Below are 143,857 nucleotides of genomic sequence, written 5' to 3' on the forward strand. Positions count from 1 at the left end.
CAAAAAGGAACTATTATTATTTGCTCTGACATCCGTCCTCTTCATTGCTGGGAGGAGTTTCTGAGAAAACCAGATTTTCTTCACGTTCTCCAACTTTTTTTAAGTGTGTGCTGTATGACAGATGCTTTCAAATTCAGGATCACATGTAGTTTTCTAAGGATCCAGTATACCTCAGCCCCTGCATGTTCCAGGGCTACATCCAGCAGCTTCCCTACCCTGTGTGACATGAGGCCCATTCTTCACTCTTAAGAGAGCAGTCAGCGTTCTCACTAGTGAAAGGCACGATGGGTGGAAGGGAACTCAGTGTATAATGTCTTTGTGTTCTGTTGTATTTGAATGAGTTTGCTATTTTGTGAAACATGTTGGGAAGCCCTTCATCTTGTTTTGTGGTTTGGAACAAGATGTCATGGCATTGGAATAGGTGTTTCCTTGGAAAATGAAATACATTAGCAGAAACATTGATGGGGTCATGAAATAGAGAAATAAAAGGAAAAGATAGGCTGCTCTGCCCATAGAGTAGCTATTCTTTTATTTACTTTCTTAATAAACTTGCTCTCACTTTACTCTATGGATTCACCTCGAATTCTTTCTTGCACGAGCTCCAAGAACCGTCTCATGGAGTCTGGATTGGGACCACATTCCAGTAACATCTTTCTGGTGAACCCTGAAGGGACAACACTGAGGAAACTCCCTGACCCAAAGGAAATAGACGGCAGCACTGACTGGCAGACTTTGGAGTCAGGAAAACTTTTCTTTTGGGCTACTGACAGCATTTAACAATTCAGTAAAGTATACTTCTGTGAATAAAATTCGGAGCTTATTTGTTTCTCTCTATCTAATTTCTCTAGAATTTGGAAACTGCTTGTAAATATTCTTAACTTACGGCAATATAGTTATTTGCGTAAGTGCAATAAGAATCTGTTTTCTTTTGCAACAAGACACAATTGGAGAAACTGGTTATTTTACCAAGGCTTTGACTGGAATGGTGTTCTTTTCTTTAAGGGATCAAACTTGACTTATAGAGCCAATAAAAACCCCTTGGGAAAACTAGCCTCATAACTTGTCTACACAGTCCCTGTGAAGGGTTTCTGACCTGTGGTAAGTAAAGAATGTCATTATCTGACAGGCCCAGGAGCCCCAAGTTATCTTGGGACCTCAAGAGGAGAGGATTTTACCCAACTCATAGGTATTTGATGACACCCACCCCTGGCTGGACTCAGCTTTAAAAATGTCTTACCTGAGATTCCTTCTGTGGAACAGAGCTCCTTCAAAGCCATTTATTTTTATTTTTTATATTTATTTATTTATTTATTATTTATTTATTTTTGAGATGGAGTTTCGCTCTTGTTGCCCAGGCTGGAGTGCAGGGGGGTGATCTTGGCTCACTGCAACCTCCGCTTCCTGGGTTCAAGTGATTCTCTTGCCTCAGCCTCCCGAGTAGCTGGGATTACAGGCACCCACCACTACGCCCGGCTAATTTTTATATATATATATACACACATATATATATATATATATATACACACATATATATATATGTATATACACACACATATATATATACACACACATATATATACACACATATATATACACACACATATATATACATATATACATACACACATATATATATACATATATACATATATACATATATATACACATATACATATATATACATATATACACACATATATATACATATATATACATATATACATATATACATATATATACATATATATACATATATACATATATATATACACACACACACATATATATATACACATATATATATATTTTAGTAGAGATGGGGTTTCAACATGTTGGCCCGGCTGGTCTTGAACTCCTGACCTCAGGTGATCCGCCCACCTCAGCCTCCCAAAGTGCTGGGATTACAGGCGTGAGCCACCATGTCCGGCCCATCAAAGCCAATTTTAAAAGAGCTTATGTGAGGCTGGGCATGGTGGCTCATGCCTGCAGTCCCTGCACTTTGGGAGGCCGAGGCAGGAGGATTGCTTGAGCCCAGGAGTTCGAGACCAGCCTGGGCAACATTGGGAGACTGCCTCTATTAAAAAATAAAATAAAAATAAAAATATAAAGAGCGTATGTGCAAAATAATTATTCTTGCTGCACTTTATACAAATGATCAGGCCAAGTATAATCAAACAAACCAGTCTTACCATGATTTGTCTTTAGTAAAAATGGGAGACTGGAGAGAGAAAAAAATATGATGTTGCAAAAACTATGGTGCACCTGTTATTAGATTCTAGTTTCATTAGTTGTTTTTAAAGTTTTTTTCTGCAATTTAGACTCACTTTTCTTATTCCTTTGAACCAATCCGTGATCTCTGACTGCTATTTAGAAGAAACAAGAGGGATGGGTAATGTAAAAATCTGGATCAATATTCTAGTTCTGGGCACATATTGAAATCAGATAGTGACCCCATATCAGCCTGGTTCTAACAGTTGCCCAGTTCAAGGAAAGCCTTCTTATTTAGTTTACTTGGGATAATTTTACTTATTTTGCTTTACTGTTGTGGAATACACTGGTGTTGTACTCTTGGCGTAGGAGTGCAGGATAAGCTTACTCAATGTTTTCTTAAACTGAACACTTATTAATCTTCCAGATAACACGTTTTGTCAGAACTCAGAGTTGTGTATGACCCTCACCAAACTGACGCTTTCTGACTGAGCTCCTCTCTGCCCTGAATTCAAAAGACTCTCATAATTAGGCAGTAACATCATCACCCCTATTTAGCCTGAAGGAATTACAGAAGATGGATCTTCATCCCTCTACAACCCTTAGGAATAAAGGTTCTCAGATAAAAGGGAGGAGGGAAATGTCAGAGGTGTTTGGACCAGAGCAACTCCATCTTGAATAGGGTCTGGGTAAAATAGGGCTGAGACCTATTGGGCTGCATTCCCAGGAGGTAAGGCATTCTTAGTCACAGGATGACACAGTATGTCGGCAAAAGATACAGGACATAAAGACCTTGCTGATAAAACGGGTTGCAGTAAAGAAGCCAGCCAAAACCCACCAAAGCCAAGATGGCAATGAGAGTGACCTCTGGTCATCCTCACTGCTCATTATATGCATTAGCATGCTAAAAGACACTCCCACCGGCACCATGACAGTTTACAGATGCCATGACAACGTTTGGAAGTTACCCTATATGGCTGAAAAAGGGGAGGAGCCCTCAGTCCCAAGAATTCCCCACTTTTTTCCTGGAAAACTCATGAATAGTCCACCCCTTGTTTAGCATATAATCAAGAAATAACCATAAAAATCGGCAAACAGCCGGGTGCCATGGCTCACGCCTGTAATCCCAGCACTTTGGGAGGCCAAAGGGGGTGGATCACAAGGCCAGGAGATCGACAGCATCCTGGCTACAACAGTGAAACTCTGTCTCTACTAAAAATACAAAAAATTTGCCAGGCATGGTGGCAGGCACCTGTAGTCCAGCTACTTGGGAGAATGTGGCAGGAGAATGGCGTGAACCAGGGAGGCGGAGCTTGCAGTGAGCCGAGATCACGCCACTGCACTGCAGCCTGGGCGACAGAGTGAGACTCTCTCTCAAAAAAAAAAAAAAAAAAAAAAAAAAGGCAACCAGCAGCCCTCGGGGCTATGGAGTAGCCATTCTTTTATTTCTTTACTTTCTTAATAAACTTGCTCTCACTTTACTCTAAAAAATAGAAATAAAAGGAGAAAACAGTTAATTGTCGGCTTTTTATTCATGTGCTGTTCTATAAAATTAAACCATATATGTGTACCTGGATTTTCTTGGCTTATTCAACGATGTAGGAGAAATTATATCTTAAATGGAAGTCCCGGTCACTGGCTCATTCTTTCTCAAACACTCACTGAGCATCTGCTCTTTGGAAGGCCCTATGTTAGTGGAGATACTGGCATAAGTCAGACCCACCCCTACCCGAAGGGTGGTAGGGTCTAGGAGCTATAGTCATAAAATTAAGTTGGTGAGATTTCCTCTAAGACCTAAAGGAAAAGTAAGAGAGGGCAGAATGTGTGGTGCTCCCGGTGAGAGTGGTGGAGTGTAAATGCCCTGAACCAGGGCCTTTTGGGCGTTGGGAAACTGCAGTTCCTTCTGAGGAAGCTGATTCTAATGAAGCTGGTGGGTCCAGGGTCAGATTCTCAGTGAGAGAAAAGCCTGGAATGGAAAACTGCTCTGAGCAGTTCGTTATGGTTGGTGGATGAACATAGACGAGTTTCCACCAGGGGCAGGAATGGAAGGCATCCTGTGCTCTTATCCCAGTGCGGTTGAATACAGCCCAAGAGCTAGGTGATGGATACTCATCATCTACAAGGGTTTCCTGGGAGGTAAGGGTGAATCTCTCAGGAAGGGAGGCCCAGAAGCCACTGGCAAGTTACTCTTCTGCCTTAGAGGGAGAGCTAGAGCTGACTCTAGTCAAATGGCATTCTAATTAGGTTATCTCAAGTGTAATTTGGCTATTCCTAAGCATGGGCTAGATTTTGGATGGTGATTATATGAATGAAAATAGTGGTTGAGATGGAAAAGCAGCTGAGAGGGAGGAAAAGAGTTGGTCCTGGACTCAAATTCCAGGGACATTGAGCTGCATCCAGCTGAAGAAGACTCCTCCACACACAAATTAAACAATAGATCATCTAGGAGGGAAATTCTACTGTGTTTTGTCTATGAAGCAACACTTTGGGCTGAGTTGTTATTCTCTGTACTGTACTCTGAGGTTTCCTAGATAACAATAACAACAGCAACAACAAAATTCCCAGAGGAATCTATGGTAGGCTCTGAGTTCCAAATAGTAACACAAATAACTGCCAAACATTAACGATCTAATATATGCCAGGCCCTGAGCCAAGTGCTTTACTTACATTGCACACACTCCAAAAGTCCTACAAGACAGACTTTATCAAACCTGCTTCACTTCACAGATGAAGAACCTGATGCTCATGCGGCTTGATAATTTCCCCATAATTACACGGCTAATAAGCAACAGGGTTGGGATTGTATCCGTGCTAGATTAGGATGGGCCCCAATCCAATATGACTGGTGTCCTTATAAGAAGAGGACATTAGGACACAGACACACACAGAGGAAAGACCATGTGAAGACACAGGAAGAGAATGGCCATCTACAAGTCAAGGAGAGAGGCCTCAGGACAACTCAACCCTGCCCACACTTTGAGCTTGAACTTGTAGCCTCCGGGACTGGGAAAATACATTTCTGACGCTAAAGCTCCCCCAGTCTGTGGTACCTTGTTATGATAGCCAAAGCAAACTAATACACGTGGTCTGAATTCATCTGAGTGTATGTCATTCCTTCTCGTCCCAACCTGAAGCAGACCTTCGTCTTGCTATTTACTTCTCAGGAATCCATGTCTCTCAGGCAACCAAAAGAAGGACCCTGTGGTCAAGCTACAAAAAGTATGCCTAAAGAAGTGCTATGGACTGAAATGTGCTCCCCTCCAAAAAAAAATGTATATGTTGAAGCTCTAAGTCCCAATGTAGCGGTCTGGAGATGGGGCCTTTGGGAAGTAATTAGGGTTAGACGAGCTCCTGAGAGCGTAGGCCCTCACGATTGGATTAATGTCTGTATTAGTTCATTCTTGCATTGCTATAAAGAAATACCTGAGACTGGGTAATTTATTAAAAAATAGGTTTAATTGGCTTACGGTTTGCAGGATGTACAGGAAGCATGGCAGCATCTGCTTCTGGAGAGGCCTTAGGGAGCTTTTACTTATGGCAGTAGGCAAAGAAGGAGCAGGCTCTTCACTTGGTGAAAGCAGGAGCAAGAGAGACGGGGGGGCATTGCCACACACTGTTATATGACCATAAGTCATGAGAAATCACTCACTATCTTGAGCACAGTACCAAGGTGATGGTACTAAACTATTCATGAGAAATCTGCCCCCATGATCCAATCACCTCCCACCAGGCCCCACCTCCAACATTGCGGATTACAATTCAGCGTGAGTTTTGGTGCGGACACTGATCCAGACCATATCAGTGTCCTTATAGGAAGAAATGCGAGAGAGCTTGCACATTTTTCTTTTTCTCTCTCTGCCATGTGAGGACTCACAGAGAAGGTGGGCATCTATAAGCCAGAAAGAGGACCCTCATCAGACACCTACCATACTGGCATTCTGACTTTTGGCCTCCCAGCCTCCAGAACTGGGAGAAAGTAAGCATCTGTTGTGTAAGACCCCCAGTCTATAGCATTTTGTTACAGCAGCATGAAATAACTAAGACAAGAAGGAAGGCGACAATGAGAACCAACACAATTTAGGAATCGTCTGTGGTTCCTTGAGAGCCAACTCTGTCCAGGTGCCAGCATTTCTGTGCATTCCCAGCACTTTCCCGAATTATAGCACCCTTCCACAATGGTCTTGCCCCACGTGCCTGCCTGTCCAATTCTGGAATCTAGCTTGCTGCTAAGCTCTTCATGGTTGCATCCTTTAAAGGCTGTGCCCTACTTCCAGTGGGACAGCCAAGAGTCACCTGAGAACAGGGGAAGCTGGGCGGCTCTGCACGTTCCCTTCTTCTTTATGATGTGGAGGTAACTTCTTACCTTCAGTCCTTACCAAACTTCCTCCCCTTCACTCCTGGAAGACCCTGGACTCTATCCTGTGCTGACCAGGTGTGGCTACCTCTGCTGAGCGGAGGACGCCCCTCAGACCAAGGCCCCCACCTCACTGAGACCCGGGAGGTAGAGGTGAGGGGGCACCACATGGTCACCCCTGCGCGGGATTCCCAAAGCTGACAGATGGTGCAGGTTTCAGGGGAGGCCTCCTCTGTCTGGGTGTCGTCCAGGTGTTCAGATTGAGTCCCGACAGGGCCCGGCTCTTTCCCTCCTGCTGAACTGTATGCCAAGGCCACCATGTCCCTGAAACCCTCAGGGAGAAAGTGGTGGGACAGCATCCCTTCCCCACAGTCCTGCCCAGGCCTCCCAGGACTGACAGTAGGGGCAGGTTTCCTAAGTCTGGGAAGAATGGTCTTCTGAGTCATCCTTCAGAGCTCTGGGACTCCTCTCTCTGCTGACCTGAGGCCCCACTCCCCAGACCACAGTCCTCTCCTCCCTGACACCCCAAAGGCACAGCGAGTCCAGGCCACATGTGGCCACTGTGCCTGGCACCTCCCAGGGTCGAGGTCCCCACTGATCTGGACTCCAAGTTCCCGTCAGTCCTCCCTCTTCTTCCTGCCCTTGACTCCTGGCAGGCTTGGGCCCCACCCCAGCTTGCCTGGGGATTAAAATATGCAAGTCACTAAACTGTAAAATGAAATGGTCAGATAAATTCAAAATGCAGGACTCCTCAATTCTCTTGCTGCTGCTCAGCCTCTTCAGTGTAAAAATAAACGCTTTAGGACAAAAGGTTTGACAAGTTGACTTCTGGCTGGGGAGGAGCCCCCGTGGGAAGGTGTGTGTCCTCTCCCAGAGGCCACAATCACAGGCACTGCAGCTCCCCAGGGAGCACCTGGCCTGGGACCCGCAGCCATTCTCTGCAAGGGGTACAGCTGGGCGAATACTCAGAGGTGACAGAAACAGAACATACCCCATCCATCACTTCATCAAAGAGCCAGGAACCAGGAGGAGGGCCCTCCTGAGTAAGGATTGAGGGTCCACTCACCCAACGTAGAGGGACCACAGAATCCAGTTCAGCCCCTCCTGTCAGCCCTGGAAGACCCTGACAATGTTGTCGCCCCGACCATATCCCTCCCTCCACTGCTACCTCAGGGGACTTGGAGTCAGTGCTTTGGTCTGAGGGGAGCAGACACCATCCACACAGGATGGGATCCAGGCTCTGCCAGGCATCAAGGTCAGGACCCTGAGGATGACTGAGAGTCCCCACCCCCTCGACCTTGACCCCCACCCCCATCCCCATTTCCACCCCCACTCATAGCAGAATCCCGTACGACACCTGCAGTCAACCGAAGGAAGCCCCAGGCTTGGTGGCCGGATGTGACGCCTAGGGGGTCAGAGAAGCGAGGGTCTCGGTCTGAGGGGCGGCTTGAGATGGGCAGAGGGAAGTGGACCCAGGCTCTGTGAGGAGGCAAGGTGAGAGGCTGAGGGAGGACTGAGGACGCCTCCACTCCAGATAGAGGGCCCCAAATAATTCAGCGTCGCCCCTGCTGCCAGCCCTGGACCATCTAGGGGAGTACTTTTCAGTCTGGGCCACCCCCTAGCACCCTGCCAACCCCCGCCGCTTATGCCACAGGGGACTCTGGAGTCAGAGCTTGGTATGACCAAGGCAGGGGTGGTCAGGAGAGGGCAGGGCCCAGGTTCTGCCAGGCTTCAAGGTGAGGACCCTGAAGAACGACTGAGGGCCTCCCTCACCCCCAAGCCCACCATCACCGCCACGACCTACAGCCTCAGGATCCCCATCTTCATCCCCATCCTCGCCCCCACCCCTCCTGCATTCCCATTCCCATCCCCACCCCCACCCCGACAGAACCAGGTTTTGCCCCTGCTGTCAACCCAGGGAAGCCCCGGGTGCCCGGTTGTGACGCCACTGATTCGTGCCTCAGGGATCAGAAGGGAAGCGAGGGCCTGGTTTCGAGGGGCAGCTTAAGATCGGCGGAGGAAAGCGGGCCCAGGCTGTGTGTGAAGGAAAGGTGAGGCGTTGAGGGAGGACTAGGGACGCCCCGTTGCAACCCAAGATAGAGGACCCTAAATAATCCAGCACCACCCCTGCTGCCAACCCAGGACCACCCAGGGGCAGACTTCTCAGGCTGGGCCGCCCCCAACTCTCTGCCACTTAAGCCTCAGGGGACTCTGGAGTCAGAGGTTGGTGTGATCAGGGCAGGGCTGCCTAGGAGAGGACAGCAGCCAGGCTCTGCCAGCCATCACGTTCAGGACCGTCAGAGAGGGTTGAGGGCTCCACAGAGTGGGGCTCTGTCCTTGCTGTCAGCCCTGGGAATTTCCGGGCATAGTGGCCAGGCATGTGGATCCTGGCATCCGCATCCAGGGCTGACGGAGGGAAGGGGCTTCATATCATGAGCACTGCTCGCGGGGAGCAGAGGGAGGGCCCAGGCCCTGCTGGGAGACAAGGGAGGCCTGAGAGAGGCCTGAGGGCACCCAGGACCCCAAGACAGGGGGCCCACCCACCCCCTGTTTGAGACTGAGGTGCCTCCTCATTTGGCCTTGGGAATCTGAGGGATGAAGACTCAGGTCAGCAAGCTGGGGTGGGGCCCAAGCCTGCCAGGAGTCAAGGGCAGGAAGAAGAGGGACGACTGACGGGAACTTGGAGTCCAGATCAGTGGGGACCTCGACCCTGGGAGGTGCCAGGCACAGTGGCCACATGTGGCCTGGACTCGCTGTGCCTTTGGGGTGTCAGGGAGGAGAGGACTGTGGTCTGGGGAGTGGGGCCTCAGGTCAGCAGAGAGAGGAGTCCCAGAGCTCTGAAGGATGACTCAGAAGACCATTCTTCCCAGACTTAGGAAACCTGCCCCTACTGTCAGTCCTGGGAGGCCTGGGCAGGACTGTGGGGAAGGGATGCTGTCCCACCACTTTCTCCCTGAGGGTTTCAGGGACATGGTGGCCTTGGCATACAGTTCAGCAGATTACTTACTTCATACAGTAAGAAATAAATTTTACATTTCTGCTAATTGTATGTGTACATTATATGTCATATATGTAGACTATGCTTATGTTTAGACACATAAACATGCATGTATATATGTTCGTTATATATGAATAATTTTATTCACGTATATATCTTTACAGATATATATATGTACATATATTACATATACTTATTTCATTAAACAATATCTACTCATACTATGTATGATTCACTCATGCTATTCCATTTCTAGTTCATTCTTTATATTCTATTTAAATTATATTTTTGGAAGGCCAGGCCTCACCTACTAAGTTGGTCTCAAGTGGGTATTAACAGAACTCTGGAGCCATCGTGTCTCAATCACACCAAGATTCCTGGTGTCCTGATATTACCCCAGGGCTACTGGCATCACATTGTGAGATGCTGCCTCATATTAGGCAATAATATGCGGTGGGAGTTTAAAATTTTTCCTTCTACCTGTTCTGCAGTGTGCTGTCAGTGCAGGCTACAGACCTCCCCAACTTCTCTGCCACTACCCCATGCCCCAAACACAAGTACCAGTTCAACACAGTCTTAGTCTCCTCAGGGATTTCTCTCTTTTGTTGTTTAGATTTTATTGTTAATCCTTTTTTTACTTTTTCCATTCTATAGTTTTCCAGAATTGATTTTAGAAACAGAGCACAGCAGCCTGAACTTGATTGTTATTTTGGCAGCTGCAGGTAAGGCACTAGATCTGTATATAATTTAAGCAGAATTGACATCCTTGCAATATTCTGTTTTCCATCAATGAATATGTGACACTCCTCCATTTATTTGGAAAATTTTTTCCAGCATCTATCAGTAAACTTATACAGTTGCCTCCGTGAAGAGCTTATATATTTTTGTTAGGCTTCTGTTTAATTTTGGATTTTATTGCTTTTTTGAATGCTATATTTTCTGTTTTATATGTCCTAAGTTGCTTTTGTGTGGCAAGCCTCTTGATTTTGCTATAGTGATCTATTTGCTGGTTTCTGAAGCCTCTTATTTATTTGAATATTCCATGTGTCTTTTCCTTTGATTTTTCTTGATAGATAGTCATATTCTCAACAAATATTATCTGTTTCTTTTCAATCTTCATACCTCTTTTTCATTTTGATATCCATAGCTCTGACTCTTTTGCATTTTTGCTACCACTGCAGCTATGGACGGTAGCCATGACAGCATATGTCAATGACTTGTGCCTGACATGAATGTGAATGCTTCTTCTAACAGTTCATATTTGAAGTATGGTTGCCGCCAATTTTAGGAAAGGGAAGTTCCTTTTCATCTTAGTTTGCTAAAAGTTGTTAATTTGAAATCACATAGTATTTCTTTCAGAGGCTTTTTCTGTACTCATCAAAATGACCAAATGTTTTTTTCTACTCTATCTTCTACGTACAGAATTACAATTGAATTTTTTCTAATGTTAAATAATACTTTTGACTTGGAGGCAGAACAAGAAGGCCAAACAGAAGCCTCCACCAATTGTCCTCCCTGCAGGAAGATCAAATTGAACAACTATCCACACAAAGAAGCACTTTAATGAGAATGAAAAATCAGGTGAATGATCATAGTACCTGGTTCTAACTTCATACCACTGAAAGGGGCACTGAAGATGGTAGGAAAGAGTCTTGAATTGCTAACACCATCCCTGCCCTGTCTCCCAGTAGTTGCTGTGTGGCACGGAAAGAGAATCTGTGTGCTTAAGGGAGAAAGAGGGCAGTGATTGTGGGACTTTGCGTTGGAACTCACTACTGTCCTGTTACAGCAGAAAGCAACACCAGGCACAACTCAGCCGGTACCCACAGAGGGAGCATTTAGACCAGCCCTAACCATTGGTCAGAACCTGAGTTCCACAGGCCTCACCACTGTGGACTAAAGTGGTCCATGGTGCTAAATGAAAGGCAGTCTAGGCCACAAGGATTACAATTCTTGGGCAAGTCCTGGTGCTGGGCTAAGCTCACAGCCAGTGGACTTAGGGGGCTTGCAACCTAGTAAGACACCAACTGGGGTGACCAAGAAGGTGCTCCCACCATCCCTCCCCCAACCGCAGGTAGTGCAGCTTGCAGCTACAGGAAACTCAGGAGACGGAACAGTAAAGAGGACTTCGCCTTGCAACTTGGATACCAGTTCAGCCACAGCAGGATAGGGCACCAGGCAGAGACCTGAGGATCCCATTCCAGACCCTAGCTAACAGATGACATTTCTGGACACCTCTTGGGCTAGAAGGGAACCCACTGCCTTGAAAGGAAGGAACCAGTCCTGGCAGGATTCATCGCCCACTGACTAAAGATCCCTGGGGCCTTGAATAGTCAGCAGGGGTACCCAGACAGTACTTGCTGTGGACCTTGGGTGACACTCAGAGATGTGCTGGCTTCAGGTGTGACCCAGCAATTTCCCAGCTGTAGTGGCTACAGGGAGAGACTCTTTCTGCTTGAGAAAAGCAGAGAGAAGAGTAAAGGGGATTTTATATCACAGCTTAGGTACCATGACCAAGTGGGATTTATCCCAGGGATGCCAGTATGATTCAACATACACAAATCAATCAATGTGATACATCATATCAACAGAATGAAGGACAAAAACCATATGATCATTTTAATTAGTGCTGAAAAAGCATTCAATAAAATTCAACATCTTTCATGATAAAATCCCTAAAAAAACTAAGTATAGAAGGAACATACCTCAATACAATAAAAGCCATATATGACAGACGCACAGCCAGTATCAGACTGAATGGGGAAAAACCGAAAGCCTTTCCTCTAAGATCTGGAATATGACAAGGATGCCCACTTTCATCATTGTTATTTAACATAATACTGGAATTCTCAGCTAGTGCAATCAGACAAGAGAAAGAAATAAAGCGGAAGGAAGTCAAATTATCCTTGTTTGCAGACGATATGTTTTGTATTTGGAAAAACCTAAAGACTTCACCAAAAAAATTATTAGAACTGAAAAACATTCAGTTAAGTTGCGGGATGCAAAATCAGCATACAAAAATTAGCATTTCTATATGCCAATGGTGAACAATCTGTAAAACAAATGAAGAAAGTAATCCCATTTACCATCGCTACAAATAAAATTAAATACCTAGGAATTAGCTTACCTAAAGAAGTGAAAGATCTCTACAATGAAAACTATAAAACATTAATGAAAGAAATTGAAGAGGACACAAAAATATGGAAAGATATTCCATGTTCATGAATTGGAAGAATCAATATTGTCAAAATATACATACTACCTAAAGCAAGCTACAGATTCAACACAATCCCTATCAAAATACCCATGATATTCTTTTCCAGAATAGAAAAAAAATTCTAAAATTTACATGGCACCACAAAAGACCCAGAATAGGCAAAGCTATCCTGAGCAAAGACAACAAAACTGGAGGAATCACATTACCTGACTTCGAATTATACTACAAAGCAATAGTAACAAAAACAGCTTGGTACTGCCATAAAGACAGACACATAGACCAATGGAAGAGAATAGAGAATCCAGAAACAAATCCATACATCTACAGTGAACTCGTTTTTGGCAAAGGTGTCAAGAATATACACCGGGGAAAGGATAATCTCTTCTATAAATGCTGCTGGGAGAACTGGATATCCATATGCAGAAGAATGAAACTAGACCCTTATCTCTCACCGTATACAAAAATCAAATCTAAATGGATTAAAGACTTAAATCTAAGACCTCAAACTTTGAAACTACTAAAAGAAAACATTAGGACAACTCTCCAGGATATTGGAGTGGGCAATGATTTCTTGAGAAATACCCCACCAGCACAGGCAACCAAAGCAAAAATGGACAAATGGAATCACATCAAGTTAAAAAGCTTCTGCACAGCAAAGGAAACAATCACCAAAGTCAAGGGTCAACCCACAGAATGGGAGAAGCTATTTGCAAACTACTCATCTGAGAAGGGATTCATAACCAGAATATATAAGGAGCTCAAACAACTCTATAAGAAAAAAAGCTAATATTTCAATTTTAAAATGGGCAAAATATCTGAATAGACATTTCTCCAAAGAAGACATACAGATGTCAAACAGGTATATGAAAAAGTGGCCAACATTATTGATCATCGGAGAAATGCAAGTCAAAACTACAGTGACATATTCATCTCACCCCAGTTAAAATGGCTTTTATCCAAAAGACAAGCAGTAACAAATACTGGCAAGGATGTGGAGAAAATGGAGCACTTCCACACTTTTGGTGGTCCCACTTCTGGGTATATACTCAAAAGACAGGAAATCAGTATATCAAAGAGATATCTGCATTCCTATGTTTATTGCTGCACTATTCACAATAGCCAAGATTTGGAAGCAACCTAAATGTCTATGAACAAAAAAATGGATAAAGAAAATGTGGTACATATACACGGTGGAGTACTATTCAACTATAAAAAAGAATGAGATCCTGTCGTTTGCAACAATATGGATGGAATTGGAGGTGATTATGTTAAGTGAAATAAGCCAGGCACAGAAAGACAAACATTGCATGTTTCACTTATTTGTGGGAGCTAAAAATTAACAATTGAACTCATGGAGATAGAGAGTAGAACAATGGTTATCAGAACCTAGGAAGGGTAGTTGTGGGAGGAGAGGGGATGGTTAACAGGTACAGAAGTATAGTTAGATAGAATTAATAAGATCTAGTATTTGATAGCACGACAGTTTGACTACAGTCAACAATAATTTATTTACATTTTAAAATATCTAAGAGTATAATTGGATTGTTTGTAACACAAAGAAAAGATAAGTGCTTAAGGTGATGGATACCCTATTTATCCTGATGTGATTATTACACATTGTATGCCTGTAAAAATCTCATGTACCCCATAAATATATACACCTACTATGTATCCACAAACATTAAAAATTTGAAAATAATAACATTTGTATTCCTTGGATACGGCTTCTTGCTTATTTAATCCGCTGCAGTGTTGAATATGCAATTATCTATTTGGGGTATTTGCTGCAATATGAGTGAACTTGGCTCAAGTGTTGCATGGGGATTCAGGTGTCGTCATCTGGTTTTTTGAATCCAGAAGAGGGAGCCTGGGAGAATGTGTTGAAAAATTGCCTATCCTTTTGGATTCTTTGGAATAGTTGAGATGGTGATTTGTTTTCCCTATTTGGTAGACCTGGCCTCCAAAACGGCATGTCCTGGAACATTTGAGGGTGGCTTGAGCTTTGAATTGACTTTCAGTTTACGGATAAACCACCATTTATCCATTCACCTCTTGAAGGAAATCTTGGTTGGTGATTTATGTATAAGCTACTATATACATTTGTGTACGTGATTTTGCATATGTGAAGCTAAATTTTCAATTCACGTAGGTAAAAGCTGGGAGTATGATTGCAGGGTCTAATGGTAAGTCTATGTTTAACTATATAAGAACTGTCCCAATGGACTTGTAGAATGACTGTAACATTTTTCTTCCCTACCAGCCATGAATGAGAATTCCACATCCTCCTCCAGAATTTGGTATTTTCAGGTTTTTGGATTTTAGCAATTCTAATAGGTGTGTAGTGGAACCTTGCTGTTGTCTATATCTGCATTTTTATTGAATAATTATGGTAAGCATTTTTCTTATGCTCTTTTTGTGATCTGTGTATCTTCATTGGTGAAGTGTCTTCAAATCATTAACATATTTTTATTGGATTGCTTGTTTTCATGTTGTTGAGTGTTAAAACTTCTTTACTCAGGATATGAGTCCTTTATCAGACACAGGATTTACAAATATTTTCTCCCAATCTGTAGCTGTATTAGTTCGTTTTCACACTGCTATAAAGAACTACCTGAAACTGGGTAATTTATGAAGAAAGGAGGTTTAATTGACTCACAGTTCCACATGGCTGGGGAAGCCTCAGGAAACTTATAATCATGGTAGAAGGCAAAAGAGAAGTAAGCACCTTCTTAACAAGGCGGCAGGAGAGAGCAAGAGAGAGGGGAAATGTCACACTTTTAAACCATCAGATCTCATGAGAACTCACTCACTATCACAAGAACAGCATGTGGGAAACCGTCAGCAATTGCAAAGACGGTTCAGCGAGGATCCATATACGTCACACCCAGTTTCCTGTATTATTAACATCATACACGAATATGATGCATTTGTCACAACTTACAAGCCAATATTCATCCTCAGTGACTTTTTATTGTTCCAGGATCCCATATAGGATACCACATTATTTTAGTCATCATGTCTCCTTAGAATTCTCTTGGCTGTGATAGTTTCTCAGGCTTTCCTTATTTTTGATGACTTTAACAGTTTTGATGAGTACTGGTCAGGCAATTTGTGGAATGACCCTCAATTGGGATTTGTCTGAGTTTTTTCTCTTAATTAAACTGGGGTAAAGGTTTGGGGCAGGAAGAGCAGAAAGATGAATTGCTATTCTCATCACACAATATTCTACCACCATGATTTATCACTGTTGATGTTGACTTTGATCACCTGGCTAAGATAGTGTTTGTCAGGCTTTCCCTCTGTAAGGTTATTATTTCCCCCCTTTCCATATTACACTTTTAAAAAGGAAATCATTAGGAGCATGCCACATTTAAGGAGTAGGGAAAGAGTGGCACTGACATGAATGATTTGGAATTTTTTTCAGTGGGAGATTTGTCTATTCTCCCCTATTTATGTATTTATTCACCCATGGATTTACCTCGGATGAACTCATGGTTATTTATCATATGTTTTGGGTTATAATCCAATACCACTTTATTTTGTTGCTCAAATTGTTCCATCTTTGTCCATTGCAAGCTCTTTCAGTTGGCTCTGGTGTTCCTTTCACATACCTCCATCATTATACATGTTTTTTTGCTTTGCCTTACTTTCTGTCATGACAAAATGCTTCAGGCTCATTTGTATATTTCCTGTTCCAGTCATAGAAGAATTCATTTTCCCATGGATTTCTGCTTCCTTTCTATTGGAGAAGGGTATTAGAATCCTAGATGTGGGTGCTAGGTACGTTCATTGTTCCTGGGGAGTTGTTGCTCCTAGCTGTCTCATCTGACAGAGTAAGGAAATGTATGTGTGTTTATTAACCTGTGTATATACGCTATAAGTGTGTGTGTGTGTGTGTGTGCAACCCTCTGTATGTATATTAAGCTGAACAGGAGTTCTTACTGATGTCTCCAACACTACTCCTTTACCACAAGGAGCTTCTAGCCTACTTCCTTTGTTTTTCTGTAAGTATCCACTTCAACAGTGAGAGATCTGGCTTCTACCATTCTTCATCTATAAAAGTAGTTGGTCCAGTTGGGCGCAGTGGCTCACGCCTGTAATCCCAGCACTTTGGGAGGCCGAGGCGGGCGGATCGCGAGGTCAGGAGATCGAGACCATCCTAGCTAACACGGTGAAACCCCGTCTCTAATAAAAATACAAAAAATTAGCCAGGCATGGTGGCGGGTGCCTGTAGTCCCAGCTACTCGGGATGCTGAGGCAGGAGAATGGCGTGAACCTGGGAGGTGGAGCTTGCAGTGAGCCGAGATCGTACGACTGCACTCCAGCCTGAGCAACAGAGCGAGACTCCATCTCAAAAAAATGAAATAAAAAATAAAAATAAATAAATAAATAAATAGTTGATCCATGGGTAGATATATACATACATATAAATACGTATATGTATGTGTGTGTGTATATATATATATATATGTGCACAGTAGAACCACAATTGTTAACCCCCATCCTTGTGGGAAACAGACTTATCAACTAGACTGTAGTGCTTTTCACTATAATGCTTCTTTCACTTAACACTAAGCTCATGTTTTTCTGTTGCTTGAAAGCTCATTTCTTTTTTTCACGAATAATGTTCTATTATTGTTGAACCACAGTTTATCTGTTCACCTATTGAAGAACATCCTGGTTGTTTCCAGTTTTTAGTAATTATGAAATAAGTTGCCATACACACTTGTATGCAAGTTTTTTGTGTGGAAGCAAGTTTGCAAACTAGTTGGATACATATCTAGGAATAGCAAGACTGTGTTCAGCTTTGTTAAAAACAAACAAACAAACAAAAAACTGACAAACCATCTTTGAAAGTGGCTGTACCAGTTTGCATTCCCAGAAGCAATGAGTAAGAGTGTCTGTTGCTCCTTAGTGTTGCCAGCAAGTGGTATTGTTAGACATTCTAATAGCTGTGTATCTCATTGTTATTTAATTCACAATTCACTAATGAAGAATGATGTTGACGGTCTTGTCTTATGCTTATTTCCCATCTGTATATCTTCTTTGGCGATGTGTCTGTTCAGAGTTTCTGCCCATTGACTGAGTTTTTATAAATTTGTTTTCTTATTGTTCAGTTTTAAGCCTCCTTTGTAGATTTTGGGTACAGATCCTCTCTCTTTTCTTTTTCCTGACAATATCTTTCAAAGAGCATTCGAGGTTTCTTTTTTATTTTTAGAAAGTCTAACTTATTCATAGACCATCCTTTTGATGTTGTATCTAAAAACTTTATCACCAAAACCCAGGTCATGTAGATCTTCCCCTATTTTCTTCAAGAAGTTTTATAATATTGCATTTTAAATTTGAGTCTATAATATACTTTGAGTTTATTTTTTGTGAAAGATACAAAGTTTTATCTAGGTTCATTTCTTTGCATATTGAGATCCACTTGTTCAGGTGCCCTTTGTTGAAAAGACTATCATTTCTCTATACGATTATCTTTGCATCTTTGTCAAAAAATCAGTAAACTATATTTGTATGGATCTATTTCTATTTTGTTCCATTGATGTGTGTCCATTCTTTTGGCAATATCATACTTTGTAGATTGCTGTAACTTTACAGAACAAGTGGTGTACCAAAGCTCACATCAACCATGAGAAATCATATTTCTAGTAGGTTCCTTTTACATGACGTGAAGAGAATGGCATTTTACCTCTGAGATCTTCCCCCTGGAATTTCATACGCTCATTCTAATCATGACAGAAATATAAGACAAATCCCAGTAGAAGGGCTTTAAGCAAAATAGCTGACCAGTGCTCCTCAAAACTGTTAAGATCAAAGTCATCAAACATAGGGAAAGTCTAAGATCTGCCGCAGCTAAGAGGAGCCTATGGAGACATGATGAGTAAATGTGAAACGATGGTCCTAGATGAAACTCTGGAACAGAAAAAAAAATGCATTAGGTGAAAACAAAGGAAATCTGAATAAAGTATGTGCTTTGGTTAATAGCAATGTGTTAATATAGGTTCAATAGTTGTAACAAATGTACCATACTAATGGAAAATGTTAATAATAGAGGAAACTGGGTGTGGAGCATAGGGCACTCAATACTAGGTTTTCTATTTTTCTCTAAGTCTAAAGCTACAAGCTTATTAACAATGAAAAACTGTTAGCAAACTACTTAAAAGAGTATTTACAAAAAAAACTACAGCAAACATCAAAAAGTTGAAAGTTACTTTTACTTTGAAATTGTAAAAGACAATGATTCCTACTATCACCATTTCTATTCAATACTGTAATAGAGGTACTAGCCAGTGCAGTAACGCTAAGCAGATGAAATAAAAAGGCTAGAGATAAAAAATAAACAAAATTTGCCTAATTAACAGATGGTTTTAGACTGTGTATAAAGAAAATTCAAAATAAGAGTGAATTATTCATTTAATAAAATAGATATAAAAGTTGCAGGACAAATATGATCAATTTACAAAAAAATTAAGTTTCTGCAGTAACAGTATGAAAATGAGAATAAACAAAATATACCTTGTAAAATGAATCTAACCAAAGAAAGCTTAAGAACTTCATGGAAATTAAATTAATGAACTAATTAAGGCTTTAAATGTAAAATAAATGGATGTGAGTATTCAATATTGTAGACATGTTAATTATTTCCAGAAGTAATGTACAGATGATTGCAATCCCAATTTAAAAATTAAAGTCTTTATGTGTGAACGTGTGTGCTTACATACATGTGTGTGTAAAATATTGCAAGATGACTCTGAAATTTAAACTGACATGTGATATAGTTTCTATATGTGTCCCCGCCCAAATCGCATTTTGAATTGTAATCTCCATTGTTGGAGGTGGGGCCTGGTGGGAAGTGATTGGATTATGGGGCTGGATTTCTCATGAATGGTTTAGCACCATCCCCTTGGTGCTGTGATCGTGATAGTGAGTGAGTTCTTGTGAGATCTGGTTGTTTAAAAGTGTGTGGCATCTCCCCTGCCTCTCTCTTATTCCTGCTCTGGCCATGTGATGTACCTGCTTCCGCTTCACCTTCTGCTATGATTGTTTCCTGAGGCCTCCCCAGAAGCTGAGTAGATGCCAGCATCATGTTTCCTGTACAGCCTGCAGAACTGTGAGCCAATTAAGCTTCTTTATCAATTATCCAGTCTCAAATATTTCTTTATAGCAATGTGAGAACAGATTAACACAACATGCAATAGGCAAACATGGCCAAGACATTCTTGAGATAAAAGAAGATAAAAGGAGTTCCTCCACCAGATAGTAAGAATGACTAGAAAGCTCTAGTGATAAAGAATTTGTAGTATGGGTGCAAGGTGTAACAAATAGAACAACGGAGCTGAATAGAGATTCCTGAAACACACCCACTTAATACATGGACTTTTGATTTATATATTTAAAAAGAGCAGGAGAGACAGGGCAATAATAAAGCTATAACTTTTAATAAATGACAGTGAAACAACTAAATATCCATGTAGAAAACAAAATGTAACAGGAACCCTCCTTGGAATTACACACAAAAATTAATTCCAGGAGGATTAAAGAACTACTTTTTAAAGGTTTCCTGTAACTTTTTTCAAATATGCATAAAATACATGGAATGGTAAAAATGAGCCTTCATATGTTTCTGTCATCTAGAGAGCAAGCAGTATGGGTCAGGGAGGGCATCGATAACGCTGGAGGGGAAAGGACTGAAAGAGGCTGGGGACATTGGTCAGTACCAGAAGGGATGGAGATGATACAAGTCAAGGAGGAAGGGGGAAGTGGCAGCTCCTTCTGCCCCTTGTCTCCAACACAGATGACCTTCCTACCCTCAGGGGTCTTCGTTTTCAAAGAGCTAGACCTGGTGGCTAGACAGGAGGAGGCTTAGGAGAAGGCTGCCTGGACCAGTGATTTGTTCATTCCATCTCTCACCACAGCCCCTGCTGATCTCTAGAGTCCTGGAGCTCAGAGAAGTGTGACCTGACAGTATGATTCCTGAGACTCCTGACAAGGCTTGTGGGGCTAACACCCTGACCGGGCCCAGGAGGCCTCTGTCAACTTAGAGGCAGTGCCACGTTGTCCACACGTGATGGGAGTAAAGTGCTACCTCCTCCTTATCTGGGTGAGAGCCATTGGTGGGAAGAGGGATTGGGGGGCCTTGGCCTCTCTCCTTTTTTGCTCATTGCAAGGTGTCCCCCAGATCCTGTTCCTTGACAGAAAACCCTCGCTGTAGACCCCCTCTAGTGGGACTTGGAGTACTTAATGGAGCAAGGGAGGGGGTCTCTCTCCTTCCTGAGATCAGAGGTACTCTAAATGTGGAGAAGACAGGTATCATGGGATGAGCCTGAGCTAATTACACAGTGGCCAGAGGGCCTCCAGGAATGAAGGGCTTTCCCCATCAGCACATGAACTACCACCGGTATGGGCAGGATTTTCCTAACAGTGTTTTTTAGAGAGTAGCTATTAATTTCAATAATGTGTAAGTTATCCATTTTTTCTTTCATGAGTCATGCTTTTGCTGTTGTGTCTAAGAGGTCATAGCTAAACCGAAGTTCACCTCGATTTTCTTCCATGGATGGGGCGCCACCAGTGATGCTGGTTGGAGGGCCTTTCCTTCAGCATGTGAACTACCACTAGTCTGGGGAGTTGGGTCATGGAAGAGTCTTAATGAAGACTCTCCACCATCAAAATGGGATTTGGAGCTTCTGGTTGGAAATGCTTCAGGCTGCCAGACAGCCTCTGAATGAGAATAGGGTCACCCAAAATGAGCCCCAGGGTGATGGACTAAGAGGGCCTTATAGGAGGAAGGGCGCCGTCTTGATCATCTCATCTACCCATGATCAACACCCACCCAGATCAATGCCTGCCCCACCTCTGCTCCATATACTTTCTTTTAGCTGCCCTCACTCTTGACAGGGCCCTCAGCAGTATTCAGGAACCCTGAGGTTCTAAAAGAGGTTGATTTGTATTTTTGTGAACGAGTTCACTGAAGGTATGAGTCATCTCCAGATTTACTGTGCCCAGGCCCAACTCAAATGTTGCGGAGTTTGCTTTCTTCCTCAGCTTTGGCTTCAGTGTCTCAGGTGCAGTTAGCCTATCTTGTAGCCAGAATGGGGTATATAACCTCAGAGGTGAAGGTGGAAAATCTTGGGCATTTCTTTTACAATGATTTATCTTTACCTCCCAGTGTCAAATCCACAAGGCCAACTTTTCTCAGATCTTCACCGTGAGAATATGGTGGGGTTCCTGGAGATAAAGCCTATAATGTTTGCCCCTTAAGACTGCAGCCCCAGGTAGTTTATCACTTACATTGCCCCACACTCAGCTTTCAGAAAGTCATCAAAATCACCATTTAGATGTTCTTACCAGTTTATGGCTCCAGCAGCTTCTGCTACAGGTAAGCAGATCTTACCTGCTCCTCTTTGTGTGCACCAGTCGCTCCACATTTTCAGTCAGTGGTTTGCCTTGCAATCTCAGTTCTCTGATAGGCGTAAGAAAAAGTTTTCAGTTTGTCAAGCATTTTCTTGTAAGAATGGGAGTGCCAACTTACAACTGTATATCCTTTTTAGTGGTTGCTTTTGTTATTATATATACCTAGCTTATCTCACTCCACTGTTGTCAACATTTTACCAGTTCAAGTAAAGTGTAGAAACCTCACCTCCCTTCATATCCCTTTACCCTTCTCCATTTATGATGTGGTTGTCTTATGTATTTCCTATACATACATTTAAAGACATATTAGACCATTCTATAATTTTTGCTTCTACTGTCAAACATAACTTAGAAAACTCAAAGAAGAAAGAAAGTCTATTGTATTTATCCACATTTTGTTTACCATGTTCTTTCTTCCTTCCCGATGTTCCAATTCTCCATTACCCTTGTTATCATTTCCCTTCTGTTTAGGGAACTTCCTCTAGCCATTCTTTTAGGGTAGATCTCCTGGTGACAAAGTCTATTAGTTTTCCTTAATTTGGGAATATCTTGATTTTCCCTTCATTCCCGAAAGATATTTTTGCTATATGTAGGGTTGTGTTGACTGTTCTTTTCTTTCAGCTCTTGAGAGATGTTGTGCTTCTTTCTTCTGGGCTTCATGGTTTCTGTTGCAAACCTCACTGTCATTTGAATTATTTTCCCTCTAAACTGAGATGTCATTTCTCTCTCGCTGCTTTCAAGATTTTTTTTTTTTGTCTTTAACTTTCAGAAGTTTGACTATGACGTATCTTGACTTGGATTTATTCTCCTTGAATTCACTCAGCTTCTTGAATTTATAGGTTTATGAGTGTTGCTAAACTTGGACAGCATTAAGCCGTTATTTCTTTGAGTACCTCTTCAGCCCTATTCTCTTTCTCTTCTCTTTCTGGTATTCTAGTGACGTGAATGTTCAATCTTTCATTATGGTCCCTCAGGTCTCTGAGGCTCTGCTCATTTTTATATTGATGTATTTTTTCCCTGTTGTTCAGACTGAGAAATTTCTATTGTTCTTTCAGTTCACTGATTCTTTCCTCCGTCATCTCCATTCTGCTTTTTAGCCCATCCATTAAGTTTTTCATTTCAGTTATTGCTTTTTTCAGTTCTAAAAATGTCAATTGATTTTTCTTTATATATGCTACTTCTTTGCTGAGATATTCTATTTTTTCCAATTGTTTCAGGTGTGTTTATAATTGCATGTTGAAGCATTTTTATAATGGCTGATTTAAAATCTTTGTCAGATAGTTCTCAGTGTCCATCATCTTAGTGTTGACGTGTACTGACTGTGTGTTTTTATTCAGTTCAAGATCTTCCTGTTTCTGTTATGTGAATGGTTTTTGATTGAGCTATTGATATTTTGGTTGTTATGTCATATTGTTATGGATCTTATTTAAACCTTGTGTTTTAGCTGGTTTTCTCAGACATCACTCTAGCAAAAGAGATAGGGCACTACTTCATTACTGACATGTGGAAATGGAAGACCAAGTTCCTCACTTGGCCTCCATTGACACCCAAGTGGGAACCCACTCAATACTGCTGGGTTTAGGTGGGAGTTCTGGCCCCATGCTAGGGCTCTACTGATACCTCCTTGTTTGGGAGGGGTGGGTGTTTCTCGTTACTGTTCCCCATGTGGCCTCTGCTGACACCACAAGTTGTAGGGATGGTCTCATTGTTCCTGGACAGTGGTGAAAGTCCTCACTTTTTACGAGGCCTCCTCTGATGACACCCCAGTCAGAAGAGGAAAAGGCGACTTTTATCTTTGAGTGGAAGTGCAAGTTCCCCACATGAGCTATATAGACAACATGCTGTGGGGAGGGAAATGCTTCATTACTACCTGCTGGGAATAAAAGCCCAAGCTCTCTACTCAGTCACCTCTGACACCACTCTAGTGCTGGTGAGGGGGTACTTGGAGCCCTTGATATAGCCTAGTGAGGATGGCAATACAGGCTCCCCTCTTAGCCTTTGCTGGTGTGGATGTGAGTGGGGCCATAGATTTTTTGTATGTGTTGATATTTGGTGAGAGTAGAGCAGTTAGTGTCTAAAAGTTTTCTGTCTTGCTAGGTTACCCTTTTCCTGTTTTTATTTTTTGGTTAGAGAGAAAAGGCTTTTGTTGGGGCTTCTCCCCTCAACTCCCTGTGCCTGTTGGCTTATTTAGCTCCATTTCTGGGATATATAAGGCATAAAGAAAACACAGGGAATCCCAGCACTTTGGGAGGCCGAGGTGGGCGGATCACGAGGTCAGGTGTTTGAGACCAGCCTGGCCAACATGGTGAAACCCCGTCTCTACTAAAAATACAAAAATTAGCTGGGCTTGGTGGCGTGCGCCTGTAATCCCAGCTACTCGGGAGGCTGAGGCAGAAGAATTGCTTGAACCCTGGAGGGGGAGGTTGCAGTCAGCCAAGATCGTGCCACTGCACTCCAACCTGGGTGACAGAGCGAGACTCCGTCTCAAAAAAAAAGAAGAAAGAAAGAAAGAAAAGAAAGAAAAAAAGAAAGAAAGAAAGAAGAAAGAAAGAAAGAAAGAAAGAAAGAAAGAAAGAAAGAGAAAGAAAGAAAGAAAGAAAGAAAGAAAGAAAGAAAGAAAGAAAGAAAGAAAGAAAGAAAGAAAGAAAGAAAATAAAACACAGGGAACTCACCGCTATGTTGTTCCTTGGATTCCAAGGTCCCTAGCCAGTCTCCCTCTTTTCTCTACCATTCAGACACATCTTACTGCTTGTTTTGTGTATAACATTCTGGGCATTTAGTTGTGCTTAGCAGGTGAAATAGGAGACTACTCCATCTTCCCAGAAGTGGAAGTTGAATCCCTACAGATAATTTTAAAACAATAAAATTAATAAAAGCCAATCTTGATTTTTATCACCACCATACTCCAGTATGTCTATATAATTTCTGTGATAAAATGCTCTCCCCCCAATCTTTTATCCTTATTTTTTCAAAAGTTATTTTTCTCTTCAGGGAATTGTCAACCTAATTATATGGAGAGAGGCTCTCCAAAAGAAAATTTGGGAATAGAGCAATGCAGTGGGATTACACGTGCCATAGTAAATGATGTGTATTCAGAGAGGTAAAGGAAGACAAAGATTTTAAAAGGAAAAAATGAGGAGACTTACGTAATTCCTTTAAAATAATTATCCTTAGGCCAGTCGTGACAGTTCGCACCTGTAATCCTAGCACTTTGGGAGGCCGAGGAGGGCAGACGGCCTGAGCTCAGGAGTTCAAGAACAGCCTGGCCAACATGGCAAAATCCCATCTCTACAAAAAATACAAAATATTAGCCAGACATGGTGGCGCAGGCCTGTGGTCCCAGCTACTTGGAGGCTGAGGCGGGAGGATGGCTTGAGCCCAGGAGGCAGAGGTTGTAGTGAGCTGAGATCACACCACTGCACTTCAACCTGGGTGACAGAGTGAGAATCCGTCTCAAAAAAAAAAAAAAAAAAAGAAGGAAATAATTATCATTGACTACAAAGATCAACAACAAGGATGATGCCAGGCCGAGGTTGGACAAGCAGTTGCTAGGCGGATGCCCTCACAGAAGTATTTTTTGCACAAGGTTGTAATGGCCTTTGTACAAGGTTGTAGCTTTTGCAGACTCTTTTGTTATCAGGCATTCTTACATGATAACCCTTCCTTCATAACCTTTTGCAGCTATATTTGTCAGTGGTTTTTTAACATCAGTGACTCCATTTTGATTCTGACAACTTTCACAGAATATAATTTCTAAAAATAGTTTTATTGAGATATACTTGATATATATACTCTGGCCCCAAACCCGGAATATCCACCTCCCTCCCTTCCCACACCACTGCTTCTTCCTTCCTTCCTCCCTCCCCACTATCTGAGAATATGCAGACCCACACATCATTTTACAACAGGTTCATTTTATTTTCATCAACCTTTGGGGCGCAAAATGTACCCTAGACCTTGTTGGCTATTTCTTTGGCGGGGGTGTCGGGGGCAGATCAGACCTTCGGGGACTTCTCAGATAGATTTCAGGTCTCTGGCCTTGCCCTGAAATTACAGGCTGTGCAGAGAAATGCTGGAGATGGTGGAGGTCTTCTGGCGTACTTGGTCCCGCTGTGGCTATTTTTATTGAGTTCCTTACTCAGCTGGTCGCAGTGGCTAGATAGTGTTGGCCCACTCCCTTCCTCAGGTTTGCTTGAAGCGGTGGTCTTTTAGGGAAAAGCTTTTTTCCTGGAACTCCCTCAAAGGGTTCTTTTTCCCTTTCAGGTTGTCTTGGGAACCTGGAAGGACAGCAGGGAGATCACAGAAGGGAATTGGTTTTGAGGAAGAGGATGGAAGAGGGGTGGCAACAGAAGCTTCATGAGAATGGGTGCAGGCTGGGGTGGGGGTTATGGCTAGGACAGGACAGGGTAGGAGTCGGAGCTTGAGTGGGCCACTCACCTTGATAGGGCTTCTGGGCCTGGGTTGAGATGTTGGCAAGGATGTGAATGTAAAATGGTGCAGTCACTCTGAAAAGGAGTTTAACAGTTTCTGGTAAAACTAAATACGCAATTAGCATATGAACATAAAATTAGGCTATTGGCCATTAATTACAGATAAATAAAAACTCTCCACAATTAGCCAGACATGCAAGATAAGGGTTGCATCAAGGTTGAACACTGAAGACAAATCTCCTTCAGTTTTTATTTATCGTAATAAATGGCCAATAGCCTAATTTTATGTTCATATGCTAATTGCATATTTAGTTTTATTAGAAACTGTTAAACTCCTTTTCAGAGCGACTGTACCATTTTACATTCGCTATCAATATACGAGTGATGCAATTTCTCCACATCCTTGCCAATGTTTGGTATTGTGACTATTTTTTATTGTAGCTGTTATGAGAGATTATAGTGATATTTCATTAAGGTTTTGATTTGCATTTCCCAATGGGCAATGATGTTGAACATCTTTTCATGTGCTTTTCTGCCATCTGTGGATTCTCCGCCTTTTTACAGTGTCTAGAGCTTCTAGTACTATGTTGAATAAGAGTGAAAAGATCTGAGAGCAATCATCCTTGCCTAATTTTATAGGGAAAGCATTCAGCCTTTCATCTTTAAGTAATGATGTTATCTGTAGGGTTTTTTTTTTTGTACATGCTCCTTATCAACTTGCAGTAATTTCTGACTATTACTAATTTGCTGAGAGTTTTAAAATCATAAATGAATGTTGAATTCTGTCCAATTATTGTTTCTGTCTCAAATTTGCCTATTTGTGGTAAGTTGTTGAAATTTTTGGCGCAAGCTTGTTTGTAATATTCTCTCTCTCTCTCTTTTTTTTTTTTTTTTTTTTTTTGAGACAGTCTTGCTGCGTCGCCCAGGCTGAAGTGCAGGGGCGCGATCTCGGCTTACTGCAACCTCCACCTCCCTGGTTCAAGCAATTCCCCTGCCTCAGCCTCCCAAGTGGGATTATGGGCACACACCACCTTGCCTGGCTAATTTTTTGTTATTTTGAGTAGAGACAGGGTTTCACCAATTGGCCAGACTGGTCCCGAACTCCTGACCTCAGGCAATCCGCCAGCCTCGGCTTCCCAAGGTGTTGGGGTTACAGGAATGAGCTACCGTGCCGAGCCAATATTTTCATTATTTTTTAATGGCTCTAGGATCTGTGGTTATGTTACCTATCTCATTGCTGATATTGGTAATGTGTGTCTTCTCTCATTTTGTTCTGAGCTGTCTGTTTAGAAATTTACTGATTTTATTTATCTTTTCAAGGAACAAGTTTTTAGTATAATTGCTTTCTTCACGGTTTTTCTGTTTGTTTATTACCCTATATTGACTTTAATTTGCTCTTCTTTTTCTAGTTTCATAAGGTTTTCTAATATAAGCACTTAGGTATCCTTCTAAGTACTACTTTAATTGCATGCCACAATTTTTGAGGTGTTGCATTTTCTTTTTTTAACTTTTATTTTAAGTTTGAGGTACATGAGCAGGTTTGTTACATAGGTAAAGTTGCGTCATGGTGGTTTGTTGTACAGATTATTTCATCACCCAGGTATTAAGCCTAGTGCCCAATAGTTGTTTTTTCTGCTCCTCTCCCTCCTCCCACTCTCCAGCCTCCAACAGGCCCCAGGGTGTGTTGTTTCTCTCTAGTGTTCATGTGTTCTCATCATATAGCTCCCACTTATAAATGAGAACATGCAATATTTCGTTTTCTGTTCCTGTGTTAGTTTGCTAAGGATAATGGTCTTCAACTCCATACATGTCCCTGCAAAGGACATGATCTGCTTCCTTTTACGGCTGCATAATATTCCATGGGGTATATATACCACATTTTCTTTATCCAGTTTCATTTTAATTCAGTTCCAAAAGTTTTTAAAGTTCCCTTGAGACAAATTATCTTTGATATATGAATTATTTAGAAGTATAATTTTAAATTTCCAAATATTTTTTAATTTCCCAAATATAATTCTGTTGTTGACTTCTAACTTAATTCTGCTACTGAGCAAGAACATACCTTTATCACTTCAATCCTTTTTATTTACTTAGACTTATTTTATGGCCCAGGACATAGGCTATCTTGGTAAATGTTCTATGTGCACCTTTAAAAAATGTGACATGAGTGTGTATATTGATGTTGTTGGATGGAATGCTGTGTAGATGTCGATTATGTTATGAACACAGATAATACTGTTCAAGTCTTCCATATTTGTACTGATGTTTGTGCACTAGTTCTATCGATTATTGAAAGAAAGGTATTGACATTTCTAAATACAGTTGTGGATTTGTCTATTTCTCCTATACATTTTTTGCTTCATTTATTTTGAAGCTCTATTATTAGGTGCATACACATTTACAATTGGTGTGTCTTCTGGGTAGACTGGCTCTTTTGTCATTATGAAATATCTGTTTTTAATCGCTGATAATATTCCTTGCTCTGAAATCTATTTCATCTGATGTTAGTATAGTTAATTCATGTTCTATCATTTAGCATTCTTTTATTTCTGATTTATCTGTTTCTTCATATTTAAAGTAGGGTTTTATAGAAAAGTATAATTGAATCGTTCTTTTTATCAAATATGACAATCTTTTCTTTTTAATTGGAGGGTTTAACCTAACCAAAGATTATGTAATCTGCCTAGGAAAAATCTACATCCAATGACTTGTCAAGTGCAAGAGTATAAAGACTGGGCCCCTTTGACTCAATTTAAGACAACTCTGAAGGGACGTGTCAGCTACAAGGATCCCCATGGGATAGGATGAAGTCTCCATCATGACTGAGTTATAGCTGAATGCTTTCTCTGCCACTTCTTCCTCCCTACTTCCTTCACTTCCTCACAGATGTTGTTCCTGAAGGTACTTTCCAATAATAAGTTTCTTCATACAAACCTCTTGGGAATCTGACCAAACACAGGCAGTTTTAAAATGGTTAAGCACACACTAGCCCTTTCCCAGAAATTCTACTTCTAAGTATTTTTCTCAAAATAAATGAAACCATAGGTCTACAGAAATATTTGTATAAGATGCTCATAGGAGGGTAATAACAGCCAAACATGAAAACAACCCAAATGTCTGTTAACAGGTAAACGGTTTAAAAAATTGTGATATATCCATACAATGGAATCCAGCAATAAGAATGAATAAAATACTGATTCATGCAACACAATGAATGAATCTCAAAAACATTATGTTGAGGGAAAGAATCCTGACACAACGGAGTGCATACTATGATTCTAATTATATGCAAAATTAATTTATGATGATGGCAAACAGAATGGAGGGTGCCTTGGATGAGGAAAGATTGAATATAAAATGAAATGGAGAGCTTTCTGAGGTCATGGAAAAGTTCTACATCTTAATTTTGGTGATGGATACATAAGTATTCACATTTGTCAAAACATATAACCATGGGCTCAAAATCTATGTCAGTAACTATTGAAAATTAAACCTGAATAAAAAGTTTAAAACTCAAGTGACACTAAACAATATTGTTAATAAATGTATTGCAAAGTAGTACAACAAAAGGAAAAAATAAGATGATTACTACAAAACTCCCCCTTTACTGTGGAGAAAGTTGACCATAATTTACATAGGTGAGCTTCTGCATTGCTGATAATGTTCTATATCTAGACTTGTGTAGTGAATATATGAGTGTTGACTTCATAATCACTGCTAAACTGTATGTATTTGCAGGTTTTTTGTATATTTCACACTTAGAAAAATACTTAAACAAATATATTTAACTAAGGATTAGTACACAAAATATGTAAGAAACTCATATAACTAACAAGAAGATGACAAATAACCTGCTAGAAAAAAAATGGGCAAAATAAGTAAACAGGAGTTTAACAGAAAAAGAAGCACAAATGTATCATAGACATTTTTATTTTATTTATCTTTTGCATAGGGATGGAGTCTCGCTGTGTTGCTCAGGTGGGGCCTCAAATTCCTGGGCTCAAGCAGTCCTCCTGTCTCAGCCTCCCAAAGTTCTGGGATTACAGGCATAAACTACCACACCCAGCCAGTAAGTAATAGGCACTTTTAAACAGCTATATTGAGATATAATTTACATCTCATATAGGCCATCCATTTAAACTGTATGACTCAATGGTTTCAGTCATGCATTTAATTACCTTTTCCTATTAGTTGTCCATCACTGCTCATTCTTACTCTCTTCCTCTCTCTCTCTCTCTCTCACACACACACACACACACCCCAGAATGTAGAATCCTTCAGGGCAGGGACTTTATCTTCTTCACTTGCTGTGTCCTAATATCTAGAATGGTGCCTCAGAATTGTAGGTCCTTAATGAATGTTTGTTAGTTGACTGGAATGAAGGCAGTGGAGATGGAGAAAACTGAATCGACGTGAGGAATAGGTAGGACCTGGAAATGGATAGGATGTGGGGACTGATGGAGAGGGATGTGTCATGATGACTTCCAGATTTCCGGTTTGGGCCATTCAGCAGTTGTTGATGTCAATAACAGAGCCATAGAACGTTGGAGGCAGAACAGATTGGGAGATACAAATGACTGGAAGTAGAATGACTTCTTGTAGTGAAAAGAACACGTATATAGAAAGTAGAAAAACTGAGTCATAGTCCTGAATTTCCTGTGTAACTCTGATCAGGCTACTGCCCACTTCTGGACCTGGTTTTCTTTTGTGAGTTGATTGGTTTGGACTGAAAAAACATTCTGGGTTTTTGCATCCAGATCTTGGTAAATAATTTAGGACACGTAGAATCTGTCCACAGAGGTATGTTACACTGAGTCCATACCCCTCAATTGGCTTATAGCTATTATCACAAATCTGTCCGTGGCATCAAATCTTTGCCCAGAGGATCTCTGAAATTTCTAGAGAGTGATGCACCTGGGCTGACAAACAAGTCGCTCATCTACACTTAGCCTGAAACACAAAGTATCCTTTGTCGTTTCTGCTCCCACTGTTCATTTCTAGGTCCAGGGAAGTCAGGTGAGGGCAGTTCCTCACCACTGCCACTGCCAGCAGTTCCCTGCACAGCAATGATGATGAGTTCGCCAAAGACGTTTTACTGTGGAAGCTCCTAAAACTACTGGCCCAATCAGAAGCCAGACCTTAAGATGCCAAAGGATTGCTCGGGGGCCTTATGTTATAGCATGATGAGATAGCGACTATAAAATGAATGTGCTAATTTGAAGACTTAAAACACAGAATTTTTTTAAAACACAATAAAATAGCCCGCGCACGGTGGCTCATGCCTGTAATCCCAGCACTTTGGGAGGTCGAGGTGGGTGGATCACCTGAGGTCGGGAGTTTGAGACCAGCCTGACCAACATGGAGAAACCCCGTCTCTACTAAAAATACAGAAATTAGCTGGGCATCGTGGCACATGCCTGTAATCCCAGCTACTTGGGAGGCTGAGGCAGGAGAATAGCCTGAACCTGGGAGGCGGAGGTTGCGGTGAGCCGAGATCACGCTATTGCACTCCAGCCTGGGCAACAAGAGCAAAACTCCGTCTTAAAAAAAAACAACAATAAAATAAGAGAACCTTCTAGGGACTCCCCACTTTCCTTGGAATAAAGTCCAGACCCCTTTCCATGGTCCATGGGGTCCTGCGTGGTGGGGACATTGGCCTCCTGTCCAGCCTGGGCTTCTGCCACTCTCCCTGCTTAGCTAAAATCTGAAGCCCAAGGTTCCTTCGCCCCCTGAAGCAAAACTCCTTTTTGCTGTGCTGGGGTCCCTGTGGATACTGCCTCTCTGCCCTTGAGCTTCTGTGGCCTGTGAGGCTCACCCTGTCCAGAGGCTCACGCTTACCAAGATCCCATGCCCTATGATGATCCTTTTGTGAGATTGTGGGGCAATTCCCTATCTGGCTTTGCTTCCCCAGGTGGTTGGCTAAGAAGCCACTATGTCTGCATGGGTCTCAGGCCAGCCTGTAGGACATGAGGAGGTGTAAAGCAGAAGGCTGGCAGGGCTGAGAGCTGAGAGCTGTTGGCAGATCCCCTAGGGCCTGCAGTCCAGCGTCTTGTAGCAGGCATCTTTCTCCAACAGCCCAGAAGGCAGTGTGGGAGTAGGGGGTCATTTGTCCCAAATACTAGCTCATTCGTCCTCAGGTTGCAGAACCCAACAGGGAGGCTATTGGTTCCCTGCTAGGCCACTGCTAGGATTCATGGGCAGCTTCTTTCCTGACAAGGCATTTTCAAGGCTGCTGCTCCTTTCCTCACCTCTTTTTACTTTTAATTGTGGTAAAATACGCGTCATATAAAATGTACCATCTTAATGATCTTTAAGTGTACAGTTCAGTGGTACATTAAGCACACTCACAGTGTTGTGCAACCATCACTACCATCCATCCACAGACTTGTCAAACTAAAACTCTGTCCCCATTAAACACTAACTCCCCATTCTCCCTCCCCCTACCCCCTGGCACTGACCATTCTACTGTCTGTCACTATGGATTTGACCATTCTAGGGACCTCGTATCAGTGGAATCCTACACTAATTGTCCTTTTGTGGGTGGCTTACTTCACTGAGCGTAATGCTCTCTAGGGTCATCCACGCGTAGCATGTGTCAGAATGTCATTCCTTTTTAAGACTGAATAATAGTACATTGAATGGATGGACAACATTTGGCTTATCTATTCATCCATCGATGGACATTTGTCTTGATCCACCAGCTGGATATTATGAATAATGCTGCTGTGAACATGAGTACACAAATATCTCTTCAATCTGCTTTCAGTTCTTTTGGATATATACCCAGAAATGAGATTGCTAGATCATATGGTAATTCTGTGTTTAATATTTCAAGGAACATCAATTCTATCTTCCACCATTTTACATTCCCACATATGGTGTATAAGGGTGCACAAGGGTTCCAATTTCTCCACATCCTCACCAACATTTGTTTTCTGTTTTTGTGATACTAGCCATCCCACTGGGTGTGAGGTGGTATCTCACAATAGTTTTGATTTGCATTTCTCTAACTGGTGATGTTGAACATCTTTTCATATACTTATTGGTCATTTGTATATCTTCTTTGAAGTATCATCTATTCAAGTCTTTTGCCCATTTTTAAATCTCGCTTGTTTCTTGTTGTTGTTTGGTTGTAAATGTTCTTTATATATTCTTGATAGTAACCCCTTATCAGATGTGTGAATTGCAAATATTTTCTCCCATTCCATTGATTGCCTTTTAATATTGTTGATTGTTCCTTTGATGTGCAGAAGTTTTTAATTTTGATGTAGGCCAGCATGGTGGGTTAATGCCTGTAATCCCGGCACTTTGGGAGGCCATGGCAAGGGAATCACTTCAGCCCAGGAGTTCAAGACCAGCCTGGACAACATAAGGAGACCCTGTTTTTATTTTTAAAAGAATTTTTTTAAATTTTTAGCCAGGAGTGTTGGTGCTTGCCAGTAGTCCCAATTACCCAGGAGGCTGAGGCAGGAGTACCACTTGAGCCTAGGAGTTCGAGGCTGCAGTAAGCCATGATTGCACCAGTGCACTCCAGCCTATGCAACAGAGTGAGATCCCGTTTACAAAAAAAAAAAAAAAAAAAAAAAGAAAAAAAAAGAAAACATGTAGTTTCATTTGCCTATTTGTTCTTTTGCTGCCTGTATTTTTGTCATTGTATCCAAGAAAGCATTGCCACATCCAATGGCATGAAGCTTCTCCCCTCTTTTCTTCAGTTTACAGTTTTGGCACTTGTGTTTAGGTCTTTCATCCATTTGAGTTAATTTTAGTATATGATGTAAAGTGAGGGTCCAATTTCATTAGTTTGCATGTGGATAACAAGTTGTCCCAACATCATTGGTTGAGATTCTCCTCAGCTCTTAAAGGAAGAGAGGACAAGGAGCATGGTGACTGAGGGTGACAAGACCTCCCTTTCTCTTGCTGAGTCACTCACTTGATTGAGGACCCTGGGCATGAATTTATTTATTCATTCACGCATTGGGCAATATCCAAACCCAGAGTTCACAGCCTCCATAAAATTTAGGGAGTCGATGCAATTAGATCGTGGAAGAATACTTTTTTTTTTTTATTTTTACTAACCTCTAGTTGAAATTACCATCATGGATAATGAATGCAGGCAATCAACCACAGGAAGATTAGCAGTGCTTATAACAGTCACCAAGTGAAATCCCTGATATTTTCATATTACATTAACTGTGGCAGCAGCTCTTCAAATATGCTTTATACTTGTCACTACTTCCAAATTACAGCAGTTATTAGACCTTTCCTCAATTTTATTATTTAACACATTAATAAAGATGCACATATATTTTATGGTATCACAATTGTGGCTTAAAAAATATTTTGATAACTGTCTCACAATAAAATTGCTTTCTTTGTATTCCATCAATTTTATTTCATGCATTCAAAAACATTATTCTGAGAAGGAACACACAGATTTCCCCAGACAACCAAGGAGAAGGTTCCCTGTGCTGAGCACTGAGGACACAGCAGCCCATGATACAGACTTTGGTCATTGGCTTTGGAAAGATCCCAGCCACTGAGAGTGGGAGGGCACACAGATATATAAATACAACACAGTCTGGGGATTTCTGTCCCACAGGGCAGCAGGTACTGTGGGACCCCAGCGGACTACGCAGTTCCAAATTGACTAGCCATTTCTTGGAGGTTTTTGTGTGAGGAAGGACTGTCCACTCATCAGCCTGGAGGAGTGGTCCTGTCCCTGGTGACCTGTTTACCCCTCTTTGTGCAGGTAATGAGATTCAGAGAAACCAGCTCTGCCCTCCTGGCAGCAGCAGATCACCTCCCTTCCCCTGTCTTCTGCTGGCACCAGATATATTCAGCTGTGGGAGCAGAGATGCTTGGTGTGCTCTCGGTAGCTATGGAAATCCCAGGGTTTCCCTAGCAACAGCTCCAGATGGGTCTTGTTGCTAGGGAACGCTGGGATTTCCCAGGCTGCCAGATGAGCAAGACAGCTCTAGCCCCAGGGCAGAGGTGCTGGCAGAGATGTGGGTCTGACCCCTAGGGGATGGATGGTCCCCTTTGACTCTGATCCTTTGGGGCACCCAGCCCCATAGCCAAGTGAAAGGATACTGCACACTGAATGAGGAGATCTTGAGAGGGGGATGAAGGGGGAGTGCTCTGGGTGAGCAAACTGATTAGAAAAGTCCAAATGAGCTCAACGGATGCCAGGAAGAGGAAGACAGTAGACTTTGGGAAGCTTGCAACCTTCAAGTCCAGCACTTGGCTGTTTCTAAAGCACTTTTCCCAAGATTATCACACAGTATACACCTGCTCAGTTTCAAGAGAAGGTCCAAAATTAGAACCAAGGCCAGTCTCAGGAGTGTGCAGCCTAAGCAGTCACACAGGGTCCCACACTTAGAAGGGCTCTGCATGCTTGAATTAATGCTCTACTGCCACTGACTTGAAATGCTTAATAATTTTTCAACAAGGGGCCCTGAATTTTTATTTTGCACTAGGCCGCACAAATTATATAGCCAGTCCTAGCTAAAACCTTTATTTTATAAGACAGAAAGCTGACCCTTAAGGAGAAGATGTGCTTAGTCTAAGTTCACGTGACTGAAAGTGCACCTCAGGGGCTAATGCATTTGCGCTTAGCTGCTTTCAGGCACCAGCAACTAGGCTGAAACAGGCCTTCAGTGTGGGAAGGCATTCCTGGGGTTCCCGTGGCAGAAAGGTAGGGGTAGCCGGAATCACAGCTCCCTCACTCGTTCCAAGGATCCAACTCAGAACTGGAGAAATCAAGGCTTTAGGGGGCTCTCAGGCTCATAGGGAAGCAGAAAGCATTAAGAAAATACAATTGGAATAGGAGCTGAGGAGGTGACAGCAGGACAACACCTGTTAGGGGCTATCTGGTGTCCCCCCAAATTCGTATGTTGAAATCCTAACCCCTAGTACCTCAGAATGTGACTGTTTAGACATGGGGCCTTTAAATAGGTAACTAAGATAGGATGAGGCCGTTAGGATGGTCCCTGATCCAATATGACCGGTGCCCATAAAAGAAAAGGAGATTCAGGCACAGACTTGTGCAGAGGGAGAACTACGTGAGGACATAGGGAGAAGCGGGCCATCTACAAGCCAAGGACAGAGGCCTCAGAATGAACCAACCCTGCCCACACCTTGGTCTCCAACTTCCAGCCTCCAGATCTGGGAGACGATGCATTTGTATGGTTTAAGCCTCCCAGTCTGTGCTGCTTTGTCATGGCAGCTGGAGCAGACTAGTATAATATCCTTCATTCCTCCCACTCCTGTGAAATAAAGCCTATGACTATTTCACAGAGTAGGGGCCCAAGACTTTAAGGGGTTAACTATCTTGCTCAGGGTCAAACTAGTAGGCAGCCATGCCAGGACTTGAACGCAGCTTGATCTGTCCCCTAGCCTGTGTTTTCCACTCTGCCAGCCTAGGGAGAATTGCACCCCAATTCGCCCAATTCGGAACATCTGAATCCCTTTCCTAGGCATGCCCATCCCTCTGCTGCCCTGTGGGCTCAGGGACTTCCTGGCACAGGTCTCCCAACCCCAGACTCAAAGCTTCCCTGTGGTTTGCATTCCTGCCCTAGACTAAGGGGACTGCCGTGGCTGGATCCTTTTGACAGAAGGACTCTGGAGCCATATCACCATTTACCCTAACACTAAGGACCAAACAAAAGAGTGAATATGACAAGCCTTTAAAAGTGTCACACACCAGAGTTCCAGGTGCATGGGGTTCATGAACACTTCAGCACTAAGGGAACATTCTTCCTTTACTATTAAAGTGGCTACATCAGGAAATCACAGATTCTGTTGCCTTTATGTGGAGGAGCAATTCAGCTCTCTCTGGGACGCTCTCATTTCAACCCAGAGGCAGCCAGGTATCTTCCTAAACAAAGAGCTGTCTACCCAGGGACAACCATGTTACTCACCTGGAAAGCAAAAGCAACTGCAGATAGTTAAGGAGATTTTTCTTCTTTCTTCTTTTGTTGAAACAATTTTAGGTTAATGGTGCTTTATTGGGGTATAACATACATACAATAAATTACCCAGATATTAAGTGTCCAACTTAATGAAAAATTTAACAAATGTACACTCCCATGGAACCATCATTCTTGTTGATAAGGCAGTTGTATTTTTAAATAGAAATCCCACCTTCTTTAGCCAGGCGTGGTGACATGTGACTGTAGTTTGAGCTACTCAGGAGGCTGAGGTGGGAGGATTGCTTGAGCCCAGGAGTTTGAGGCTGCAGTGAGCTAAGGTCACGCCACTGCACTCCAGGCTGGGTGACAGAGCAAGACTCCCACCTTTATTTACAAAAAGAAAAAGAAAATCCCATCTCTCTGCTGCGAGGCTTCCGTGCCATGATGAAGAGAACAAGGGCTGGGAAAGCACAGAGAAGAGTACAAATCCAGCACAGAGGAATCCTGAAAGCATCCCCTCGAGCGTGTGATAGACAGGTAAGCTAGATCTTGTAAAGAGTCTGCTAAGAGGAGACAGGGAATAAAGGGACATTGTAGACATAAGGATAAGCAAAGGCTTAGGGGTTTCCAACAGCTTAGGAGAAAGAGTTCAGAGTAAATACAGCAGAAGATGGCTCATGGGGTGCCATCTGGGGTCAGGAACAGATATGATTATATAAAAATGAAACCAAGCTTGCTGTTTGATTTAGAAGCTATTTCTGCTACCAGAACAGTCAGTGCCTGTCTAACGTTCATGTCAGGTTTTATTGCTTGTGGTCAAAGGCTGTCGCACAGTACACGGAGCAAAGAGCAGAAACTGCATGATTTTTCAGAACGACGTCCAGAATAAATATGAATCTCTGCCTTAAATGGGACATTGCAGAGCAAGTGACATAAGGAATTATCTATCTAATAGATCACAGCACTAATTGATCAAAATACTTAACATCAGCTTAGCACCAACGTTTCAAGCAGTCAGCATCAAAGAGATACTTAAAGTTGTAAAATCTAAATGCATGTTTCCCCTCATTGTCCCTACATGTCATTTTCTCCCTCTTTAAACGCTTGTCTTACTCTATTGCATAGAATTCATCTTTTTAAGCTGTTTTAAATCCTTTCTGGAGAAAGGAAAGTATACAATATACACAGATTACCACATACATAGGTGCATGCCTATCTGTCTCAGAAATGGTCTATCATTTCACGTCAATTTTTAATACCACCCCTACCATAAACCAGATTGCCATATGCACTTGAGCCTGTTTCAAGACTATTTCTTCTGTTCCAATAGTCCATTTATTCGTTCCTGGTAGTATACCACACTCTCTACTTACTGTATTTTCTCTCATTTAAACAATCAAACATTCTCAAGTCCTTCCCCTTAAAAAAAGAAAATTCTCCCACTGCCACCCCCACATGGCCACTAGCTACCATGCTCACTCCCTTTCCACCCTTTTACAGTCGCATTTTTCAAAAAGTCTTTGCATGTGGCCCTCTGTTTCCTCAGCCACTTTTCAATCCTAAGCCACTGCAATCTTACTTCTACTCCCACCACACCACACAAACTGCTCTTGCTAAGGTCAATGAGCTTATGTTGCTAAATCCAGAGGGCAAACTCCAGCCTTCACTAGCTTGACCCAGGTGACCACTTCCTCTCCCTTTGCTTCTGTGCCCTTCCATCCTCTTGGGTTTCCTGCAGTCGCTTTCCTTATTTTCCATCACCCTTCTTTGCCTCTCCTCCTCTTCCCACTTCTTAAACACGGAAGCTCCTAGGATTTCGGGGCTGGGTTACATTCTCTTAACAGGCTCATCACAGTTTACCTAGGAGCGGTCCCCCTCATCTATGGCTTCCAACATTACCTGCAACATGGACCACGCTGCATGTTCACCAAACACCGTTTCCTTTTCCTGCTTTACATGCAGCTAGACCACATTTCCTGGAATCCCTTTTGATTATGTGCCACTAGCTTCTGACCAATGGGATGTGGGAAGAAGAGATGTTTAACACTTGCAGGTCTGGCCACTCAAACCTCACACGTGATCTTCCATGTTCTCTCTTTTCATTCATCTGCCAGCCCGGTGCCAAAAAAAAAAATGCCGGTAGAGATCTCTGAGTGCCTAGGGGCCCCTGGAACTACTGGACAAGAGGAAGCTGGATGTCTAATACCCTGAATAAAACAGAGCCCAGCCTCCACCCCAGCCCACCCCCAATGACTTTGAACATGAGTGAAAAATAATCCTTTATTGAGTCAGCTCACTGAAATACAGAAATTGTTTGATGAAGCAATTAACCTGGCCCAACTAATACACTATCTCTATGCTAATGACAACCAAATATTTGCATTCTGGGCTTGTTCTTCTAATTATGCATCAAATGATTGACAATGCAGCCCAAACTGATGGGACAGGTAGTTTTTTTTAATAGATTACTAGGAAGTCACAGAGATTCATGCACGCATTCATTCATTCAACAAATGTTTATCGAGTGCCTACAGGCACCAGACACCGTGCTAGAAACTAAGGTTGCAATGATGAGCAAAGATAAAACCAGTCCATTCACTCACAAAGTTTACTGTGAGCCTGATGACAGCTGATCCTCATGTCTCATTATATTCCAGCTGCGAGAAACTTCTGTAGCATTTGCTGCTTCATGCAAGCCCGCTACCCATAAAACTGAGGCTTCCCCTCTCTAGATCCTGGAATCTACTGTTCTCTCCTCTATGAAAGGGTGCAACTGGATATAATAGTATAACACCCCTTTCTCTTAAGTATTTTGTCATTTTTTATTGTAGTAAAATATATATAACACAATCTTTTTCAATGTAACAATTTGTTGCTAATTCAGTGGCATTAAATATATTTACAATGTTGTGTAACTTTTACTACTATCTATACCCCAGAATTTTCACTATCAACAAAAACTCTACGCCCATTCAACAGTAACTCCTCTTTCCCCTTCACCCCAGCCTCCAGTGACCTCTGTTCTACTTTCTGTCTCTAGAATTTGCCTATTCTAGGCACCTCATATAAGTGGAATCATATAATATTTGTCCTCTGTGTCTGGTTTTTATCAGGAAGCATAGTTTTTAATAGTACATCCATGTTATAGCATGTATGAGAGTTTCATCCCTTTTCATGGCTCAATAATATTCCATTGTATGGCTAGACCATATCTTGTTTATCCACTCATCTGTTGGGATGCACTTGGTTTTCTACTTTTGGCTATAATGAATAATGTTGCTATGAACATCGGTGTACAAATATCTTTTCAAGTCCCTGTTTTCAATTCTTTTGCATCTATATCTTGAAGTGTGATTGCTAGATCATATCATCATAATTCTATGCTTAACCTTCTGAGGAACTGCCACACTGTTTCCCAAGGTGGCTGCACCATTTTACATTCCCATCAGCAATAAATCCGGGTTCCAATTATTCCACATACTTGCCAACACTTGTTATTTTCCTTATTTTTTTATTATAGCCGTCCTAGCGTGTCCTAGCATGTGTGAAACTGTATCTAAGAACATTTTTAAGTGTAACTGTTATATATGAATACAATTTTGTTCTGACAAATTCAAACCCAGAATAGAATTTAAAAATCCACTTCACTGTAGCCACGTCCAACCTCCTTCCCCTCTCCAGAGAAAATCACTGTTAAAAGTTTGGTGTGCATCCTTCCTGACCTTGTTCTCTGCGTTTGTGTTCTTTTTTTTGTTTTGCATATATGGATTTTTGTATGGCAGAATTTTTATATATTTATAAATCAGTTGGGAAAAGGTAAACTATTCAATAAGTGATGCTGGAACAAGTGAGTCTCCATATGGGTTAAGAAGGAAAATTTTGCCACCCACCAAAAAATTAAGATGAAATACACACTAAACATGGACAACAAAACTATAAAACACAGAAGAAAACACAGGAAAATATCTTCATTATACGTGAGCAAACACAGATTTCTTTTTTTTAATTTTATTTTTCCGTAAGTTATTGGGGTGCAGGTGGTATTTGGTTACATGAGTAAGTTCTTTAGTGGAGATTTGTGAGAACCTGGTGCACCCATCACCCAAGCAGTATACGCTGCACCATATTTGTTGTCTTTTATCCCTTGACCCCCTCCCACTCATCCCCCCAAGTCCCCAAAGTCCATTGTATCATTCTGGTTTTTTTTGTTTTGTTTTGCATTTGTATTCTTATGTGTGCGTGAATGCAAGATTATGCATAATGGAAACATAGCCATTCTGTCATTGTCAGTTTTCCTACTTCTTTCCAACTGTTCCACTGTTGTTGTTTTTTTCTGTTAGAGAAGTTCCACTTCTAAAATTTTGCTCTTTAGCTTGTACTGCTGGTTATAACGTGGCCTTTGATTTCCAGGAAGAGTATGCTGTGTTGGGTGAAGTCACTAGCAGAAGAACTTTGGTGTTTGCCTCACGTAGAATACATTGCCTAGGTCGTCTCCGGCCTGATCTGAGCTGAACTTCTCCTATCACATATGCCAACAACTCTTTACGCTTCTCTCTTTCTCCGAAATTACCTTCTTTTGTCTGGAAAAAAAAAAGGACTGAGGAAGATTTTTCACCCCTTCGGAGAAAACAACTATCCAACAGGACGAACGTGGGAAACAGCCAGTGTTTGGTGAGAGATCGCCCTCTGCTGCCTGTGTGAGTCAGGGTTCTCCAGAGCAGCAGCCAATAGGAAAGATAGGTACATTTGTAAGGAGTAACAGAATACATATAAATGTACATATTTAAACATATATATTTAGATTATAAATATCAATCTATGTCTATATTATATATAAATATATACAGGTTGGTTATAAGGAACTAACGCTGTTCTGGAGGCTGGCAAGTTTCAAGATCTGCAGGGTGAGCTGGCAAGCTGGAGATCCAGGAGAGCTGATAATGTAGTTCCAGTCAGAGTTCGAAGGCCTGAGACCCAGGAGAGCTGATGACGTAGTTCCAGTCCAAATCCCAGCAGGCTCGAGACTCAAGAAAAGCCGATGCTTCAGTTTGAGTCCAAAGGCAGGAAAAAGCCAATGTCCCAGTTTGAAGGCCTTCAGGCAGGAGGGATTCTCTCTTACTTGGGGGAGAGTTGGCCGTTTTTTTCTATTCAGGCCTGTAACTACCTGGATGAGGCCCACCCACATAATGGGGGGCAATCTTTACCCAGTCTCCTAACTCAAATGCTAATCTCATCCAGAAACACCCTCACAGACACACTGGGAATGATGCCTGACCAAATGTGTGGGCACTCTGTGGCCCAGTCCAGTTGACACATAAAATTAACCATCACACTAGCCATATGGGCCTTTTAGGGAGCCTGAACCCGTAGCAGGAAGCTCTGGTGCCTTGAGCAATTGTCCTGATGGGCATTATAGGCAGTTGAAATTCTAAGCAAGAACGATTAAGAAAAAAACCAAAAGCGTGTAGGCCAAACTAGAGAGAAAGAGAATGCAGTGGCAATGCTATTCTGGTTTCTTTCCTGCTCAGAACCCCGTGATGACTCCTCATCCCCCATAGAACATACCCTTACCTTATGGGGTTTGTGAGGCCTGACTTACCGCCTGCCTCCTGCTGCCACCACACATGCTTCTTCACTGTTCCTCACTTGTGCCAAGCCTGTTGCTGTTTCAGGGCCTTTGCACTTGCTGTTCCATCTGCCTGGGCACTCTTTCCCACATCCTTATAGGGCTTCATGGCAAGGCCTTCCCTGACCACCCTCCCCAAAATAGCACCCCCTCCATCCCTTTCCGCCTCCTTACCTCCCTTTATTTGTTTGAGCTTGTTTCCTGTCTTCTTCACTAAAATGTAAATTCCACGAGGCCAGGGACTTTATTTTTTTCTCTCTGGAAGGCCTGGATCGGAATAGGTGCTAAGTATTTGCTGAGTGAGTGGATAAATGAAGAAATGCAAAAGATAGAAGGAGGGGACAGATCTAGTGATGGATAAAAAGCACATACGAAATGGTGTGGATCCTAACGAATAATTAATTTAGGGAAAGCTAAAGCTGAAAATGAATTGAGGCTTTAAGAAAATGCTGAAGACAGATAAGTAAAATGCCTTTTAGTCAGTGTAAGGAAGTGTGAGAGCAATTTCTTGGAAGAAAATAAATCCTCTTTTGTTGGCATTTTTCCTCCCAGAAGATTGATCTTCAAGCTAAAGAAAAGTTGGAGGAGAGAGAGGAGAGAGAGCAGGAAATCCAGACGGCTGGTGAAGTTGCTAGATCCCAGAGGCTCCAAGGAGCGATTGATTGCAGGGGATGTCCAGATAGTGACAGAGAAAGCGTCATAGAGCTCCCCAGGCCCCAGTGCAGCAAGGAAGCAGCAGCCTCATGCCCTCAGGCATGGCATAAAAATAATGCTACAGCTGCCTCACTGAAAAAAATCCCGAAGGGCCAGGAAGCAGGCTGATCTCAGGCAATGTCTGTATGGACAGAGGATCTCGAAACCAGCCTCCACCCCCAAACACACACACACACACACACACACACACACACACACACACACACACACACACACAGCTATGGCACAATGCTATGGGTTTGCATGTTTTTCTCCAAATCTAGAGCAGTGGGTCTGAATCTTTTTTGGCTCGTGCACTCTTTGAACAAATCTGATGAAAATTGCCACATGTGCATTATTTCAGGGAATTTAAGGAAATTTCAGGAATTCTCCTCCAGGCGATTCATGGACACCTGAAATCCAAGTGCCCCAGGTTAGAAACCCCTGTTCTAAGGGTATACCCCTCAATTGCAGCACTTGGATTAATGATGTAACTCCTTAACCCTAGAGTTGAAGATTGCAGCGAAATTCTTAGTGCATTCATTCAACAAATGTGTATCGAATGACCGTCATGTAGCTTACTTAATCCTCACAACTGCCCTTGAAGTAGATTATATTAATACCACCCTCACTCTTGACAGATGAAACAAACGAGATACTAGGGCTTTGGGTAACTTGCTAGAGGTCACTCATTTCGCACTAGTCACTAGTAGGGGCGGAGCCAGTGATGGAACCCCAGAAATTCAGCTTTAGAGACATTTTACTGCTACCCCACGATGCCTCTTACGAGGTTGGCGTCTGTCTTTCAGATAGCCCCGTTCACCCTGAAAACACGTCTCTTAGACTACATATAGTAGGTTAGAAATGAAAATCCCACCAGCAATGACATCCGGAGGCTCTGTCACCCTGCCTCTGCTTATTCATCGCTCCCATGGTTTGCTGACTCCGTTTTAATCATTGGTTTACCTTCTGGATCTATTTATATGAGGGATTGCACAAATATTTCCCCACATCCAACATCTCACAAGGAGATGGCCTCACGTGCATGTTCAAGTTCAGTCTCCAAGTTGAGAAGAAAGCTTTCTGGTAGCAATGCTGCACACACCCAGGGGCTCATGGATCTCTCAGGAGAGGCCACATCCGGTGTCCATGAAGTTATGAGTTCTGCAGCATAGATTCCAAGTTCAGGTTTTGTTTCATCAGCACTACTGTGTGCACTTCTGGTTGAGACACTTAGGGGAACAGAGAAAGTTCTTCAGTAAAAGAGAGGATGTATGAGCTTCCTGTGGCTTCTGTAACAAAGTACCACAGACTGAGGAGTTGAACAACACAACTGCATGGTCTTGCAGTTCTGGAGGCTGGAAGTCAAAGATCAAGATGTCAGCAGGGTGAGTTCCTTCTGAGGGCTGTGAAGAAAGGATGTGTTCCAGGCCTGTCTCCTTGGCATGAAGATGACTGTCTTTGCCCCGTGTCCCTTCACATCACCTTCCCTTTACACGTGTCTGTGTCTGTGTCCAAATTTCTCCTTTTATAAGGAAATAAATACTGTAAATATTTATATATTTTGCACTATAATACTGGAAATATTTATATATTCCTAGTGTTTATTTATATATGTATATTCCCAGTATTTATTCACATATGTATATATTTCCAGTATTTATTTATTTATTCAATATAAGGAAATACTGGTTGTATTGGATTAAGGCCTACTGTTGTAAACTCACTCTAACTTGATTACCTCCACAAAGACCCTACCACCAAATAAGTTCACCTTCTGACGTCCTAGCAGTTGAGACACCAACATATGAATTTTAGGGGTCACCATTCAACCCATAACAAGGGATAATGGTCAGGAAGAAAAAGAGCCTGAGAATGCTAGACATTTTTAATGAGTTAATAAATCCTTGCTATAGGATCAACAAACTTAGTAAATGAATAAACCTGATGATGGATGGATGGAGCATTGTACCAGGCACAAAGCCCGGCTATGATGACATCAAAGGCACCCTGCGCTCTTCTGTCGAGAAGTGTTCAATGTAGTTAGGGAGTCTCAATGAGCCCATGCAGCAGGTAAGCAATCTTGATCGCTCACACTCAAAAATGCAAATGTATCATTTTGTTCACTTATAACTAGACTTAATAGGGTATCCATTCAAATGACCTGTCATTCCATCAGTGCCCACACCTGGTAGCTTTTTTCAAGGGGTCCACAGCCCCACCAGGATTCTCCCCACTGTGGCATTATCTCCATCACACTCCAAGGCTAGATGAGACCGCAGCCCTCTTGGGGCACTAGGAAGATCCAGCTTAAACCACTGCTGAATTCAAGGTGATTTAGTGGCACTGCCTCAGAACCTCTCTGTCCTGGCACCCCACCGAGTGGCAAGGGACATATCTGCAAGACTGCTGTCTTCCAGAATTCCAGCTGGGAAGCAGTCCTCTATTCGAAAACAAGTTTTCTGGAAGGAGGGAGCTCTGAGGAGGAGTTTCACAAGGAGAAGAACACAGATTTGGGATAAGATATATAGCAACTAACTTTATATGAAGGGAAACACACATAGACATGTATTAAGGACACGGTGTCCAAGTCAGGGGGAAAAAGAAAAACAGGCTAATTAATGAACAGCCATCATCTGTGGCAAAGAGGCATCAGGCTCTACGCTAGCCTTTGTTCGCTGTCTTTGACCTCACTGCACCCTTGTTTTCTAGATGAGCAAACTGAGGCTCAAGCGGGTTGAATCCTTTCCCCCAAAACCACAGCTGCTGGGTTGAAGAGTTGGGATTTGAACCAGGGGTGGCTGAATCGAAAGGCTAGGTCTCTTCCCTGAGCAAAATAACGGCATGACAAAGACAGTACTGCAGATTGTCTTGGGAAAAGACAGGACAGGGAAATCAGCTAGGAGGACATTTCAGCAATCTGAATTTGAGTTGAGGTGGTGGCTTCAGAAATGAAAAAGGAAGGGGTGGATGAGTGTGAATACTGTAGGGAAAGTCTGGGTGACATATGAGGCAAAGACAAAAAAGAAAATGAAAATCACATCAATCCTCTAAACTGCTGCAATCAGAAAGATAAAGGCAAAAGGTGGTGGTTAAGGAGACGCTTGGAGAACCGGATGACTGGGAGGCTGCAGGGAAAAGCTAGAAATGAGGGTAACTTTAGTTCCAGATACAGCAAGTGCTGATGGCGATGTTCTTCGAAATGGGTCCACAAACCCACATAAGAATTTGGGGGGCTACTGACAGAGATTTGGGTCAGCAAATGGGTCCGATATGTCCCAGCATGGCACACAAGGATGATGTCTCAGCTTCACAGCTGCAGTTGATGCAGATGCACTGTTTTTGCTACAACTGAAGATGTGGCCATTCCAGCAGCTTCCAGCATGTAGGACGATGAACTAAGCAGGTCATGAGACATGGAGTGGAGAAAGGAGCAACCTGCTGTAAGATACTTCTCACTAATGGTGATGGAGGAGCTCAAAAAGGGGTAGCTCCTGCACTGTGCAGGAACTTGACACCATCTGGACAGCAAGCCGTTCCAGTCCAACTGAAGGGTGACTAAGTGTATAGTGGCTGCCTACTGGCATAGAGTAGTGACTAAGTTGCAATTCTCGTTAAACTGCTGTTTTGAGTGTATTACTTCCTTCTAGCGTAGTCAAAATTCTAGTATTCAAAGGTGTGACAAAAACATAAAATAAAGTTGAGCAGCCCTGGAATACAGTTATCCTTGACAGCAGGAGTCCCTCGAGGGAAGAACTGCTCTAAGATCAAGTTTTGAGGTTGGCCCAATGACAGTCAGACATCCTGGCGCTTGAGGTTGCATTTGAAAGGTCAGCATTCTCAACAGCCAGACTGAACTTTAAGGAAATTTCCCCCAGTGGATGGTAGGGAGCCATGTGGTCCCTGAGACACCTGGGTCTAACCTCACAGTCTAACTCCTAGGCTTCCTAAAGAGGTGGTTAAACAAGAAAAATGGTAATGCATGTGTTCTTTCTTCTCTTCCCGGTCATCACAGAACTTAAAAAAAATCTCAGTCCCAGCAGCTGTTCCATGTCTTACAGAGACAGAAACTGAACCACCTCCTTTCTTAAATCATTTCATTATATCAAGCTTGAGCATGTCTACCAACAAATTCTGCTGTTCACAGTAGTTCTAACGCTTGGGAGCAAAGAAAAGACGAATCTGCCGGACAGGTTTTTCAAGGAAATTTAGCACAACCCTAAGTTATTAAGGAGGCCCACAAGACCAAACACAAACTGAGTATTCTCCCTCTCCATCCCCTACCCTTCCTCCCCTCCAGCTCTCTGGTCCATCCTCAGGGAACTGGCCGGCATTCCCTAGCCCTCTCCACCATCCCACCAGATGTCTCTAGTCCAACCCCATATCAACTGACCTCTGCTCTCTCTCCATCCCCATCCCCATCCCCTTATCCCCCCCATCCCCCTCTACCTCTCTGCTCCAGCCCCACATGAACTAACTCTGGGCTCAATCTCCTTCCCAGTACCCAGTCCATTGTGAGATGACCTCTCTTGCTCCCTGTGTCTCTAAGCCTTTGCACCTCTCTGCTCCATCTTCGCATTAACTAATCTCTGCTCCCTCTACTTTTCCATTCCCCTCAACTCCTCTGACATCCCTCTGGTCCAGCCCCACATGAAGGAACCCCTGCTCCCTCTTCCTCCCCTTTTTCTCCAACTCTGATTGAACTTTTTAGTTCAACCTCACGTGAAGCAATCTCTGACCTCTCTAGTTCAAAATTCCACCCCTACCCTCCTGCAGCTCTCCAGTCCAACCCCGCATGAACTGCTCTCTGCTCTCTCCTGTGCCCTGTCTCCCCCACATTGCACTACTGCTCTCTGCTGCAGCTGCACATGAATGAACCTTTGCCCTCTCTCCAGCCCAATCCCCACATGCAACCGACATTTCTCTGGTCCAGCCCCACATGAACTGCCCTCTGCTTTCTCTCCTGCCCCTTCCCCACCACCTCCCTACATTGCTCCGTCCCACGCTGCATGAACTGACCTCAGCCCCTTTACTTCTGATATTCTCCCACTCCCACTCCCCAGTGTCCTTCTGGTCCAGTCCCACATGAACTGACCTCTGTTACCTCTCTATTCCAAACCCACCCCACTCCTCCTACATCTCTCTGGTCCACCCACAAGGGCTGACCCCTGCTACCTCTGTCTCCCTGCCTGTCTCCTGCAGCTCTGTACATGACCGGTATTTGAACCCACTTACCCTGCCTCTCCCTCCCTAACAACAAAATGGGAGGCAGGGCCCAGTCTTTTCACTCCTCTCCGATAGTACATGTCTTTATCCAATCATACGCCACCTTCACACCCCTTAGAACTTACCCAGTCCCTCTCCCTACATCTCTCTGGTCCAGCCCTCCATGACATGAACTCAGCTCCATCTCCTTTCCTTCCCCTTCCCCACCATACATCTCTGGTCCAGCCACACATGAACTAAGCTCCATTCCCTCTCCTTTCCCTTGCCCCACACTCCGGCTACCTCTGCAGATACAGCCACACATAAGCTGTCCTCAGTGGCTTTTCCTTTTCCCCCTCTGACCCTCTGCATCTCTCCAGTGCAGCTGCACAGGAGCTGGCCTCGAATGCCTCTCCCATGCCATCCCATTCAGCCTTCTGCATCTCTTGGTACACCCTACACGAACTGACATCTGCTCCCTCTAAGTGCACACCGCCACTTCATCCCCCTCCAGCTCCCTGGGCCAGCCCCACATGAACTGTCATTTCCCTTCACTCCCCAACTCTGTTGTCCACGTGAATAAGCCACTAACTCTACAAACCCACCCATTGACACTCCCTTGAAAACTCAGCTGCATCCTCACATGAACTGATCTCTGCTCCCTCTCACCCCCTTCCCCCTACCCCTGCTCCCCTGCACCTCTCCGGGACAACCCATGCACAGATCTCTTCTACTTCCCTGTCCCTATCCTCTGCAATTTCCCTTCATCTCTTGGTCCAGCCCCACGTGAACTGACCTCAGTTACTTCTCCATCCACATCCTCCCCCGCCTTCAGGACTCTTTTCTGCCTCCACATGAACTGAGCCCAGCTCCCTCTCCTTCCCCATCTTCCTGATCCCTTTACAGCTGTCTGGTCCATCCCCACTGACTCATGCTCCCTCTCTGTCCCCATCCCTTCCACTGAACAACTGCACACCTATGTTAGAATGGCTGCCAGGCAAAGACCTTACGTGTGCTTTTATCCTCAGGGATAACCTATTACTTGCCACTCTCCGTCCTGTCTCAAGAGATTCCTGAGAGATTTCATTTATGGGACTATTAACCAGGAGGAGATAAGAATGTCTCCAGGATAGTCCATTAGCTTAATTTAGCCATTCAACAATGTATGCATATTTCAAAACATCATATTGTACACCATAAATATATACAATGTTGTCAATTTCAAAACTTTTTAATTAACTTTTTTTTTCCTTATCCCTGAAACTGTTTTCTTTTTTAAATTTAATTTCCAGGATACATGTGCGGGACGTGCTGGTTGCGTAGGTAAACGTGTGCCATGGTGGTTTGCTGCACCTATCAACCCATCACCTAGGTGTTAAGCCCCACATGCATTAGCTATTTATCCTGATGCTCTCCCTGCCCCCACACCCCCACCCCTGCTGCCACTGACAGGCCCCTGTGTGTATTGTTCCCTGCCCTGTATCTACGTGTTCTCTTTGTTCTGCTCCCGCTCACGAGTGAGAACATGTGGTGTTTGGTTTTCTGTTCCTGGGTTAGTTTGCTGAGGATAATGGCTTCCAGCTCCATCCATGTCCCTGCAAAGGACATGATCTCGCTTAATTAACTTTTTTTCAAAAGAGTCTTTCCAGGGTTACAGTTAACAGTAAAATTGGAGACAGGGCCCAGTCTTTTCACTCCTTTCCAATATTATGTCTTTTATCCAATCATATGCCTCTTATTAGAAAATCACAATACAACAAAGGTCAAATCCTCCTAGGAAATGCTATCAACAGACTTTGGGGACAGTAATGATAAAAGCTTCATGGACCCACATTTAACAACAAAGCTTATGTGATAACTATAGCAAAAGAATGGGAATAAGACTGAACACTTCTGAATCCTCTTGTTCTCGAATACCTTCAAGCCAGGTCCTCTCTGTAAGTTTGTATTTCACCTCCAGTGATTCTGAGTAGGCACAACTCTTCTCCCCATCACACAGACATGAAACTCCAGGCACCTAGAGAAGTGGCTTGCCCCAAATTGCCCGACGAGGAAGTGGGTATGTGTATGAGAATCCAAGGTTTGGGCTAGTCTGGGCTCTTCCCCCAAGTTTTTCTTAAGGAGCAGTCCCTCAGCATGAGACTCATCTGGGGGATATGGTAAAGTTCATATTCCTGGGCCCCCAAGTCCTACAGGATGTCAGGGTCCAGGCATGAGACCGAGTGCCAGGCTTCCGGCCTCTGTAGCGTGCTCCCCAGGTAGGGTGACCAGGGGCAATACAGGATGCTTAGGTAAATTTGCATTTAAGTTCAACAATGAATAAACAAAAAAGCCAAATGGGATACAGTCATACTAAAAAAAAATGCATTGTTGATCCGAAATGCGAATTTACCTAGACTTTCTTCTTATTAGCTAAATCAGGCAACCCTATCCCCAGAGGACTAGCCTACCCCCAGAGGTCTGAAAATCTATTTTCTCCCTCTCCATGTGAACAAATGAGCATTCCATCATTGTTCATTTTCTATTCTCCCTCACCCCTTCTGTCTCCCCACTGTCATCCTGGAGCAGAGACTTTAATGTCATCTACCAGGATTTCTCTCACAGGTAATCCCTTGCAAGGCCAGGAAGATGGTTGGCTAGGGTCACTCAGCCCAAGCCACCTCCAAGCGTCGATGAGACACCATAAGCAAATAAATTCATGAGAGGTTGGCTGAATCCATCCTAGTGTTGGATTAGCCTGGCTCTCCCCATTTTATTCAAGCACAAATTACTAACAAGACTCTTTTCCAGTCTTACACTTTGCCAAAACTATTTTTAGAGCATCATTTAGGCTTAGGTGATATAAAAATTCTGCTAGTTTTACAAACCAGCAGATTCCCAAGGCAAAATGCAATTCACACCAGGAAAGTAGCAAAGGATTATTCGTTCTCTGTCCATAGGGTGGTAAGGAGTTTTGTATCTAATAGGCTGCCTTCAACACAATAATTGAGAAGAGGAACTCATAAGCAAAGCTAAAGAACCCATCCTTAGAGAACACAAGTTCAAACTGAGAAAGGTTTTATTTTTAAGACAAAACAAGTAGCATTAACACACATCCAAATGCCAGTGCAAGAGTTCGCTGGGTTTTATAAAAGAGAAAACTAAACTCAAGCGTCAAATAAAAACTGGAGCCATCAAGAATGACTGCTTGTGGCAACACAGGTGTAACATGTGCTTGTCTAAAGTCGTTCTGTGTTTGTGGATATGTGGAAATGCATGACAAGAGGGAAACAATGCAAGGCAAAATGGCAGGTGCTTTAAGATCCTTTTCTTCATGCTAGTGTGCTCTTGTTTTGCTTTTGAGAATTAGGGTAATTCGCAGGTCATTTTACAAAGAACTGTAATATCAAAGAACACTTCCAAACGGCTAAAATAGGCTCAAGGTCACTATTAAAGTGATAAAGGGAGGTCCGTGGGGGAAAAGTTTGTGTTCTCAAAAGCCAGATTTCACACCATGGCAGGCACTAAATCTAGTTACATGTGCTTGCAGTAGAAAAAGAAGACACTCATCTTAATAGAGGCTGGTCTTTTTCATGATGCGCAGGAACTCTTGCTCACTGACCTCTCCATCTCCATCTCGATCAGCTTCATCAATCATTTCCTATATGACAGTAAAGATTCAGGTTAATTTATAAACTAATGCCAAAAGGTGACTAAGTAATAGACGTTTTTTTTTTTAGAGACGGGGTCTCTATGCTGCCCACACTGGTCTCAAATTCCTGGCCACAAGCGATCCCCCTGCCTCAGCCTCCCGAAGTACTGGGATTATATGCATGAGCCACTGTGCCTGGCAAGCAATAGACTTTTAATCTATGTGAATAGATAATTTTTATCTATGTGAATAGATAATTGTAGTCCACCCAATGCCAGTATGCCACTCCTGATAATAGCTTGGTTTCTGAAAAGTTATTTGAAAACCAACTCATACTTTGTCAAACATATCACCTGGGAGGGACCTTGAAGATTACCTTGACTAGAGGGATTCCTGGAATCTAAAATAGTAAGCAAAGTTGTGCATATGTGTATTTTTCTGGAAGCAGGGTTCATAGGTTTGTCTGACTATTAAAGGAGAATTAAGTTGTCTGCAGAGGGACAAAGTACACTGGCTTTCCTTCAAAGAGGTGCTCATGCTAGGGAAAATGTAACGGAAAAGTCACAGAGGGCTCAAAGGTGGGAATTTAAGTTCCAGTATGATGCATTACAAACCTGCAGCTCTTCATCAGTCAGGTTCTCACCCAACTCCTTGGCCACGCGTTTCAGATTTTTGAACGAAATCTTCCCAGTTTCATCATCATCAAAGAGCTTGAAAGCTTTCAGGATTTCTTCTTTGGTATCTTTCTCAGACTTAACAAGTAGAACATAAAACACATGAGTAGGGGGACACCATGGTTACTCGTGTCCTGTAGCCCTGCCACTGCCTGGTCAGGTCACCCTTTCCTTTTTAACAATGTAACTCGAGTCTAGACTTGCAACAAGTGTCAGGAAGCCCATTTTGGCCTCAAAGAAACACCAGGCAAGCCAGGCACTCCATCCAAGGTGACGTTTGCTACCTATCCCTATATCTCTCCCTATCCCATATCTATTTCCTAACTGATTTGGAATTCTGTGGGAAGAGGTATCTGCTTGGAAGTCTTGAGAAAGAAGCACAAGGGCTTGTTTTGGGAGCCCAAAGTAACATGATGGGAGGGCAGGCCTCCTGATGCAGCTGCTACCTGGACTGCTCTGTGGTCACATGACTGTTTTAACAGGAAGACGCCATGGGCCTCTGCAGATGACCGGGGCTCCATACCATGCTAATTGTCTTAGCTACTTACCATTTTCTGGGTCATCACAGTTAAAAAGTCACCAAAGTTCATTTTTCCTGTCCCTTCCTTATCAATTTCACTTATCATTTTCTTAATTTCTTCTTTCTTGGGTTCAAAGCCCAGGGCCCTCATTGCCACCTATAATGAAAACAGGATCGTCTCAATAAGCACATCTAAACTGGCAGGAGCAAAAATAACAGTGTTGAGAGCATTAAGCCAGCATCTGATGTGGTCATGTTAATATGATTGGGGAACACTATGACATTGATCTAATTGATATTTGCAATCAATTTTATTTAATAATACTCAAGGTAAGTAAAGACAGGAAAACAGCACAGTACAATCTCCCGTTACTTACTGCAGGGAGAAGAGGGCAAAAGGGGTAGAGAGGTGATACGGAGATGACAAGGAAGAGGCAGAGGAAAGGAAGGGCAGTACGGCAGGAATGCGCAGAGCTTGCCTTAAGTTCTTTAACATCTATGGTGCCAGTTCCATCCGCATCGAAAAGATCAAAAGCTTCCCGGATCTCCTGCTTTTGCTCTTCAGTAAGCTCAGGCTTAGGGCTCATTCTTTTTCGCTGAGAACTTGATGCCATGTTTGCTTTCTTAAAGTTGGAGGCCTTTATATGTTATGCAATACACAAGCACAATAATGTATCATACAGTCCATATTTACACAACATAGTTACAGACACCCATATGTATTTCTAAAGTCATTTATAGTAACCAATTCCAAAGCTTTGCTTAGCAAGAAAGATAACAGGGTTTACTGGCAAGAACAATGAATCTTTCCATGAACTTCTACCCCTCCCTTTTCTTTACTGTTGTTTCTAGAAGCAGGGAGATCACTTGTTCAGTAAGGATACCTCTTACTGAAAATCATCCCAAAAGAGAGCTAGTCAAGAAGATGACTGTGAATAACTAGAGACAATCAGCTCTTCCCGAATGTGGGGATCCTGGTTCTGAAAACAGTCTTACGATGCCCACTCCCAGTACTCCGACTTCCCAGTAAGTACTCCGACTTCCCAGTAAGTACTCCGACTTCCCAGTTACTTCTAGATTTGGCCAAATATTAGTAAGTTGTTAAGATGTATATTGTGTCAGTATCGAGTAATAAAACTCAATCCATCTGGCACCTTCGTGCCTTCTCCAAGAAGCTAAAGCATCCCCTGAATGCCCCTATATTTAAATTGTAAAAAACATTTTAATAGAACACAATACACCTTTTCCCAGCTCTGTGTGGAAATTTTGGCAGAATGAGGCGGCCAGGGGGCCAAGGTCTGAGAGAGTCAGGGGCCTGTGAGGGATTCGAGTCTTTTTTGCCCAGGAAGATTCACCGAGGGGATCAGGGAAGGCCAGGGGAGCCCGAGGGGCGGGTGTGGGCCTGTTGTGGGTGAAGGGGAGGCAGCAGCGAAGCGCAGGCCCAATAGGTTGGTTAGCGTCTGTACCCTACTCTTCCGGGAAAGAGCTCCAAGGAAGGACTGCTGCGCTAAAGCCGAGAAAGGCGCAGGAGAGGCGGCGTGGCCGAGCTGGGGCCTGGGAAGGGCTCAGCCGCTGGGCGTGGGGCGCGACAGAGCGGCAGCACTCACCATAGCCAAAGGAGTCCGCTGCCGGTTGTCAGGCAACCGACGTGTACACTGACTCGGCGGCGTTCCCACCGCGCCGCGCGCGCAGCCCCGCTCCCCATTGGCCGTCCGCTCGTCGCCGCCTCTCCCTATTGGTGCAGTGCCGAAGAGGGTGGGACTAACCTGGCAAAGCCCAGGCCAAGCGCGGGGAGGGGCATGCTGGCGACAGAGACCTGTCTTTATTGGGCAAGATCACGCCGTGAGCGCCAATTGGCTGAGCCGTCGCCGAGCTGGGCCAATCCTCTTGGTGGAGGAAGCTCGGCTGATTCTCGGCTCACGCGGGAGGGGAGTAAAGGGTGGCGGTCCCGGGCTGGAGTTCAGTGGGTGCATCCTGCTTGCGAGCTGAGGCCAGCCAGGGGGGCGCCTACGGACGGGTAAGAGTCGTGGCCTTGCCCTTGCAGGCCACCCTGTGTCAGCGACTGGGCAGTGCGGGAGGGAGAGGAGCTGCGGGGCCGCCCGGGTCGGGTGCTTTCTGGGCTGACCTAAGGCTGAGTTAGGGACCGAGTGCATCAGAGCAGCCAGAGAGGATTACCTTGCGTGTTGGAGCAGGGACTGTACTCACGGGGCAACTGAGACCCGGAGAGGGGAAGGGGTGTGCTGAGCGTTGTCGCAGAGGTCGGACGGCTGGGACCTAGGAACTGAATCCAGCCGAGGCTCGCTCTTTGAGGGTGGTCCTTCGAGAGCACCCCTAGACTGACCCAGATGTATAGGCCGCAGACCAGGTTCCAAGAGAAGATCACTTTAGATCTTACCTGGCCAAAAGCAGCCCAGGACGGTGAACTGGGGCATTTGGGAACGGACTTTGAAAGGAGTGAGGGGGATGTGAGCGAGCATGAGGGGCGGGGAGAGGTCATCAAAATATACTCTTTTTGACACCCACACAATGCAGATAAGGAGGAGCTTTCCAGGCCGAGATGCCCTCATCAGCAGTGTCACAGGAGTTTTGGAAGTGAGAGGTATGCTTGGAGAATTAAAAGGGAGCGTGTGCAAGGGCTGTGGACTGAGATAGACCTGCAGAAGTGGAGCTGGAGGTCCAGTTTGCCCTCTTTAGCTATCCCCGTGGCTTTTAGCCTTCACCTGTTTTTCCTCCAGGCATTGGAGCAGTAATCTAGGGAGGCAGAGGGCAGAGAGTAAGTTTCTCAGCCAGAGAAAGGCCCGAGGCTTATTAGAACCTTTTAAATGGAGCTGCTGCCCTTTGCCCTCTTCTCTCTTCAGCAGTGAACAGATTCCTAACTTTTGGGTCATCATCATCCCCCCAAGTAGTACGAGCCAGAGTTCTCACCATGGTCTCCAAAGCTTGGCATGACGTGTCCCCTCCCATCGCTCCACAACTCTTCTCTCGTCTGGCTCACTCCAGCCCCAGAACACTGGCTTTGTGGTTGAACCTCATGTGCTAGCCACACTCCTGCCTCTCATCTTTGTCCCAGTTGTCCTCTCCGCCTGCCTCCTCTTAAGCACCCTATTTAAGTATTGCAGCCCCCAGTACAAACAAGCCACTCACCTTGCTCTACTTTTTTTTCCAATAGTTCTTATCACTTTCTGACCTACTGTATATTTTGCTTGTTGATTTTGCTCTTTGTAGTCCCTCCACTAGAAGCCAGGCTGTCTGAGGGCGGGCATGTTTGTTGTATTCACTACTGGTACTCCAGGACCTAGAACAGAAGGGGCACATATCAGACAACTGATGAGTAGCTCCCCTGTTTTCCCACCTCTCACCTAGCTAGTCCTCCCTGCTCTACGAGGTTAATCTTCTTAGTGAACGGCCGTGGTCAGGGCATCTCCCTGCTCTTAAACCTTCAGAGCCTGGACTGTAAAGGGCTCCTTAGCCTGGCCTGTGAGCCCTCTGCCCAGTTTTGCCCCTGCTAACCCTTCTAGCTTAATGTCCCTCCACACCTTGCTTCCCACTCCGTCAGCCTGCAGATCGGAAGCCTGACAGAGTACAAGGGACAAACACAAGTTCTGCGCAGGCTGTGTGACCTTGGGCAAGTGGCTTAACCTCTCTAAGCCTGTTTCTCATTTGTTGAGTGAGACCAGTGCTGTCTACCTGATGGGATACTTTTGCATGTCAATGGGATGAGTTACTTATATGTAAAGTGGCCTGATGTTGAGCAGGTCTTCAGGCAATATTACAGTTGACCCCTGAACAACATGGGTTTGAACCCTGTGAGTCCACTTACAGGCAGATTTTTTCTCATCTCTCCCACCTCTGAGCAGCAAGATCAACTCCTCCTCATCTTCCTTCTCAGCCTACTCATCAGGAAGACCATGAGGATGGAGACCATGATGATCCACTTTCACTCAGTGAATAGTAAATATATTTTCTCTTCCTTATGATTTCATAGTAACATTTTCTTTTCTCTAGCTTAATTTATTGCTGGGACACAGTATGTAATGCATGTAATGTACAAAATATTTGTTCATCAACTGTTTACATTATTGGTAAGGCTTCCAGCCAACAGTAAGCTATATTAGTGAAGTTTTAGGTGAGTCAAAAGTTATATGTGGATTTTTGACTTTGGGGCTCCATGCCCCTAACCCCCACATTGTTCAGGAGTCAAATGTAGTTCTTGTCTCTGACTTGCTCTTGTCATTCCTCCTACCCACCATGCCTGGAGCCTTAAACTTGTCCAAAATCTCTTCCCCACACTGCAGCCAAGGTGATCTTTCCAATCTCAACACTCACTCCTGCTTCCAACTTCTAGGGGCTCCACCATCTTTCCCCCCTTGTAACTCCCTAGCTTGGCACACAGCCCCCACATGTTCTCAACTTTGCTCCCGATCTTGCTTCACACTTGCTGTGACACAACTTGTCACAGTTATAAGAACGTGCTGGCTCTGTGCCATCACTTTGTCCTTCCCACCCCTGGCCATGAAATGTCTTTCAGGACACCATGCCCTCTGTTTTACTCACTCTTCTGGGGCCTTTTGAAGTCAGCTTAGGGATCTCCTAGTTGGGGCAGGCTTCACTGAGCCAGCAGGCTGCATTGGTGCTCTGGGCTTGCCCTCATCAGAGTGGAAACGCACTTCTGTGACTCTTTGCTTGCTCCTATCTCCCACCCTAGATGGCAGGCTCCTTGAAGGTTGGCAGTGTGTCTTTGTCAGATTCTGCCTGGTAGTGGCTGGCATTTGATAACTTGTGAATGAGGAAATCAATGAATGAGGTGACACCTGGGGGTTCTTTTACAAGTTACAGCTCCCACTTTAACCCTGGGGGTTTGTTTGAGCCTCACAGTAGCTCTGAGGTAGGCAAGAAGGATGCTGTTTTACAGATAAGGCCTCATGGCCAGCAGCAGCACGATAATTCACTCAAACCCATCTTCCATTCCAGGCTGTCTGCTGGGCCTCCAGGGGCTCATGGTGTCCTACAGGGTGCTGAGTGTGAGGATGAGAGCAGAAACAGGTGCTGTGGAAGCGACTCACCTTCCCTGGGGAGGGGGAGGAAGTTTCACAGAGGGGGCAGTTCAGCTAGGCCTTGAAGGAAGAGGAGGCACTCACCGTGGAGAGGACAGAGAAGGTATTCCATGCAGAGGAACAGCGTAAGCTAAGCTCACAGGCATGCTGATGGGTTTCTGAGAGATCTACCACAAAATAAAAGCTGGCAACTTTTTTTTGTCCTAAAAGTAAATAGAGAAACAAACAACTGGTGGAAACATGGACACCGCAGGTCCATGGAAGGACAAGGTCAAGCTTGGTTGCCCCAGCATAATCAAGGCTAAAGTGACACCTCTAAAGAGAAATGACCTCCAAGCTATTGGCCTCACTAATCCTAATCTGGGATTTTTCTTTCCCATATCACATCTTTGAATTCTGAAAGGGAGGCTTTATTGTTGTTCCTACAGGACTCCTGCTTTGCTGTATTTTCTCTAAGAAATATATCCATAATGAAGGTGTGTGCCGCCTCAGGTGAATCCTTCTCTCTGCATCTGATCATCTGGCCCAGTCCTGCAGAGGAAGCCAAGCATGAGGCATGAGGTGATGGGAAATAGGGGAATCCTCTTTTATAACCCAAGGCTTAGGCCCCCATTTCAGGATGCCAAAGAAAGTTCTAAGAAACATTACTTGGCATTCCTTGGATAGCCAAACTCTACTGAGGTGTTTGGGGAAGGGCACTTTGCCTGGCATTGTCTGCCCATGGACTGAAGCAATGAGCTCTCAGTGGCCACATTCTAGCTTCCTGCACTGGACCTTGTGCAAGGGTGGGGCTCCGACAACCTTTCCCCTTTACAAAGACGTCACACTTCTTTTTAGAAGGAGGGGACGCTCTCATCTCTCTCTCTAGTTTGAAACAGAATGTTCTCTCCTTTTCCCTCCAGGAGTCAGTGGTTGGAATGTTCCCCAGCAGGAAGGAGGAGGTTGGCCTAACTCACTTCTCTCTTCTCGCTTCACCTGAGGCAGCACACACCTTCATTGTGGATGTGTTTCTTAGAGAAGATACAGCAAAGCAGGAGTCCTGTAGGAGCAAACATAAGGCCTCCCTTTCAAGATGTGATATGGGGAAGAAAATACCCAGATTAGGATTAGTGAGGCCAGCGGCTACAAGATCACATCTCTTTTTTTTTTTTTTAAATTATTATTATACTTTAAGTTCTAGGGTATATGTGCACAACCTGCAGGTTTGTTACATAGGTATACATGTGCCATCTTGGTTTGCTGCACCCATCAACTCATCATTTACATTAGGTATTTCTCCTAATGCTATCCCTCCCCTGGGCTCCCACCCGCCAGGCCTCAGTGTGTGATGTTCCCTGCCCTGTGTCCAAGTGTTCTTATTGTTCAGTTCCTACCTATGAGTGAGAACATGTGGTGTTTGGTTTTCTGTCCTTGTGATAGTTTGCTGAGAATGATGGTTTCCAGCTTCATCCATATCCCAGCAAAGGACATGAACTCATCCTTTTTTTATGGCTGCATAGTATTCCATGGTGTATATGTGCTACATTTTCTTAATCTAGTCTATCATTGATGGACATTTGGGTTGGTTCCAAGTCTTTGCTATTGTGAATAGTGCCGCAATAAACATATGTGTGCATGAGTCTTTATAGTAGCATGATTTATAATCCTTTGGGTATATATACCCAGTAATGGGATGGCTGGGTCAAATGGTATTTCTAGTTCTAGATCCTTGAGGAATGGCTACACTGTCTTCCACAATGGTTGAACTAATTTACACTCCCACCAACAGTGTAAAAGTGTTCCTATTTCTCCACATCCTCTCCAGTATCTGTTGTTTCCTGACTTTTTAAAGATCGCCATTCTAACTGGTGTGAGATGGTATCTCATTGTGGTTTTGATTTGCGTTTCTCTGATGACCAGTGATGATCAGCATTTTTTCATGTGTCTGTTGGCTGCATAAATGTCTTCTTATGAGAAATGTCTGTTCATATCCTTCGCCCACTTTTGATGGGGTTGTTTGTGTTTTTCTTGTAAATTTGCTTCAGTTCTTTGTAGATTCTGGATATTAGCCCTTTGTCAGATGGGTAGATTGCAAAAATTTTCTCCCATCCTGTAGGTTGCCTGTTCACTCTGATGGTAGTTTCTTTTGATGTGCAGAAGCTCATTAGTTTAATTACATCCCATTTGTTTATTTTGGCTTTTGTTGCCATTGCTTCTGGTGTTTTAGTCATGAAGTCCTTGCCCATGCCTGTGTCCTCAATGGTATTGCCTAGGTTTTCTTGTAGGGTTTTTATGGTTTTAGGTCTAACATGTAAGTCTTTAATCCATCTTGAATTAATTTTTGTATAAGGTGTAAGGAAGGGATCCAGTTTCAGCTTTCTACATATGGCTAGCTAGTTTTCCCAGTACCATTTGTTAAATATGGAATCCTTTCCCCATTTCTTGTTTTTGTCAGGTTTGTCAAAGATCAGATGGTTGTAGATATGTGGCATTGTTTCTGAGGGCTCTGTTCTGTTCCATTGGTCTATATCTTTGTTTTGGTACCAGTACCGTGCTGTTTTGGTTACTGTAGCCTTGTAGTATAGTTTGAAGTCAGGTAGTATGATGCCTCCAGCTTTGTTCTTTTGGCTGAGGATTGACTTGGCAATGCAGGCTCTTTTTTGGTTCCATATGAACTTTAAAGTAGTTTTTTCCAATTCTGTGAAGAAAGTCATTGGTAGCTTGATGGCGATGGCATTGAATCTGTAAATTACCTTGGACAGTATGGCCATTTTCACGATATTGATTCTTCCTATCCATGAGCATGGAATGTTCTTCCATTTGTTTGTGTCCTCTTTTATTTCGTTGAGCAGTGGTTTGTAGTTCTCCTTGAAGAGGTCCTTCACATCCCTTGTAAGTTGGATTCTTAGGTATTTTATTCTCTTTGAAGCAATTGTGAATGGGAGTTCACTCATGATTTGGCTATCTCTGTCTGTTACTGGTATTTAGGAATGCTTGTGATTTTTGCACATCAATTTTGTATCCTGAGACTTTGCTGAAGTTGCTTAAGGAGATTTGGGGCTGAAATGATACGGTTTTCTAAATATACAATCATGTCATCTGCAAACAGGGACAATTTGACTTCCTCTTTTCCTAATTGAATACCCTTTATTTCTTTCTCTTGCCTGATTGCCCTGGCCAGAACTTCCAACACTATGTTTGAATAGGAGTGGTGAGAGAGGGCATCCTTGTCTTGTGCCAGTTTTCAAAGGGAATGCTTCTAGCTTTTGCCCATTCAGTATGATATTGGCTGTGGGTTTGTCATAAATAGCTCTTATTATTTTGAGATACGTCCCATCAGTACCTAGTCTATTGAGAGTTTTTAGCATGAAGGGCTGTTGAATTTTGTTGAAGACCTTTTCTGCATCTATTGAGATGATCATATGGTTTTTGTCGTTGGTTCTGTTTATGTGATGGATTACATTTATTGATTTGCATATGTTGAACCAGCCTTGCATCCTAGGGATGAAGCCGACTTGATCGTGGTGGATAAGCTTTTTGGCATGCTGCTGGATTTGGTTTGCCAGTATTTTATTGAGGATTTTTGCATCGATGTTCATCAGGGATATTGGTCTAAAATTCTCTTTTTTTGTTGTGTCTCTGCCAGGCTTTGGTATCAGGATGATGCTGGCCTCATAAAATGAGTTAGGGAGGATTCCCTCTTTTTCTATTCATTGGAATAGTTTCAGAAGGAATGGTACCAGCTCCTCCTTGTACCTCTGGCAGAATTCGGCTGTGAATCCGTCTGGTCCTGGACTTTTTTTGGTTGGTAGGGTATTAATTATTCCCTCAATTTCAGAGCCTGTTACTGGTCTGTTCAGGGATTCAACCTCTTCGTGGTTTAGTCTTGGGAGGATGTATGTGTCCAGGAATTTATCCATTTCTTCTAGATTTTCTAGTTTATTTGCACAGAGGTGTTTATAGTATTCTCTGATGGTAGTTTGTATTTCTGTGGGATCGGTGGTATTATCTCCTTTATCATTTTTTATTGCGTCTATTTGATTCTTCTCTCTTTTCTTCTTTATTAGTTTTGCTGGCGGTCTATCAGTTTTGTTGATCTTTTCAAAAAACCAGCTCCTGGATTCATTGATTTTTTTGAAGGTTTTTTTGTGTGTCTACCTCCTTCAGTTCTGCTCTGATCTTAGTTATTTCTTACCTTCCGCTAGCTTTTGAATTTGGTTGCTCTTGCATCTCTAGTTCTTTTAATTGTGATGTTAGGGTGTCAATTTTAGATCTTTCCTGCTTTCTCTTGTAGGCATTTAATGCTATAAATTTCCCTCTACACACTGCTTTAAATGTGTTCCAGAGATTCTGGTATGTTGTGTGTTTGTTCTCATTGGTTTCAAAGAACATCTTTATTTCTGCCTTCATTTTGATATTTACCCAGTAGTCATTCAGGAGCAGGTTTTTCAGTTTTCATGTAGTTGTGTGGTTTTGAGTGAGTTTCTTAATCCTGAGTTCTAATTTGATTGCCCTGTGTCTGAGAGACAGTTTGTTTTGCTTTCTGTTCTTTTACATTTACTGAGGAGTGCTTTACTTCCAACTATGTGGTCAATTTTGGAATAAGTGCAACGTGGTGCTGAGAAGAGTGTATATTCTGTTCATTTGGGGTGGAGAGTTCTGTAGTTGTCTATTAAGTCCTCTTGGTGCAGAGCTGAGTTCAAGTCCTGGATATCCTTGTTAACCTTCTGTCTTGTTGATCTGTCTAATGTTGACAGTGGGGTGTTAAAGTCTCCCATTATTATTGAGTGGGAGCGTAAGTCTCTTTGTAGGTCTCTAAGGACTTGCTTTATGAATCTGGTGCTCCTGTATTGGGTGCATATATATTTAGGATAGTTAGCTCTTCTTGTTGAATTGATCCCTTTACCATTATGTAATGGCCTTCTTTGTCTCTTTTGATCTTTGTTGGTTTAAAGTCTGTTTTATCAAAGACTAGGATTGCAACTTCTGCTTTTTTTTTTGCTTTCCATTTGCTTGGTAGATCTTCCTTCATCCCTTTATTTTGAGCCTATGTGTGTCACTGCATGTGAGATGGGTCTCCTGAATACAGCACACTGATGGGTCTTGACTCTTTATTCAATTTGTCAGTCTGTGTCTTTTAATTGGGGCATTTAGCCCATTTACATTTAAGGTTAATATTGTTATGTGTGAATTTGATCCTGTCATTATGATGTTAGCTGGTTATTTTGCCCATTAATTGATGCAGTTTCTTCCTAGCATTGACGGTCTTTACAATTTGGCAGGGTTTTGCAGTGGCTGGTACCAGTTGTTCCTTTCCATGTTTAGTGCTTCCTTCAGGAGCTCTTATAAGGCAGGCCTAGTGGTGACAAAATCTCTCAGCATTTGTTTGTCTGTAAAGGATTTTATTTCTCCTTCACTTATGAAGCTTAGTTTGGCTGGATATGAAATTCTGGGTTGAAAATTCTTTTCTTTAACAGTGTTGAATATTGGCCCCCACTCTCTTCTGGCTTGTAGGGTTTCTGCCGAGGGATCTGCTGTTAGCCTGATGGGCTTCTCTTTGTGGGTAACCTGACCTTTCTCTCTGGCTGCCCTTTACATTTTTTCCTTCATTTCAACTTTGGTGAATCTGACAATTATGTGTCTTGGAGTTGCTCTTCTCAAGGAGTATGTTTGTGGCATTCTCTGTATTTCCTAAATTTGAATGTTGGCCTGCCTTGCTATATTGGGGAAGTTCTCCTGGATAATATCCTGCAGAGTGTGTTCCAACTTGGTTCCATTCTCCCTGTCACTTTCAGGTACTCCAATCAAATGTAGATGTGGTCTTTTCACATAGTCCCATGTTATTTGGAGGTTTTGTTCGTTTCTTTTTACTCTTTTTTCTCTAACCTTGTCTTCTCACTTTATTTCATTAATTTGATCTTCAATCACTGATATCCTTTCTTCCAATTGATTGAATTAGCTATTGAAGCTTGTGCATATGTCACGAAGTTCTCGTGCCATGGTTTTTCAGCTCCATCAGGTCATTTAAGGTCTTCTCTACACTGTTTATTCTAGTTAGTCATTCATCTAACCTTTTTTCAAGGTTTTTAGCTTCCTTGCGATGGGTTAGAACATGTTCCTTTAGCTCAGAGAAGTTTTTTATTACCGACCTTCTGAAGCCTACTTCTGTCAACTTGTCAAAGTCATTCTCCATCCAGCTTTGTTCCATTGCTGGCGAGGAACTGTGATCCTTTGGAGGAGAAGAGGCACTCGGTTTTTAGAATTTTCAGCTTTTCTGCTCTGGTTTCTCCCCATCTTTGTGTTTTTAGGCACTCGGTTTTTAGAATTTTCAGCTTTTCTGCTCTGGTTTCTCCCCATCTTTGTGTTTTTATCTACCTTTGGTCTTTGATGTTGGTAACCTACAGATGGGGTTTTGGTGTGGATGTCCTTTTTGTTGATGTTGATACTATTCCTTTCTGTTTGTTAGTTTTCCTTCTAACAGTCACGTCCCTCAGCTGCAGGTCTTTTGGAGTTTGCTGGAGGTCCACTCCAGACCCTGTTTGCCTGGGTATCACCAGTGGAGGCTGCAGAACAACAAATATTGCTGCCTGATCCTTCCTCTGGGAGCTTCGTGCCAGAGGGGCACCCGCCTGTATAAGGTGTCTGTCGGCCCCTACTGGGAGGTGTCTCCAATTAGGCTACACGAGGGTCAGGGACCCACTTGAGGAGCAGTCTGTCCTTTCTCAGAGCTCAAACGCCATGCTGGGAGAACTACTGCTCTCTTAAGAGCTATGAGACAAGGACGTTTAAGTCTGCCGAAGTTTCTGCTGCCTTTTGTTCAGCTATGCCCTGCCCACAGAGGTGGAGTCTGTAGAGGCAGTAGGCCTTGCTGAGCTGTGGTGGGCTCTGCCCAGTTCTAGCTTCTCAGCTGCTTTGTTGACGCCTCTCCCCCTGCCAGGCTGCAGCCTCACAGGTGGATCTCAGACTGCTGCACTAGCAGTGAGCAAGGCTCCGTGGCCATGGGACCCACCGAGCCAGGCACAGGAGAGAATCTCCTGGTCTGCCGGTTGCTAAGACCGTGAGAAAAGTGCAGTATTTGAGCGAGAGTGTCCTGTTTTTCCAGGTACAGTCTGTCACAGCTTCCCTTGGCTAGGAAAGGGAAATCCCCCGACCCCTTGTGCTTCCTGGGTAAGGCAACGCCGTACCCTGCTTTGGCTCACCCTCCATGGGCTGCACCCACTGTCCAACCAGTCCCAATGAGATGAACCAGGTACCTCCGTTGGAAATGCAGAAATCACCTATCTTCTGTGTCGATCACGCTGGGAGCTGCAGACCGGAGCTGTTCCTATTCGGCCCTCTTGAAATGAACTGAGGTCACATCTCTTTAGAGGTTTCAGTTTAGCCTTTATTTTGCTGGGGCAACTCAGCTCAACTTTGTCCTTCCATGGGCCTGTGGTGTGGGGCAAGGTGGTTGGATTTCACCAGTACAACATATCTCTGTTTTCCTAGATTATTTTTAGCTTAAGATTTTGTCCCAGTGTACATCGTGGGTGCACATATGGGTTTTTAATGGATTCAAATAACTAACGTTTTAAAGGAAAAGACTTGAGGCTTCTGATGTGTGAACCGTAACAATCCACCAGCCCCTAAAACATTGCTCTTTGGAGTCTTGTTTTCAGTAGTTCAGTGCTGTTCTTCTGTGTGTCTGTGTGCTAAAGTAGACATAACAGAAAATGTACCATCTTCACCATATTTAGGTGGACAGTTGAGTGGCATTACATGCATTCCCATTGTTGAGTGACCATCACCCCATCCGCTTTCAGAAGTTTTCCTCCTGCAGCACTGAGAGTCTGTCGCCATCAGCAGTCTCGTCCCACTCACAGAGCATTTGTCCTTTTGTGTCTAGCTTATTTCACTGACCATAATGTTCTCAAGGTTCACGCATGTTGTCACATGTCTCAGAACTTCATTCCTTTTTATGGCTGAAAAATATGCCCGTGTGTGGCTAGACCATATTTTGTTTATCTGTTCATCTGTCAGTGGACACATTGCTGCTCCTACCTTTTAGCTGTAGTGATTAATGCTGCTGTGAACATGGATGTACAAATTTCTGTTCAAGTCCCTGCTTTTAGTTTTTGGGGGTATATGCCCAGACATGAAATTGCTGGATCCTATAGTAATCCTCTATTTAATTTTTTTGAGGAGCTGCCATACTATTTTCCACAGTGTGGCACCATTTTACATGCCCATGAACAATATATGAGGGTTCCATGTTCTCCACATCCTCACTGACACTTGTTATTTTCTCTTTTCTGGCTTTTGATAATAGCCATCCTAATAATGGGTGTCAGGTGACACCTCACTGTGGTTTTGATTTGCATTGCCCTATTGATTAGTGATGTTGAGCATCGTTTTTTTGTTTTTTGTTTTTTTGAGACAGAGTCTTGCTCTGTCGCCCAGGCTGGAGTACAATGGCGGCGCCATCTTGGCTCACTGCAACCTCTGCCTCCCAGGTTCAAGTGATTCTCCTGCCTCAGCCTCCTGAGTAGTCGGGATTACAGGCATGTGCCACCACGCCCAGCTAATTTTTGTATTTTTAGTAGAGACAGGGTTTCACCATGTTGGCCAGGCTGGTCTCGAACTCCTGACCTCAAGTGTTCCACCTGCCTCAGCCTCCCAAAATGCTGAGATTACATGCGTGATCCACCACGCCCAGCCTGTTGAACATCTTTTCATGTGCTTTTTAGCCATCTTTAAAGTAGATCTTCTTTGGAGAAATGTCTATTCAGTCAGAGCTATTCTCAATGTACATTTTAACCCAAGCATATATCACATGGTGAATTTAGGTGAGTAGGCGGGGGACGGGGGTTGCTTATGGGATCTGACTCATTTGCACGGCTAGCTCTGGGTACTCCAACCCATAGAAACAGCTAAGCTGTCACCAAAATTCTTATCTGAGTCATAGTATTTACAAACTTTAAAATAATTGGTATATAATTTGAGACAAAGGAGATTTTGTTTTGACAAGAGGCTGGTTTGCAAAGAATTGTGTGATTATTGTTTCAGCAGTACAGCTCCGTTGGGGCGAGACATGTTTCTTCTTTCACCTCCTACATCCTCCTCTAGCAAACGAGGAGGGGAATAGGCTCTAAGGCTTCTTGCTTTTGCTAGTCATACAAGGGGACCTGTGGAATTGGCAGCTCTGCTATTTGGATTTCGGCACTGCAAAGGATACTTGTATAGTTTGCTGGGTCTGCTGTAACAGATGACCACAAACTGGGTGACTTAGAAAAACAGAAATGTGTCTCTCACAGTTCTGGAGGCCACAAGTCCAAAATCAAGGTGTTGACAAGGTTGTGTTCCCTCCGAAGGATCCAGGGGAGACCCGTTCTTCATTTTTTCCACCTTCTAGTGGCTCCAGGTGTTCCTTGGCTTGTAGCCAGATCACTCTAACCTCTGCCTCCATCTTCACATGGCCTCCTCCTCTTCTCCCTGCCTTTCCCCTCTGTATGTCTGTTATAAGAACACTTGTCATTGGATTTAGGGCCTACCAGGCCTCCAAGGACCTCTATTGGCCCATTCTTTTCCTACTTTTCATGCAAAACGTAAGGCTACGGGAGCAGTTAAACTTACTCTTTGGTTCAAGAACTGAATGAAGCATTTGGTGTTAGTCATTATGCTGTTCGTTGAATGAGGCCAAAGAGGAAATAATTCTTTCCACCCAAGTTTGCTTGCGAGTCCCAATCTGTCTTTCTTTACACCCCTGCCCCATGCTGTCGCTGTACACATACTTTACAGAGCGTGTCCTTGGTTGTTTATTTGTTAGCCAGCATCTAGTTGTTGTGACAACCCCAGGAGTTAGCCTTTAGGCAGGACCTGGGAGCCGTTTCCAGGGCAGACAGGACAGCTCCTACCTGCCCAAGCTTATACCGCATGGCAGCAGATTAAATAGGGGAGACCTAAAGTGGTGGAGAGAGTCCAAAGGCAGCCCAAGAGGAGGCATGGGCAGGGAGACTCCTGCACAGGAAGCCATGTTACAATGATAATAAAATTAGCTGCCTTGAATGGCGTGTTGACAGGTATTTGACACATTATGAGGCCATTTACTTTACAGATGAGGAAAGGCAGGCTCAGTTCTTTTAAATAACTCCCCCGAGGGCTACCTGCTGGTAAGGAATAGTAGCTGGGATTTGAACCCGGGCAGCCGACTCTGGGTTCATTTGTTGCCAGCTGCACTGAGGAGTGGCGTGACTTGTGATTTCTCATGCGTAGAGGGTGAGCAGAGGCTTGCAAGAGCAGAACTCCACAGGGGGTGGGCTTGCTTAGCCCCGCTGGCCTCGTTAGCCTGTCATGCGGTCCTGTCATTGCCCCAGACACACACCCCTCAGATCCCCTGCCAGCAGAGGTCAATAAGGCCTTGGTGGGGTCAGAGGCCAGATGTGGGCAATCTCCTTGCCCCTCTAGATGCCATGTGCCTTTTCATTTGCTCACGTTTCCCTGAATATCTGGGGAATCTGGATAAGAAGCCAGCAGTGGGCATTCGTGATTGTATCATCACTAAATAACAGTCACTTGCCCCACTGAAGCCCCTGCACCTGAGCTGGGATATGCGTGCATGCGATGGAGAGCAGTATGGGAGCTCTGGTGGGTGTGCCCATACATGGTAGTCTCATGACCCCCGGCCGGTATGTGAGTGCCCACTTTGTGCTGGACAGTATGTTTCATGCCCAAGTTGCAACAGTGGGCAAGGCTTTGGTGCAAGGTGCCAAAATCCTTGTTCTCTAGCTGCTTTGGTCTAGATGCACACTGAGTCCCAGTGAGTTCAATATCAGCCACATGTCTTTCGAATGAACAGTTGACAGGGCCCCTACCAATGTGAAGGGGATTCCGGGATAAAGGGAGGGACAGGGCAGGCACACAGCTACAGATTGACTTCGATGCATTCTAAAAATGGCCATGACAAGTCAAGTTTTGACATATAGTTTCTTGATAACTTTCATTATGAGTTCAGACAAATGTTCCCCCAAATGGCCCCTCCAGACATTGAGGGTCCTGCATCCATTTCAAGGCCATTTTGGCCTTCTACATGCCCGTAAAATCAGTCCCCACTGGGACACATGATCATGCCCATTCGTTAAAAGTGGCAAGGAGTGTAAAATTCGAGGTATGGGGTTGGATTGGAGCAATCACAGCAGGTGGAACCCCAGTGCTGCCTGCCTGTCACCTCCTCACTGAAGTGTTCTGTGAATCTAGCCTTTCATGAGCAAAGTTAGACTCTTGTCTTGTCATGGGTTTTGCCATCTCCAGATGTTAGGGGATCCATGACTAAGTAAATTGGCAACTACCAAGAAAACATAGATGCAAGACCAAATACATCATAGGCAAGCGGCATCTTTGTGTTTGCAGTTCAGTATCATGGGTGACTGAGGAGAGGAGCACCCTAAGGGCTGTCACTAAAGCCATACTCCTCTGTTTGGTAACATTGTCGGATTTTGTTGCTACCGTCTCCCTGCTGTGAACTGCTGGGTGCCCACCGTACTCTGACCACTTCTCAAGGGTTTCTGATGGCCCAAGATACTAAGTTCCTCCACGCATCGTCAGGGTGGCTTTAACTTAGCCAAGCAGGAGAGCTCCGTCTCCTATTGCACTCCGCTCATCCCCCATCCCAGCACCCCATCTCCTGAGCTCCTAGACATGAGCCCTCGTGCCCATTTCATTGATGGGAAAACTGAGCTGCAGCAAAGGGAAGTGACTGGAGCAGATCCGTACAGTTCATGATGGGCCCAGACCAGGACTCCCTAGGTGTGGGCACTGCCACACCCTAATGAGCAGCACAGGGGAAATCCAGGCTGGCTGAAGCATGGGAGAGCCATGGGAAAAGCTACAATGCCAGAGACGCTTTTCATGTTGTAACTGCTAAGTGAGCTGATGTAACTGGCCTCCTGTGCTGCCTCTAATCTAACAGTACGGTGAGTCGTGGGCCCGCTAGCCGGTCATGGTGGCAGACACCTGTAATCCCAGCCTCAGGAGCCTAGTGTCTCGTCGAGCAGCTGTCGCTATGGTTCAGCTATTTGTAAAAACATTAACGGGGGGATGGCATCTGCCCAAAACACTAACTAAAGATGTTTTGACTTAGGCAACAGTAATGTCTATCTCTAACTATGCCTTTAAGAAAAGAAAGGTTGATTACAAACAGGACCAGATTTTGCTTCGAAATGGAACCAGCAGTTAGCAAGCCAATGAGAGACCAAGTCGCACGGACTCATTTGACAGAGGACGCTCCCAAAGCGAATGCTTACATAGGAAAGGTTAACCAGAATCAGGTAAGGAGAAAGTTGACACGTACATACCAACAGGCTGATACTATTTACCTGTGGGTGAAAAATTGTATTTGTGCATGTATTAATCAATGTTGGGTATTTTTTATATAAGATATATAGCTTTGTTTAAGATGTATCAGTTACTTATTGCTGTGTAACAACATCAGAACACAGTGGTTTAAAAGAACAACCATTTCTTTGCTTATGTCTGTGGTTTCGGCTGAGCCCAGCTGGGGTGTTCTTGGATGGTCTCCCCTGGGCTCTTGCATGTAGTTGCAATCACATGGGGACCCCTTGAAGCATATGCTCCCAGGTGGCCTTGCTCACACCTCTGGTAGTAACTGGTGGCTGTCAACTGGGCACCTTGGTTTGCCTTCATGTGGCCTCCCATAGACCAGGCTGGGATTCCTAGTGGAATGGCAGCAGCTCTCCCGGGGGGCGTCAGCAGTATTTATTAGGCCTGAGACTTAGTGTCGCAAGTCTCAGTCTCAGAGAGGACTTGAAGAAATTGTTGAGCCTGGTCGTTGTCAGGCTTCCTGGAGATTCTTCACATAAGTCTGCAAAGGTTTGCTTTGATTGATTCTTAATCAGTGTTGCACTTCAAAAATGTGGCTGGGCACGGTGTCTCACACCTGTAATCCCAGCACTTTGGGAGGCCGAGACAGGTGGATCACCAGAGGTCAGGAGTTTGAGACCAGCCAGGCCAACACGGTGAAATCCCGTCTCTACTGAAAATACAAAAAATTAGCCAGGCATGGTAGCAGACACCTATAATCCCAGCTACTCAGGAGGCTGAGGCAGGAGAATCACTTGAACCCAGGAGGTGGAGGTTGCAGTGAAGTGAGATCACACCATTGCACTCCAGCCTGGGCGACAGAGCGAGACTGTGTCTCAAAACAAACAAACACACAAAACAAAACAAACAACGTAATTACATCAAGGCAAAATGTGTTTATATCAAATGTTAATAGGTTCAAGATCCCTAAGAGGTTATCATGGGCCATGAAAGCACCCTGTATTTGGTGTAGAACTCAGAGTTAAGCCTCCTCTGGGCCTCTGTGGTTGAAGCCACTTGCCATCTGCAGTTCCTCATTTATGTAAATTTGGGTTTTATTGCTACTTGGCAGCCAGCAAACAAATGTGGATTCCAATGGTTATAGCAAACTGCCATTTTCAGCTAGTTTCGAATTTTTGTGTCCTTCGAAATAACATTTTTTTCTCTCATTAGTGGACTGATTTTATAAGAAGTAAAAGTTCTAAATTTAAACTACTAAAATAAAAAGAACACATTTGTCTTAACTTACGTATACATTCTGCATAAGACCTCTCTGAGAAAAGGGTTCCACTGCTGACAACAAAGCAAAACAAGAAGAGTTGGAAAAACCCAGTGCCCTAGACTATTCTGTTATCTCAGGATTCTACTGCAATTAGATTAGTTTGCCTAAATGGTTTTGTTTCTTTTCTTTTTTTTTTTTTTTTTTTTGAGATGGAGTCTGGCTCTGTTACCCAGGCTGGAGTGCAGTAGCGTGATTTCAGGTCACTGCACTGCAACCTCTGCCTCCTGGGTTCAAGCAATTCTCCCTCCTCAGCCTCCTGAGTATCTGGGACTACAGGTGCCTACCACCACACCTGGCTAATTTTTTGTATTTTTAGTAGAGACAGGGTTTTACCATGTTGGCCAGGCTGGTCTCAAACCCCTGACCTCAGGTGATCTACCCACCTCGGCCTCCCAAAATGCTGGGATTACAGGCATGAGCAACCGTGCCTGGCCCCTATTCTTAACACTGTCTCCAAGAGGTTGATCTTATAACTCACCTCAGTAACCCCTTATGGAGTCTTGCTGTTTCCAGTCTTGAGTTTTATACTTAATTGTTAGTACATGTTCATTCTTGTCCACTGTGGCCGTGAGAAGTAAAAAGTGGTCATGAAAAGTTTCATGTGATCTCCTCTAATCACATAGCATTATAGGTATGATTATCACACATTTGACTTCCCTGGGGTAAAGGCCAGTTTGATTCCTATCACTACAAGGGTCTCCACGGACCAGCCATTGGCCTACTCATCCCAAACATTATTGATAGAACATTTCAATATCATAAAATAATCCACGTCACATTGTCCAAGAGTAGCATACTGATTAGTCACAATTAAAATCGTGAAAGAAATCGCACTGGACATAACAGCAAGGTTGTTTTTCGAAAAGATTAGCAACCTTTTGAAACACCTGTAACTAGAGATGCCAAATGAAATAAACAAGGCAGTCTGAAATCCTTCAGGATGCTTTCGAAACATATCTAGTTCTGACTGTCTTTGGGCTCAGCCAGACTTTTAGTAAACTGCGGAAACCCAGCTTGGGAAACAGGCAGCTCAGAGTTATTCTAAATAGCTACAGTTTGCCTGTACAGCTGACTTGGGAGGAGGGGAGAAGAAAGGGATTGCTAGAAAAGGGATTGATGCGAGTTTTGTATTTAATTTGGCTATGACTTGACGAAATACACATCTCAGTCAGGGTGCAAATCATGTAACCTGGTATGATTACCTGTGTTTAGGAATAATCAGAATAAAGCCTAGAAAAGAATAGGTTGGGAAGTTAGTTTTGGGTGGTAGAAGAATGGTGAGGCCGATTTTGTTAGTAGATTGCACATGGACAGATGAAGGTAAAGTACAGTGCCAGCTCCAGGTGGGCCTGGTGGAATCCAGTGTGAGTGCCATTTCAGATGGGACACCCCAACTGGGAGGGAGGTGGATCTGGAGAGGATGTCTGGCCCTGGCATCCCTTGAGTCTCTTGCATAGCTCAATTGTGTTGATGTTTAAGGAATAAGTAGGGAGATTTGTTTGTTTTTTAAATCTAGAACATAATTTCTTTAAGATCTTTCATTTCCACAAACCCAAGTCGGATTTACTGTATATGAGCTAAGGAAATCGGAGGTTGTCATCTTAAGGAGGCCCAGATACAGTTTTAGAAAGACCCTAGGGGCCGGGCGCGGTGGATCACGCCTGTAATCCCAGCACTCTGGGAGGCCAAGGCGGGTGGATCATGAGGTCAGAAGATCGAGACCATCCTGGCTAACACAGTGAAACCCCGTCTCTACCAAAAAATACAAAAAAAAATTAGCCGGGTGTGGTGGCGGACGTCTGTAGTCCCAGCTACTCGGAGGCTGAGGCAGGAGAATGGCGTGAACCCGGGAGGAAGAGCTTGCAGTGAGCGCAGATCGCGCCCCTGCACTCCAGCCTGGGCGACAGAGCGAGACTCCGTCTCAAAAAAAAAAAGGAAAGACCCCAGGGAGGAGGGATATCACAGGTCCTCCTTACAGATACCCATAGCCAGCTTGTCTGGTATGCGGCAGCCACAGTTTGGCATCGACATCCTGAAATGAGGGTATTTAAGTGCCTGCATGTGCTACTCTGTCCTTTCATTATGCCCAGTCACCAGAGTTGGAATTACCCAAGGAATCGTGTGCGTTGTGGCGGCTGAGACATAAACGCCATGGCTGTCCCCATTTCTTCAACTTCCTTGCAGTTTGGAGGAGGGAAAGCAGAGCCCTGGGCTCATCCATCGTCACTGCAGCCCCACCAGGAGATCCCATCAAGGCGGTCTTAGATTTCTAGGCTGAGGCAAGAAGGGGTTGGGCGATGAGCCCAGAGCCACACAGCCCAGCCCTGTTGTGGCCAGAGAAGGAAAGGGACTGACTTGGTCCTGCAAGTATGGAGACTGCTTTCTTCTTTCTGTTGTTTTCAGTGCAAGCTGTCAGCTACCAAATGGCTGCCGTTTTGTTTTGTTTTGTTTTGTCCTTAGAGAAGCGCCCAGGGATCAGCTATCGGGAACAAGAAGGTATCACTGTTTTTTGGGGGTATTTTTTAGATTGTCCAGTGTTGGTCATAGGTGGTTTGATTTCCTTTCACTGAATACAAAGCATGGATCTTGTCATCAGACCCAACCAAAGTCCATCTCACTGTCATTCGCTATCTCCCTTCCCTCCTTACTGATCCCAGGAGAGAAGGTTAAGGTTGCACTAGTGATGGAACACCAGGATGATATAAAGCTTCCAACTTGGCTCAGGAAGAGTTCCAAACAAACAAGTATATCTGCCATTGCAGTGGCTCATGATACGTAAGTCTGGACTCTGTAGCTTCCAGTTCTCACTATCCTGGTCTTCCCCACCGTTCCTCTCTTTCCACAGGCCAAGAGATGCACAGTGATCGGGGGCTCTGGATTCCTCGGGCAGCACATGGTGGAGCAGTTGCTGGCAAGAGGATATGCTGTCAATGTATTTGATATCCAGCAAGGGTTTGATAATCCCCAGGTGCAGTTCTTTCTGGGTGACCTCTGCAGCCGACAGGTAATGGACCATGCAGCCTTGCTGACTTCCCACAAGCCCACGAAGGGAAACCAGGATACTTCCCTTGCTCAGAAGCCAGCCAATTTGTTTGAAAAACAATTGTTTCATTGTGAAAATTTTCAAAGTTATAGGAAAGAACACCACATTCTTACTACTTAGAATGAATAACCATCATCTCTGTCACAGATACTCAGCTCTGTCCTGGTAGCACAAAAGCAGCCATGGTCAGCACTTCAATGAACAAATGGATGTGGCTGTGTGCCAGTGAAACTTGACTTCAAAAGCCATCCATGGGCTGTATTGTTCCAACTGCAAAACAAGTGTGTGCTGGGCCACAGGGTCTTGATTTTTTAATTGACACAAATTTCACATTTTTAAAGTGTGCAATTCAGTGATTTTTAGTACATCCACAAAGCTGTGCAACTGTCTCCCACGATCTAACTCCAGAATATTTTTATTACCCCAAAATGAAATCTTGTAGCCATTCCCTCTCTTCCCCTCCCAGCCCCTGGCAGCCACTCGTCTACTTCCCATCTATGGATTGGCCTCTTCTGGACATTTCATATAAACGGAATCATGTAATATTTGTACTTTCGTGCCTGACTTTTTTCACTTAGCATGATGTTTTCAAGCTTCATCCATGTTGCACAGGTATGAATATCTTGAATTTTATTAGATGGTGCCAAATGGCTCAGCAAAGCTGCTATGTCAATTTTACCGCCACATCCCCAGTGTGGCAGAAGCCCCATTGCTTCACATATTTGCCAACACTGGGCATAACTAGACTTTTTGGTGTTGCCATTCTGAGAAGTATGAAGTGGTGCTTCGCTGATGTTCAGAGTCGCATGTCCTCCCTGACCAAGTAACCAGCCACTCTGCTACTGGGTGATCGGCTTTCAGGCTTCCTCCTGTGTGAAATGTTTGTCTGTGTCCTTTGCCCCTTTGTCTTTGGGGTTACCTTTCCTTCCTTGTTGATCTGTTGGGATGCCAATCCTGTGCCCGTTGTACTTATTATGGATGGCTTCCCTCAGCCTGTCACTGGGCCCTTATTCTTGGCTTTGGTGTCATTCGCCGTATGGTTTGTTGATGAAATATTAAGGCCGTTGCTTCCGCTGCAAAGTTATGGTGGTTTTCTGTCCCGTGCTGCTCACACCTGCAGGCCTGGAGATGGGGTAGACACCTTCCATGCTCATCATTGCTGCCTCTCAACCATTCTCGCTCATGCTGCTCTAAGCCCCTCCAGCTTTGAAGAGGATACCCTCAGACTGTACAAACCCCGACACCCTTCCTTGCTTGTGGTGGCCACCCACAGCCACCTGCTCCCCTTCCCAGTGACTCCACTTCATTTCTCAGTGATTTCAGCTCCTTTCTGGCATTATTACTGGTGATTCAGTGTTCATGTAGATGACCCTACCAATGCCCTCGCCTCTCTCATCCTTGGCCTCCTCTCACCCAATGATGTTGCCCTCCACTCCCCTGTCATCACCAGTAAGCACGTCCTCTCCTTCTTCTCAGTTGCAGGCATTCTACTCTGAGCACCAGCTCCTCTCTGTCCAGCTCATGCCCTCTAGTGCCTCAGCTGTCCCGATTCCTTAACCCCACCCAGACATCCAGCCATGCCCACTATGGCTCAGCCTATTCGTGCCTCACTGCCTTTAGTTCCCTGGTCCACTTGTTCGCTTGCATAGTCTTCACCCCCTTCCCCTTTCTCCTTTGGTTGTATGTATCCATAAAGTTTCTCCAGAGAAACACCCGGCAGGGGGATGTGTGGAGAAGGGCAAGGAGAGAGACGGGTGGGTGAGAGGGAGACAGAGAGATTGAGATTTAATTCACGGAATTGGTTTGCATGATTGTGGGGGCTGACTAGGCAAGTCTGAAATTTGTAGGGCAGACCAGAAACTCAGGCAGGAATTGATGCTGTGGTCCCACGTTAGAATTTCTTCTTACAGAAACCTCAGTTTCACTTTTAAGGTCTTTGAACTGAGTATATACTGTCTGTCCAGAGTATCAAGGGTAATCTCCTTACTTAAAGTCAGCTGGTTGTAGATGTCAACCACAGCTACAAAATACCTCTACAGCAACACCTACACTCGTGTTGAATGGAGTCACCGGGGACTAGAGCCTGGCGCAGGTGGCAAATAAATGTGGCCACCACAGTGTACTTCACATTGTAACCCCCACCCTGGTTAAATCTTGCCTTGTGCATGGCCATGGCCCTCAAGCAGACCCTTGGTACCACCAAGCACCATCTCCACAAACCTGCCCATGTCCACGTCTCTACTCAGCCTCCCCTGCTGTTCCCGAGGACGCCTCATCCCCACCAAAGCGCCCATCCTGGTGCCAGCTGGAAGCCACCTCCTCTTCCCTACCCAGTCACTGCCACCAGGGACCTTGAGGCAACCATATCTGGTGGCTGAATCTCAGTCTCTTCTGACCTGACCCTGTAGCAGCATCTGATGCTTTCTTTGCTTCACCACCTCACTCATTTCTCCTCCTGCCTCGCTGATTGGCTCCTGATCACTATCATTTCTAAACTTTGCAGACTCCAGGACTTACTCTCTTTTCTTCTCCAAGTTTGGACAGTGTCGCAGTGACTGCATCCCATCTCATGGATTAATTACTGTCCAGAAGCTGATGTGCTCCCTGCTTGTTATCTCCAACCCCTAGCTCTCTCAGGCGTGTGTGTGTGTGTGTGTGTGTGTGTGTGCGTGCGCGCACGTATGTATGTGTGTGTATGGCTGCTGGACATCCCTGTTTGGATACCTCATGGACACTTCAAGCTTGCTACATCCAAAATTAAGCTCCTGGTTCCCTGACGCAAGCCCCTCCCCCACCACAGCAAACCTATTTCTGCTAAGTCTTCTCTATCTCCATTAATGGCCTACTCTGCTTTTCCAGTTCCATCAACCAAAAACCTTAGATTCATCCCTGCCTGATTCCTTTCTCTCTCGTGCCCTTCATCCCATCCATCAGGAAATCTTGTTGACTCTACTCAGAACAGATCCCCAATCCAGCAACTTCTCACCCCTTCCATTGCTGCCACCCCGGTCCAAGCCACCATCACTCTCACCTAGATGTTAGAGGGACTCTTAATGGATAAGTCAGATCACACCACCCTCTGTACAGAAGCCTCCAGTGGCGTCCAGTCCCACGTCAAGCAAACAGAGGCCTCTGTAATCGCCCATGAGGCCCTGCACGGCACGTCCCCACTACCTGTCCGGCCCACTTCCTCCCATACCCGCCTCATGGCTCTGCCCCAGGCACACTGGCCACCAACCAAGTTTCTGCCTCAGGACCTTTGCACTTGGTGTCCTTTCTGGCAGGAATGCTCTTCCTGAACCACAGAGCTTGCTCCCTAACTTCCTGTAAATCTCCAACCACCCTGTGCTAAGGAACAAGCCCTCGCTGGTCTCCCTTACTCTGCTCTAGTTTTTGCATAACACCTGCCAGTACGGACATCCTCTAGATTTACTTGTTTGTTTGCTTATTTGTCCTGATTGAAACATGATTGACCATGAGCGGATACAGAGCAGAGGAAATCTCTGAAATTTGTCCTTTCTACCATAGAATGTAAACTCCACAAAAGCAGGAATTTTGTTTTTCGATCACTGCTTTGTCCCCTCAAAGGAGATGAGAATCCTTAGCAGGCTTTAACTTCTCTCCAAAAGGCTCCCCAGCTGCCATGCTGTTGTTGCTAGTATATTATTTCAGCTTTCCTTGAGTACAGATTTCAAGGGAGACCCTCCAGCATGCCATGTTGTTCTCCAGCTACACTCAACTGCTCAGCGGCAAGCATGGAGAAGGGGCAAGTTGCATTTAACTAGGGTTGGAGTTTACTAGACAAATTTAATAAAGGGAGAGGGGAACAAGGCAAAGGTGGTGCTGGTGGATCATGAAATCTAAGCTAAGTCCAAGGTGGATGTGATGTGGGTGAAAGACATGGCAGGAAAGGACTTTTTTTCATTTATTTTATTTTATTTTATTTTTATTTTTTATTTTTTAGACATAGTCTTGCTCTGTTGCCCAGACTGTGGCACAATGTAAGCTCACTGCAACGTCCGCCTCCCAGGTTCAAGCGATTCTCCTGCCTTAGCCTCCCTAATAGCTGGGATTATAGGTGCCCACCACCACGCCTGGCTAATTTTTGTATTTTTAGTAGAGATAGAGTTTCACCATCTTGGCCAGGCTGGTCTTGAACTCCTTATATCAGGTGATCCGCCCGCCTCGGCCTCCCAAAGTGCCGGGATTATAGGTGTGAGCCACTGTGCCCAGCCGGGAAGGACTTTTAAAATGTACTTTCAGCTGGGTGTGGTGGTATGCACTTGTAGTCCCCCAGCTATTTGGAAGGCCAAGGTGGGAGAATCACTTGAGGCCAGGAGTTCAAGACTAGCCTGGACTACATAACAAGACCCCCATTTCTTTTTTTAAAAAAATGTGTTTTTATAGTCAGTAGAGAGAGAGAGGAGAGAGACAGATATACATACATATAGATAAAGTTTATGTATGTATAGTTATATAGTTTTATACACACAATATGTATTACATAACACTTTTTTTTTTATTATTATACTTTAGGTTTTAGGGTACATGTGCACAATGTGCAGGTTTGTTACATATGTATCCATGTGCCATGTTGATTTCCTGCACCCATTAACTCGTCATTTAGCATTAGGTATATCTCCTAATGCTGTCCCTCCCCCCTCCCCCAACCCCACAACAGTCCCCGGAGTGTGATGTTCCCCTTGCTGTGTCCATGAGTTCTCATTGTTCAATTCCCACCTATGAGCGAGAACATGCGCTGTTTGGTTTTTTGTCCTTGCGATAGTTTACTGAGAATGATGTTTTCCAGTTTCATCCATGTCCCTACAAAGGACACGAACTCATCATTTTTTATGGCTGCATAGTATTCCATGGTGTATCTGTGCCACATTTTCTTAATCCAGTCTATCCTTGTTGGACATTTGGGTTGGTTCCAACTCTTTGCTATTGTGAATAGTGCCGCAATAAACATACGTGTGCATGTGTCTTTATAGCAGCATGATTTATAGTCCTTTGGGTATATACCCAGTAATGGGATGGCTGGGTCAAATGGTATCTCTAGTTCTAGATCCCTGAGGAATCACCACACTGACTTCCACAATGGTTGAACTAGTTTACAGTCCCACCAACAGTGTAAAAGTGTTCCTATTTCTCCGCATCCTCTCCAGCACCTGTTGTTTCCTGATTTTTTAATGATGGCCATTCTAACTGGTGTGAGATGGTATCTTACTGTGGTTTTGATTTGCATTTCTCTGATGGCCAGTGATGATGAGCATTTCTTCATGTGTTTTTTGGCTGCATAAATGTCTTCTTTTGAGAAGTGTCTGTTCATGTCCTCTGCCCACTTTTTGATGGGGTTGTTTGTTTTTTTCTTGTAAATTTGTTTGAGTTCATTGTAGATTCTGGATATTAGCCCTTTGTCAGATGAGTAGGTTGCAAAAACTTTCTCCCATTGTGTAGGTTGCCTGTTCACTCTGATGGTAGTTTCTTTTGCTGTGCAGAAGCTCTTTAGTTTAATGAGATCCCATTTGTCGATTTTGGCTTTTGTTGCCATTGCTTTTGGTGTTTTAGACATGAAGTCCTTGCCCACGCCTATGTCCTGAATGGTATTGCCTAGGTTTTCTTGTAGGATTTTAATGGTTTTAGGTCTAACATATAAGTCTTTAATCCATCTTGAATTAATTTTTGTATAAGGTGTAAGGAAGGGATCCAGTTTCAGCTTTCTACATATGGCTAGCCAATTTTCCCAGCACCATTTATTAAATAGGGAATCCTTTCCTCATTTCTTGTTTTTGTCAGGTTTGTCAAAGATCAGATAGTTGTAGATATGCGGCATCATTTCTGAGGGCTCTGTTCTGTTCCATTGATCTATGTCTCTGTTGTGGTACCAGTACCATGCTGTTTTGGTTACTGTAGCCTTGTAGTATAGTTTGAAGTCAGGTAGCGTGATGCCTCCAGCTTTGTTCTTTTGGCTTAGGATTGACTTGGCGATGCGGGCTCTTTTTTCGTTCCATATGAACTTTAAAGTAGTTTTTTCCAATTCTGTGAGGAAAGTCATTGGTAGCTTGATGGAGATGGCATTGAATCTATAAATTACCTTGGGCAGTATGGCCATTTTCACGATATTGATTCTTCCAACCCATGAGCACGGAATGTTCTTCCATTTGTTTGTATCCTCTTTTATTTCATTGAGCAGTGGTTTGTAGTTCTCCTTGAAGAGGTCCTTCACATCCCTTGTAAGTTGGATTCCTAGGTATTTTATTCTCTTTGAAGCAATTGTGAATGGGAGTTCACTCATGATTTGGCTCTCTGTTTGTCTGTTATTGGTGTACAAGAATGCTTGTGATTTTTGTACATTAATTTTGTATCCTGAGACTTTGCTGAAGTTGCTAATCAGCTTAAGGAGATTTTGGGCTGAGACAATGGGGTTTTCTAGATATACAATCATGTCATCTGCAAACAGGGACAATTTGACCTCCTCTTTTCCTAATTGAATACCCTTTATTTCCTTCTCCTGCCTGATTGCTCTGGCCAGAACTTCCAGCACTATGTTGAATAGGAGCGGTGAGAGAGGGCATCCCTGTCTTGTGCGAGTTTTCAGAGGGAATGCTTCCAGTTTTTGCCCATTCAGTATGATATTGGCTGTGGGTTTGTCGTAGATAGCTCTTATTATTTTGAGATACGTCCCATCAATACCTAATTTATTGAGAGTTTTTAGCATGAAGGGTTGTTGAATTTTGTCAAAGGCCTTTTCTGCATCTATTGAGATAATCATGTGGTTTTTGTCTTTGGTTCTGTTTATATGCTGGATTACATTTATTGATTTGCGTATGTTGAAGCAGCCTTGCATCCCAGGGATGAAGCCCACTTGATCATGGTGGATAAGCTTTTTGATGTGCTGCTGGATTCGGTTTGCCAGTATTTTATTGAGGATTTTTGCATCAATGTTCATCAAGGATATTGGTCTGAAATTCTCTTTTTTGGTTATGTCTCTGCCAGGCTTTGGTATCAGGACGATGCTGGCTTCGTAAAATGTGTTAGGGAGGATTCCCTCTTTTTCTATCGATTGGAATAGTTTCAGAAGGAATGGTACCAGTTCCTCCTTGTACTTCTGGTAGAATTCAGCTGTGAATCCATCAGGTCCTGGACTCTTTTTGGTTGGTAGGCTATTGATTATTGCCACAATTTCAGAACCTGTTATTGGTCTATTCAGAGATTCAACTTCTTCCTGGTTTAGTCTTGGGAGGGTGTATTTGTCGAGGAATTTATCCATTTCTTCTAGATTTTCTAGTTTATTTGCATAGAGGTGTTTGTTGTATTCTCTGATGGTAGATTGTATTTCTGTGGGATCAGTGGTGATATCCCCTTTTTCGTTTTTTATTGCATCTATTTGATTCTTCTCTCTTTTCTTCTTTATTAGTCTTGCTAGTGGTCCATCAATTTTGTTGATCTTTTCAAAAAACCAGCTCCTGGATTCATTAATTTTTTGAAGGGTTTTTTGTGTCTCTATTTCCTTCAGTTCTGCTCTGATTTTAGTTATTTCTAGCCTTCTGCTAGCTTTTGAATGTGTTTGCTCTTGCTTTTCTAGTTCTTTTAATTGTGATGTTAAGGTGTCAATTTTGGACCTTTCCTGCTTTCTCTTGTGGGCATTTAGTGCTATAAATTTCCCTCTACACACTGCTTTGAACGTGTCCCAGAGATTCTGGTATGTTGTGTCTTTGTTCTCATTGGTTTCAAAGAACATCTTTATTTCTGCCTTCATTTCATTATGTACCCAATAGTCATTCAGGAGCAGGTTGTTCAGTTTCCATGTAGTTGAGCGGTTTTGAGTGAGTTTCTTAATCCTGAGTTCTAGTTTGATTGCACTGTGGTCTGAGAGACAGTTTGTTATCATTTCTGTTCTTTTACATTTGCTGAGGAGAGCTTTACTTCCAACTATGTGGTCAATTTTGGAATAGGTGTGGTGTGGTGCTGAAAAAAATGTATATTCTGTTGACTTGGGGTGGAGAGTTCTGTAGATGTCTATTAGGTCCACTTTATGTAGAGCTGAGTTCAATTCCTGGATATCCTTGTTAACTTTCTGTCTCGTTGATCTGTCTAATGTTGACAGTGGGGTGTTAAAATCTCCCATTATTATTGTGTGGGAGTTTAAGTCCCTTTGTAGGTCACTGAGGACTTGCTTTATGAATCTGGGTGCTCCTGTGTTGGGTGCATATATGTTTAGGATAGTTAGCTCTTCTTGTTGAATTGATCCCTTTACCATGATGTAATGGCCTTCTTTGTCTCTTTTGATCTTTGTTGGTTTAAAGTCTATTTTATCAGAGACTAGGATTGCAACCCCTGCCTTTTTTTGTTTTCCAGTTGCTTGATAGATCTTCCTCCATCCCTTTATTTTGAGTCTATGTGTGTCTCTGCACGTGAGATGGGTTTCCTGAATACAGCACACTGATGGGTCCTGACTCCTTATCCAGTTTGCCAGCCTGTGTCTTTTGATTGGAGCATTTAGCCCATTTACATTTAACGTGAATATTGTTATGTGTGAATCTGATCCTGTCATTATGATGTTAGTTGGTTATTTTGCTCGTTAGTTGCTATAGTTTCTTCCTAGCCTCGATGGTCTTTACAATTTGGCATGTTTTTGCAGGGGCTGGTACCGGTTGTTCCTTTCCATGTTTAGTGCTTCCTTCAGGAGCTCTTTTAGGGCAGGCCTGGTGGTGACAAAATGACTCAGCGTTTGCTTGTCTGTAAAGTATTTTATTTCTCCTTCACTTATGAAGCTTAGTTTGGCGGGATAGGAAATTCTGGGTTGAAAATTCTTTTCTTTAAGAATGTTGAATATCGGCCCCCACTCTCTTCTGGCTTGTAGAGTTTCTGCTGAGAGATCAGCTGTTAGTCTGATGGGCTTCCCTTTGTGGGTAACCCGACCTTTCTCTCTGGCTGCCCTTAACATTTTTTCCTTCATTTCAACTTTGGTGAATCTGACAATTATGTGTCTTGGAGTTGCCCTTCTCGAGGAGTATCTTTGTGGCGTTCTCTGTATTTCCTGAATCTGAATGCTGGCCTGCCTTGCTAGATTGGGGAAGTTCTCCTGGATAATATCTTGCAGAGTGTTTTCCAGCTTGGTTCCATTCTCCCCATCATTTTCAGGTACACCAATCAGACGTAGGTTTGGTCTTTTCACATAGTCCCAAATTTCTTGGAGGCTTTGTTCATTTCTGTTTATTCTTTTTTCTCTAAACTTCCCTTCTCTCTTCATTTCATTCATTTCATCTTCCATCAGCGATACCCTTTCTTCCAGTTGATCGCATCTGCTACTGAGGCTTCTGCAATCTTCGCGTAGTTCTCGAAACTTGGCTTTCAGCTCCATCAGCTCCTTTAAGGACTTCTCTGCATTGGTTATTCTAGTTATCCTTTCGTCTAATTTTTTTTCAAAGTTTTTAACTTCTTTGCTATTGTTTTGAATTTCCTCTTGTAGCTCAGAGTAGTTTGATCGTCTGAAGCCTTCTTCTCTCAACTCATCAAAGTCATCCTCCATCCAGCTTTGTTCCGTTGCTGGTGAGGAACTGCGTTCCTTTGGAGGAGGAGAGGTGCTCTGTTTTTTGGAGTTTCCAGTTTTTTTGCTCTGTTTTTTCCCCATCTTTGTGGTTTTATCTACTTTTTGTCTTTGATGATGGTGATGTACAGATGGGTTTTTGGTGTGGATGTCCTTTCTGTTTGTTAGTTTTCCTTCTACCAGACAGGACCCTCAGCTGCAGGTCTGTTGGAGTTTACTAGAGGTCCACTCCAGACCCTGTCTGGCTGGGTGTCAGCAGTGGTGGCTGCAGAACAGCGGATTTTCGTGAGACCACAAATTCAGCTGTCTGATAGTTCCTCTGAAAGTTTTGTCTCAGAGGAGTACCCGGTTGAATGAGGTGTCAGTCTGTCCCTACTGGGGGGGTGCCTCCCAGTTAGGCTGCTCAGGGGTGAGGGACCCACTTTAGGAGGCAGTCTGTCCGTTCTCAGATCTCCAGCTGCGTGCTGGGAGAACCACTACTCTCTTCAAAGCTGTCAGTCAGACAGGGACATTTAAGGCTGTGGAGGTTCTCGCTGAGTTTTTGGTTGTCTGTGCCCTGCCCCCAGAGGTGGAGCCTACAGAGGCAGGCAGGCCTCCTTGAGCTGTGGTGGGCTCCACCCAGTTCGAGCTTCCTGGCTGCTTTGTTTACCTAAGCAAGCCTGGGCAATGGCGGGCGCCCCTCCCCCAGCCTCGCTGCCGCCTTGCAGCGTGATCTCAGACTGCTGTGCTAGCAATCAGCAAGACTCTGTGGGCATAGGACCCTCCGAGCCAGGTGCGGGACACAATCTCCTAGTGTGCCGTTTTCCAGGCCCGTTGGAAAAGCGCAGTATTAGGATGGGACTGACCCGATATTCCAGGTGCTGTCTGTTTCGCCTTTCTTTGACTAGGAAAGGGAACTCCCTGACCCCTTGCGCTTCCCGAGTGAGGCAATGCCTCGCCCTGCTTCGGCTCGCGCACAGTGCGCTTCACCGACTGTCCTGCACCCACTGTTAGGCACTCCCTAGTGAGATGAAACCGGTACCTCAAGCAGAAATGCAGAAATCACCCGTCTTCTGTGTCGCTCACGCTGGGAGCTGGAGACCGGAGCTGTTCCTATTCGGCCATCTTGGCTCCACCCCCTTTTTTTTTTTTTTTTGAGACGGAGTCTCGCTCTGTCGCCCAGGCTGTAGTGCAGTGGTGTGATCTTGGCTCACTGCAAACTCTGCCTCCTGGGTTCAAGCAATTCTCCTGCCTCAGCCTCCCGAGTAGCTGGGATTACAGGCGCCCACCACCACCCACGACTAATTTTTATATTCTTAGTAGAGACAGGGTTTCACCATGTTGGCCAGGCTAGTCTCGAACTCCTGACCTCAAGTGATCCACCCGCCTCGGTCTCCCAAAGTGCTTGGATTACAGGTATGAGCCACTGTTGCCGCTGCACCCGGCCCATAACACTTTTTAAAGTCACCCCGGTCTTGTGCATCTTCTGTTGCTGACAGGAAGTCTACTCTCGAGCCGGTCGTTGTTCCTTTGTAGGTTGTCTGGCTTTCCCTCTCATGGTTTTTAGGATTTTATTTTTTATCATTTATAGTCTATAGAGAATATATCTGGGCCTGAGTTTTAGTTTTGATTTTAAATCTTACTCAACACCTGGTAGGTCTTTGCAATCTGAAGATGAATGACTTTCCTCATTTCTGGAAAATTCTTCAAAGATTAACTCTACCCCTTTTCTCTCTCTTCTCTCTTTCTAGAAGCCATGCTGGACATATGGTGGTCTTTATTATATTATCTGTCTCTTATCCTCTCTTTCTTGCATTCCTTCTCTTTCTCTTTTTGTACTATTTCATTGGAGATTTCCTCCTCCCCGCCTCTGCTCATGGCCAATCATGTTTCACCTATATTCCTCCTCAGATTATGTTGAAGTCAATCCTAGACATCATATCATTTTATCTGCAGATATTTCAGTATTTGTCTCTAAAAGATAAGGATTATTTTTAAAAACATTGACAGTAGTTCCTTAGTATCTAGCCAGTGTTCAGATATCCCTGAATGTCTTATAAATGTTTTTGTATTATTGTTTTTCCAAATAAGGAACCAAGCAAGGTCAAGACTATGGATTTGGTTGAAATATTTAGCTCTCTTTTAATTTACGAGTCCCTTCATCTTTTTAAACTTCAGTCTATTTATTGAATAACTGATGTTTAGTAGAAACCATGTTTATGGTGCTGTAGTTTCCCACAGTCTGGGTTTTGCCGATTACATCCCCATTGCATTTAACGTGCCCTTCTGTCCTCCAATATTTTCTGTATACTGGTAGATCTGGGATGGTGCTGTCCGTCAAGGCAGCCATTAGCCACGTGCAACTATTGGGCACTTAAAATGTGGCAAGTCAGAATTGAGAAGCACTGTAAGTGTAAAGTCCACACCAGATTTCAAAAACTACCTACAGAAAAAAGGAATGTAACTGTCTCATTAAAGTTAATTTCACCTTTTTCTTTTTACTTTTTAATGTCGTTGCTACAAACTTTAAAGTCACCGTGACTTTTATTATGTTTCTACTGGACTAAAGACTTGATCGGACTCTGGTTCAGTTTTTCCCTCTGGGATATTATTACTTCTGATACTCCAATAATAATAAGCATGCCTAGTGCTCAGATTTGGGTTTCTATATACCGTTTCCCATAAAAGGAACTAGGGCTTCTTGGGAAAATTGCTCATTCTAGGACCCTAGGGCAAGGGCAGTACAAAATGGGTCTAGGACATTTTCTTAGCACAAAATGAATGAGGACCTGTCAAGAAGATACAAGAGCCAACTTGAAGGGCTTCCACTGGCCAAATTTGGGACATTTTGAGCCTCTCAAAACATAACAGTAGCGGATAACAATGCATTTTGATTTCAAAAAGAATCCATGGGCTGGGTGCAGGGCTAGCGCCTGCAATGCCAGCACTTTGGGAGGCCAAGGCGGGTGGATCACCTGAGGTCAAAAGTTCGAGACCAGCCTTGCCAACATGGTGAAACCCCATCTCTACTAAAATACAAAAAAATTAGCCGGGCATGGTGGCACACGCCTGTAATCCCAGCGACTTGGGAGGCTGAGGTGGGAGAATCACTTGAGCCCGGGAGGCAGAGGTTGCAGTGAGCCAAGATCATGCCACTGCATTCCAGCCTTGCTGACAGAGCGAGACAATGTCTCAAAAAAAATAAAATAAAATAAAAAAGAATCCATGGGTCCGCAGAAATACTGAAAATAACAATTGGGGTCAGGGAGAAGGGGAAGCTCTACAGAGCAACTAATAAATGTAAAGGCCATGAATTAAAAGGCTAGACTTAGAATGTCACCATTTTATACCCAGTACATTGATTATTGTTCCAGGCAAGGACTATCAATAAATGCTGAGGTTAATTGGTAGAATTAACATGCTACAGATTACTTATCAATTGCAAAGGAAAAGGTACCTTTTTGATGGCCGGAATCTGGCAGCCATCGTCATCACCACGTGCTCCAACTTAATATCACCAAGAGCGGGACAAACTTGCACCTCCTGAGGTAATTCGCTGAGAAGGACACACCACCACTGATGTGGTATTCTTGCCAAAACCATTAAGCCTGAATCTAATCTTGAGGAAACAGACTAATCCAAACTGAAGGACAGTCTACAAAATAACCAACCCAAACCCTTGAAAAATGGCAGCATTAAAATAAGACAGAAAAGATGAGAATTTGTTTCAGATTAAAAGAGATGGAAGAGACCTGAGGACTAAATACTACATGTCATACACAATTGGATCCTGGACCCCAAAACAAAAGGCTATAAAAGACATTATTGGGACAACTGGGGGAATTTGAATATAGACTAATTATTGGATAAGAACATCATATCTGTTAAGTTACCTGAGTGTGATCATTGTTTTATGGTTATTTAGGAGAATGCTTTTGTTCTTAGGAGATACCTGGTGAAGCGTTTAGAGGCAGCATGATGTCTGCAACTTACTTGACAGGTTTCAAAAAAATATCATGTGATTGTATGTAGAGAGAGGAAATTATGGCAAAATATTAACTGGCACATAATTGTCATAATTGTCTTTTGGTGACAAGCATGAATCATACTTAGATCATATTAATTAAGGTTTGACAAAATGGTGACATGCTATTAGTCTCCATTTAGTAGCTCCAATCTTTATACCTTAATGCAGAATAAATATTTGATTCTTTCCCTTTATTTACCTGAATTTTTATTCTTTCTTGTGGTCAAGCTGTCCCTTCTTTGCCCAGTGGGAACCTCTTCAGGTTGGTACTTGAGTGCTTTTAACATGACCCCAGTAGTCTTAGCTAGCTAGCTAGCATCCTCACTCTCTGGTACAAGGTGTGCCTGGTTCATCTTGTGTATTTCCTGTCCCAGATCTGCAATCAGCCATTTCTCTCAGGAGCTCTTGTTCCTTTTAGCAGTAAATCAAACAGACCTGTTTTAAAAATCCCTTTCAGGTTGCCGTATTGTGTCAAGTTTCACAGGATGGAATATGCCTGTGTATTGGCTATTTACCGTCTTTAATGGTGTGGAACTTTTTCATATGATTCGTAATTTCTATCTGAGTTCACCTTCCTGGGGAGTTTTACCTCCTAGGTGCCTGCTCTGAACCACCCAAGAGGATGTTGCTTCTGTGTGGATCCCACAGGCTTCTCATGCCCCAAACCCCTTTTGACTGGGGACTAGTTAGTGGGGAGAAGGTGATTAAAGGGATAACTTGATTTCCATCCATCCCATGTACTTCAGTATTATTGATTCTTTTATGAAAATGTATTTCCATATTGATTATAGAATTATAAGACAAGGAACCTACAAGCCACAGGTTGGAGAGTGAAAACAGGAGAATGCCATTGACCTGTGAAAGCAGGAATGATTATTTTGTCTTTCTTTGCTTTTCCAGGATCTGTACCCAGCTCTGAAAGGTGTAAACACAGTTTTCCACTGTGCATCACCCCCACCATCCAGTAACAACAAGGAACTCTTTTATAGAGTGAATTACATTGGCACCAAGAATGTCATTGAAACTTGCAAAGAGGCTGGGGTTCAGGTAAGGGGAAGGCTGGAGTGAGTGCTGTCGGGAGCGTGTGATGGCCCTTTCTAAGGGTGTAAGGCCGTAGTTCTTGCAGTCTCCCTGGGACTAGGCAGGGTTGCTTCTTAAAGTGTTGGGAAGATCTTAGAAATGAAGCCCTTGGAGTCACTGGAGTTCGTGAAGGTCTGCTTGCCAAGGCTGATTTGAGATGTAATATTCTAACTGCACACAAATAGAACATCTGAGGACCTCAAGGCTATTAGCCTTCAGTTAAAGAGCTGCAGAACTTAGACATTGCTTATATTTTTATTGTGATAAAATATATGTCACATACAATTTACCATCCTAACCATTTTTAAGTGCAGAGTTCAGTGGCATTAAGTACACTCACAATGTTGTACGGCCATTACCACCATCCATCTCTAAACCTTTTTCTTCTTCCCTAATAGAAACTCTATACCCATTAAACAGCAACTCCTCAATCGCCCTTCCCCACCCAGCCCCTGGCAACTACCCTTCTACTTTCTGTCTCTATGGGTTTGACAACTATAGGGACCTCACAGAAGTGGACTCATGTAGTATTTGTCCTTTTGTATCTGGCTTTTCACCGAGCATGATGTCCTCAGGGGTCATCCATGTTGTAGCATGTGTTGGAATGTCCTTCCTTTTTAAGGCAGAACAATATTTCATTGTATGGATGGACCACATTTTGTTTATTCATTCAGCCATCGATGGACATCTGTACTGTCTTCACCTTTTGGCAATTGTAAACAATAGTGTTATTAACACAAGTGTACAAATATCTGTTCAAGTCCCTGTTTTCAATTCTTTCGGGCATATACCCAGAAGTAGGGTTGCTAGATCATATACTAGTTCTATGTTTAACCTTTTGAGGAACCACCACATTGTTTTCCAGACCTTGCTTATATTTTAAAAGAAAAGCAAACTGTGTTTACCGTTAGCCAATAGAAACTTGCTCTAACTCAGGTCTGAGGGGATACGAATTTTCTGCCCATTGTAGCTTGCTGCATTGTTACCAATCCTGGTTCTTAGAATTGTCTTTATATAGGACCCCAGCCACTGGCTAAAACAGCTCCGTGTCAGCTCAGCATCCTGACCCTCACAGGGATGCATAGCCACAGGTACTGCAGAAATTAAGAGAAAAGCTTGAAGCAAGCCGGGGGTTCCTCTCCCAACAACCTCTCCTGGCACTGTTGGCTGGTCCGCAGCATCCTCAGCCGGCCCAGCAGGGTTGGAGCTCTTCTGGGCTTGGGCCCTGGAAAAGGTCAGTTATAACTGACCCCTAGTAGTTGAGAAGATGCTTTGCCCTGCTGCAGTTTTCACCTAATTAGCTCCTTGTTAGGTGACCAGGGGCTAAACGATGTCTGTTTGCTAGTAAATGGGAGAGGTGGGGTCAAAGCAGATTCTCCAAGTCCCAGACTCTGCACTCAGCCATGCTGATGTAACTGGAGCCCTGGGAAGGGCCCTGCTGCTCTTTGTTAAATGGGAGGTTGGGGGCATACGAAAAAGATTTGCGTCCCGGGTGTGGTGGCTCACACATGTAATCCCAGTGCTTTGGGAGGCCAAGGCAGGAAGATCACTTGAGCCAAGGAGTTCAAGACCAGCCTGAGCAACATAGCAATACCCCACCTCTACACAAATGCTTAAAAGCCACGTGTGGTGGTCTGCACGTGTAGCCTCAACTGTTTCGGGACGCTGAGGCAGAAGGATCGCTTGAGCCTAGGATTTTCAGGCTGCAGTGAGCTATGATCCCAACACTACACCCCAGCCTAGGCAACAGAGCAAGACCTTGTCTCTTACAAAAAAATAAAAAAAAAAACAAGATTTGAGAATAAAACAGCACCTCTCCACTGACCGCAGCATTTAAGAAACAACATTACTGGCGTGTGTAATGTGTGCCCATCCGCGATGCCACTGCTGTCTTCTTGTAGCCATGGGTAGCAATTCTGAATTTGGGTTTATTTCCATTTGCTCCGTGTGTAACCAATATAAAGTATTGGGTTGCATGTTGTAAGATTTTATAAACTGATATCTTACTGAACAGATCCTCCTGCAACTTGCTTTTTTCCCCAATGTTATGTTTTTCTTTATTCATCTTGGCATATGTAACTCTGGTTTATTTACGGAAGGGGCAGAGTAGCTTAGTGGGTAAGAGTGCAGAAAGTGATTGCTGTGTTGTATTGAAGGAACATTTTCCAACACTGAGATCAAAAGATTATTTAATGTACTTTTTTTTCTCAAAGGTTTTAAGTGTTGCTTTCCACATTTAAGTCTTTAATCCACCAGGAATTTATGTTTGCATATGGTGTGAGATAGAGATCTAACTTTTTTCCATGTGTATAAGCAGTTCAGTGCCATTTATTGCATAATCCATCCTTTCTGCATTGCTGCACACCATCTGCAGCATGTCTTAGGTGTTGGTGTCTTACATGGGCCTGTTCCCAGGCTCTCCCCTCTGCCCCATTGACCTCCCTGTCTGCCCATGCAGAGAGGCTCTGCCTTTTTAGGATAAGTCTCAGTGTACCGTAGATAAATCACCACCCCCCCAACCAATTTCTTCAAACTTCACTTGGCTATTCTGAGCCCTTTGTTCTTCTGCATATATTTGGCTTAACCAGTGCCTTGCTAAAGCCAGCTGAGACTGCTGTTGTAATTGCGTTGAACTTGTAGGTAATTTTGGAGAGAATTGACATCTTTCCCATATTGAGTGTTCCTGTCCATAAATATGGGGTATGTTTCTGTTTATCTCGCTCTTTAATGTCTTCAATAGAGTTTTATAGTTTACTTCGTAAAGATTTTGCATATCTCGTTAAATTTATTTGTATGTACTTCATTTTTTGTTATTTAATAACTTTATATTACATTTTCAATTATTGTTAACATATAAGACTAGTTAATTTTTGTATATTGATTTTTAATTCAGTAACTTTGCCAAACACTAATATTTTCTACATATTTGCCTGTGTTTTCTGTGTAGATTTTTCTCTCATCCGTAAGTGATGGAAGTTCAGTTTCTTTTCAAATCATTATGAATTCTTGTTTATCTTACCCTATCACTCTGCCTAGAGCTTCTCATACAATGTTGAATAAGAATGGGAACGATATGATTCATGCTAATGGTGTCCAGTGTTGGATGAGCTTCTCTTAACCAGCAGGCTGGACACTGGGGACCCTCATAAGAGAACATCTTCCTTTAGAATAGCATTTCTTAAGAGGTCGTGTGGTGTGTGTATTCCTATGTGTGTTCACATGGCCAGGTCACTATCAGAATAGCCAGTGATCTTTTTCAAACAGACATCTTCCTAGAAGTTTGCGGGCTGCCCTGCACTTACAACAGAGAATCACCGTCATAGTGAGATACCATGAATGAAAGTCTATTCTCTCTCTCAGGTGTGATGGGATAGAAAAAATGTGTTATCCCTTGTTTTGGAACCAAGATCTCTTGATTCTTGGTTAGAATGTAATGCATAGTGTGTCTGGAATCCACATAGCTGCAGAAGATGGTGATCTTTGGATTATTTTAAGAAGGCATGAAAAGCAAAGGCATTGCAGCAAATAATTTCTGCAGTGCCTCGAATGTGAGGGCAGCAAAGGGATGCCCCTTGATTCTGTTTCATACAGGATCATCGCACTGTTTGCATTGTGATAATTTCTGACTTTTATTTTTTCTAACCTTCCTCTGTCAGAAACTCATTTTAACCAGCAGTGCCAGTGTCATCTTTGAGGGCGTCGATATCAAGAATGGAACTGAAGACCTTCCCTATGCCATAAAACCCATTGACTACTACACAGAGACGAAGATCTTACAGGAGAGGGTATGTACCTTGGAACTGGTTGAGTGAGCAGACTGAAGGGTTTAGAATCCTAAGAAAAATGTTTATGAACTTATGAAGTTTGTATTCGGAGGCCTACGTACCTGACTTGAGATGTAAAATTTGTGGGTGAAATTAAATTTAAAAATACTGTGAGAGGCCGGGCACGGTGGCTCACGCCTGTAATCCCAGCACTTTGGGAGGCCGAGGTGGGTGGATCACCTGAGGTCAGGAGTTCGAGACCAGCCTGGCCAACATGGCGAAACCCCACCTCTACTAAAAATACAAAAATTAGCCCAGCATGGTGGCGGGCACCTGTAATCCTAGCCACTTGGGAGGCTGAGGTATGAGAATCGCTTGAACCTGGGAGGCGGAGGTTGCAGTGAGCCGAGATTGTGCCATTGCACTCCAGCCTGGGGGATAGAGAGAGACACTGTCTCCCAAAAAAAAAAAAAAAAAAATTACTATGAGAACAGCTTTATGTGGCCAGACACTGTTCTGAGTGTTTTCCAGGAGTATTTTCCTTGTTTAAAGGTCACAATTATCGCATCATCACCAGATTATAGATGAAGACTGTGGTGCACAGATGCACAGAGAGACTCAGAACCTTTCTAAAACTGTGCAGCTAGGAGGTGGCTGACCCCAGGCCTTCTGTCTCCAGAGCCTACAGTCCACCCTCAGTGCCATGGGAGCTTCCTCGCTTGCTATGGGAATTTACAGCAGTTGCAAGCGTGCAGACAGGAATCAGGCTGGAGGCACCTTCCTAGTGGCACTCTCACCCCCCCTCCCTTACTTAGAAAAACAAACAACGGAAGGATCTTGCTTTATTTTAAGGAAAAGTACTTTTCCACTTGGCAAAACAGCCTCATCAAAGGGCACCTGATTTTAGTGTGGTTGGATTCAGCCACTGTCGCTACCAAGCCTTTAGGCTGCTGGGACTGTGGGGCCCCTGACAACTGCTAGCTGCAGATGGGGACTGTCCTAAGCTGCAGGCCAGGAGTGCTCCTGAGCCTGGGATAGCTTGCCTTAGCTGGGTAGCTGTGAGTGTACCCCTCCCAGGTGTGTGCAGTGTGTCACACCCACTGAGGTTTTCTTTCAAAGCCAGTACATACTGAACTGGAGCTGAACACTGACCTGGCTACCTGAGAGCCAGCTGCCTCCTGGCTGTTTGCCGTATTTTTTTTTTTTTTTTTTTTTTTTTTTTTTGAGATGAAGTCTCACTCTGTTGCCCAGGCTGGAGTGCAGTGGCATGATCTCGGCTCACTGCAACCTCCACCTCCCAGGTTCAAGCGATTCTCCCGCCTCAGCCTCCTGAGTAGCTGGGATTACAGGTGCGTGCCACCATGCTGGGCTAATTTTTGTATTTTTAGTAGAGACGGGGTTTCACCATGTTGGTCGGATGATCTTGAACTCCTGACCTCACGATCTGCCCGCCTTGGCCTCTCAAAGTGCTGGGATTACAGGCGTGAGCCGCCGCGCCCAGCCTGTTTGCTGTTGCTTCAGCTCACAAAGTCCTGGCAGAGCTGGCCCACAGGGATGGCCCACAGGGAGACACAAGGGCCGCCCAGACCAGGGGTGGAGGCTTGGCCTTTGGCAAAGCCACAGTCCTGGCTCCAGACTGTGCTGTCTCGCTCCTTGGAGCACTCATGTGCTCGAACTTGGCCCAAGGAGTACTAAAGCCTCCCTGCGCCTTGAGGCAGTTCAGTCACCATGGAGACCCTGTGTATTCTCAACCCAGTATGCCCGATACTGATTGCCACCACAGCTGAGCCCGTCTAGGCTCAGGAGCTTCAAATGATGGCCTTGGCCCAGACCATCAGTGTCTCGCTTACATCAGCTTTTGGGTTCTCAACTAGAAATAAGCAAAGCCTGCAGATGACTCCAGCAGTAACTCACCTGAAGCCTCCTTTCAGCCGAGGTTGACATCCACTATTGGCTTTATAACCTTCCTACTGATCGTAAACCAAATGTGATGGGGAGCTAGGACTCCTTCACCTCTCTTCCCTTTAGTAGTAGAGATGAGCCTTGGTGGAGGCCATTTGAGGGTTTATTTAGTCATTTCCTCCATCGCTGTGGGGACCAGAGGCCTGGCGGGAAGAGGAGGGCCAGCTCTGGGAATCTGTTGAAAGAGGCAGCTTTTCCGTTGTTGAGTTGCTTAAGATCACTGGGGCCAAAACATAGACCAGCACTTTGCTACCATAGAGTAGAAACCCGAAGTGACATGACAGCAGGAACCGTACTTACCAAGCGTACAGACACGCACTGAAGCAACTCACATGGGCCATCTCGTGTAATTCGCATGCAGCCCCGTCAGGGTAGGTACCTTTATGATCACCACTTTTACCCACGATAAAACAAATCCTCTGGAAAGTTTTGTTACTTTTGAGGCGAAACCCATTTCGCTGTACTTTAGGCTCTTGAGTTCTAGTTTGTCCATGAAGTCACACAGAAGTCACCTTTTCCTCACGGTGGCAACAGGAGCACTGGCTCTGGACCAGGCACTGCTCTGAGGACTTTACATGTCTCGGCCTCCTTTGCCCCCCAGCTGCTGGCCTGTTTCTCCCCAGGCATGGTCTTCAGACCCTTCACCTTCTCTGACCCTCTTCTGGGCCCACTTGGGTTTCTCAGAGCCCTCCCCTCGGAGGTGGTACTCAGAATTGCCTGGAACAGACCCGGCCTGGTGGAAACGTGGGTGGCACATGCAGTTCAAGTCACTGGAGGCTCACGGCTAACTTGTTCGCCAGAACCTTCGGATGTTTTCCACAAACTGCTGCCGAGGCATGTCTTCTGGCAGTGTTGGTGGATTTTAGCCTTTGAACCCAAACCAGGGCCTTCTGATTTGATCTTACCAGTTTTTGCCCAGCTGTCTGTCCTGCATTTTCAGATTTTGGTGTGAGAGTGGATGGGGTAGAGAGGTAGCCCAGAATTATACCAGCCACTGATGTAGGTTGTCAGCCCAAGGCAGACCACTGCTCAGTGGCCACATGCCAGCAGAGTGTGTCATCTGTCTGTCCCTGACGAGTGGTGCTTCTCACCCAGTGAGGCACTCTCTTGGCCTGGGCCTAGGAATTTGCAATGGACGTGCCCCTTCTCCCATTCTCCTCCAGGCAGTCCTGGGCGCCAACGATCCTGAGAAGAATTTCTTAACCACAGCCATCCGCCCTCATGGCATTTTCGGCCCAAGGGACCCGCAGTTGGTACCCATCCTCATCGAGGCAGCCAGGAACGGCAAGATGAAGTTCGTGATTGGGTGAGTCAGCCCACAGCGGCTCTTCCCTAGTCCTTCCAAATGGCATCGGAGCTCTTTTCTTATGTGACTGTCTTGGTCCGTGCAGGCTGCTGTAACAAAATACCTAAGACTGGGTAACAAACAACAGACAGGTTGGAGGCTGGGAAGTCCAAGATCAAGGCGTTCCCAGATTGGGTGTCCGGTGAGGCCCTGTTCCTCATGAGTGGCAGCTTTTCACCATGTCATCGCATGGTGGAAGGGGCAAACAGGCTCCCTTGGGCCTCTTTTATGAGGACACTAATCCCATTCCTGAGGGCAGAGCCCACATGACCTAATCACCCCCTAAAGGTCCCTCTTCACAGTGCCATTGCATTGGAGGTTAAGTTTCAACGTACGAATGTTGCGGGGATACAAAGATTCAGGCCGTAGCATAGCAGTGACCTTGTCTACTGTCCTCTGTATTCATTTCTTGTAGTTGCCATAACAACTCGCCACAAAGTAGGTGCTTAAAACAACAAATGGATTCTGTCACAGTTTGGGAGGCCAGAAGTCCGCAGTTAAGATGTTGACAGGGCTAGTGTCTTCTGGAGGTTCACAGGGAGCGTCTGTTCCAGGCCTCTGCCCTAGCTTCTGCTGGCTTCCGGCCATCCTTAGCATTCTGTGCTTGGAGAGGCATCACTCTGGCCTCTGCCTCCCTTTCACATGGCTGTCTTCCTTGCTTTCTGTGTCCAAATTTCCCTCTTATAAGGACATCATTCCCTGGATTTAAAGCCCACCCTACTCCAGTATGAGCTCAGCTTAACTAATTGCATCTGCCGAGCCCCTATTTCCAAATAAGGTCACATTCACAAGGTCCAAGTGGACAGAAGCTTTGGGAGGGATACTGTTCAATCCAGTGTACCCTCTCAGGTAGGCTGGGAAGGTATTTGTGACCCTGTTTGGAAACTGAAGAAACTGAGACTCAGAGGGAAAACAATGGGTCCCGGGTCAAAGGCCAGGGCTTGACTCTGCTTGCATCTGGGAAGGCAGGTGGGGGCATTACATCCCTCCTCGGGGAAAGCGCAGGTGGAGGGGCCTCCACAGGGGACAACAGTGTGGCTCTCTCCCAAATAGGCCTTCTCTTCCTTCATTTCCTCCTTTTCTCCTCTCTCTCTTTCCTCCTTTTTCCCTCTGCCTTGCCTTCCTGTTTCTCACTCAGCCTCACTGCTACCCTGACTTGTCACCTTGAAGGATTACAAGGAGACTGGTCAATAAATGGGAGACCAGAGCAAGGCGTTGGCCCCGTGTCTCCTGGGAAGGGGCTGAAAAGCTGCTACCCAAATCGGGGCAGGAGAGACAGCACCAGTGTTGGCCATGCTGGAATGGGTGGGCAGGTCCCCCAGCTTTCAGATTCCACTAACCCTGAAGACCCAGGAGTCCCGGCCCAGTGTACATCTTTAACCACTACAGGCATCCATGAGTGCCTGGGCTGGCCTTGCCAAGTGAGGTGGCAGCCATTCTGCAGGTCACAGTCTCTCAAATGCCAGGACTTGGGAGTGGCCCTGGCCTTGGTGCAGGGGCTCCCAGCACGTATTCCATCATCCCTTGTGCACCTGCAGAAACGGGAAGAACTTGGTGGACTTCACCTTTGTGGAGAACGTGGTCCATGGACACATCCTGGCTGCAGAGCAGCTCTCCCGAGACTCGACACTGGGTGGGAAGGTAAGGCCTGCTGCACCCATCTCTGCACGGGTGCCTTTCTGCGGGTTTCTTCTCCTTGCCATTGGATTTGCTGGCAAGTTGCTCCTGTGATCCTGTATCATGGATGATCTGCCTTAGGACCCCCCGTGCCAAGATCAAGCCCCTCTGATAGAGCATGTGGTGTCACTGCAGCGTCACATCACTCGGGCAGCCAAAATTGGGGAGCTGATGAGCTGGGATTGAACAGACATTCAGGTCACGGTCATCTATGGTCCCCTGACCTGGCTGCCCACCTGTTGGCATGGCTCCTTGTGACAGGAGCCCACGTAGATTGGGCAGGGTGCTTGCTCCTCACCCTTTCTCCCACTCATTCCTCAGGTCTCTCCCTCCCTTGCTGTTTGGTCCTCTTTTATTCTCCTGAACCTCTGCCGTTTTCCCACTGATAACCTTCAAATAAGTTGGGAATAGGGTGGATGTGCCTTTTTTTTTTTTTTTGAGACAGTCTCACTCTGTCACCCTGGTTGGAGTGCAGTGGTGCGATCTCAGTTCACTGCAACCTCCGCCTCACTGGTTCAAACGATTCTCATGCCGGAGCCTCCCAAGTAGCTGGGACTACAGGCATGTGCCACCACGCTCAGCTAATTTTTTGTACTTTTAGTAGAGACGGGGTTTCACCATGTTGGCCAGGCTGGTCTCAAACTCCTGACCTCGGGTGATCTGCCTGCCTCTGCCTCCCAAAGTGCTGGGGTTACAGGCGTGCGCCACCACGCTCAGCTAATTTTTTGTACTTTTAGTAGAGACGGGGTTTCACCATGTGGGCCAGGCTGGTCTCAAACTCCTGACCTCAGGTGATCTGCCTGCCTCTGCCTCCCAAAGTGCTGGGGTTACAGGTGTGAGCCACCACGCCTGGCCCGGGTGTGGCTTTTGATTTAAAACAAGCACAACACCGTCAAGAAATGTAATATGAGCAATTCATTGCATCCAAAGATATGTAGATGAGTTTTATGATGATTAACGATTATCAAATTAACAAATGTGCCTTTCCAAGTGCAATCTATGCTTCACTTAAAATCCTGGCCCATAGATGAAACTTTCATCGTCTGCCCTTTCTACGCCTTAGCAGTTGTGCAGTTGAGGGCAGGCCACATGGAAAGCTGCAGCAGTTAGGCAGTGAGGATGCGATCTGCACGGGATTAATAGATGCTTCAACTTTGGGCAAGTGGGGGTGGTGTTTCTCACTTCTTGTTCTTGTTCTCCCGCCAGGCATTTCACATCACCAACGATGAGCCCATCCCTTTCTGGACATTCCTGTCTCGCATCCTGACAGGCCTCAATTATGAGGCCCCCAAGTACCACATCCCCTACTGGGTGGCCTACTACCTGGCCCTCCTGCTGTCCCTGCTGGTGATGGTGGTCAGTCCTGTCATCCAGCTGCAGCCCACCTTCACACCCATGCGGGTCGCACTGGCTGGCACATTCCACTACTACAGCTGCGAGAGAGCCAAAAAGGCCATGGGCTACCAGCCACTAGTGACCATGGATGATGCTATGGAGAGGACCGTGCAGAGCTTTCGCCACCTGCGGAGGGTCAAGTGAGGGACACTGGAGGCTGAGCTCTCTCGACCCGTTCCTCAGCCAGTCACGCCTTCCCCTGTGGATTGATGAAATAACATCCCTCGAATGAGTTTGCTCTGAGCCTGTGACTCCTCCTGCTAGGCAGAGAGCGCACCCTACTCTTTCCGTGACGATGAGGGCAGCATCAAACAGGCATTTCTTCCTTCATGGAATTGGATTTGGATTTCTTGAAGCAGGCAGCTTCATATTATACTGATTTGTTCTCTGTCTTTTTGTGTCTCTCTGTTTACCCCCTCCCTTGCCCCCTCTTCGAGGTTATACATTTCATTCCAGTGTCCTTATACATAATGAAGGAAGCTGTAGGAAGCTACAACCCATTTGTTAGTTCTGATGGAGAACCGTTTCCATGCAGACCAATACTAGAGTGAAGCCTCTAGACTTTGTTCAAGATACTCTATCTTCAGAATATCCCAGAAGAAAAACAGAAGTTGTTAACACATGGGTGAGACTTTACATATACATTTCATACTGACAGTGAGCTTAGAGCAAAAGCTGAAAGCTGAAATGACTGTAATTCCTCCCCAGTCTCTGTTGCTTGTTCAGCTCCTTACATGCTTCGACATTCTCTTTCAGGTACGTTGCTGTGCCTGCCTGCATTGTTTTTTGTTGTTGTCATTGTAGAGACAGAGTCTGAGTGTGTCTCTGTTGCCCAGCCGAGAGTGCACTGGCTCATCACAGGCCCAACCATAAAGCACTGCAGCCTTGAACTCTCGGGCTCAAGCAGTCCTCCCACCTCAGCCTCCTGAGAGCAAATGTGCGCCGCCACACCAGGCTTGCACTGTTTTCACAAAACATTTCTCTTATCAACAGAGTTTTGTTGTTTTTAGAGACAAGGCAGTGATCCAGCCCAGTGGCACGCTGTTTCATATGTTCAGCTCCTCTCCTAATGTGGGACACTGGGCTGGGTGACAGTAAGCCAGGGAGCAGAAGGGGCTCCTTCCCTGCAGCTCACCCTCAGAACCCTTCAGGCCAGTTTCCAAAGGGCATAGCGTAGAGGATAATTCCTCGGAATGAGGAGAGACTGTGCTGCCCTCTGCTGATGGGGCAGGGGGATATAAACATAAATAAGACAGCCTTTGCCCCTAAGGCACTTAGAATCATGGTCTTAAGATATGTTCACAAGCCCCTGTAATGCCAGGCAGGACATGATACACACACTTAAGACGCAGTAGTAAATGTTCAGCTTCTGTCAAGGAGGTGATGCCTTGAGTCGGACCTTGAAGAATGGATAAGCAGTGAGACTTAACTGTCGAAGTTGGCATTTCAGGCTAAAGATGTCAGAGTGTCACAGTCAATGGCATGTCGTAGTTTAATTAGCAGCACGTTGTGTTTCTTAGGGGTCCATGAGATAACGGCGTCTTAGATTCAGTGAAGGACAGACATGCCAGCCTGCTTTGGGGTGGGGAAGCCAGCCAGACCGATGGTGCAAAGCTGAAGGGGATGTACTTTTATCTCCTGGGCAGTGGGGGCCAAGAATCGAGGAGACCATCGTGGCTCTTACGTGGAGCCTTCAGACAAGAAGCAACAAAGGCCCACGCAATGCTGGAGCTGGGCGGGGGCGGTAGGGTTGGGGGTAGAGATGAATCCTTACAAGAAGTGGCCTGGAAGGGGTCCGAGCTCAGCACCGGATTTGCTGTGGGGAGTGAGAGGGGGAGGAGGCCACTCAGGCTGGAATGAAGCCGCAGAGCAGCTCTAAGCTGGTGGGAGGATGGTGTCGGGCCCGGAGTGGGTGAGGCCAGCAGACCTTGCTGATGAGCACCAAGGGCCAAACTGCCCTCAGCTTCGACCTAACCACTCGCTCAGAAAAATACTAGCTGCCATCTAGACCAAAGACGTCCCTCATGGAACCTCTTCTCTGCCCTCTCTGTTCACTCATTCAGACCACAGAAAATCGTTGGGCCCTGCCCTGCACTTCAGTGGTGAACAAAACACGCAGCCCACAGACCAATATGTTATTCAAAACTGCTGAAGTTTCCAAAAAAGAAAAGTGCAGGGTGCTATGAGAGGGACATAGGGCTGCAAGCAAGCCTGGCCCAGGTGGCGATCACAGCAGAACAGTTGCAGAAACAGTGTCTGCTCAGATCCGAAAGATGAGGCTGTGCACAGAGACCCTGAGCCCCCCACTGGCCAAGCTGACGACCTCCCGGCCGCTCCTTGTATTTCCCCGCATTCCTGACCCAGACCCATCTCGACCCACCCGTTTGGAGAAAGTCTAACCACCAGGAAACCATAACCTCAGTACCCCGAGAGCTTGTTAGAAACCATCAGGCCCCACCCCAGACCTACTGAACCGAGACCCTGGGCTTGGGCCAGCACTCTCTTCACAAGCCCTGCGGATGGTTTCTGACCAGTGAAGGAGCCTTCCTGCAGATCACTGAGTCCAGCTAGAACCTCCCCTTGGCCGCTGCAAGACTGAAGTTGCCCTACTCACAGGTCCAGGGCCTGGGGGCCACCCCCACCCATTTCTTTCCCGACAGCTGATGGCTTTGCAGTACACCGCCCTAAGATGGCACCCTGGAGTGCAGACCCAGGCCTATGTCTGTCCCTCGTGTCACATCCCATCTGGAGAATCGAGGCCAAGGGAAGGCAGTTCTCTCCCGGACTGGGGACAGCTAGAAGCCCTATTGCCAAGGGCTGCGTGTCCTTTGGGATGATCACATTCAATCCCTCTTCCTTCCCTTCCCTATCGACACTGACCTAGTTCAGCACCTGACCCCATCTGCACCTAGGTCAGGTGTCCTGGGACAGCCGACCCGATCTGTCTGCTTACTCTCGCCCCTCCTCCCATCCAGCTGCTATGTGTACACCTAGGGTATCCTGTCTCTCTGCTAAAAACACTAAAGCAGGGCCCGATTTTCCCCCAGCCCACATTTCCAGCTCCTTCCACTGGTCTTCACACCTGCTGTGTTGTAGCCAAATGGAACCACGGTTTCCTGCTCACACCCTGTCATGCATCCCCTGCTCAGCCTGTCATGACTGCATGCAATGTCCTCTCCCCGCTGTGTCCCAGCTCCAGAATGGCCCGTTCCCTTCCCCTAAAAAGCCATGCCTAATCCTCCCAGTTGGAAACCACCTCTTTTCTCTGGATTCCCAGCCTGGGGCCCCTGACCTGTGCCTCATTTTGTGTTTCCTGTTTGTGCTTTTTCCCGCCCCCACCAGGCCAGGAGTTCTTAAGGACAGAGGCAACCAGTGTCCCCACAGCATAGTGGGTGCTCAGGAAACCTCCCTGTCTTGGAATCCTGGAGTTGCAGTAGCAACAAAAGAAAATGGTCCCAGGAATGGGGAAAGGCACAGCCCATGAGACTGGGTTGAAGCAGAGAAAGGTTCCCAACCTGACATTCAGATGGGGACTTGAGAAGTCTGTGAACTCCATAAATTTGATGCAGCCTTTGGGGGTGTGGGTGTGTGTGTGTTTGTGGATGTGTGTGTGTTGGCATGAAAGGGCACATGGCTTTCACCAGCTTCTCAAAGAGGACTGTGACCTAATAAAAACTAGTGAGTGGAGGGGGCCAGCAGCTGTCGGGGGAGGGGCCAGGAGAGACATGCCGAGGGCAGAGAGAGGCTCCCAGGCCTCATCGTCACCCCTGTCTGTGTGTGTGGCTGGCTGTTCCATCATGGGGTCCATGGCTTCAAAACAGGCAAGCACTGGAATCCACGAGGAGGAGGGCTCGCCAGGCAGGACGGTGCACATTGCCCCTGGAAGATTCTTAGCTTTCTGGATGAGACAGCCCTTGCTGGTAGAAAGCTCTACCTTCTGCTGAACTGAAACACCATTGGATGTGACTTCCCTTGTCCTCCCTCATTTCCTCCCTCACCAAACCCCAGCAAGTGCAACTTACACAGGTGCTGTTCCCTCCGGTATCCCGCAGCTCATCAGCAGCACCGTCCTCTGCTCAGCTCACCTGCCTCAGGGCACCTGGTCCTGCAGGGCCAGCCGCTCTTCTTCAAACTCCATCTCCACCATCATTTCTTCTTTGCAGCTGTCCCCCACAGGTCTCTCTGGCTTCACACAATGGCTGGCCTACATCTCCATCAAAGCACTTCCTCCATCACAGGGCAACCATCCACTTAGCTGCCCAGATAGAGCTCTACAAATTGCTTTGCTCCTCAGGGGCTTTTGATTCGTTACCTGTTCACCTCTGCAGGGAGAGGGACCAGAGGTGGGGCACCAGTGGGAAACTACCTCTAGTCCAGGGGAGAGACGATAAGAGTGTGTCTGTCCTGAGGAACAGGCAACAGGGCTATGGTGCAGACGTAATGAAGTTCCAGGGAAGTAAGCATGCCCAGTTCGTGTGCCAAGGCTCCAAGGGCATTTACAGGAGAAAGCCACCAACTCATTGGCCAGCTGGGGGAGCCCCAGAGAAAAGAGGCCATGGCCAAGGGCACTCAAGGGCAGTTAGCAGAGCCAGGGCTGGACCACTAGCTCCTGATCCCCCAGGCCAGCGCACCCCAGGTCACCCATTCAGATCCAGGCAGCCTAATGCCACATAGGTGCCCATGTGGGAAGGAGGCAGTCAGGATATGGGTGCCAACCTGAGGTTCTTTTAACATGAAGGGCTGAAAAAGCACAAATGGATCATTAGGAACTGTGAGAAAGAAGATATGTTGGCAGACACTAGAACCTTCCATTCCAGTATGCATCTCTTTTCACCAGCACTGCCTAGTCATTGATCGTGGAAGGCTCCAAAGGATGGTGGACCCAAAGTCGAGACTCTTTGCCAGCTCTGCCTCTTACTGGCTCCAGGAGGTCTGTTCATATTAACTCATTCAGCCCTGAGAATTTCCCAAAGAACTTTCTAGAGTGACTGGGTTAGGGGAGAAAAGGAGGGAAGAGGATGGGATGCCTCTTGTAGCAGGTACTGGGAGACATGCACACCACTGGCTTTGTTCTCCATGGTGGGCAAGGGGAACATCAATTCAAAAAATTTTAACTGGGCACCTGCCATTTCCAAAGGGTTGCAGAAGTGGCCAAGATAGAGCCCTTGCCCTCAAAGAGCTCCCAGTCCCATAGAAGAAATGAAATGCAGAAATTAATAACCCAAGCGCTCCTTCCTTTAAGAGCAGAGGTCAGCAAACTGTGAACTCAGGCTCCAATCTCGCTTGCCACCTGCTTTTGTAAATACAGTTTCGCTGTCACACAACCACATCCATTTATTTACATATTGTCTAAGACTGCCTTTTCACTACAATAGCAGAGTTGAGTTGTTATGACAGAGGCCATCTAGCCTACAAAGCCAGTCAAAATATTGACTCTCTTGCCCTTCATAGAAAAAGGTTTTGTGGTGGAAGAATGAAGTCAGAGAAAAAAAGAAGAAAAGGAAAGGTTTGTCAACCTCTGCTCAGTAGTGACTGAGAGGCCATGAGCACATGATGCTCCGCATCACTAATCATTAAGGACATGCAAGTCAGTACCACAATGCGACATCGCCTCATCCCATTACGATGGCTACTATCAAAACAAAAAAATAGGCCAGGCACAATGGCTCACGCCTATAATCCCAGCACTTTGGGAGGCTGAGGCGGGCAGATCACTTGAGATCGGAAGTTTGAGACCAGCCTGGCCAACATGGTGAAACCCTGTCTCTACTAAAAATACAAAAAATTAGCCAGGTGTGGTGACAGGTGCTTGTAATCCCAGCTACTCGGGAGGCTGAGGCAGGAGAATTGCTTGAACCTGGGAGGCAGAGGTTGCAGTCAGCCAAGATCACACCACTGCATTCCAGCCTGGGTGATAGAGCTTGGACTTGATAACTCCCTGGAGGGTGACATGGTGACATTTGTGTTTGGATGGTGGGGAGAGTGCAGGGAGAGGGACCAGAGGTGGGGCACCAGTGGGAAACTACCTCTAGTCCAGGGGAGAGACGATAAGAGTGTGTCTGTCCTGAGGAACAGGCAACGGGGCTATGGTGCAGACGTAATGAAGAGATGATTCTGTGCAAGAATAGACCATCCATGGTGATTGATTGGATGTGGGGCTAAGGGAGGGGAAGGGATAAAGAGAATTAGGAGGCTGAAGCTTAGAAGAATTGGTGGCCAGCCATGCCTTCTGCTGAGCTAGGGACCCGGGAGAGGATGAGATTTGGGTAGCAGCAAGGAAGAAGCCGAATTCCATGCTGGCCATAATGAGTTGAATGAACCTTGCAGTTTCCAGATAGAAAAGTCTAGAAGGCAAGAGATAGTTATTTGGGACATCTTGGCTTATTGCTGCTACCGAAAGCCACAGGAAAAGCAGGAGGATGAAAAAATGGGACCCTGAGAATTAAGAAGTGAACCAAATACCCAGGCATCAAGGAAAGCTAGGGAGGAGGGATCAAGCTTGAGAGGATGGTCAGCAGCGTGGGTGGTGCTGGGAAGTTAAAAAGGCTGAAGACTGAGCAAGGAAATGTCCCTGAGATCTAACACTGAACACCCACTTTATAACTGGCCTTGTGCTGGGGGTAAGAGCCACCGTGGTAGACAGTCTATCCAAGAGCCTTTCCAGAACTCCTGATCTAGCTAAGGGAAAGAACCACAATTGATTCCAGCTGAGCTAAGCGGCCCCAGGGCAGCTGGAGCACAGCCTGTTTGGCAGTACACTTGTGCCCAGCGTGGATTTTCATACCCTGCTCATGGACTTGTGTCCTTTCTTCATCCTTCCTTCCATATTCTTCCTTGACGGTGCTCTTCTCAACCGAAGATTTTCTTAGACCTTTTGGGGGTCCCTCCAGCTTCTGACCCAGACAGTGCTAGCCAGGCCGTGGGCACTACAGGTTTGTTGAGTGGTTTTGATGGGAGCGGATCAGAGGAAAAACCAAAGACGAATGCTGAGCAAGATGATAAGAGCAGGGTTGAGGGAAGGAGAGTGCCTCCTCAGCCGGTCAGCGCCTTCCCAGGTGGTCAAGCACTTTCTCCTTGGATCCTCAACAAGCCTGTTGAGTCCAGCAAGGTCTCCCAATATCCCCATTTTGTATAGGGAAGCCCAAAGTTTCAGACAGGGAAAGGGGCATTCTAAAGATGCACAGCGAGTTAGGGACAGCATCCTTTTCCTCAATGGCCTTCTACTCTCTTGGAATAATGTTGAGTGGCCTGAACTCCTTGCCTCTGTACTGGCTGGGAACACTAGATGTATTCTTTCCTATGACTGCTGTATCAGATTACCACCAGTTGAGTGGCTTAAAACAACGCAAATGTATTATCTTGTAGTTCTGGGGGCCAGAAGCTCAAAATCAGCTTCACTGGGCTAAAGTCCAGGAGCTGGAAGCTCTGAGGCTTCTGGAGGCTCCAAGGGAGGAGTTCCATTTTCTTTCCTCTTTTGAGCTTCTGGTGGCCGCTTGTTTTCCTTAGCTTGTGGCCCCTTCTTCCATCTTTGAAGCACGTTACTCCAATCTCTGCTTCTATGGTCACATTTCCTGCTCTTCTTCTGTAGTAAAATCTCCCTCTGACTTTCTCTTATGAGGACACTTGTGATTACACTTAGGGCCCACCCAGATAACCCAGGATAATCTCCCCATTTAAAGATCTTTAACTTAATCGCATTTGCAAAGTCCCTTTTGCCATATAAGGTAAGAAGAATAACAGGTCTCAGGGGTTAGAATGTGGACATGAAGCTGGCTAAGAGAGGCAAGCCCTTGGGTAAAGCGCCACCTCTCAAAAGACCCTGCTTGACTTCAATAGGCTGAGGACCTTGAGCAAACTCTGCTAGATCCCTACAGCCCTGTCTGCCAGAACTATCCAGATCGCTCGCTGGGCTGGTTGGGCACCAGCTAGTGATTGTGAAAACTGAACAGAAGTCACCAATAGGATGGTGCCAACTTAGTGCTAGAAAATGTGGGAGGATCAGCAGGGCAGATTCAAAAAGGCCCGAGAATCCAGCGGCCCAGGTGAGCAAGTGCCTGTCCCAGCACTGCCTCCAGGATCGGGACTGGGGCTTCCAATCCTGGGTCTGGACTTCAGGTCCTGCAGGGGAGGGACTCAGACTTACACATCCTCTTTGTACCTTGTTTGCTGCTGGGATTAGAATTTAGGGGAGTGAAGTTCAGGGACTAATCAAAGGCCTCCCAGCCAAAGGCCACCTAGCCACAGCCCAAACAAAGGGGCTTCCAACATGGTCCTAGGTGGCACTGAGACCAAGCCTGCAGAGACTGGGCCCTGTGAGAGAGGCAAGGCAAGGCCCCAGGGCACTGCAGGCTGTTCAGGTGAGGGCACGTCATGCCACTGTGGAACCAGGAGCTCCCAAGGTCCCTGTTCTGTTAGCATGAGTGTCTGATTGCTCCCTTCTTCGAAGCCGGCTCTGGCTCAGAACCCTGGGTGCTGAGACACTGCCTTTGGTGAGCATGGGCTGCTTAGGAGCTTTAGAGGGACTCCTGCTGAAGTGGGGGGCCTCTCTCTGCAATGCCTTCTACCATGTCTGCCTGCCTGACTCCCACATGTATGTCTATGGGCTAGTAGCCTGGTCGAGTGAGGCTCCTTCTGTGCCTGTCCAGTTTGGCACCAGCTAATGATTGTGTCCAGGGGCTCTGGACCTGCCTCTTTCTAGACCAAGGAGTCCTCAAAGGCAGGGCCTGCTGGGAGCCTCCCTGTGACCCCTGCAGTACCAGCACAGGCATTCATGCCATGAGTTGAATAGAACTGAAGAGAAGGGAGAAGCTTCCTGGGGGTGAGCAAGAGGAGGCTTGAGAGCCCAGGAATAATGAGAAAACAGTAATGGCCCAGGGCTAAAGGAATCCTCCAGAATCAGAGTTCTGTGGATCCAAGTTGGCCTGGGACTGCCTGAGGATGGAGCAGGCCCTGCCCAGAGGCCTCTTGGAGCCAGCCTCCAGCACCTCCTCAGCCTGGCCTTCTTCCTTCAGTGTTTAGAGCTAAGAGAGCAGGCTACGGGGCACGTAGGTCAGCCCTGCATTGCTTACACAAGTGGGCCAAGACTCCAAGAGGGGCTGAGATTTGGCCAAGGTCTTTGAAGAAGGAATGCCCATTCATGAAAGAAGAACTATTACAACTTCTATCTCTTCCCAGAGTCTTCTTTCCAGCTCTTCCTAGAAAAGCATGGCCCGCTCAGTCATTCTCAGGCTCCTGTGCTGAGAACAAGAGTGAGGAAGGGAAACTCACAGGAACGAAGCACCCACTGGCCACTGGAGATCAGATGGGCACCATTATATGTTGGATAGTATTCCTCCAAAAAATATGTTGAAGTCCCAACACCCAGTGCCTGTGAATGTGACCTTATTGGGAAGGAGAACCTCTGTAGATATAATCAAGTTAATATGAGATCATTAGAGTGGGCACTAATCCAACATGATGGTGTCCTCATAAGGAGAGACAGAGACACAGACACATGTGGGAAGACAGTCACATGGAGATGGAGGCAGAGACTGGAGTGATGCAGCCACAAGCCAAGAACACCTGGGGCTACCAGAAGCTGGAGGAGACAAGGATCCTCCTCTAGAGGCTCCTGAAGGAGCGTGGCCCTGCTGATACTTTGTTCTTAGACTTCTGGCCCCAGAACTGGGAGATCATTCATTTCTGTTGTTTCCAGCCACCCAATTTGTGGTACTTTGTTCCAGCTACCCTAGCAAACTCATACAGACACTTTCACAAATGTCTCACAACAGCCTCGCAGCCAGGCAGAGGTGGCAGCATTGGCTCCGTCTTCTCATTCTAATGTCAACTCCTTGCATTACCTCTCCAGGCTTGCCACCGCCCCAACTGTGAATAAACAGTGCTCCTCGTCTTCAAAGCCCTTTGGAAATACTAATTAACTCTCAGCTAATTGGATGAAAGAATGTGAAGCTCTGATGACATCATCTCCATCCTGTGCCCAGATCTAGCCACAGGCGAAATCTGGGACTGCTGGGCTATAAGCCTTGTCATGTGGGAACATGTTGTGCCCATGAAAGCATGGCTGGGGATGGCCTTCTACTCACTTTAGCTCCATGGGCTTCAGAAAACAGCCAGCTGTGGGCACACTTGGCCAATCAAGCACGCATAACACAAACGGTTTCTGTGATTAAGAGTTTGTGTGGGTGTGTGTGTGCGTGTGTGTTAATCACATACCTTTGCACTCTGCACATCACTGAGATTGTCTTATTGGCCGTTCTAAACAGAAGCTTACAAATACATGTGTACTTTCGAATATTCCTCAGAATGCATCCCTGTGATCCTGAGGGCCTGTGTACCCCCTGCCTTGTAGAACCAAGAAGAATCCCCCTGCGTCCAGGGCCCCAGGGGGTGAGCATCAGTTGAGCTGGGCAAGTAGCTGCGTGCAAGGCCTGGAGGCAAGAGCCTGCAAGTCAGAGGCTGTCTGAGCCAGGAGCCAGAGCTGAGAGAGATTCCAACCAAGGCCAGAAGGGTGTGAGGAGGAGGCGCAGGGCTGGGGCTCTCCCCACCACAGCAGGGTCTTTGGCGGACAGACAGCAGGCATGCTGCAGTGGACAGGGTCAGGAGACGAGGGTTAGAATCCTGCCTTTGACTGTGCCACTCATTAACCTGGACAACAGTGACAGGCCCATTCCAGGTCTCCCTGACTCCATGTGATCTCTCCTTCATCCTCCACCCTGTGGCCAGGAGCACCATCCATGCACCAGGCAGATCTGCTCCTGGCACTGACCACTAAAAACCTCACCCATGTGTCCCAGGGGATGGACTTGAACATGATGGGTAGTACAGTGACCGTCTTTGTTCAATAACAAAGAAAGAAAGAAAGGACATTCCTGCTCAGTTATCTTTCAATCCTTCAGATCATGAAAAAAGATCAAAAAACTAAAAAAAAAAACCAAAACCTCAGAGTTCCACGCTCTCGTGTTTTTTGACTTTGTATTGAAGCATAATATACACTTCGAAAAGTGCATGTCATACATAAGTATAAGGCTTGATGACTGCTCACAAGGAGAACATATCCATGTCAAAGCACCCAAACCAAGAAACAAGATGGCCACTACCCTGACATCTAGCAGCAGAAATTAGTTTCACCCGTTTTTCTGTTTTATTTAAAAGAAATCGGCCAGACGCAGTGGCTCACACCTGTAATCCCAGCACTTTGGGAGGCCGAGGACGGTGGATCACCTGAGGTCAGGAGTTCAAGACCAGCCTGGCCAACATGGCGAAACCCTGTCTCTACTAAAAATATAAAAATTAGCTGGGTGTGTTGGTGTGTGCCTGTAATCCCAGCTACTTGGGAGGTCAAGGCACAAGAATCACTTGAACTTGGGAGGCAGAGGTTGCAGTGAGCAGAGGTCACGCCACTGTACTCCAGCCTGGGCAACAGAGTAAAACTCTGTCTCAAAAAATAAAAATAAAAACTAAAAACAAGAAATCACTCTATATGTGCTCTTAGGTGTTTGGCTTTCTTCCCTCAACATTATGTTTGTGAGCTGCATCCATTTGTTTCTACACTCATTGTCATTGCTGTAGAGCATTACATTGTGTGAAGACACTGCAAATTACTTGTTCCTTCTACCTTGATGGGCATTAGGGTTGCTTTTGGCTATAACAAATAGTTCTGCTCTAGGTATTTCTTGGGTATATGTTTTTAAAAACATCCATAGGCTGTTGAGTGGGAACCTGAAAGTGGGATTACTAAGTCAGAAAGTATGTGTGTATTTGGCTTCAGTGGGTAAGCTGAGTTTCCCAAGTGGTTGTACCAACGTACCCTCCCCACCAGTAAAATATGAGTATTCTAGTTGCCAACAATTAGTATTTTCTGTCTTCTTAATTTTATTTTATTATGTATGTATGTATGTATGTATGTGTTTATTTATTTATTTTTAGAGACAGGGTCTCACTCTGTTGCTCATGCAGCAGTGCAGTGGTGCGATCTCAGGTCACTGCAGCCTCCAACTCTTGGGCTCAAGCGATTCTCCCACCTTTGCCTCCCGAGTAGCTGGGACAGCAGGCATGCTTCACCATGCCCGGCTACTTTTTTATTTTCTAGTTTTTTTGTAGAGAGGAGGGTCTCGCTATGTTTCCCAGGCTGTTCTCAAACTCCCGCGCTCAAGCAATCCTCCCACCTCGGCCTCCCAAAATGCTGGGATTACAGGTGAGCGCCACTGTGCCCGGCCTGGAGTTGTTTATTTGTTTGATGTATTCTGGATGAGGGTTTTGTTGAAGACGTGTGTTGTGAAGATCTCCCACATGTTGAGTATCCTTTCACTTTCTTAACAGTGTGTTTTGATGAACAGAAGTTTCTCACTTTAATATGGTTCAATTTATCACATTTTTGGTCACACTCAGCACTTTTTGTGTCACACTTAAGAAATCTTTGGCTGTTGCAAGTTCACAAAGACACTCTCCTGTGTTTTTCTTCTAAAAGCTTTATTGTTTTACCTTTCACATTTAGGTCTGCAGTTTGTGTGGAACTGATCTTTTTATATGATGTGTAGTAAGGATTCATAGACATTTTTTTTCCATATGGGAACCCAATTAACCCAGCGCTTTTTGTTGAAAGGCCAATCCTATTCCTACTGCTCTGCCCTGTGGTGCTAGTGTATCTTTAGCTTCTCAAACACTTGCTAACTCTCTGATTTGCTGTTGGAAGTGTTAATGAGTTAAAACAGTTCAGACCCCAGTTATCAATCAAGCACTTATCTAGGTAGTGTTGTGAAGGTGGTTTGCAGATGTGATTAAAGTCCTTCATAATTGACTCTAAGTATGGAGATTGTCCTAGATCATCTGTGCAAGCCTCAGCCAATCAATTGAAAGGATTTAGGAGCAAAGCTGAGACTGCCCTGAGGAAGAAGAAATTCTGTCTGTGGATTGCAGCTTGGGCCCACGTCCAGGAGTTCCTGCATGCCCTTCCTGATGACCTGCCTTATGGATTTTCGACCTCCCCAGTCAGCCCCCACCACCACATAAGCCAATTCCTTGTCATAGATCTCTTAATATGTATCTCCTACTGGTTTTCTTTCTCTGGTGGAACCCTGTCTGATACATGCCTCCATCTCCCAAACAAGACCGAAGTGGTTTCAATAGTAAATTCACTAGCCATTCACCACAGACTAGGCAAAGAGGGAACCTTCACTAATGGGAATGGAATGGAAGAGGAAAATAAGTCTAATCTCAATCATGAACATAGATTAAAAAAAAAAAAAACTCTGCAAAATCTTAGCCAAGTATTCAAAGGATCTTATGCCATGACCAAGTTCATGTTGGTATACACTGCAATTGCAAACCAAGCCTTGCCAGGCCAACTCATCTTAATGGAAATGATGAAATTCAGTTGAGAACAGTGGCAGACCAACAGTCAAACTTTTGAATGAAATACACTTTAATTCAATGTCCTCTCCTTGAATGTCTTCATATCTTTATTATCCTTGGTACTTTCATGCCCCAGGACCCAAAGCTGAGAAACCAGCTTGAGGAAGCATCCTGGGCCCACAACTGATTTGGTTCCACCCCCACATCTCTCTCCTAAAACGCCCTGTCTCACTGTGTCCACCTCACTGAGAAGCAGTAGTCCTCAATCCTTGGAGCACACCTGAGTCTGCAAGGATACCTGGGAAAAATGGGAACTGTCTCCCGTGGCAGGTTAGTTGACCTAGTGGACTCACGTCTCTGAAAGGTTCCAGCTGACTTGCATTGGTATCTAGGCTCACCCACTTTCCAGCTGTATGGCCTTGGGCAAATGACCTCCCTGCTCTGAGGCTCAGCATCCTCCTGTGAACCACATAGCCTCCCTAGCCCAAAGGGGAGGGAAGAGTCACAGCTCCTTTGCCCACCATGCAGGGTGCCGCATTGGTAAGGGCAGCAACCAGTGGGGAGCAAGGGAGGATATCCTTTGGGCAGCCTGAGTCCAGGAAACACAGCTCTGCCTTGCTCAGCCCCAGGAGGAGCCGCACTTCTGCCAGGCTCTCAGCAGGGTCAACAGGAGCAGCCGGGCTGAGCTCACATCTCCCTGAAAGAAAGACCACCACGGGGGCATTTCCTGCTGGGGAGAGGTGGAGTGAAGTCCTTGCTCTCCTTGCAAGCAGCCGAACATTCAAAGTGAGGCTGACAAGTTCAAGTCATCCTCTGATCCTTCTAGAAATATCCTGCTAAAAGCCAATCACATGTTTTCTTTCAAATGTGTCATTTTGCACAGATGTTTATACTCTGGCATAAGCAGCAGGTTGCATCAGCCTCTCTTATATCTAAGGCCTGCAGGATCCCAATAATTTAATGTTGACCAAAGGAAGAAAGCCTCTTACAAAGTGGCAGAAAGAAGAGGATCAAGACCTCAAGGAGGGTTTTCTCAGGACACCTACTGACAGAAGCACTGGCCGTCATGCCTAGCATGTAGTAAGCCCTCAACAAATAGTAGCTTCATTATTAGTATTGTTAACACAGCTCCCATGAACAGTCCCCGATGCCGCATGTAAGTGGCTAATTGAGCAACTTGAACCCAGTGGGGTAATAATCTTGGAAGTTAAAAGTCTGGGCTCTAGAGGAAGCCAGCCTAGGTCCAAATCCCAGCTCCATCACTCACTAGCCCTGCCGTGCCATAGTGTCCTCATCTGTAAAATGGGGATAATAATAGTATTTATGTCATAGGGCTGTAGCAAGGATGGAATGAGATGTTTTCAGTAGAGCGCTTGGGACAGCACCTGACATAAAAAACATTAAGTCAACATGGACCCTCAAATCACCCCCGTCAGCTGAGCTTTTTCTTTTTTCTTTTTTTTTTTTTTTTGAGACGGAGTCTCGCTCTGTCACCCAGGCTGGAGTGCAGTGGCGCAATCTCGGCTCACTGCAAGCTCCGCCTCCCGGGTTCACGCCATTCTCCTGACTCAGCCTCTCCGAGTAGCTGGGACTACAGGCGCCCGCCACCACGCCCGGCTAATTTTTTGTATTTTTTGGTAGAGATGGGGTTTCACCGTGGTCTCGATCTCCTGACCTCGTGATCCGCCCGCCTCGGCCTCCCAAAGTGCTGGGATTACAAGCGTGAGCCACCGCGCCCGGCCGGCTGAGCTTTTTCAAATCGGCCTTGCCCATCTATTAACAGAATCTTGAGCAAGTTTCAGAAGTTACTGGTGTCTTGCAGTTGTTAAAACTCAGACCAGATTAAAATGTCAATCTCAGACTCAGTTTCACTCTTCCCTACCCAACGCAGTGCAGCTTCCCTGAGCCCCTGGCTGCCACCCTACCCTGCCACCCTACCCTGTTTGGGAAAATGAAAGGACACTGGCTGTCTCATGGGAAAGGGGGAGGAGTGGGGGAAATACATGAGCCCTTTTGAAGGTTCTTTGAGACTTGAGTAGGTTTCTGCTCCTTGCCTCAGAGGCATCTTAACAAAGGTGACTCCTGACACCTTCCTGTAGGCTCTTTTTGCGTGTGGGATCTCCCTCAAAGGGGAGCTGGTTGGAGCTCCTTCCTGGCCTTCTCTGATCATCCAACACACACTCAACCATTCCCATACTGCCTAGGTGATGTCGTGCCTTCCCGTGGCCTCAAGGGGCCATTGCTAGCTGCCTCTGGCCCCACAAGCTTGGCCTCTACCCAGGACAGTTCCTCTGAGCTCCTCCCCTGTGATGTCCTGGTGTCAGCTCATCTTATCCACTTGGTTGCCATACGGGCCCCACAGCCTCACTGTCTCCCAAGTGAAAATCACATCTCTACTTTATTCCCTTCCCCCAACTGTTGCCCGTGGAGTCTCTAATTCCTGAATAAAAGATTTGTGCAAGTAACTGAGGCCAGCAGGTCCCTCTGTCTCTCCTTCCCAGCCCAGACTCCCTTTGGGCAAAGCTCATTCCTCGCTATTATGCACACCAAACACCTGTCCTTCAATTTGGGGCTGGGGCAAACAGTTTAACGCTCCAGTCTTAGGAGGAGAGGTCTCCCTTGTCGAAGATGGGAGTGGAGGCCAGGGAACGGGGAGATGAAAGTATATCCCAGCCACGTAGGAACATTTCTGCTGGTGCGAGAAACCTACATCAAAGTGGCCACAAGATGAGCTAATAGAAGATGGATAAATATGAGTCCATATTTACTGCACTTTATGTGGAATCTTGACCATGTAGGGAGGGAAGGGCCTGCCTGTGCCATTCTCCTGCTCCCACCCCTTTTTCCCAAGCTGAGCAGGAGCCCCCTTGGGTCTTGGGGTTGACTTTATAGCATTTGAGATTCTTATCTCTTCCTTCTAGTCTTTTGAAGTACATGATGACACTCTCTCCTTCCTCTGCCCTTTCCTCCGGGGAAATATAAGAAAGGAATAAAGACTTATTTGTCTGGAAAAAAACCGAGTCCAACTTTTACAAGTAGAGAATAAACTACAAACAACTTCAATCTGATGGTTGACTTTCACTGACAAGAAATTTCCTCCTCTCCTCTCTATCTCCATCTCTCCCTCCTTCCCTCTTTTTCTAAACATCTAGCAGCCTCCTTAACTGCCCTGTAGGCATAGCCCTGGCTAATACCTGTGACTGGAGGAGCTCTCAGCCACCCAAGGTAGACATCATTTCACCATGCCAGGATGAAAGCTGTAGGCGAGGACTGAGGCTCAACAGATCGTGGAATCCCCCTCTAAATGGATATGGTCTCTGCAGAATTCAGGCTCCCCTTCTAGTCTATTCTTCTGAGGACCATCTCTTTCTATTTTTCCCTCAACACCCTCTGCCCCTCCACTGACTCCCTCTCCCATCACCGCTACTCCTCCACCCTCTGGCTACCAGTTTTTGCCTCAGTACTAGGTGGCTTTTTACCAGACTGAACCCCTCAGGGTCCAGGCCTGGCTCAAAGCAGGTGCTCAGGACACAAGTATGGGCCACTGGAAGCCCTGTATCATGGGGAGGGAGCAGGGAGTAGGGCTTCAGGAACTGTCTGCAGGAGTGACTTCATACAATCCATTACGATTCTGATATTTTAAAACAAATAATATGTGTGACTTTTTAAAATGTCATGTAAAAACACGATTTAACCTGTCTTTAAAATATACCAGGTATTTACCAGGTTCGTACTTGTGAACAAATACTGTCTTCATCCAAACGTTAAGAATGGCTAAATGCCATCATGTTCCCTCCTCCAAAGCTACCCTCTTGGAAGAGACAAACTTGTCCAAAGAGGCTGCCTTAGCCTAGAACCCAAAGGACTTTGTCACCTCCATAATTTGGAGACACAGCATGAGCAAGCTTCGCCTGCCATCCCACACCCCGGCCCCAAGCCTGGCATACTGGGCCATTGCAGATTGGGTGGTGATACTGGGAGACATCTAGGTGTGACTGTCTACCTTGAGTTTAGAAACACGGGCATTTGCAAAATGGCATCTCTGGTTTCTTTCTGTCCTGGAAATGATCATCTTCCGTTCCCTCCAATGCTGACTGAACATTTGGTGCGTGCCAGCCCCCGTACCTGTTACCTAAGACTAAGGGAGGAATATAAGCTGGTTTCTGCCTTCCAGAGCTCACGGGCTGTCAGGTAGACAGAGGAAAACCCAGTCACCACCACATGATGTGCTCATGAAGGGACTGAGCCACGTGTGTTAGCTTGGCAGTCCCCAGTAGCTCAGATGGGCTGCCATGGGGAGGAAGCATTTTCTTCTGGTGGTCTTTGAGAAACAACCTCCCTACACTGACACCAAGTACAGCAGCACCTGCCTGTGTCCCTTCACCTGAGTGAAGTCTTTGTTTGTTTTAGATAAAATTAATTCTTTCTCAGTTCAGAGTGGCCCCTGATTCTGCCATACAAGTGTGCAGTAGATAAGTTCACGTTCAGTGTCGCTACGCCTTTCTGATTTTGCAGTCTTTATTTCCTTCTGGCTCTCACCTTTACAGACCTAAAAATGCTCCACTGGAAACATAGGTTGTTTGTTATTGGAGTTTTTTGGCCTCTGACACCCCTTTGGCTCCTTGGTTGTGCTCCTCAATTTTCTCTGGGCCTTCTGGGGGGCTGGCTTCTCCTTCCCACATGCTTTATAGGGGAGACACATTGCTCTTGGCTCAAGGCACCACCCAGAAGCAGAAGGAACTCTCTCCTGGGCAGCCCAGTGACTGGCACGGGCTCAACAGCTTGAAAGCTCCCCAGCCAGAGGAGGTCTGGCACAGATTGAACGGGCTTGTTGGGAAGTACTTGGGGGCCTCAGAATGGCTGAGTGGGCTGGGCCCACAGCAGCAGGGGCTTGCAGGGCTGGCTTAAGTGTTAAGAATAACTCTTTTCTGTTGTTGTTTTTATTAGTGCTTTTTTATTACGAAAGTAATACACTGCCATAAAAATTCAAAGAGTACAGAAAGGAATAAAGAGAAGGCTCAAAGCATCTTCCCACTCAGCCCACACAAACCCACTTCCTAGAGGCAGCAGTTATGATCAGTTTCATGTGAAATCTTTAATATAATTTTTATACATATGCAAATATAACAAATGTAAGTGCATTTTTTGCAAATTGCTTTTCTTTAAAGGAAAAAAGTATATGCCCATTTTTTAAAAAGTCAATTACAGAAAACACAAAATAAAACACAAAAAATAAAAACAAGGAAAAGACAGCTCTCAAAATCCATATCTTAGAAGATAGCAAGTGTTGACACTCTGGGAGGTGTTTCTCAAAGCCTTTGGGCAATTTGACAGAAGTGAAATCACACTATTTACGCTGCCATGTAACTTGCTTTAATGCATACTGCTATTTCTCTCTTTCATTCAACAATATATTATTGGCATTTTTCATGCCCCTAACTAGAGATCTAAAATCATCACCTTGATTGGCCACATAGTATCCTGTTACAACTTTGGAATGGATCTTCTGATAGAAACTTATCTTGTAATGAGTTTTTTTAAAGTATCATGAATAATGTTGCAATGAGGATATATGTACTTAGTTATCTCCCCCTGATGCAGTTACTACCTGAGGATAAATGCCTAGATGCGAGGGTACTGGCAATACAACCCCAAACCACACTGAGCTGACACTTTGTATCCACTGCATTGAGAAAATAGAACACATCTGACAACACCAAGTGTTGGCAAGGATATGTAGCACTGGGAATTGTTTAGGCAGGAAAGTCAGTGTTCTGCTGTCAGATTGAACATGCACATACCCTGTGACCCAGCAATTCTGCCCCAGGATATATTATATAGATGGTTCATGACTTAACAATGGCCCGACTTACGATTTTTCCACTCTACCATGATGTGAAAGCGATACACATTCAGTAGAAAGCAAACTTGGAGTCCCATACAACTATTCTGTTTTTCACTTTCAGTGCAGTATTCAATAAGTTACATGAGATATTGAACACTTTATTATAACATAGGTTTCGTGTTAAATGATTTTGCCCAACTATAGGCTAATGTAAGCGTTCTGAGCACATTTAAAGTAGGCCGGGCAAAGCTATGTTTGGTAGGTTAAGTGTATTAAATGCATTTTCTACTTAGGGTATTCTGAACTTATGATGGAGTTACATCCCAGTAAACCCACTCCACATCTGGGAATGTTAAATGCTGCTGACATGTCCAGTAAAATGCAAACTGAAAACTGATCATTGGACTTAGTAACATAGAGGGCGTTGATGACCTTGACAAGAGCCATTTCTGTGTAGTGATGGGAGTGAAAGAGAAGGGAGGAAGAGGACTCTGGGAAAGTGTAGAGAATTCTCTGAAGGATTGTTGCTGTAAAGGGAAGAAGGGGAATGAATGGACAGTAGCTAGAAAGGTGTATGGGGTCAAGAGAAAGGTTTTTTAAAATGGTGGGAGGAATTCCAGCGTGTGTGCATGCTGAGCAGAATGATCCGGTCAAGAGGGAATAATTGATGGTGCAGGAGAAAGGGAGAAATGTTAGCAAGATGTTCCTGAGTAGGCAACACATGGGATTTAGGGCACAAGCAGGAAACCTGACCTTTCATCTGCTTCAGGACACATCGTCCTCTTGTACCAGGATGGGGCAGAATGTATAGATAATGGTGCTGTGGAGGTAGGGGATAAAGATGTTTATATGCATCTCATTTAATATAATATACATATGTACTATTTTTGTATGTCAGATAATAAAAAGAATTTTAAAATCTTAGCATTGTTGAGTCCAAGGGATACCCCATCATTCATTTTGTGACATATTTTTAGATCACCACCCAGAAGGTTGCCCTGACTTATCCTCCCACTCTTAGAGCCCATTTCCCACACGCCAGGTAACCCAGGGTTTTGCAGATTAGTTTTAAGTTTTACATACCTGGGGCAGGGGTGGAAACAGTTGACTTTCTTTGCATTTCCTTCATATGCTAATTGGTGACCCGCAAATCTTCTTTTGTGATTATCTGTTCCCTTCCTTGGTCCTTTGCTGATTTTCCTACTGGGTTGCTTTAAAAGGAGTCCTTTTTTATTTTCGGAACATTAAGCCTTTCGCTGTCATATGCAGTTCAAATAACTCTTCCTCATTTGTCGTTTGTCTAATGACAGTTATGGTGGGTTTTGCCATACAGAGGTTTTTAATTTCTCCATCTTTTATGGTTTCTGGTTTTCATGACTTACTTAGAAAGGCCGTCCCCACCCCAGGATTCTTTCTCATACTTTAATGGTTTCATTTTTTTTACATTAAATTTCTGAGCCATCTGGAGTTTATTTTGGTGTGGAGAGTGAGGTAGGAAATCTAGCTTCTTTTTCCAAATGGCCAGTTATTCCAACATCGTCTCTTGAATGATACACTTTTAATCCACTGATTCAAAATGCCACCTTGATCACACACTACATTTGAAACTACCCTCTATCCCTCCGTTCATTAATTTGGCAGCTGCTTCCTGTGTGCCTACTCAGGCATCATACTAGCATGAGGTGTGTTTCCTACATCCAGGAGGAAGGGAGAGGAGACACAGGAGACAGCGACCCTGCAGGTTAATAAGTGCTAGGGTGGAAGGCGGTGGAAGAGACACTTAGCTGGGTCTTGGTGGTTAGGGATGACTTCTTGTAAAGGCAATGACCTCTAAACAGACATGAGTATAGTAGCAGTTAACCAGTGCGAGGGACCTCAGTCAGCAGTAAGTTCTAGAGACAGAATGGAGGCCTATGTTGGCAATCAGCAGGAAGTCCAGTATGGCTTCCATATGACAGGAGCTTGGAGCGTGAAGAGGCTGGAGCCATAGCAGGTACTAGACTTGGATGGCAGAGGGCATGAGGAGTCTCAGATGGTGCCCCTGTTTCTAGCCTGGCCCGCTGGACATGGAGTCACCTTATCACCCAAGCAGGGCAGAGGGGAAGATGGCTCTGGCTGCTTTGCAGAAAGTAGATGCAGGAGTCAAGAGCGGAAGCCAGGAGACTGGGGAGGAGGTGATCGGGGACACTACTGTGTCCCAGGATAGTGGCAGTGGCAGTGGATATGTTTTGGAGCTGCAGTCAGGGCTTGCTGCTGGATTGGACATGGGAGACAGGGGAAAGAAGAAAATCAGTTAAACACCTAGGCCTTGGGAGGTACCTTTGACGATGAAGAACACTGAGGGAGGAGAGGTTTGGAAGGTGAAGGATGGTGGAACAAGAGTTTGTTCTGAACATGTTTCATTTGGATTGACTCAGACATTCATGTGGTGATTTTAAGTAATAAAAGTAGCAATAGTAAACATTCACTGAGCACCACCATGTAACAAAGTCTATTCCAAGCACTTTATGCGTGCCATCCCATGTCATCTCACAACAACCTATGAAGGTAGATGCTGGCACTCTCATCTCTATTGTACAGGTAAGAAATTGAAACTCAGAGAGGGCAAGTAACTTTCCCAAGGTCACACAGATATTATTTGGCACAGCTGTGATTTGCACGCAGTCCAGTTCCAAAGTCTGTGCTCATAGCCTTCATGCCTCCAGATAAGTGGGTGTCAGGGAAGCCAAGAGAAGCAAGTTTTTCCAGAAGGGGAAAGTGGAGTGATCAACTGTGGCCACGGGGTAAGTGAAGACAGAAATGTGAACGCTGGGTTTAGCACCATGGAGATGACTGGTGAACAAGAATGATGTGAAGGGAGTGGTAGGGTTGAAGTCCTGATCCGGGTGAGTTTATGAGAGAATGGGAGGAGAAGTAGAGACAGTGAGTCTAGACAACTCTTTTGAGGAGTTTTGCTCAATAGCAAAGTGGAGAGATGGGGCAGTAACTAGAGGTGGGAGTGTGGTCAGGTGAGATTCTTTTTTTTTTTTTTATGTTGATGGGAAAGCTCCAAATGAAACGGACATTTTTATGATGTAGAGGAGAAAGGGATAATTATAAAGAGGGAAGAGCCTATGAAGGGGAGAAGGAGCGGAATCCAGAAGTTTATATTGGCACCATTCTGCATAGTTGCGTGACGTCTGCCAGCATGGTTCTTTGCCTTGGGGCAAGCATGAAGAATATAGACATTTAGCTTTGTCCAGATTTGATGCCATTATCATCAGGTGGAGGTGACAAAGAGACAGTAGGGTGAGAAGATTAGGATGTTCACAAGACAGTGGTTGAGTAAGCTGGATAGGGAGGGAAATGAAGAGAGGAAAGGACTAATGGATGGATAGAAAGTGGAGCAGCCAAGAGTTGGGAGCTTGAAAGATAGTTGTCACAGAAGTGGTTGAACAAGCCCGCTGGAAAGAGAGGAGGTTGGGGCAAGAAGTTGGAAAGCCTGCATTCTCTATTCTGGAGGAAGCAACAGCAGGCAGGCTGCACCTATGGGAAGAGGCGGCTATGGTGGAGCTGACAGGGTCTTGGGAGATGCCTGGGGAGCCTGAGGGTTGGGGATAGCTAAGCCACAAGCATGGATGCTCAAGTCACACACTCACTACCAAACCTCACTGCTCTCACCCTCACCCTCCCAGTCACTTTCTCACATCCAGGGCAAACACCTGCCTGAATGTCAGGTGGGGGATGGTGTTGCTAGTTGGCCTGAGCCTCAAAGGAGGGGAGGTTTTCATCCAACAGCAAACTGGTCTATTCTGAGGTAGCGGGGGTGTGGGAGAAGGAAGAGCCTCCTCTGGATTGGGCTGCTGGGAGGGTGCCTGGCTTCAGTTTAGGAGGAAGTGGATAGCTCCCTCCAAGAAGGGCAGCATATGGGGTGGTGCCATCCTAGAACTTTCTGTGATGATGGACATGTCCACTATCTGTGCCGTCCAACACAGTAGCCACTGGCCACATGGGGCTATTGAGTACTTGAAATGTGGCCAGTGTGACTGAGGAACAGAATCTCCTATTTTATTCCTTCGTAATTCACTGAAATTTAAATAGCCACATGTGGCCAGTGGCACCTGTAGTAACCAGTGGATTTCTAGAGACATGTGCTGGTTACAGGTTACAGAGCTGCAGTCCCCAAGGCCTGGGAAGGGACAGGTGGGGGAAGAAGGAGAGGAGGAACAGATGGCACAATGCCAGGAAGGCTAGATTTATTTGATCGAGTTCAAGGTCTCCAAGTACAGGTTACTTGGGCCAAATGCAATCAACAGGAGCCAAATGCATCCCCCAGCCAGGCTGGTCCAATCCTTTTTGATGAGAGCCAGCCCCTTCCCCCATGTGGAGAAAATTAGAGTTTTCACCAAGGGAGGCTTTGACCAGCACCAATGTGGGCAGAAGAAGGAGAAAAGCAGCAGGTCTGACTCCAAAGGTCAGGGACCACAGTCCTGCTCAGTTGAACAAAGGGGCACCCTCTGAGCTGTTCTCCCCTCTAATCTCTCAAAGGCTGCTCTCCATGAGGAAATCAAGGCAGCTAAGCACCCAGGGAGGTTTCTGGGAAAAACTAATAAAGAAGCATACAAGCTTTAAGAGGTGAAACCCAGTAACCTTCCCTCTCCTGTGTGAAGAGGACTTGGATTTGCAATGGTGTCTTAGGGATCCACTGCATTTCCTCTTCCCAGGTGGGCATTTCCCAAGCCAAGGGCAGTGCCCAACCGAGAGGAACAAGGCTGGGCATGGTGGCTTATGCCTGTAATCCCAGCACTTTGGGGGGCCAAGTCAGATGAGTTGATTGAGACCAGGAGTTCAAGATCAGCCTGGGCAAGATGGTGAAACCTCATCTCTACCAAAAATTAGCCAGGCATGATGGTGCGTGCCTGTAGTCCCAGCTACTAGGCAGGCTGAGGTGGGAGGACTGCTTGAGCCCAGGATGTTGAGGATGCAGTGTGCCTTAATTGTGCCACTGCACTCCAGCCTGGGTGACAGACTGAAAAAAAAAGAAAGAAAGACAGAAAGAAACAAATCCGCAACTCTCAGAGCCAGACATACCCTCTGGTTGCTGTAGTTTCGGCTCCCTCAGCCAGTGGTTTAGCCAGGCCAGGCTTAGCAGGGCCCCAGAGTCGGAGCTCCCTCCCTCTCCCTCGCAGGACAGATCTAGCTGCTCAGAAGTCAGCGTTCACCTGCAGCCTGCATCTCTCTGCCAGACCTCCCAGCCTGGGGCCCCAGAGAGGTCTGGAGGGTGCTCACAGACCCCAACACTGACTCCGACCTTCCCATTTCTTGAGCATGTGGCAGCTTCCACACCTTTCCTCTTCCAGGCGCATACTCACAGTGCCCACTGAGCATCAGCCCTGCCAGAGGGTCCTAGGAGCCTGGGCTGCTTCTGGGGCAGCAGCAGGGCCTCTGGGGGGTGGGGTTGGGCCCAGCTCTGGGGGAGGAGCGCCCAGCTGAGGCCAGACAGCCTCCAGAGTCTCCAGGCTGAGGACCGCGGGGGCCCTCAGCACGGCCCTTTGCCGGCAGTGGCTGAGCTGAGCTTGGGGGGATGAGGGGGCGCTGGGCAGGGAGCCCACTGTCTCCTTCTCATGGCTTCCCTTCCTCCTTATCCCAGGAGCCTCCCTGCCGGCCAACTGTACTAAAACTCCGGAAAACCATGGCGGGGAGGTTTTCCAATTAGAACATTCTTTTTCCGATCTGTGGATGATTCTTAAAGCAGCAAAAAGCCGTTCTTCAGGGCATGCAGGGAGTATCTGCCAGCGAGGCCTTGGCTTCATTCGCGCACTCGTGCTCAGGAGGCCTGGCCTGGGGCTGCTTCAGAGCCAGAGACAAAAGGCAGAGCCTGTGTCGTGGGCATCAGGTCACACAGACCAAGACTGATGGCTGCGAGTTTCCTGGGCTTATTCGAAGCAGTAGATTCAAACGGCAGTGGGGATCCAGGCTACGGGCGTGGCAGATGTCAGACCACCTCTCTCCTTGCTTTCTGACAAGGCCACTGCTCCCAGTGAGGCCACTGTTCACACAGCAAACAATCCCCAGGCATGGTTGCTGTCCCTTGGAGTAGAACTGGGCTGCCTCCTCCCCCAAACCGGGAGCCACAACAGCCCAGGACAGGGTCTGACTGGTCTTTGGCCAGGGTTGGGGTGGCAGTGCAGTGGGGCAAGTAAGAATGTGTGTCTGTTCCAGAGAGGGGGACCACAACCCCGTAGCTTGGAGTGCAGGCTGAGAACAGGGGCAGAGGAGCAGCCACTCCATATGCTGAGAGGCTGGACCAGCTCCTAGCAGGAGAGCTGGTTACAAACACAAGGGCCTGGCCTCACAGGTTCGGGGCTCAAAGGACCCATCCTACCTGTAATCACACCTGGGGACCCCTGCCTCCAGGGCATCCACCCTGCTTGGAGTCGGCAGAGTCACCCAGCAAGTGTAAACCGGTTGAAGAGCTTAAGAGGATGAGGTGGCAGGGCGGGCCCCGGGAAGGAGGGGATTAGGGATCAAACAGGAGCCCAGCCCTCCCCACGCATGAACCTGAGCACCCCAGCTTCTCTCCAGCTGGGCAGGGGCTCCATCCAGAGCAGCTGGAACCCCAGGTTCTAAGCCCAGCTGTGCCTCAGACTAGCTGTGTAATCCTGGCAACATCCTGTCCCTCTGTGGGCCTCTGTTTCCCCATTTGTACAACTGAAGTGTTGAGGTTGGTTGCCTGTCTTTAGTCCCCTCTAGTTGAGGACACTGCCTGGGTCAGCTTTGCAGCCTGACAGCTTTCAGGGCCCAACCCCCCTTTCCCCCCGTCTAGCCTGGTAACTCTTTTTGTTTTCTGTATTTTTGGTAGAGACGGGGTCTCGCCATATTGCCCAGGCTGGTCTTGAACTCCTGAGCTCAAGCGGTCCTCTCTCCTTGGCCTCCCGAAATGCTGGGATTACAGGCGTGAGCCACTGTGCCCAGCTCCTAGCCTGGCAACTCTGGGGCTAGATCACCTTGCTTGAGTTCTGTTCCCAGCCCTGGAGATCAGAATGGGGCCTCCCCTGGAGCTGAGGAGTGCTGCTGGCCAGTTCTTTCCCAGCAGCCACCTGTCCTGCTACCCATCTCATTGCTTAGATGCAGCCTCCCAGAGAAGCTGCCCCCACTGCCTGCTTGTGAGCTATGGCTTCTCCAGCACAGGGCTCACCGCCTGCCACTCCCTGCCTCTACCTTTCAGCCTCTTGCCTGCCCAGACAGCCCAGCCTGGCCCCACCCTCAAGCCCCTACCTCTCACTTAGAGCCTTGCTGAGGGCCTGCTTGTTGGTGGGAAGAGACTGTCCCGTCCCCTGGAGGTGGCACTGCTGCCTAAGCTGGAGGGACTTCAGGAGAACTCTGCCAGAGCCAGGGGGTGGGAGCTGGCCTGTCTTGGAGCTGCAGGTGGGTGGTAAAGTGCAAGAGGAGATGTGAATAGGAAAGGATAGGGCCGAGCTCAGGCCAGGTAGGAACAGAGCCCAGCCTGGAGGCAGCCAGCAGCCACCACAGCCTTGGCCTAGAACTTGAGGGAGGTCTAAGGGAAGGTTCACGAAGGAGATAATGTTACTGCTGAGAGAAAGTGGAGGCCACCTGGTGTCCCTGGGGAGGAAATGTCATTCCAAACAAAGGGAGCATCTTGTGCAGCGTCCTGGTGGTATTTGAGCACTTGGTCTATCTGGGTACATGTCATTTGGGCATGTCTGGTGCTTGAGGAGGCTGAAGAAGCCAGCAGGTGCCTGAAGCCTGGCTGAGGTGACTAGAGGTGCCCTGGCAGGCGTGGAAGTGGAAGACTGTTGGGGCAGTGGACAGGTGGGCAAGGCAGGGCAGGGCAGTTACCATTCAAGTCAAACCCGTTTGCAGGCAAGATCAGCTGCAGGGCCTGGCAGCCTGGCAGGGAGGGAGGGGTTCAGGGAAGGCTGATCTCTTTGGCTGGAGCAGTCGTGACAGATCTGGCCTGGGCAGAGACTGAATCACCTGGGACATGGGAAGAGCTTGAGGCCCTGGGGCGGCCCAGCCTGGGGCAGTCCTCACTTGCTGGCCGTGCCCTTGGACACCACATTTGCTCATGCCCTCCAGCTGGGCCCCCCACCCCTGACTCAGGGCTCTTGAACGAGTTTGCCTTTTCCCTCTTCCTTGCCCTACATCTCACCCACCATGATGTCTTTTACCTTCTGCCCCTTCAAACTAGGGGCTCTTGAAGAGGACTGGGGCCCAGACAAAGAGTATGATACGGCCTAAATCATACAGTAAACACGTTTAGGAGGTAAGATGCCAAGCCAAACCCATGGCCACCAGTAGCCACAGTGGAGGAGGGGAGCTGTTAGTTGCTGGCCACCAGACAGGGGCATACAATATGGGAAGCAGAAAAATGCTTGTTGGCAAGAGACGGACATGAACAGAAGTGACTTTATATACACCCCCCTAAGCACACACAGGGTCGCCTCCTCCCTATCTCATGAACCCCAAGAAGAAAAGGATGAGGACAGCTTCCACAGCCTCACTCACCCATCCATCACTTCCTTCTGCAAATTCTTCAGATGCCCTGTGTTGGTCTCCGTGACCCAGTGATGAATCAGAAGGGGCCCTGCCCTCCCAGAGCTCAGGATCTAGAACAATAGAGGGTGACAGCCACTATGCTGGACTGATGTCATCTGAGGGAACTAAGGGGTGCACAGAAGGAAGTGATCAGCTTGACTGGGTGGCAGGCAGGGGAGGCTTTCTGGACACTGGGTGGAGGCTTGAAGAATGACTAAGCGCTCACTAGCCCGACGGGGATGAAGAGCATTCTAGGGAGTCCAAGGAGCAGGAGCAAACACCCCAAGGTGAGCACCATGTGATGTATTCAGAAGACAGTGGAAGAAGGCCAGTGTGGCTGTAATGTGTTGAACAAAGGGAAGAGTGGCTGGACCTGCAGGGATAGGTCGTCTCAAGGAGTCTGGTTTTTACCCTGAGAGCAATGGGAAGCCATGGAGGAGATGCAAGCAGCAGAGCACCTGATCATATTGACACACGTGAACTTTTAACCAGACCTCTGTGTAGAGACTGAGGGGAAGGAAGGCAAGACCAGAGGCAGGGGGACACCAGCAAGGAGGCTGGTCTTCGGGGCCAGGTCTGGACTAGGGTTGTGGCAGCGGGCACAGGGAGAAGTGGGTGGACTGGAGGGCCATGGAAACACCACACTGGCAGGCCTTGATGAAGGAGAAGCAGCTGGTCCATTCTTTTGAGCCTACCATCCTGGTAGGCCAACTCCTGGCCAAGTCCATGCCATTTCTTGGGCTGGCTTAATTGTCTCCCTGTTTGGGAGGCCGTGGGGTGAGGGGTCTTTCCTCCATGCTCTCTCCATCCTTAGCCCCAGCCCAGGGCCTTGCACAGGATGAGCACTCGGTGAGCACCAACGCGTGACACAGGTACATCAAACCGCATCGGCTCTGGGAGTCTGGCTGTATCTCGTCGCCCAGCCTGGGAGATAGCCCCGTTTGCTGTGCCTTGTGAGCCCCGGGTCCGTCCCAGGATGGCCTTCCACGGTGAGCGGCTCCCTCACTCTTCTCCTCCTTTCCTGCCTGCGGGACTTCCTGGATGATCTCAGCCGCCAGCCCCCCGCCCCCCTCCCCGCCCCTGTCTGGGATCTCCATCTGTAAAATGGATCTAGGAACGGTAGTTCTCCACTGAATCAACCCGACAGCATCTGTGGAAGTCGTTGGCCCTGTGCCGGGGCCAGATCGCGCAACTAGGAGCGGGGGCCCTTCACGTGGCGGAGGCTTCCCGGCCTGGGGGCCACGGGCCCGGAGGAATTTGCCTGGAAGTTTTCCATCACGGCGGAGCCTTCTGGAGTTCGCCCCGTGCTCGGCAAGGGGAGCCCCAGACTTGATTTCTCCAACAGCCCCGCGAGGCGGGGCGGAGAAGGGGCGGGCGGGCGGAGGACGCTGGCGGGAGAATGTGCGGAATGTGCCAGGCGCCTCTACCTACCCCAGGAGGGGCAGAGGAAGGGGCCGGCCGAGGGGAGGGGCGAGGGGCGAGGCTCCGGGCGGCCGGAGAAAACCTGTTTGTTCTCCTGCGAGCGGAGCCCAGTCCGCGCCTCCTCGCCTCCCTGCGCGCTCCCCGCTGTGCCCCGCGCCCCGCGCCTGCCTCCCTGGCCCGGCCCGGCCGGGCGCTGTCCACCCGAGGGAGCCCGCGCCCTGCGACTGCCCGACCCTCCACCAGCCCCACGAGCCGGGCACCTGTGCCAGGTAGGGCTGTCGAGTCGCCATCGGACGCGGCCCTGCGGGGAGGCAGTGGGGGGCACCCAGTCCGTGCCCAGCTGAGGTCAAGTCAGGGCCTCAGTTTCCCCATCCATAACCCTTACCGGCTCCAAGCATCTCTCTTCGGGTTCCCCCCGGGAGTCAGTGGATTTCCGATTTTCGCTGTGAGTGAAAAGACTGACAGGCAGAGGAGGCCAGGGTCCCCCTTGCCAGCCTGATTCCTCTGTCTTGCCCTTTAGGAAAGACACGGTTTGATTGCTAGTAAATGGCGAGGGGCCAGGATGCTCTGAGAGTTGACTGCAGGCCTTTAAGAATCAGGGAATCTCATATCCCTCCGTCCACCTGTGTCCATTTTATAGAAGAGGAAACTGAGACCCAGAGGCTGGCTCATCCAGTGGATCCCCTCAATCGCCCTGGGGCCTGTGATGTGCATGTGCTGGGTACGGGGCAATCTTGGGGAGGGCCATGAGGATGGTGGCTGCTCACACTCAGACAGAAGGCACCGAATCAGGTGTCACTGGGTGTTATCGACAGGATCGGCACTGCACCAGCTCTGTGGCTGGATTGTTTTGATGGGGGCAGAGGGAGCCAAGAGTCTGTCCTCTTTGGAAGGGCAGAGGGATACCTGGCCTTACAAAAAGGCCGAAAGCTCAGGTGCTCCTGCCTGATCTGCCACTTCTGAGCTGGGGACACCTGGGTACTCTGTAGGTTTAAGGGGGTGACACGTCAAGCTGCCTCCCACCCAGGGCTGCTGGGGACTCAGATAAGGTAGGTGGTGGGTGTGTCCGGGCTTTGGGACATCTGAGGCATGGTGGGAGTTGTGTTCTTGCTGAGCCGTCCGCACGGAGCCTTGACATCATGGAAGGCTGTGCAGCAGCATCTCAGGACCCAAAGCTGTGAGCCCCGAGAGAGGACCTCTCACACCCTGTCCAGCAGTGCTTGAGGCTTCAGTACCTGGACTAAGTCCTGCCTTGGTCTCATGGCCCTTCAGACTTCTGGCTGTCGTACCTGGCTGGGGGCGGGAGGCAGGGGTGCACAGGCTGATAGGTCTGAACAGAGCTGCAGAGGTAGGCTGCGGGAGGTCCTGCCTTCCCAGGACCTCCACTCCTCATCTGAAAAACAAGGGGCAGCTCAGAGGCCAGCAAGTGGCCAAGACACAGATGCACAGATGAGGGGCCAGCCTTCTGGCAGGCCTTGGTGCCTCCGCTGTTCCCCTCATCACTCCCAGGCCACTTCAGGATGGGAAGGAACAGACCCCTCTCACCTGCCCCTCCTTCCAGCAATTCCCAGCCCCTGGCTGGATGCCGTACATTCAGCTGTGTGGAGCAGATGGAAGGCACTCAGTGCAGGGCCAGGCACGCAGCAGGTGCTCAAGATCTGTTCATTTCCATCCTCTGGACACTCATGAGTCAAGCAGCACAGGTGGCCCAGGACCACTTAGGATGTTGCAGCTCCGAGTAGCATGAAAACATCAGGGGTTCCTCAGTCCTGGAGCAGCGAGGCACCCCTGGCTGGGAAGATCAGGGAAGGCTTCCTGGAGGAGAAGGGCTTGGAAGCAGGAGGAGGAGCTCGGCAGCCACCAGGTCAAGGCCCGCGCGTCCTTTGGAGCTGCTCGAGTCTAACCTCCCCGTTACTCCTGAAAGATCGTAAACCACTTCTTGCTGAGCTCCTGCATATGGGGGCCCACAGAGAAATCAGCTCCATGCCTTGCCCTGAGGAGTGACAGAGAGGCCATCTGTCAGTAAGAAGTTGCCATCTGAATCCAAATGGCAGCAGTGATTGTCCACCTCACTTCCTGCTCAGCTTGAGTCCAGACTCCAGAAAAAGCCGTTCCCACGTGAGGCCAGTGAGGCCAGGGGCAGCCAGCGCCTCAGCTCAGCCTCCCTTAGCCTGACTTCTGCTCCTTGTCTTCCTGCCCAGTGGCCCCAAGGCCTCCTGAGATCTGGCAGGGCAGGGACTCTGGGTCCCCAGCACTGGGCCCAGGACCTGGCCATGGTAGGCGTCGGCACCTGTTCCCTGAACTGTCTTCAGTTGCATGCCAAGCAAACTCCCCCAGTTCTGGCTCGGTGCATTCTGGAAGCCGGAAGCCTGCCTTCCTCCTTCCCTACTCAAGCTTCCACAGGTGACTGACCCCTTTGGTGTGGGTTTTGCTTCAAGCCACAACTCATAAGGTGCCAGGTCACATGTAACACAAGCTTTCCTTCTGTTGCTGAGCCCTGAGGCTGCCCCCACTGCCAGTCCCTGGCGGCATGTGGGACACGACCAGTGCCAGAGAGGAGAGCTGCTTTCCAGTGCCCTGGAACCCTGGGCGGCAACCCCTTGCAGTCCTGGCCTTTGGGCTCTCATGTTTAGGGTCAGTGCAGGGACTTTGCATTCGTTACCACTGTGCCCATAGTGAACCGGCTGATGCCAAGACAAGGGCAGTGCCATCAGGGGACCAGTCCCTGAGAGATGCTCAGGAGAGGCTGCCATCATTGCTTCCAAAGACCAGGAAGAGGAGGAGGGGTTGAACGGTCCCACACCTGGTCAGGTGTGTGGCAGGTGAGGGTGGCATGTTCATAGCCTAGTGATTAAGAGAATGGCTCAGAGGTCAGACTGGGTTCAAACCCCATCTCAGCCACCATCCAGCTGTGCAAAGTTGGGCCCTTCATGCAACCCCTTGAGGCCTCTGTTTTCTCACCAGTACTGAAGGGTGGCTAAAGCCAGGAGCACCTGCTGCACTGGGTGCCTGCAAGTGCTGGGTGCCTGGCACAGAGGTGCTCTGTCACGGAAGGTAGCTGAGCCAGGACTATGGTGCCCTCCTTCAGGGCTGTGGTGGCAAGGAGTGAAATGGGACTAGGTGGAGAGAGAGACGCTGACTGGGATGTGGGCCCCTACCTGAGGAAAAACAGTTTAGAAATTACTGCTGATGATGCAAACAGTATCTACCCACATTTAAAATGACTCACTAAAGAACACTTAATTCTTAGGGTGATTTCTCATGCCTACTAAAGTCTGACTCGCTTTCTTTTTTGTTTTCACTTTTTTTTTGTTTGTTTGTTTGTTAGAACTGGGGTCTCGCCTTGTCACCCAGGCTGGTGTACAGTGGCTAGTCACAGGCGTGATCATAGCACACCGCAGCCTCCAGCTCCTGGGCTCAAGCAATCCTCATGCCTCAGCCTCCCGAGTAGCTGGCACTACAGATGCCAGCACTGTTGTTACTTTTTATCTTTAATTTTTTTTTTTACCTTGAATTGATTTAAAACTCACAGAAAAGTTGTAAGAATCGTGCAGAGAACTCCTGAAGCCTTATCTGAATTCCCGCTGTTAACATTTTGCCACATTTCTCATTAGCTTTCTTCACTTGTAGCCTTTGGATGGGTCAGAGGGTGGGCAGGGCTGGTGTCAGTTCATTTTTCCAAAGGGAAACTGAGGCACAGAGGGGGACTTGCTCAAGTGCCATTGATTAGAAACTGAGCCAGATTAACTTCTCTCAGGGACACATATTGATGCATTTGGCAGGTGTTTTCTTGATCACTTTCTGTGTTGGGCGCTGGGGCACAGAAATGACTGAGAACTGACAGCGAAGTGGGAGGGACAGGTCTGAGTGGAGAAGAGGCTGGAAAAGGAAAAGACAAGAGGCCCTGTGGGTATCACTCTCAATGTCGGAGGCGGAATGCAGGAAGGAATCTGCAGCTTAAGCATGTGTCCCAGGGAATTTGACTGCCGAAGGCTCCCAGAGGCCACGTTCAGAAACACGGTCTAGGCTTTTCCTGTTGGGAGTATGCTCATTTCTCATCTCAAAAGGGAGCTAGGAACTGGGAGGGTGCCTGCCTGGAGCAGGGAGGTGGGTCCAGGCCAGCCAAGAGAGCAATTCCTCACCCACTCATTAACGCCCGCTGAGCCATCCCTCTTCCCGCAGAGCTGCCCCTGGGGCTGCTGCTGCTGCTGAGATGGCGGCAGAGCTCTGAAGCCACGCCCTGGGTCAGAGAGGAGACATAGCCTCTGGGGCCAGTGGGCAAGCCCTAGGCTGCTGGTGGTTGCTGGTGGTGGTCCCTGGCCTCGGCCCCATCTGTAGGCCCAGCTCAGGCACCCAGTCCGGGCCCCTTGGTCTAGTCCCTGTGATCTTTGGCTCAGCACGCCACTTTCTGATGACTAGGTCAGTTTCCCAGAGAGCTTGATGTGGCGAAGAGTTGCTATGGAGAGAGCAAGCACAAGGATTTTAATCACAAGAACCGGCATCCCTGGTGAAAATGCTTACACCAGGCAGTGCCTGCTTTAAACTGAAAAAAAAAAAAAAAAAAAAAAAAAAAACAACCAAAACCCCAAACCAGGACTTGCTTCACCGCTTGTGCCAGCGATCTCTTACTCATACTTTCATTCCTCTGGGCCTGAGCCTAGGCACCTCCTTGGGAAATGCAGTGCTCTGGCAACACTCCGCTAGGCCGATCCCCCCAGCACCCAGCCTGGCGGTTAGCGCTCTGAAAATGCTTGTTGCATACACGGCAATGTGATTTGGGCAAGTGCTTTCTTCTCTCTGGACTTCTTTATTCTTATCCAAAAATAGGGGCAGTGTTGGAGGTAAGGGTGGAGTTGAGGGGACTCTGGATCTAGAGTGGGCAGAAAGATGAGAAAGAGGGTTGTGGGAGGGGAGAAGGAGGATAGGGAGTCAGAGCTTTGGGGGAAGTGGGGAGGCAGCGGGCTCTTTCTGTTCCTTTTGCTCCTAACTAGTGATCACCTGCATCTAGGACAGAATGAATTAGCTTTGGCTGATGTTAGTCAAGGGCAAGAAGGAGTGACTTCCTGTCACTGGCCCTGCTCCAGCAAAGACTGAATGGATGGCAGCAATGGTGTGTGTGTAGGGGGGGTGTTCCTAGGGGAGAGCAAAAGAGGGTAAAAGAAAGTGGCTGGGTGCGGTGGCTCACGCCTGTAATCCCAGCACTTTGGGAGGCTGAGGAGGGTGGATCACTTGAGGTCAGGAGTTCGAGACCAGTCTGGCCAACATGGTGAAACCCCGTCTCTATCAAAAATACAAAAATTAGCCAGGTGTGGTGGCAGGCGTCTGTAATCCCGGTCGCTAGGGAGGCTGAGGTAGGAGAATTGCTTGAACCTGGGAGGCGGAGGTTGCAGTGAGCCGAGACTATGCCACTGCACTCCAGCCTGGGTGACAGAGCGAGACTCGTCTCAAAAAAAAAAAAAAAAAAAAAGAAAAAAAAAAGAAAAAGAAAGTAGGGGGAGAGGGAGAGGTGCTGTGGAGATTGAAGTGTGGGCTCCATGACCTCTGAGCCTCCTCTGATCCCACTGGCTGCCTTGTCTGCAAATGGGACTAGCATCTCTGCGTGACTGGGCTTGACTTAAGACCACATTGGTTCCCTGGCTGCAAAGACAACTGCAGGATGAGGGGTGCAGAAGCAGCCAGGGCCCTACAAGAGGGTCCCTGCCCAGCCCTCTGTTCTCCTCAGAGACATCTCAGAGGGCCCTTGAAGCCAAGCCAGCACTGAAATGGCCCAGTTCCCTGAACAGTCGCTTGTATCTGGCTCTCTGAGAACGAGAAAATGGGTGCATGAAAGCCAGGAGGAATCCCGAGGCCCCAAGGAGTGGTGGGTGGCCGGGCTGCCTTCTCCCCTCCTCCTCACCCCCAGCTCTCCACCACCTTGGGAAGGAGCTGGCCTGCCTTAAAAGTCTGCCTCCCAGGGCCCCTCCAGCGCAGACGCCGAGAAGTCTAGATGCTGGGGTGTTAGGGGTGGGATGGGGAGAGGTGAAATTCCAGACTTTCATGCAGAAGTCATTTACCTGTAAAGCACATTTACAAATACCACCCCCCCCATGCGTTCTTTTTCCATATTCTATTTTTCCCCTCTGCAACTCCAGTCTTTTTCAGCTCTTTTTTTTCCACTTGCTGCGCCTTTTTCCTGCCACCCTGTTGGCCTCCAGGCGAGAGCCCCTGGGACTGGAGCATCCCAGGCGGATCGTGCACTCTGGCTCTGGCAAGAGGGGCCCAGCCTAGGCGGGATCCAGCTGCTCAGCCCTGCCCACGGTCCCTAAATCACCTTTGAAGGGCCCCATCCCCCTGGATCTCAGCACCTCCTGGAACAGCAGCTGTAGCCGCTGCAGCGGTGCCTGTGGCGGTGCCTGCTCCATCCCCTTCCCAGAGGAAAGCAACCTGTCTGCTGACTGTTGCCTTGCCAGCTGCTGAGACTCCAGCGCAGGAGACCTGGAATCAGAATGTCCTGATTCACCAGACCTGGCCACGTTTCATCATTCCAACACTTTTGGTCCAGAAAATCAGCACCCGCACCGGCTGAAATCAGCCTGGGTCCAAACTGAGTCAGCCAAGTGCGTGCCTTGAGAAAGGACGGGGTGAGGGCATCTGAGCGGGGGTGGAGGTCGTGTTTCCTGACTTTATAATTCCTCAGCCCCCTCACTCCTTGCCATGACTGGCACTTGGAGCGTGCAGGCTTGTCCTTGCACTTCCCACGGCAGCCTCCAGGGGGAGTCTGTGCCACAGCCAAGTCTGTTCCCACTGCGCTAGGCCTTTGACCTTAGCCCCCTCCCCGGGAAGTATCATTGCTTGGGGTCCTGTGGCCTTGGTGATGACTGGAGGGGCTGCACTGAAGCCTACACCTTCCTCACACGACCAGGTGCAGGGGCCAGGGAGCATTTTGAGAATGGGGCTTCCTTAAGCCCATTCCCCCTCCCATGGGCACAGAGCATTCTCTTTTACCTCAAAGTTTAGAAGTGAAGGTCAGGGAGGGTGAGTGATGTGTCCAGTGACTAAAACCCAGGTCCTTGGACTCCTTGTCAGTACTCCTTCTTTTGCTCCAGAGTTGGAAGAGCCAGCATGGATGTGTGGCTTTGTGGCCTTGACCAAGCCCTCCACATCTCTGACGGCACCACTGTGCCCGTCTCATGACATGACAGATGATAAGGCATGGCTGGCTCTGTGCTGGGGCCTTCTGAACATATCGTGCCCCTACTACCCGCTCAGCATCTGTTTCTGCTGCCCCATCTGGCTCAGGGCTGCAGTCTGGCCGCAGAGAGGGAAGCTCTCTAAGGAAGGAGAATGGGCTGCGAGAAGCCACCTGCTGCCCCTTGTTTAGCAGGCTGCATTCTCCAGCAAGCCAGCTCTGACTATTTCAGTGTCGCCCTTCTCCTGGTCACCCAGACCGCCCTGTTCCTGGGGCAGCTCCTGACAGTGCGAGGGGTTTGTGAAGGGTCTTTCATTGGAGGGCCCTTACTCTGAGCTCACAGGCATTTGCTTGAAAGACAGCAACAGAGGACCTCAGACATGGGGACTTTTCTTTGAGTCCTTTTCCTGACACTAGGTCCACTGGAGGCTCTTTGCCCAAATGGAACATTTACAGTGAGAAATGGACAGAAGCCTCGACACCCCCACCCTATGCAGAATTCGACCTCCACCCCTGTTTTAACAAGGCAAGTCCTCCAGCAAATGAAGCTGTCAGACAGGCTTGGGGAGGGGGCGGTCACAGCCTGGGAGGGAACTGCCTCCCTCTCACCCCTTGGTGCTGGTGGTGGTGGTCCCCAGGTTGAGTTGGACCAGAATGGAGGGGTGGAGGGACTCTGGCCAGGGGAGCTACCTGGGCTGGCTGGGCTCTGGGGCTTGGGCAGCCTGGAGCCTTGGGTTTGTAAAGCCCAACTCTGGCTCTTGTAGGAGGACTGGGGGGAAAGGTGTAGCAGCTGGGGTCACCCTTCCACGTGTGTTCTTCCATGGTTTGGTCATTGCCGCCCTTATCGAGTGGTGGGGAACCAAGACACCAGGAGGGGAAAAAGGACTTGCCCAGGGCAGCAAAGCTGGGATGAGTGTCCTTCCCGGAGAGCAGCCACCTTCTCTGAGGGTTCCAGCAGGCATCAGCCCCGGCAGGCATCTAAGCTGAGGGATCAGCACTGCCTGGGTCCACCCAGCTCTAGGAACAAGTTCTTGGGAGACAAGGGACTTATCCCTTCACCACTTACCTCATGACCAGATGGGAGTACTTATGTTTCTGCTGGAGTGATGGGGGCAGGCCTAAGTGCTGGTTCCCAGCTATGTGCTGGGCCTCTGCCTCCATTAAAGCTCCTTGTCCCAGAGCCACATGAAAGTGCTTGCAGACAGAGCTTTTCTGAAACGTAGCCAGAGGTTTCCTAAAACATAGCAATCAGCCTCTGCAGTGGGCAGCCCAAGTCTTGATGGCTTCATCCACTTGTACTTGACAGATCCATATTTGGTCCCTGTACTCGACTGCAAGGGCAGCACTCTGGGCTGTGTCCCCCTTCTTGCCCTGTCCAGCTGTTTATGCTGACTCCTGACCCACCCCAAAGGGATCCACACAGATCCGAGATGTGAGTGATCCCTGTGAGCCTAGCTGAGGTTGGCACATGTGGGGTGGCAGAGCTGGGTGTCTGCTCAGCTCCTGGGTGCAAAGCATCCCAATTCACCTTTGGGAAAGAAGCCCTTCTGCTTGCACCTCTGCCTGTGGCACACCCGCTCCTGCTTGTGCATGGCGCCAGTGCCCAGCACACATGCACTGAGACAAGCCCTGACACCCGTGCCCTCTGGCTGCATCTCATCCATGAGCAGCAATATTCAGTGCTCCGGGAAGGCAAGGCTGAAGGCTTTTTGCTCCCTTGCCCTCTCAGTTTGCTTAGGAGGCCCCTGCCTAGCATCCTACTTCCCTTCTGCACAATTTGGGAGCCATCCTAATCCCTGCGAGCCAGCTTCTCTGGGAGGTGCCGCCCTCGGGGAGTCAGGCAGCGGGGAAGTTCTACAAAACTTTCTCTGAGTTAGTCCTCTCATCTTGGAGGCTGAGCACGTCCTGTGGTGTGAGAGGGGGCCTTTTCTCCTGCCGCTCCCATCTGTGTTCATCTCCTCACGCTCCAGCACCTGCGTCACTGCCTGCTGCCACCCCCGCTCCTCCAGCGCACGGGGATCTGCATGCATCAGCCCCCTGCGTCAGCTCCCCTCTCACTCCACTCGCTGATGACACCAGGCTTGCTGTGGTCAGGATAACAGGCTCTGTTCAGCCACCTCATTGGCTCCTCGCTCCTATCTATCCAATCAGGGCCAGGGGCCCCTTCCTTCGAGGTTGCTGGGCAACCTTCAGAGGCCACAGTAGCAGGGAGAAAGGTAGAGCAGGAACATGCCCATGGGCATTTGGAGGCCATCTGAATTCAGGGAAGGCCTGTCCCCATCCCCCCCACCCAGCCCTGCCAGGGACACTTCCCCGGATTGCCATCTCTCAGCCCACTTGGCCCGAGGCAGGAAGAGGGAGAAAGAAGGGGATGAAGGGTGGGCCGGGGCATCTGCGTGGTGTCTGAGGTGGCCCGGCCTGTGCACGAAGAGTTGGATTTGGCCCTGAACTGCCCTGGGACAGGCTGGTGTTGCCTGAGTACAAGGCTTTGCTCAGAGTCAGCACAGAGAGGGGTGCACCACGAGGGACAGTTCATGCAGACGGTGTCAGAAAAGCCAACCATTCCTTTGGTGGCCCAGGCCAGGTCCTAAGCGGGATGATAAGGAGATTTCCAAAAACCAGAAGTCTTCTCCCAATCAAGGTAGAAATGAGGGCCATGGTACTGAAAAGGCCTAGAGTGGCTGTCCTGACCAGAAATGTGCCCACACAGGCCATCAAGACACCCGTGTCATGGCATGAGAAATCCAGAGAGGCACGTGTTCTAGCTTAGTGTGTCCTGTCAGGAAGAGACCCAGTGAGCAGGCCCACAGATGCCACCTTACAGATGAGGAGATCTAGACTCGGAGAGTGGGATGTCACAGCCATGTGAGGCCACTTAGGGAAGAGGAGCAGAGATGTAAGCACAGGCCACAGCCCATGGGGACAGCGTTTGCTTTGGGGCTGTGTGGCCTCTCTGGGTGTCGGGGCTAATGGACTTTGAAAGAAGCCTGAGTTCCCAGAGGAAGAGGAAGACTGGAAGGCTTGGGCAGGTAGCAAGCCCCTGGCACCACTTTCAAAGGTGGCTAAGGAAGGAACATTTGCTCTCCATCTTGTTGGCAGGGTAAATGGGTAGGTGCAGGGAACCCCAGTTCCAGCCATTTCTTTTTCTTCAGGACCTTTTTCTGAATCTTTCTCAGGCACAAGCCCAGAGGCATGAGAGAGCTTGACATAATGGACTCAGATGGGGAGCGAGAGTGTAGGGCTGCGGGAGTGGGTGGGCTGCTTCATGGGGTCCTGGAGTCACATGTGGCAGTCCTCTGTGGCTGCATCAGGCCGAGCAGCACAGGCATGCATGGCGCAGCTGGCCTGAGTCTGAAGAGTCTCCTCCCTCCAGCGGGTGAGCATTGCTGCTGGGGCCCAGTGGTTTGGAGGAAGCCATAGAGGTGAGTGGCAGTGGGTGTGCCCCAGGAGCACTCGAGGCCATCGTGCATGGGCTTACCTGGGCCACTGCGTGGCTGGGGCTCAGAGCCCTGGGAGTGTTGCCAGGGCCAGACATGGCCCCACTCCTGGCTGACTCTGCTGAAGGGGAAGCAGGAGCATTGGCACAGTTCTTGTGCGCGAGCTGCACACAGTGCTGCTGGCTTTCTGAGACCTGATCCCAGGAGTGTGTGTGCAGGGTGCCCACCTGACACAGGAGTGGTGCTCCAGCAAGGGAAGACAGTGTTGTTATTGCTTCCCAGAGGAAGGCATGGTTCTCATCGCAGAGCAGAGCCCAGGCCACCGTCCCAGTGGCCGGGTCTTCTGGCCGCTTTGCTGGGACCTGGGTGCAGCCCTGGGGAGGGTGGGAGTCCTGCACACAGGCTCTGGAGGCTTCACTGGCTTCCAAAATGGGGTTCACATCCGCTAATGACTGTCCCAGGAGAGCGGAGAGCTGAGGGCGGTCCTGGGGCAGCAGCCATGGTGGCCAGAGGGTTTATCTGCCAAGCCTCTGTGGTAGGTGCTCTTTCCCTGGGTAGACCGGGCCTTTCCCCCCACCCCCTGCTGCCACCCGTATGAGAGCAGACATAGGCATCCCATGTCCACACCTGAGCCATAACCAGTCCCTGCGCCAGGCTCTTCAGACCTTCTGGACGTGAGCCTCGTGAGCAGGGAGTTGTCCTTGCCCCCTGGAGTACTTTGCTGTCTTTGGAGGTCCCTCTGGCTGACTTGCCATGGGCTGGGGAGCCAGGGCGGGATTGCGTGGAGTGGGAGAGGAGCCATCAGTGGGCCTCATGCGCCCTCCTGTCCTGTTGTCTCTCCCCTGGGCCCCGTACATGTGTGAACGGAGAAGCCGGCCTCCTGCTTCCAGGGGTGCCACTGCCACTGCCACTGCCGCTGCAACCTCTGTCTGGCATCCGGCCCGAAACACCCCTGCCTGCTCTCCGCTTCCTTCTCCACCCCAGCTTGTGGGAAAAGAGGAAGGAGGCCCCGGGAAGAGGCCCAGGCTGCAACACCGCGTGGCCCAAAGAGGTGCACAGCACAGCTGGGCCCCAGAGGCTGAGGGCCTGCCCTTGCTGCTGTGGGGACTTCCTCCTCGGAGTGAGCATCAAGAGAAGTCCTTGCATCTGTTCACTCTCCTCACCTCCCATCCTTCCTGGGCACTGCTCGCCTGGCATCAACCCTTTTTTTTTTTTTTTTTTTTTTTTGAGATGGAGTCTCACTGTGCTGCCCAGGCTGGAGTGTAGTGATGTGATCTCGGCTCGATGCAACCTCCGCCTCCCAGGTGCAAGCAATTTTCCTACCTCAGCCTCCCGAGTAGCTGGGATTACAGGCACGTGCCACCATGCCTGGTTAATTTTTGTGTTTTTAGTAGAGATGGGGTTTCCCCATGTTGGCTAGGCTGGTCTTGAACTCGTGACCTCAGGTGATCCACCCACCTTGACCTCCCACAATGCTGGGATTACAGGCATGAGCCACCACGTCCGGCCCTGGTATCAACTCTTGAGACCAATCTCTTGGCTGCCCAAGCATACCCCACTTCCACTTCATTTGGGTAAACCACTGTTGGTCTCATCTTTAGCACACAGAAGATACACGTTCATGACAGGAAGATTAGAAATACACAAAGGAGCAAAATATTTTCGTGTATATCTTTACAGATTTTTTCCCCTGTGAATTTTTATGTAAATATATTTTGACTTAGATGACACCATCATACACATCCTGCTTTACAGGCTGCTTTTCACTGAGTGATGTATAGAAACTGTACACAATACAGGTTTATAAAGCATGTTAAATACTACATGTCTCAGTATGATTTGTAATAGCTGCATAGTATTTGCTTGAATGGATAGATTATAATATGTTTAAATATGATTGATGGGCATGTAGATTATTGCCACATTTTCACCATCATACTCAACACTGTGATGACACCCGTTTCATATACATCTTTGTTGTACTCGTGCAATTTCTTCCTCAGGCTACTTGGCTGCAAGGGGAATTACTGGACCAGTGGGCCTGCTCTTAAGCCTTTTCATACATACAGAAACTTATCCTGTCGAAAGATTCCTGGTTTCCCTTCCCACAAGAGCCACCAGAAAGCCACCTCTGGAGGGGTCCACATTCCATCCTTTAAGGCTGCCTACATCTGTAGCAAGGGTCTTCCTGGCTGTCACTGAGTGGAGGGCCACTCTGCCCTGCTGTCTGTGAAGGGCTGGACAAGGGGAGGGGACGGAGGGTCTGGGAGGAGACCTGGGTCCGAGCAGGAGTAGGTGGCTTCAGGCAATCACTCCCTGGTGGGGTGTGCTGGGCTGTCACAGGGTGCCTGAGCTTGATCCTTGCTGAGGTTGGGGGAGGAGCAGGGCTTGCCTGGGAAGACTTGGGTCTGCAGATCTGTGCCTGGCTGTGGGAGTTAGGGGAGGGGAGCGCCCAGTAGGAGCAGGGCTGGCCTCCACATGCTGGGCCCTGAGGGAGAAGCAGGGCTTAGCTCGGCAGGAGTTGGAAGGGCATTTCAGGTGGGCGGACCAGCATAAGCCAAGGCACAGGCATTCACTTGGCAGGGCTACCTTCCAGGGACTCCAAGGCACATGGTCTGCTTGGAGCACAGTGTGGGCACTGGGGGGAAAGAGGCTGGCTCAGGGGACTGGTGATTTTGCTCCCAGTGTTAGAAACAGTGTGGAACCATCAGGTGCTGACTGAGAATTGAAGGCTGATGTGGGCCAAGTGGGATTAGAGACCAATGAGTGTCGCCTGGAGGAGGTGCAGATAAAGGCAGCAGGCCAGGGACCAGGGAGGAGGTCTCAAGGGATCGTGGCCTAGACCAGGGCAAATTGGAGGGAGAAGTCAGCTCTGTAGATGGGATGTAGATTCCAACCGCATTTGCCCACCCCACCCCACCCCACCCCATCCCATCCCATCCCATCCCTCCCATCCCACCCCACTACATCTCATCCCGTCCCATCCCATCCCATCCCATCCCATCCCATCCCATCCCATCCCACCCATCCCATTCCATCCCATCCATCCTATCCCATCCATCCACATCCCATCCCATCCATCCCATCCCATCCCATCCCATCCCATCCCATCCCATCCATCCCATCCCATCCCATCCCATCCATCCCATCCCATCCATCCCATCCCATCCCATCCATCCCATCCCATCCCATCCCATCCATCCCATCCCATCCATCCCATCCCATCCCATCCCATCCATCCCATCCCATCCCATCCCATCCCATCCATCCCATCCCATCCATCCCATCCCATCCCATCCCATCCCATCCCATCCCATCCCATCCATCCCATCCCATCCATCTGCATCCCATCCCATCCCATCCATCCACATCCCATCCCATCCATCCCATCCATCCCATCCCATCCCATCCCATCCCATCCCATCCCATCCATCCCATCCCATCCCATCCCATCCCATCCCATCCCATCCCATCCATCCCATCCCATCCATCCCATCTCATCCCATCCCATCCCATCTCATCCCATCCCATCCCATCCCATCCCATCCCATCCCATCCCATCCCATTCATCCCATCCCATCCCATCCCATCCCATCCCACTGCCTGACACTCATCACTTTAAAGGCTCCTTGTCCTAAAGAACTGCCTTACACTTCATCATGTGGAAAGACTCTACTTTGGCAGAGATTTTTCTGACTCTTTCATATTTATTGTCTCATCAAA

The 143,857-nt window shown here is 46.6% G+C and overlaps 2 protein-coding genes across 9 annotated transcripts; one reads left to right on the plus strand and one right to left on the minus strand.

Annotated features, from left to right (window-relative positions):
• Positions 1-52,095: 52,095 nt before the first annotated feature.
• Positions 52,096-55,570, minus strand: CETN2 (centrin 2). The gene is made up of 5 exons (XM_055268801.2): positions 55,488-55,570; positions 54,360-54,518; positions 53,909-54,037; positions 53,301-53,438; positions 52,096-52,695 (listed from the first exon to the last, which is right to left on the minus strand). The coding sequence occupies exons 1-5, from the start codon at positions 55,488-55,490 to the stop codon at positions 52,606-52,608; spliced, it is 519 nt and encodes a 172-aa protein (XP_055124776.1). The 5' UTR covers positions 55,491-55,570; the 3' UTR covers positions 52,096-52,605.
• Positions 55,571-55,761: 191 nt separating this feature from the next.
• On the plus strand, positions 55,762-100,766 carry NSDHL (NAD(P) dependent steroid dehydrogenase-like). 8 transcript variants are annotated; one of them, XM_063634385.1, is made up of 12 exons: positions 55,788-55,897; positions 56,413-56,479; positions 57,770-57,831; positions 59,363-59,495; positions 59,837-59,875; positions 71,065-71,215; positions 75,395-75,553; positions 90,052-90,198; positions 93,888-94,016; positions 97,121-97,263; positions 98,841-98,943; positions 100,186-100,766. In XM_063634385.1, the coding sequence occupies exons 4-12, from the start codon at positions 59,491-59,493 to the stop codon at positions 100,516-100,518; spliced, it is 1,209 nt and encodes a 402-aa protein (XP_063490455.1). In that variant the 5' UTR covers positions 55,788-55,897; positions 56,413-56,479; positions 57,770-57,831; positions 59,363-59,490; the 3' UTR covers positions 100,519-100,766. The 8 variants fall into 8 exon arrangements, with proteins under 8 accessions (XP_055123872.1, XP_063490457.1, XP_063490453.1 ...); XM_063634384.1 differs by lacking the exon at positions 57,770-57,831; XM_063634383.1 differs by lacking the exons at positions 56,413-56,479; positions 57,770-57,831 and having other exon boundaries at positions 55,781-55,897.
• Positions 100,767-143,857: the final 43,091 nt, after the last annotated feature.

The sequence above is a fragment of the Symphalangus syndactylus genome, chromosome X, assembly GCF_028878055.3.
Source record: "Symphalangus syndactylus isolate Jambi chromosome X, NHGRI_mSymSyn1-v2.1_pri, whole genome shotgun sequence".
NCBI lineage: Eukaryota > Metazoa > Chordata > Mammalia > Primates > Hylobatidae > Symphalangus > Symphalangus syndactylus.

Bases quoted from the DNA above. Each gene is read 5' to 3' on its own strand.
- NSDHL (XM_063634383.1), top strand. The intron at 59,876-71,064 runs GTTGGCCTAACT...TATGCCTTTAAG, and splicing joins TCCCCAGCAGGAAGGAGGAG to AAAAGAAAGGTTGATTACAA. The intron at 94,017-97,120 runs GTATGTACCTTG...ATTCTCCTCCAG, and splicing joins CGAAGATCTTACAGGAGAGG to GCAGTCCTGGGCGCCAACGA.
- CETN2 (XM_055268801.2), bottom strand. The intron at 54,038-54,359 runs GCAAGCTCTGCG...TTTTCATTATAG, and splicing joins TAGATGTTAAAGAACTTAAG to GTGGCAATGAGGGCCCTGGG. The intron at 53,439-53,908 runs GTAAGTAGCTAA...CTACTTGTTAAG, and splicing joins CTGTGATGACCCAGAAAATG to TCTGAGAAAGATACCAAAGA.